The sequence below is a fragment of the Rosa chinensis genome, chromosome 5 (assembly GCF_002994745.2).
Source record: "Rosa chinensis cultivar Old Blush chromosome 5, RchiOBHm-V2, whole genome shotgun sequence".
Taxonomy (NCBI): Eukaryota; Viridiplantae; Streptophyta; class Magnoliopsida; order Rosales; family Rosaceae; genus Rosa; species Rosa chinensis.
This window is the reverse complement of record NC_037092.1, coordinates 6,865,083-6,998,028: the sequence shown is the minus strand read 5'-3', so window position 1 is coordinate 6,998,028 and position 132,946 is coordinate 6,865,083. Positions and strand designations below refer to the sequence as shown.

Here is a 132,946-nt window from a genome sequence, read left to right as displayed (position 1 = left end):
CAAAAGATCAGAGAACGTAGTACCTTCCACAAGATGTTTTTAGATGCACTACTGAATCAACATTGATATTCATGAACTGGAAAAGAAAGAAAAATGTCTGTCACAGCAATCATTTTATCATGCTTGAGGAAATTGATTCTTATGCATATAATTCTTTTCCGTGTATAGTACGCCAATACCACTCGTTTCCCTAAGGCCTAAGCATGAGGAATATGGGTTTCAAAATTTATAGTTTTTGTCTTCCAATTGAAAAAGCAAATCCTTTTCGCAAACTTCAACTTCAGGTAATCTCCAAGTTCTATTATGTGGTTCGTACAAGCATATTCGGGGCTTGGGATTGTTCGATAGATTGTTGAAGTAAGCAGTGCTAGTGTGCCACACTATGTTCTCTATGTTCAAATATATATTTATACCGGTACGATTATTAATATTGGCCTATTGGGTTCTATATATATTCCGATCACCAACTCAAACTGAGAAAAGGAGATAGAGGCCACCGCGAAATCCTAGGACCACAACTTGTCAACGGAGACGGAGGGCTTACCTGAGTCGCTTTATATCAACAATATCATTCAGATCTATACTCGCACCAATGTCTTCAAAACCCAAAACAAACAAAAACACAACATTTCGATATATCAAATATTCAACTTTTATTAATCGTTTCCTCCCCCTCCTTTATTACAACGAGAAAAAAAAAAAGAAAAAAAAAAGGCAAGGTAGACAATTGCATCCTTCATCCAATACAATAGATTGTGAAATCATCGCTAATTAATTAACTTGATGGAAGAACTTGATGGAAGGATTCAAGTTTCCTGAAATTCTCCCAAGATCTTTCCCAGACATAACACGCATAATTCACAATTGGGCTACTAGGCAAGGACTCATCCCTGACCGCAATGACAAGATCATAAGTCACTCCTGCTACGTCCTGACCAAGGCCACTGACCACTTTCTGGAACACCAACGTTTTCCCAGATTCCTTATTGAACTCGGAGACAGCGAACTCGGCGATCTCTTTCACCTCGGGGTCGTTGATGTTAACGGGCCAGGGTGCACCAACCACTGGACCGAAGGAAGCATCGAAGGAAACAGCACCAACGGCGAGCAGAAAACCAAAGAGAAAGAGGGAGAGGAGGAGGCAGATTGGACGCATCATCATGGCTTGCGGTTGGGGCATGGAGGCTACTCAGGCTAGGCTTGGGCTGCGTACGTTGTTGTTTTCTATTTTTTTGAAAGAGGGCTGCGTTGTTTATATAGCAAATAATTAGAGTCCTAGGCGATTAAGGCGTATGTGCATTGGTAACATTTTGAGCAAACTGCTATATAATAGGATTTCCAAGCTCAGAATTGAAAACGAACTGATAATCTAATTCGTTTAAGTTTTGATTTTTACCAAACAACGAACCAAAGGCAATTGACTCCACCTTATTTTCTATATAATTTTTCTCTTTTAACCGTCTTCGATAAAGAAACTATATTGTTCATCCAAAACATAGCCGCCCTGGCTTGAGTGGCTTCTGTTTTCTTCCATGCCGGCCGCTGTCGGCCTCCCCTCTAAGTCGAGGTATTTGAATACAACTATATGCTAATTCTTTTCGTAGCCCATCATCAGTTCAAGTAGCTAGTATAGTATAGCTTGCAAGATTTTGCTGGTATTTGATCATGCTGATTTTCTTGTGCTGTTTATTTCTCGGATGGAACTATAATACGAGGCCAGAATGAAATTTCTCATCCAACCCAGGGATATATGTCACTTGTCAATAAGGTATGTTAATATAGTTTTCATGATGTGGAAGTCAGAACCTATTGGTTTTCGCAGTTAGAACTTAGAAGTATTTTTTTTTTTTTGGCCAGTCTGTTAGAAGTATTCTGATAGTTTGAATTTGTAGCGAAACTTGGTATCGAGAACTTGATTGTTTTGGTGTCAGTGCTGTGGGGGCATGGTCCTCTGACCTCTGTGGTGGTAATGGTGTTGTTATCGATGTAATAGTGCTGCTCTAAAGAGGGAAAGAATTTTGTTTGAATTTTAAGTTTCAAAGATTATACTTTTTGCTATTTTTTTTCCTTTAAAGTGGCTTTATTGAAGTCTATATGGTCTTGTCAGTTGACTCAGTTCCATGTTGCGTTTCAGACGACCAATTAATCGACTCTGTTTGGACATGCTGGTTGAATCTAGTAAAATAACCAGCCAGCTTCTACTCGCCCCATTATCATATCTAGTAATTAGCATGTTGAGAATGGGGAAGACCTCAAGGTTGAATGTCCTTTGCATTTTGCTCTAGTTTCAGTTGCAGGGTAATATTCCAGAACTTCTCATATATTGAAGCAATGGCTTATTGTGGACAGGGAAGCTCTTCAGCTCCTGGCCTCCTGCACTCTCTTCGAGGATAAAGAGGATGTTCTACATGTCAAATGAGGGCCAAAACTTGCTTCTTGAGGTGAATGATGCATAATAAGGTTTTCTTTTCTTTGCTGTGCAGTGTAGCAATTTTCCATTTTTATTCTTCTTCTTGTACTTACATGAATGCCCAACATTTGAGTCTTTCTTAAATCACTATCCTTTTCTCTAATACTCCAAGGTATTTAACATTCTAAAGATTTTAACTTCATGAAAATATACTGGCTTGCCTCCTGATTTTCCTAATGATCAAGGTGCTCTCGTATTCTCAGAAATCTATGTTGGCTGTCTATGTGCTTAATTATGCAATTCCTGAAATTTGAACTCCTATATAAGACAATTTTTCTTGATGAATAGGTCTTCCCTTCTCCAAACGCAGCTGTGATGGATCAGCTACGTAATGTGGATTGCATTGTTTATGCCATGGGTTCCCTCTTTACTTCTGTTTGTCCATCACTGGTAACTTTACTGCCCAATATGTTACACTTTCTTTTTGTTTCTTTGATTAATTGTAGTTGAAACAAATTTTTTACGTGATCTCTAATTATGTCTAAGAAGTCATGATAGTTATTGACTTATTGCTTTTGCTGTCTTTTGAATCAAATTTTTCCTGAGCTACAATATTACACCCATGATCCTATCTTGCATGCTGGATATGAAAGTCTAATTCTTAATTAATTTATCCTTGATTTACATTTGCTTCTTTTTTCCTTCTGAAGATTCGAGAGCGCAGCTGATGCTTGCTTTATTTGAAATATGAGAAACCTGTATGTTTATATTACTTTCTCATGTCTCATTTCTTAGGTATTAATTGGCATTGGGGAGATTATATCTTCAAGGTCCTGCCCCAAGGTACCTAGTCATCACACTTTTAATTTACACATGTTACAAGATGCAACATAGCTGGGTACGGTTTCCTTGGTTTTTCTTTGGACATTACTTTTAGATGCATATCATTTGTTTTCATTTATTTGTTGATTTAAAACTAAGCAAACATTTAATTATTTTAAAATTCATATTTTGATGCAGCCCCGTCACTATATCAATAGCCTATTAGTGCCCAAAGATGGTGAGATACTGTTAATGTTCAATGCTTAACTGACCAAGGAATTTTTGAAGAGGTATATATGTATGCTTTGAACTGCACTTCTGAACAGTTTTCCTTGAATGGGTGCTTTGTTCTATCGATTTCTAATTTTGTGTGCGTGGTGCCTTGACTGCCACAAATATCTCTATTGTTATATGGACATTAAAGCTCAGACATGAGTGACTTTTTTTTTCTTTCTTTTTTTTCCTCCCCCCTTGCAGATTGTTGTTGACTCTGTACATGATCCAAAAGTAGTGTGCTATTTGACCCCGAGTCGTTAATACAAGACCTTGATGATTTGATAGGCAGACACATGCCTACAAATGTTAAGGTGGTCTAAATGACGACAATGCAGTTCAAACCCGAGCATAGTTTCATGTGGCTTTTGTTCATAGTTTCATTACTGTTGAGGTAGAAGTTTAAAGGGCAAAATAATGTAATTAACGTGTAAAATGATTACTGGGGAATTTGAACCTGCCCATAGGGCATTAGGATTTGAAGGCATTACTTGTGTAATTAAACTTTCCTACTTGAACTGGGAAATCTAACTATTCCCACGAACTGGATAATCACATGAATTATCGTTCTGCATGGCAGTTTCACAAATTATAATTAAGATAAGATGATAGACTCCCATAGAATTTTACAGCACAAGGTTTGTTCCTTGGGTAGTCAGGAATCTGTACATATGTTGCACACTTGCACCTTCCTCTAAGTTGGCTTTGTACTATCAAACTTTGTTTCAGAGTGCACAGAACAATTTGTTTCTTAAATCCCGTTCAACTTATATCCTAGTCTCGACTCCAAAACTCTCCGTGTCTGATTTCCTTTTAAATCTTAAGGGCTACTACAGTACTATATGATCAAATGGTCTGTTTTCTGTATCTTGATGTGGAGATGATCATCAAATAGTTTTTCAATGGAACTATTTGAATCGGAGAAATTACAACTATTTCACTTACAGTACCATATTGATATTGTAGACAAATGTAAGTTGAATATGAACTGTGGTCTTCTATCAGAAAGAACTTAAACCGAACTCAGCATTGATGCCTTCACCAACTGATCTGTACAATATATTTACCCAAAGAAAAATAAAGACCATATTTACCACTACACAGCTACTTGGATTAAAAGCTAGCTACACCAACCTGTTTTGACTTTTGACGTTGGAAATCAAAAGTAGGATCCAAGAATAAAAGTGTTATGTAGATGTTTTAATTCGTGGTCCATTTTAGCTTTTGAGTACTTCGATCTGTAAGGATTCAATGCTTTTGGAACCATGAAGATTTTCGAAGATACAATTTTTGAACCTTAAATATCAGAACCCACCCACAACAACCAGTTTTAGTGAAAAGATTTGAGCATTTCCTTTCATCAAATCTTTGACATCTGCACACCACTGTATATAATCTCCACAACACACGCGCGTTGTTGCTATCTGTTCCACCTTCCACCCTCTCTGTTTCTCTCTCACTTTCTCTAGTTATGCACCTCTTGCAAAACATGCCTTGCTTCTCTGACTTCCTTGAGCATGGACCTACCATTAAGCTAGGATTACAAGTTGAGAATGGTGAAGAACAAACCTTTCCGGGGAGGGTTGCTCAAATGAAGCCTCGCATACTCTGACGGGACTCATGCAAATGACAATGTGAAGTACATATCTCTCTGCTTAATTTCACGCCAAATTCTAATAATAACTCTTCAAAATTTTGTTATAGATGCATGTGTATGTGTTTGTTGGATAAGATAATGAGTAGGTTTTTGGTTGTGTGTTACAGCCAGGGGGACCAAAGCGCCCTACTGCTGATGTTGAAGGTATTTCTTTTTCTGTTATTGCATTCTCTTCAAGTTTTCTGCTTCTTTATTTTTTATTTTTATTTTTTATTTTTTATTTTTGATCTTTTTCTTTTTGAGTATGCACACTATTTGGTCTTGTTAGTAACTCTTTAAAGAATATGGTCACTGGTGAATTTCTCCCCCTTTTCCTTGGACTAAAGTTTTTCTTCACAGAAGTTGGTCAGTGTTCTATTAATTGCATTTTGATATGTGAATATTGTACAAGCATATAATATTGCAAGGATTAAGTTTATATTCACTATATATTTAATCATCTGGATATCTTCACAAGTCCATTTGCCTTCTTTTTCAGCCTCTTCGTTTAACATATATATAGATATATTTTGAAACAAAAATAAAGTATATGTATTTATAATGCCGCTTTGGCTTCTTACAGGGGGAGGCATCAAAGGTTGCAGGCTTTTACTCTGGCTAAACATGTCTTCTCTACTGGAAGTAGAAGTGGAAGCAACTGAGTTTGTATTTTTCATCATAAATGGGAAACTAATGTTATTTCATTAGTACTGTAATATTTGGACTTTGGAAGCGGAAACCAACTGAGTTTGTATCACAATCTAGATTCACAAGTTTATAATTTGCATCCTTATTATTACTTCAGCATAATAGCTTATTATTACTGAAACAAGGTTCCAGTTGTGGCATAGCTGTGAACCTGTGATCATCGCATTATAGAAATTCAATAGGATTTGTTACTTTACAACCAAGAGCTATGTCATTTACAGTAATAATTTATGGTCTTGCACTAGCTGCTTATACAAATTATAAGATATCGACTTTGGAAATGTGGAATGAATATGCTAGTGAACTTAAACTTGGAGAGTCCTAAGGTCTCTCTTTTAACTGTGGGGATGCTCTTATTGGACTACGAGTTACTGGGTTTCAATATTATCATTAGGCTTCATATCTGTTATGTTATCTGCGAGAGTTATGGAGTATGGAAAAACACATAATTGTGATTTGTGACAACCGACAGCAATCCGAGGCTGTGTTGCACTGCAGAAATTGAACCATCTAATCATATAGTACAAGAATACACAACTACTTAGATTAAAAGCTATACCAACTGGTACAGCAACTTTTGATGTACTTGAAACTCAGTGTAGGTCCCAGAATCTCTCCATAGGGCCTATATGGCTCTCATCTGATCTAAAGGCATTAATTTCTGTAGTTCTTCAGTTATGATATTTCAAATGCACAAGAAAAACCATTTCCAGAACTGTACTTCTGCGGCTTATCATGTCATTTCTTACAGCTAACTGGCTATGAAGATTTTCTAAATCTTTGACTCATAAATATCACAACCAACAACCCAAAACCGGTTTGACCATATTGTAATAGAAGTATAAAACTACTTGACACATCAGTAGTTCAGTACCATATTATACACAAATGTATGTTCAATGTGAACTTTGTGGTCTTCGATCTACCAAAGTATTTGAAACTGTAGTCAGTTTTAATGCAATTCCAATCTCTTCACTACGTAGAACCAGAACCCCATTTACTCACTACACAACCAGTGGCGGAACCTGAAACTTCTCAATGGGAGGGCCAAAATATTAATAAATTTTTTTTTCAACAATTGATATTTACTATAAATTGATATTTACTATAAAATTCAAATACAAACAAATATTGAACAACAAAAACGAAAAATTATTTTTTCTTCATTTTCGATGCCATATATTAAGCATCCATTAATATTCTCCTTTAAATGCACCTTAATTAATAATTTATAGAATTCTATAAGCTAAATAAGTCAACTAATGAAGTTAATTATTATAATTATCAGTTTACAATGAGTAATTATCGTTAAGACTTCAATTTGGGGGGCCATGATTGTAAATTATAGTTTAATTTACTTTTAATTAGGATAAATACACAAGCCAATCAATAGCTTAGCAGCATTTTTCAAAATAATTGGGGGGGGCCAGGGCCCACTCCGGCCCCCATATAGTTCCGCCATTGTACACAACTACTTGGATTAAAAGCTACACCAACTAGTACACCAGCTTCTTCTTCTCCTTTCTTTTTTTTTTATTGTTTTTTTGTTTTTTTACATTGAAAACTCAAACCAGGATGAGAACAAGTATGTGATGTAGATGTGTGTAAGGGGTAGGTGCATTTGGCTTTTATGTACTTCTGTAAAGATTCAATGCCTTTGCAGCTACCTATGAACATTTTCAAAGATACAATCTTTATCAACTTATGAATATGAAAATTGAAACCCTTGAACAACTGGTTTCACACCATTATATATGATCATTCTCCACAACACCCTTTGTTGCTTTACTATCTCCTTTCTGTTCCAGCTCTCTGTTTTTCTCTCACTTCCTTTTTTTTTTTTTTTGGATAATGGTTTTTCTCTCACTTCCTAGTTATGCACCTCATGCAAATCATACCTTCTCCGGCCAACTACCAGCATAACATTAAGCTAGGATTACAAGTTAAGAATGGCGAGGAACAAAAGTTTCTGGGGATTTTGTTCTCTATCTATCATCCATTTTGTAACTTTAGACTGGTATTATGGAAACAAGGCTGTAATTTTGCTTTCAGTAACTTGTAATAGGGAATCCAAAAGAAATTCAAACAAGCAAACTTAAGTAGAATTTAGTATCTGGATTCGAAACCTTTGCAAAAACGATGGAAGGTAAACCCTAAAAAACCGATGAGTCAGTTGTTATGCTGACGTTGGTTTCAACTATGTTATGGTCTGTTATCAGTTTCTTACCCATCTTTGAAAAATTACTTGGGAACTGGAGCAAGATGGAAGCTGCACATTCGTGAGTAGTCAACAAGTTCATGATTAATTTGATAAGTAGAGTATGATTACGAGATTATGCTGGTACTTCCAATGATCTCTTTGACCTTCGTAACGAAAGCGTTTGAATTTGAATATGGAATGGAACCTAGTATCAGCTTTGATGTCCAAGGTGAGCATATGACTGCAGACCAACTGTTGATTTGTAGTTCAAAATCAATTCTTTTGTTGTCATCTTATTTTGCATTCCGAAGATTAAATAGCAAGTAGCGTCTGTAGTCCAACGGTTAGGATAATTGCCTTCCAAGCAATAGACCCGGGTTCGACTCCCGGCAGACGCATCTTTTGTCTTTTTGACCCATTTGTTTTTCCTTGGATTAGTTTTTAATTTTTTGGATTTTTTTTTAATACAAAAATGCTAGCTAATTATGCTAACACTCTGTGTTCGGACTTGAGTTGCATAAATATCTTTTTAAGAGGCATTTTTCACAAACGAATAGTCGAATAGGGTGAAATAAGAGGCGTTTTTCACAAACGAATAGTCAAATAGTGGACCTCTTTGAGTATCAAGCTCAACTTCGCCATACTTACAAGTTTAGCCAAATATTTGACAAAAATTGAAAAGAAAAAGGTTTCGAGAGTCAAGGGGAGAGTCCTAGTCATGGTACAAAACCCTGTCCTACTTGTGCTCAACCTTTTCAGTTTTCATATGTATATTCTCTCCTCTTCTCTTCTCACTCCTTTAGTCAAGGAGGTCCGTCTCCTTGTTTGCGATCACCCAAACCCTCTCTTTTCTCTACCAAATTCCTCTTCCTGTACGGTCTGCTCTGCTTAAATTCAATCCTGTATCTGCTGAATTCCGGCTTTTTCAAAGGTTTTAGCTTCTGGGTCTCTGCATTCTTGGTAAGTGATCAACTTCATGGTGTGCTTTTTTTTTTTGTTTTCCCTTGTTTTTTTAACTGGCTTTGAGGGCTTGTTGCATGTTGATCGATCAAACTGGGTTGCTTGTTGTTTAGCTTGTGGTAATGGGAATAAGGTATATCTTCCAAACTGCTCCGATAAACCCTAAACCCCAAAAATTGATTGTGTATGGTTTGTTTTAAATTGGAAACTAAACTAGCCCAAGGAGGTTTTAATATGTTGTTTAGCTTAGAGGGCATTTAGTGTTGCTTGTTAACGCTTCTCATGAGCAAAGATTTTTGCTTTTAGCGACTTGAGTTTTGACCAAGAAAATTGTATCGGTGAATTTTTATGCTAAATTGGAATCTCCACGTTCCAATGTAGTAGTTGGGAATGATCAAAGTCTCAATTTTTTGCTCTTGTCTGATGTAGGTGGCATATTTGCTTTTTTCCCCAGGGTATGATCAGTGGGCTGGATAATGGGATTTGGTTAAGTAGAACGTAAATTGGCTATTGTTGATGAACACCAATTGACATAATTTTCGTGCAATCTCGAGGCTTGACCAGAGAAGAAGCACTTCACCGTAAACATTTTGAATGTAGTAAGCAAAGATGACGTGTCACGCGTTGTGTTTCCTTTGGGCGAGGGGATTAGTGTCGAGTAATTTGTTTTCTGTATGTTAAGGCCATAATCTTTTCAAATTTACAGTTACACTATAATTGAGAAGAAACTGTTATTTTCTACAAGATATCAAAGTGTTGATCCCTGTTATTTACTTGGTGTGCATTGCCATAATGTTCCCTTGATCAAGAAAATATAGTATTTACTCATCAATCCACATTGCTGCAGCTTTGTGTAGTTCGTGAAGTGCGAGGTTGACACGTTATATCTTCAATTGCATTTGGAAGTTGATTACAATCTACATTCATGGATAAAATGGACACTTCTAATGGCATAGCATGGTTTGGGAACATTTTCCAGAAGTTTGAAGATATGTACCATGATGTGGATGAACTAGTGAAGCAGGTATTGGACTTAGTTTGTGGTGTGTAAGCATATAGATTTTCATTTTGTTTTATTGTACAAGTTTCTTTATTTCTGCCCATCTATTGTTTCTTCTTTCGTCTTATTCTTCTGCGTCTTCTTCTTTGATTTTGAGTAAACAATGTTAGCTCAAGCTTTCTATATTCTTCCAACTTGTTATGTTGATGTGGATGTGCCTTTGTTGATTTGTTGCTTGGATTACTCAAGTTCTTGGTCGATCCAGAGCTCAGTTACATCATCTCTACTCACACGGATGCTAATTTTTGTCTTTTCTCAGGCTGAAAGCCAGTTGGTGACAGTGGGTGCCAATGTTAAAAACTTTTTTGCAGAGTTAGACTTAATAGGAGATGCAGTCCCTCAATCTTCGGTGGATAAAAAGCCAGGGGCTGCTCCTGGTACATCTGTGGTACAGAAGACTGATGATGCAGTCAGTATAAAGTCACTGGAGGGCACTGATGGAGGCTGTGGTGATGGAGTCCACATAGGTTCTGTGGAATCTGTTAAGAGCGTTTCTTCTGGTTTATCATTGGAACAAGTTAGTGATAATCAGACACCTGACAAGAAAGATTCAATCAATGCTAATCAAGAAATTGGATTGGATATTGGAGCCAAATTGTTAATTCCAGCCTCAGATGATGTAGGAGAGTGTAACTCTTTCACGGAGGCAGAGGACAGAAGTACAAACCTTGTCGATATGTCTTCAAAATTTTCAGATGAGAAGAAAGACTCGAGCAATGCAAATGAAGAAATTGGATTGGACAGTGGAGCCAAGTTGTTAATTCCAGCCTTGGATGATATTGGAGGGTTTAACTCTTTCATGGAAACAGAGGACAGAAGTAGAAACCTTGTTGATTTGTGTTCAAAAATTTCAGATGACATGCGACTCTCTAACGCTCTTGAAATGGATATTCTCTGTAAGAAAAGCACTGCAGGTATTCAACCTTGTCCTCTTGATACTTCAGCAATATGAGGAATACCAAACTTTAAGAACATCTGTATATTTTTTACCCAAGATTTGTTTGACCTTGTCCAGGTAATACTGCAGCTAATTTGCCCATATTTGCAACAGAGCCCGAGGGGCTTGAACTGTATGATAGTTCTAGTTGTGATGAATCAGAGACAACCATGCATTTTCCCGGAACTGGTAATTCATCATTTCATCAATCTTTCTAATATACATGCATTGTATTGCCTTAAGTTGAAATGTATTATAGTATCGTAATTATCTAAGTTTTGTGTTCTTGTGCGACACTTATCAGTATCTACTATAAGACACTTGGTAATTGGCACCTTCCTTAGAAGCTTAGGATTTACTGATGGATAGTTTTGTTTAGTGCCTTATTAAAGGTGGAAGTTTCACTCTCTTGTTTCAGAAGTTACGTTTAGAATCTAGATCCTTGGAGATTTTTAAGCTCTCTCTCGTCTTCACTTCTCAGCCTAATGAAAGCACCAATTTTGATCTATAGCTGCCACTTATTTCTCATCACTTTAATGTTTTGCTATATTAAGGACGTATATGTTCTCAGCTTTACTTAATGAAGCTCTCATGGTTCCATTTTAGAAGAGCCAGACAATGATGTTACCGGCTCGGGCTTGCAAACTTTGGGATCATTGAACAAGGTGGAGCTTGGTGAAAGTTGCATTGTAGTAGACTGTACTGAACTTGAATGCAGTTCTGGTGAAGCTGTTAAGCGCAGGTCTTACAAGGTTTGTGTGAGAAAACTAAATAGCTGCTAGAGTGTCACTGACTTATACACCACCAGATTTTTAAATGCATGCTCTTTAGCCCACACATTGACACGACTGATATATATTGTTTTCTCTCGTTGTCTGGCTTTCAGAAAAAATTGAGGGACGCATTTGTTTCAAGAATGAGACTGTTGAAGAAGCAGAATAATGATGAACTGAGGAACAGTTTTGCAACACTCACACTCCCTGAGAAATCAAATTCGCCTGATTATGAATTTTTTGAATCCGACTGGGAAATTGTTTAGATAAGAGTATCATCACTCTTCATATGAAGTCTATTCACATCATCCTGCCTCCAATATCTTGTAGAGTTGAAAAGACTGAGGCCTTCAAAAGGCTGTAATTATGCTTCCATTTACATAGTCCCAAATTCCCAATGCAATTTTCTCTCTGAGTTTTGAACTAATTGTTCATACAGGGTTCAATATGAATGAATTTCACATTTATATTTTATGTTCCCTCTGTGGATTTGAAAATGTCCTCTCTGTTCTGTTTCTCTTTCTAAATTCCTATTCTAGTTTTTCATACTTGCTAATCAAATTCTTCATTTTTTGTTTGATGATAATCAAATTCTTTATTTTCCTTTAAAGAAACTTGTATTTTTGTCAGGAAAAAAAAAAAAATGCAAATCCCTCATCTCAAATGAACATATTGTGATTAATAACTTTGATGATTCCTTCTTACAACAGGTCACTTTGATGATTAATATGCCTTGTAAATTCCTCATCGCGAATAACATTGACGAACTCATATTATACAACAACAAATCTTTTGCGAGTCAACATCTTACGCGCTACTAGATCAAATGGTATTGGACGTATGTATTGACAATTTTAGTAGTTTTTTGTTTTATGACCCAAAAATAAAGAAAAGGCTCCCGTTTTTGGTTTTTACTTGAAACGAAAAGAGTGATGGAAAGGATATGTGCCCCTCCAAAAAAAAACAAGGGAAAGGCCCAAAGGAAAGACGCGGGAATATGGCGGGGAGTTGGTTGGGTCCCTTTCCCTCTCCGTTTCTTACTCTCAATCTTCCCCAGTTTCCCTTCTCCACCAGATCTCACTCCATGTCGACTCTCCGCTCCCAAAACCCTAACCCTTCCTGCTCCTCCATTCCCAATCCCACCCCCGCCGCCCAGCCTTCCCTCCTCGTCTTCTCCGGCGGCACCGCCTTCAACGGCGTCGTCGAGGACCTCAAGACTTTCACCACCCGCGTCGCCCACGTCCTTCCCGTTTCGGACGACGGAGGCAGCACCGCCGAGATCGTCCGCGTCCTTGGTAATTTCTACCGTTTTTTTTCGTTTCGAAATTGGATCTGTTTTTTGCTTGGGGATTTGTATTTAGACGTGTTTATTTTGCGATTAGGTGGTCCGGCCGTCGGAGATATACGGTCCAGGTGCTTGAGATTGGCCGATAAAAGCACCTCCGAGGCCGTCGCCGTCCGGCAATTGCTCGGTCATCGTTTACCGCTTGATGCACGCCAAGCCAAATCCGAATGGTAATACGTTTAGGGATCAAGACATTTAGGGATTGCATTTGAAATGATTAAGCCTTGTTTTACTGTTTGAGATTTGTAGGTGATGTAATTATATTTCCTAAATTACTCTCATTTACTTGCTAGGTGGTGGGGGTATTGAGTAAAAGTATGCTGAGTTGAGAATTTGACAGGTATGATATTGTGGAAGGAGAACACAATTTATGGACAGGAGTATCAAAGCCCTATAGGGAAACCATTCGAACTTTTCTGGTTTATTTTCAGAATCAGGTGAGTATCCGAATGACATCGCTGTAATGTTTTTTCTGAAGTGGCTGGAGAACACTCTTTCCAATTGCTGCTAAACTTTTCTGAACTACTTCAATTGTATTTTTTTTTTCAAATACAGATTCTCCGTCGATCTGATGAATCGTTTTGCTTCAGTAATGGCAGGTATGAATCTTGAGAACAGCTGTCATCTGATGTTTTCTGTTTGTTTCTTTCTGGTGCTTATGTGAATTAGTGAATGTTAGCTATCACAGTTTTTTTTTTCCCTCCCGAGCAGACGTTTTTTAGATAATGTACCGTATCATAACTGGATTTCACCGTGTGATTATATTATTCCTTTACTGAATTGGCTCCCAAATTTTCGCAGCATTGGGAATTTCTTCTTTGCAGGAGCACGTGTATTTTTTCGGTCTTTGGATGCTGCAATATTTTTGTTTTCTCGAGTGTCAGATATCCCATCAGAAAGTCTGGTTCTTCCAGTGATTTCTACTAATGACAGGCTTACATTAGGATGTGAATTATCGGTATGATTATTGGCATACACTTCATGTGCTTTTCAAGACCTATGCATGCATTTACTTTATATTGTGGTATTGGTTTCTAAATTGATCAGGTGCAACATATGTATTTACCTATAAATCATAGTTGGATTCATTATATGTTCAATGCGACGTCTGGCAATCATCTTTATTAGTTCCTATTGGCATATCCATCACCAGCAACTTGAGTTTATTCTCCTTTTCTTTTGTCAAACCTTGAAAGCCTGGTGAAGGTGGGCTTTGCTACCACTGCCTTTGTTCCAGGTCAAAGGGCTTTACTCTTATGAAAAAAAAGAAAAAGTTCAAGAGACTTTACCCCGTACTCGTAGACACCTTCTAATTTCTGGAATTTCTGGAAGATATTTGAAAATAACTATTTGCTCATGAATGGTTTGATCCTTGTTGAATTCTTTTCATATCCCATCATCAGTTCAAGTAGCTAGTATAGTATAGCTTGCAAGATTGTGCTGATATTTGATCATGCTGATTTTTTTGTGCTGTTTATTTCTAGGATGGAACTATAATACGAGGGCAGAATGAAATTTCTCATCCAACCAAGGGATATATGGCACTTGTCAATAAGGTATGTTAATATAGTTTTCATGATCTGGATGTCTGAACATATTGGTTTTGGTTTTCTGTTAGAAGTATTTCGAAAGTTTGAATTTGTACGAAGACATGGAACTATTTAGAATGTTTCACACCATCAAATACATAAAGTGGTATTGAGAAGTTGAGTGTTTTAGTATCAGTGCTGTGGAGGTATGGTCCTCTATGGTGGTAATGGTGTTGTTATCGATGTAATACTGCTGCTCGAAGGAGGGAAAGAGTTTTGTTTTAATTTTCAGTTTCAAAGATTATAATTTTTTTTTTCTCAGAGACTTTATGAAGTCTAGATGGTCTTGTCAGTTATGTTGATGAGTATCAAACCAACAATTCATTGACTGTGTTTGGACCTGCTAATCGAATCTAATAATTTAACCAGCCAGCTTCTACTCACCTCATTATCATATCTAATTGAAGTGATGGCTTATTGTGGACAGGGAAACTCTTCAGCTCCTGCACTCTCTTCGAGGATAAAGAGGGTATTCTACATGTCAAGTGAGGGCCAAAACTTGCTTCATGAGGTGAATGATACAGAATAAGGTTTTGTTTTCTGTGCTGTGCCCATGTTGCAATTATCTGTTTTTCTTCTTGTTCTTGTACTTACATGGGAAGGCCCTTCATTTCAGTCTTTCTTTAAATCACTGTCCTTTTCTCTAATACTTCCAAGGTATTTAACATTCTAAAGATTTCAACTTCACGAAAATATATTGGTCTGCCTCCCGCTTTTCCTAAAGATCCAAAATGCTTACTTATTCTATGAAGTTTATGTTGGTTGTCTATGTGCTTATGCAATTCCTGAAATCAGAACTCATATAAATGTTTTTCTTGATGAATAGGTCTTCCCTGCTCCAAACCCAGCTGTGATGGATCAGCTACGTAATGTGGATTGCATTGTTTATGCCATGGGTTCTCTCTTTACTTCCGTTTGCCCATCACTGGTAACTTTAATGCCCAATATGTTACACTTTCTTTTTGTTTCTTTTTTTAATTATGTAGTTGAAACAAATTTTTTACCTGACCTCTAATTATGTTTAAGAAGTCCTGATATTTATTGTTTTTGTTGTTTTTTATTCTCCATGGAGATATTATAAGATTTACCTTTTCTTTTGAATCAAATTGTTCTTGAGCAACAATATTACATCCATGATCCTATCTTGCATGCTGCATCTAAAAGTCTACTTCTTAATTTAACAGTGATTTACATTTGCTGCTTTTTCCTTATGAAGATTCGAGAGCCCAGCTGATGCTTGCTTGATTTGAAATTTGAGAATCCTTTATGTTTTTATTCTTTTTCATTTCTCATGTCTCATTTCTTAGGTGTTAATTGGCATTGGGGAGATTATATCTTCAAGGTCCTGCCCCAAGGTACCAGTCATCACACTTTTAATCTACACATGTCACAGGATACGAGTGTCATTACACAGCCAAATTTCCAATGTTCTCCAGATTTGTCTTATGGATAGACATAAACAGCCACAGTATTTTTGCCTGTCTAGTTATTTATTGAATTAACTTAATTTGTCTTGATACTAGGTACTTTTGTTAAACGGTACCCATGATCGAGAGACAAGTGGCTTCTCAGCTTCTTGCTTTGTAACTGCTATTACAGATGCACTAAATCGAACATATGGAGCCCCTCATAACTGTCTCAAAAACCTTGTAAGTTACTACATTACTAGTCTCTCTTTTTTTTTTTTTCACTACAATTTTTGTGGAATGACTAAACTAAAACAAGAACTCTTCAATATAGAATATTGGACAAGCTATGCATAAGAATTAAATGCTTTCTCAAACTCTTTGTGGCATACTGCCCCAATGGAACATAGCTGGGTATGGTTGCCCTGGTTTTCCTTCGGACATACTACTTTTAGGTGCATCTAATTTTTACATTTCTTTGTTGATTTAAAATTAAGCAAACATTTAATTTATTTTAAATTTCATTTAAGCAAACATTTAATTTATTTTAAATTTCATATTTTGATGCAGCCCAGTCATTATATCAATACCCTCTTGGTGCCCAAAGATGGTGAGATACCTGTTAATGTTCAATGCTTAGCTGACCAAGGAATTTTTGAAGTGGTATGTATGCTTTGAACTGCACTTCTTAACAGTTTGCCTTGAATGGGTGCTTTGGTCTATCGATTTCCATTTTGTGTGCGTGATGCCTTGACTGCCACAAATATCTCTATTGTTATATGGACATCAAAGCTCTGACATGAGTGCGTTTTTTTTTTTTTCCTTGCAGATTGTTGTTGACTCTGTACATGATCCAAAAGTGGGTGTGGTATTTGACCCCAAGTCGTTAATACAAGCCCTTGATGATTTGATAGGCAGACACATGCCTACAAATGTTACAGTGGTCTAAATGACGACATTGCAGAGAAAATGTTGAAACCTGAGCATAGTTTCATGTGGCTTTTGTTCATAGTTTCATGACTGTTGAGGTACAAGTTTAATAGCAAATCACTTGCTAGTTCATGTTTCCAGAGATTTCCCCCGTTACTGGTTATTCTAAAAATTTAACTGTGTTTGATTTCAGGAATACTTATCTGCTTTAATTGTTAATTGATCTTCACTTGCAAGCAGCAAATTAGGTACTTTTATCGGAGATGTTGCAGGCTCAATTCAATTGAACTGCATCAAGTTTATGATCAAAAGATCAGAGAATGCAGTACCTCTCACTAGATGTTTTTAGATGCTGTACAGAATCGAGTTTGATATTTATGAACTGGAAAAGAAAGAAAATGTCTGTCACTGCAATCATATGATTATGCTTGAGGAAATTGATTCTTATGTATATAAATGTTCTCTGTGTCTATATCGTCTTGTACGCCAACACAAACTCGCTAAGGCCTAAGCATAAGGAATATTGGTTTCAAAAATTATAGTTTTTGTTTTTCCTATTGAAAAAGCAAATCCTTTTCAAAATCTTCAAATTCAGGTAATCTCGAAGCTATTATATGGTGTAGCAATATAGGACTTTGAAACAATTCGCACAAGCATATTCAGGGCTCGGGAGTGTTCGATAGATAGTCGAAGCAAGCAGTGCTAGTGTGCTACATATGCTCTTATATCCAAATTGCACAGCAAGGTAGAAAATTGCATCAAAACGGGAAAAAAAAATGGCATAGCAAGGTAGACAATTGCATCCAAACGAAAGTTTAAGGTAGACAATTGAATCCTTCATCCAATACAATAGATTGTGAAATCATCGCTAATTAACTTGATGGAAGGATTCCAGTTTCCTGAAATTCAGCCAAGGTCTATCCCAGACATGACACTCATAATTCAGAATTGGGCTAGTAGGCAAGGACTCATCCCTGACCGCAATGACAAGATAATAACTCATTCCTTCTACAACCTGATCAAGGCCACTGACCACTCTCTGGAACACCAACGTTTTCCCGGATTGCTTATTGAACTCGGAGACAGCAAACTCGGCGATCTCTTTCACCTCGGGGTCGTTGATGTTAAAGGGCAGGCGTGCACCAATTACCGGACCGAAGGAAGCATCGAAGGAAACAGCACCAACGGCGAGGAGAAAACCAAAGAGAAAGAGGGAGAGGAGGAGGCAGATTGGACGCATCATGATGGCTTACGGTTGGGGCATGGAGGCTACTCAGGCTAGGCTTGGGCTGCGTACGTTGTTGTCTTCTATTTTTTTGAAAGAGGGCTGCGTTGTTTATATAGCAAATAATTAGAGTCCTAGGCGATTAAGGCGTATGTGCATTGGTAACATTTTGAGCAAACTGCTATATAATAGGATTTCCAAGCTCAGAATTGAAAACGAACTGATAATCTAATTCGTTTAAGTTTTGATTTTTACCAAACAACGAACCAAAGGCAATTGACTCCACCTTATTTTCTATATAATTTTTCTCTTTTCACCGTCTTCGATAAAGAACTATATTGTTCATCCAAAACATAGCCGCCCTGGCTTGAGTGGCTTCTGTTTTCTTCCATGCCGGCCGCTGTCGGTCTCCCCTCTCAGTCGAGGTATTTGAATACAACTATATGCTAATTCTTTTCGTAGCCCATCATCAGTTCAAGTAGCTAGTATAGTATAGCTTGCAAGATTTTACTGATATTTGATCATGCTGATTTTCTTGTGCTGTTTATTTCTAGGATGGAACTATAATACGAGGCCAGAATGAAATTTCTCATCCAATCCAGGGATATATGTCACTTGTCAATAAGGTATGTTAATATAGTTTTCATGATGTGGAAGTCAAAACCTATTGGTTTTCGTAGTTAGAAGTTTTTGTTTTTTTTTTTGGCGAGTCTGTTAGTAGTATTTTGATAGTTTGAATTTGGGGAGAACTTGATTGTTTTGGTGTCAGTGCTGTGGGGGCATGGTGCTCTGACCTCTGTGGTGGTAATGGTGTTGTTATCGATGTAATAGTGCTGCTCTAAAGAGGGAAGGAATTTTGTTTGAATTTTAAGTTTCAAAGATTATACTTTTTGGTTTTTTTTTTTCCTTTAAAGTGGCTTTATTGAAGTCTATATGGTCTTGTCAGTTGACTCAGTTCCATGTTGCGTTTCAGACGACCAATTAATCGACTCTGTTTGGACATGCTAGTTGAATCTAGTAAAATAACCAGCCAGCGTCTACTCACCCCATCATCATATCTAGTAATTAGCATGTTAAGAATGGGGAAGCTCAAGGTTGAATGTCCTTTGCATTTTGCTCTAGTTTCAGTTGCAGGGTAATATTCCAGAACTTCTCATATATTGAAGCAATGGCTCATTGTGGACAGGGAAGCTCTTCAGCTCCTGGCCTCCTGCACTCTCTTCGAGGATAAAGAGGATGTTCTACATGTCAAATGAGGGCCAAAACTTGCTTCATGAGGTTTTCTTTTCTTTGCTGTACGTGCCGTGTAGCAATTTTCCATTTTTATTCTTATTCTTCTACTTACATGAATGCCCAACATTTGAGTCTTTCTTAAATCACTATCCTTTTCTCTAATACTCCAAGGTATTTAACATTCTAAAGATTTTAACTTCATGAAAATATACTGGCTTGCCTCCTGATTTTCCTAATGATCAAGGTGCTCTCGTATTCTCAGAAATTTATGTTGGTTGTCTATGTGCTTAATTATGCAATTCCTGAAATTTGAACTCATATATAAGACAATTTTTCTTGATGAATAGGTCTTCCCTTCTCCAAACGCAGCTGTGATGGATCAGCTACGTAAATGTAGATTGCATTGTTTATGCCATGGGTTCCCTCTTTACTTCTGTTTGCCCATCACTGGTAACTTTACTGCCCAATATTTTACACTTTCTTTTTGTTTCTTTGATTAATTGTAGTTGAAACAAATTTTTACGTGATCTCTAATTATATCTAAGAAGTCATGATAGTTATTGACTTATTGCTTTTGCTGTCTTTTGAATCAAATTTTTCCTGAGCTACAATATTACACCCATGATCCTATCTTGCATGCATAAGACAGTATTGCTCTAGAGGACGCTTCGGATATTGTCAAAACCCCTACCAAGGTGATGCATAATGCTATTATTTCAAAATGTTTCTTTGGAGAGGCCATTGTTGTGATCAGAAAAATAAATATGAGCTACTGTTTGCGTTGTGTGAGCAAGCATGCATCGTCTCGCTAAAATAGTGAGAGCTAAGGTTGAAATCCAGGAAAAGGAAAAGAAGGAAAATTTGGTAATTAATTAAACAAAAATCCTATGATTTTATGTTAATCAATAGAGAAATTTGGTGATACGTTAATCAATTAATGTAATTTACGCACAATTTGACCAAGAAAATAATGGAAATGGGATTCTTAGTGATATGGTAGATTTGAATTCCCAAATCTGGAATTCACTGACTAGGGAAGTGGAACTGGGCTGGAATTCTCACCAATTTAATCAATGCCCAAATGTAAATTTGGAATCAAGAGATATAAATTGTTCTATTTACTTCCTTTTTCTATATTTTCTGGAATCCCGAGAAAATGAGATTGTGGTAAAATAAAACTTAGATTGATTGTGGTAGAATAAAATTTAGATCTTTTGATTGTCGTAGAATAAATTTGGATATTGTAAAATACTTAATATGCATCGAAAGGTCGAAACCTTTACTTTCTTATAAAACCCTAGCTCTCAATCGTCTCTTTTCTAGGGCAATAACTTCAACCAAAAAATCACAATGCATCTTCACTACCTTCTTGTACTGTTTACTCTTTTCCTCGCTGCTGTTGCTCAAGATTTTGATTTTGTTCCGGATACTGGTGGTCATCAGCCCCTTCAGAACCCTGCCACTGACCCCGATGTAAAAGAGATCGTGGGCTTCGCCGCTCAAAATTATGATTTTCTGGAAGATACCGGTGGTTATCAGCCCCTTGAGAACCCTGCCACTGACCCCGATGTAAAAGAGATCGTGGACTTCGCCATCTCGGGGATCAACTTCCAAAGCTTGAAGAACTTGGTCCTCAAGGGAATAGTCCGGGCGGAGCTGCAGATGGTAGAGGGACTCAATTATCATCTTGTGATTGAAGTCATGGACCCTGAGCATCCTAACACAATTAAGGAGTATGAGTTCACTGTCTTTACTAGATATTGGGATAATATTCAGGTATTGAAGTCATGGAGATTATGTCTATATGGATGCTAGGCTATAAACTGGTGTGGAGCATGCCAACTTCCGTCGATTTCATTTTTGTGTCTTTATTATTATCAAGAAATTGACGTGTTATCATTAGTAGTTGTTATTTGATATTCAGACTGGTTATGTTTCTCCACAATACAACAGTAGTCGATCTACTCCATTCGCATCTAGAAGAAAAACAAAAAGAAGTCGCGCAAATCACCCAAGATAAGAAAACAACCTAGTGGGGAAAACTTTTTAGAAATTTATTAATAACCAAAAATGATGTTTTCAGAAATGCCAAAACAAAGTAGCAGAAAGAGCGTTTCACAATACAATTTCAAGTCTACTGAGTAACACAACGGCCGGAAAGAGATATCTTTCATGATGAGCTTTAATCAATTATCAGATACATGACCTATGAACATTGTACCGGCTTGCTCGAAAGATGTTTCTTGTCCGTTAAACTTGGTGTCGGGCGAGGGGATCAGCTGTCCCGAAATTCCTAGTCCCTACCCTGTCACCTTGACACCTGTCCATTAAGTATACACCCGACTAACTTGAAAAAGAAAAAGAAAAAAACAAACAGAAAAGAGTGTTGGCTGGGAAAGACGCGGGAATATGGCGGAGAGTTGGTTTTGTCTGTCTCTGTTTCTCATGTCGACTCTCCGCTCCCAAAACCCTAACCCTTCCTGCTCCTCCATTCCCAATCCCACCCCCGCCGCCCAGCCTTCCCTCCTCGTCTTCTCCGGCGGCACCGCCTTCAACGGCGTCGTCGAGGACCTCAAGACTTTCACCACCCGCGTCGCCCACGTCCTTCCCGTTTCCGCCGACGGAGGCAGCACCGCCGAGATCGTCCGCGTCCTCGGTAATTTCAACCGTTTTTTCGTTTCGAAATTGGATCTGTTCTTTGCTTGGGGATTTGTATTTAGAGGTGTTTATTGTGCAATTAGGTGGTCCGGCCGTCGGAGATATACGGTCCATGTGCTTGAGATTGGCCGATAAAAGCACCTCCGAGGCCGGTCATCGTTTACCGCTCGATGCACGCCAAGCCAAATCCGAATGGTAATACATTTAGGGATTGCATTTGCAAATGATTAAGCCTTGTTTTACTGTTTGAGATTTGTAGGTGACGTAATTATATTTCCGAAATTACTCTCATTTACTTGCTAGGTGGTGGGGGTATTGAGTAAAAGTATGCTGAGTTGAGAATTTGACAGGTATGATATTGTGGAAGGAGAACACAATTTATGGACAGGAGTATCAAAGCCCTATAGGCAAAACCATTCGAGCTTTTCTGGTTTATTTTCAGAATCAGGTGAATATCCAATGCGCATTGCTGTAATGTTTTGTCTAAATTGGCTGGAGAACACTCTTTCCAAGTGCTGCTAAACTTTTCTGAACTACTTCAATTGTATTTTTTTTTTCAAATACAGATTCTCCGTCGATCTGATGAATCGTTTTGCTTCAGTAATGGCAGGTATGAATCTTGAGAACAGCTATCATCTGATGTTTTCTGTTTGTTTCTTTCTGGTGCTTAAGTGAATGTTAGCTATCACAGTTTTTTTTTTCTTTCTCCCTAGTAGACGTTTTTTAGATAATGTACCTTATCATAACTGGATTTCACTGTGTGATTATATTATTCCTTTACTGAATTGGCTCCCAAATTTTCGCGGCATTGGGAATTTCTTCTTTGCAGGAGCATGTGTATTTTTTTGGTCTTTGGATGCTGCAATATTTTTGTTTTCTCAAGTGTCAGATATCCCATCAGAAAGTCTGGTTCTTCCAGTGATTTCTACTAATGACAGGCTTACATTAGGATGTGAATTATCGGTATGATTTTGGCATACGCTACATGTGCTTTTCAAGACCTATGCATGCATGTGCTTTGTATTGTGGTAGTGGTTTCTAAATTGATCAGGTGCAACATATGTATTAACCTATAAATCATAGTTGGATTCATTATATGTTCAATGCGACGTCTGCAATCATCTTTATTAGTTCCTATTGGCATATCCATCACCAGCAACTTGAGTTTATTCTCCTTTTCTTTTGTCAAACCTTGAAAGCCTGGTGAAGGTGGGCTTTGCTCCCACTGCCTTTGTTCCAGTTCAAAGGGCTTTACACTTATGAAAAAAAAGAAAAAGTTCAAGAGACTTTACCCCGTACTCGTAGACACCTTCTAATTTCTGGAACTTCTGGAAGATATTTGAAAATAACTATTTGCTCATGAATTGTTTGATCCTTGTTGAATTCTTTTCATATCCCATCATCAGTTCAAGTAGCTAGTATAGTATAGCTTGCAAGATTGTGCTGATATTTGATCATGCTGATTTTTTTGTGCTGTTTATTTCTAGGATGGAACTATAATACGAGGACAGAATGAAATTTCTCATCCAACCAAGGGATATATGGCACTTGTCAATAAGGTATGTTAATATAGTTTTCATGATCTGGATGTCTGAACATATTGGTTTTGGTTTTCTGTTAGAAGTATTTCAAAAGTTTGAATTTGTACTAAGACATGGAATTATTTAGAATGTTTCACACCATCAAATACATAAAGTGGTATTGAGAAGTTGAGTGTTTTAGTATCAGTGCTGTGGAGGTATGGTCCTCTATGGTGGTAATGGTGTTGTTATCGATGCAATACTGCTGCTCGAAGGAGGGAAAGAGTTTTGTTTTAATTTTAAGTTTCAATAATCTTTTTTTTTCTTAGAGACTTTATGAAGTCTAGATGGTCTTGTCAGTTCTGTTGAGGAGTATCAGACCAACAATTCTTTGACTGTGTTTGGACCTGCTAATCAAATCTAATAATTTAACCAGCCAGCTTCTACTCACCTCATTATCATATCTAATTGAAGTGATGGCTTATTGTGGACAGGGAAGCTCTTCAGCTCCTGCACTCTCTTCGAGGATAAAGAGGGTATTCTACATGTCAAGTAAGGGCAAAAAATTGCTTCATGAGGTGAATGATACAGAATAAGGTTTCCTTTTCTGTGCTGTGCCCATGTTGCAATTATCTGTTTTTCTTCTTGTTCTTGTATTTACATGGGAAGGCCCTTCATTTGAGTCTTTCTTTAAATCACTATCCTTTTCTCTAATACTTCCAAGGTATTTAACATTCTAAAGATTTCAACTTCACGAAAATATATTGGTCTGCCTCCCGATTTTCCTAAAGATCCAAAATGCTTTCATGTTCTATGAAGTTTATGTTGTTTGTCTATGTGCTTATGCAATTCCTGAAATCAGAACTCATATAAATGTTTTTCTTGATGAATAGGTCTTCCCTGCTCCAAACCCAGATGTGATGGATCAGCTACGTAATGTGGATTGCATTGTTTATGCCATGGGTTCTCTCTTTACTTCCGTTTGCCCATCACTGGTAACTTTAATGCCCAATATGTTACACTTTCTTTTTGTTTCTTCTTTTAATTATGTAGTTGAAACAAATTTTTTACCTCAGCTCTAATTATGTTTAAGAAGTCATGGTATTTATTGCTTTTGCTGTTTTTTATTCTCCATGGAGATATTATAAGATTTACCTTTTCTTTTGAATCAAATTGTTCTTGAGCAACAATATTACATCCATGATCCTATCTTGCATGCTGCATCTAAAAGTCTACTTCTTAATTTAACAGTGATTTACATTTGCTGCTTTTTCCTTATGAAGATTCGAGAGCCCAGCTGATGCTTGCTTGATTTGAAATTTGAGAAACCTTCGTGTTTTTATTCTTTTGGGTTATTATCACAAATGGTACCTGAACTATACCTCAATTTTATCGATGGTACCTGAATTTCAATTTTGATCACAACCAGTACCCGAACTTTTCGATTTCATTTTAAATGGTACATAGAGCCACCCCCGGTCACTATTCCGACTAAAAATGGCATGGGAGGCGATCATAGTGATGATTTTTGATGATTTCAAGGGTTGCGATCATATATAATGATGATTTTTTGGTAATAGACTTGCCTTGAACTTTTTTTTATATTTTTTATATTTTTAGATTTGGGTTTTTTGGCCGGAATAGTGACCAAAGGTGGCCTTAGGTACCATTTAAAATGAAATCGAAAAGTTCGGGTACTGGTTGTGATCAAAATTGAAGTTCAGATACCATCAATAAAATAGAGGATAAGTTCAGGTACCATTTGTGATAATAATTTGTGATAATAACCTTATTCTTTTTCATTTCTCATGTCTCATTTCTTAGGTATTAATTGGCATTGGGGAGATTATATCTTCAAGGTCCTGCCCCAAGGTACCTAGTCATCACACTTTTAATCTACACATGTCACAGGATACAAGTGTCATTACACAGCCAAATTTCCAATGTTCTCCAGATTCGTCTTATGGATAGACATAAACAGCCACAGTATTTTTGGCTGTCTAGTTATTTATTGAATTAACTTAATTTGTTGTGATACTAGGTACTTTTGTTAAATGGTACCCATGATCGAGAGACAAGTGGCTTCTCAGCTTCTTGCTTTGTAACTGCTATTACAGATGCACTAAATCGAACATATGGAGCCCCTCATAACTGTCTCAAAAACCTTGTAAGTTACTTCATTACTAGTCTCTTTTTTCTTCTTTTTTTTTCACTACAATTTTTGTAGAATGACTAAACTAAAACAAGAACTCTTCAATATAAAATATTGGACAAGCTATGCATAAGAATTAAATGCTTTCTCAAACTCTTTGTGGCATACTGTCCCAATTGAACATAGCTGGGTACGGTTGCCCTGGTTTTCCTTTGGACATACAACTTTTAGGTGCATCTAATTTTTACATTTCTTTGTTGATTTAAAATTAAGCAAACATTTAATTTATTTTAAATTTCATATTTTGATGCAGCCCAGTCATTATATCAATACCCTATTAGTGCCCAAAGATGGTGAGATACCTGTGAACATGCTTAGCTGACCAAGGAATTTTTGAAGTGGTATGTATGCTTTGAACTGCACTTCTTAACAATTTGCCTTGAATGGGTGCTTTGGTCTATCGATTTCCATTTTGTGTGCGTGATGCCTTGACATGAGCTTATTGTTATATGGACATCAAAGCTCTGACATGAGTGTTTTTTTTTTTTTTATTTTTTAATTTTTTTTTTCCTTGCAGATTGTTGTTGACTCTGTACATGATCCAAAAGTAGGTGTGGTATTTGACCCCAAGTCGTTAATACAAGCCCTTGATGATTTGATAGGCAGACACATGCCTACAAATGTTAAGGTGGTCTAAAATTCTAAATGATGACATTGCAAAGAAAATGTTCAAACCTGAGCATAGTTTCATGTGGCTTTTGTTCATAGTTTCATGACTGTTGAGGTACAAGTTTAATAGCAAATCACTTGCTAGTTCATGTTTCCAGAGATTTCCCCCATTACTGGTTATTCTAAAAATTTAACTGTGTTTGATTTCAGGAATACTTATCTGCTTTAATTGTTAATTGATCTTCACTTGCAAGCAGCAAATTTGGTACTTTTATTGGAAATGTTGCAGGCTCAATTGAATTGAACTGCATCAAGTTTATGATTAAAAGATCAGAGAATGCAGTACCTCTCACGAGATGTTTTTAGATGCTGTACAGAATCGAGTTTGATATTTATGAACTGGAAAAGAAAGAAAATGTCTGTCACTGCAATCATATGATTATGCTTGAGGAAATTGATTCTCATGTGTATAAATGTTTTCTGTGTCTATATGGTCTTGTACGCCAACACAAGCTCGCTAAGGCCTAAGCATAAGGAATATTGGTTTCAAAATTTATAGTTTTTGTTTTTCCTATTGAAAAAGCAAATCCTTTTCAAAATCTTCAAATTCAGGTAATCTCGAAGCTATTATATGGTGTAACAATATAGGACTTTGAAACAATTCGCACAAGCATATTCAGGGCTCGGGAGTGTTCGATAGATTGTCGAAGCAAGCAGTACTAGTGTGCTTCATATGCTCTTATCTCCAAGTTGCACAGCAAGGTAGAAAATTGCATCAAAACGGGAAGAAAAAAAAATGGCATAGCAAGGTAGATAATTGCATCCAAACGAAAGTTTAAGGTAGACAATTGCATCCTTCATCCAATACAATAGATTGTGAAATCATCGCTAATTAACTTGATGGAAGGATTCCAGTTTCCTGAAATTCAGCCAAGGTCTATCCCAGACATGACACTCATAATTCAGAATTGGGCTAGTAGGCAAGGACTCATCCCTGACCGCAATGACAAGATAATAACTCACTCCTTCTACGACCTGATCAAGGCCACTGACCACTTTCTGGAACACCAACGTTTTCCCGGATTGCTTATTGAACTCGGAGACAGCGAACTCAGCGATCTCTTTCACCTCAGGGTCGTTGATGTTAACGGGCCAGCGTGCACCAATTACTGGACCGTGTTGAGAATATATACATCCCACATGGGAAAAATGGGATATTGCCTATATGTTTATAAGAGTTTGGGCCACTCCATCCATTGCCAATTGGTTTTGGATGTGAACCCCATATTACTTTATCATGATATCAAAGCCACGTTACCCACGTGTGCATGCCTAACGGCCACACGGGCTCCACGTCACCCAAAAATTGTCCACGTGTATGACTTGAAAATTCGTCACACTTGCGGGGGCGTGTTAAGAATATATACATCCCACATGGGAAAAATGGGACCTTGCCTATGGTTCGTACGCAGCCCTAGCCTAGCCTGAGTAGCTTCCATGCCCCAGCCGCAAGCCATCATGATGCGTCCAATCTGCCTCCTCCTCTCCCTCTTTCTCTCTCCAGTTTTCTTCAATGCCCATAATAAAGTAATCTGGGGTTCTAACATTTAACTCTGTTTGATTTCAGGAATACTTATCTGCTTTAACTGTTAGATATTCACTTGGAAGGATAATGTTGCAGGCTCAATTCAATTGAACTGCATCCAGTTTATGATCAAAAGATCAGAGAACGCAGTACCTTCCACAAGATGTTTTTAGATGCACTACTGAATCAACGTTGATATTAATGAACTGGAAAAGAAAGAAAAATGTCTGTCAGAGCAATCATTTTATCATGCTTGAGGAAATTGATTCTTATGCATATAATTCTTTTCCGTGTATAGTACGCCAATACCAACCTTTTCCCTAAGGCCTAAGCATGAGGAATATGGGTTTCAAAATTTATAGTTTTTGTCTTCCAATTGAAAAAGCAAATCCTTTTCGCAAACTTCAACTTCAGGTAATCTCCAAGTTCTATTATGTGGTTCGTACAAGCATATTCGGGGCTTGGGATTGTTCGATAGATTGTTGTAGTAAGCAGTGCTAGTGTGCCACACTATGTTCTCTATGTTCAAATATATATTTATACCGGTACGATTATTAATATTGGCCTATTGGGTTCTATATATATTCCGATCACCAACTCAAACTGAGAAAAGGAGATAGAGGCCACCGTGAAATCCTAAGACCACAACTTGTCAACGGAGACGGAGGGCTTACCTGAGTCGCTTTATATCAACAATATCATTCAGATCTATACTCGCACCAATGTCTTCAAAACCCTAAACAAACAAAAACACGACATTTCGATATAATATTCAACTTTTATTAATCGTTTCCTCCCCCTCCTTTTTTTTTTTTTTTTGAATAGAAGTTGAAATCAATAGATCAACAGCCAGAAAAAATGGCTAAGTCTACAAAGCTTACATAAGAAAGCCAAAATAAAAGACTACCCTACCCAAGCTATAGCAAACTATTAGAGTCTCTGATGCGCTCGCAATTTTGCAAGCCTATACAAAAGTGATTAACCTCGTCTCCTACGGAAGAAATATTCAACTAATCCTTGCTTGCCAGGCACGCAATTGTGGTACAAACACTGATTAGAAACGTCATAGAAGACTTATAGAAGCTTCACCACCTTCGCATAGACTGGAAGGAAATAAAGCAAATGTAACTAGTAAAGAACCAGCTCATTCCCTTTCGGGTTGGAGCCTGTACTACCACCTGCCTTGTCTAGCTTTGTGAGAAGCTTTTTCTTTACTGCCCTATTCTCGTCCCCCTGCTTTACTTTCTTCTTTTCACCATAAGGTTGCTTGTTCCGACTACCTGCAGGTCTCCCCCTTTTCCTTTTTACCTGAATAGGTTGTTCCTCATTGTGCATCACCGGTACCAAACCCAGATGTTCTAGTTCTAGATTCAGGTTTCTTTTTCCAACAGCTAGGTTCAACTTAAGCTTCTTTGGAGAGATCATGATAGTATCCTCCTCCCGTTGTCTCCTCTGCCCTATAACACTTTCTGGGACAGCCATCATCTCAGGCAGCTCTCTGATATGAGCTGGACGCCGGGGCCGTTGTAGCAGCACTGCCGGATTATGAAGCAATCGCTCCGGCAGTTGGTTGGGAAGCACAGTACGGAAGACCACATCCGGACCTCCCATGCAAACCCTAGCCCGAGTTCCTGCACACACTGTGCTAGATGATGCCGAACCAGAGGTCGAGTTAGGGTGCCCCATCTGTGACGCACCCAGAACCGTGCGTTCTGCCTCATCATTCTCCTCCAATGGAGGTCCCGAGCAAGGTAGACCTACGTGAGTAACATAGCCACAAATCGAGCATCGACCAAAGAGTTTATCAAACTGAAACTTGCAGAGGAACTCGACCTCATCCTCTACCCAATACCAGCGTTGGAAGGACAGAGGTCGGTTGAAAGGGATATCCACCCTGATTCGGAGCTTTCCAACCTTCTTGGCCTGTTTATCAATCTCCTTGAAATCACCAAGGGTAAACCCAATCATAGTCATCACCCTCTCCGAGCGGAACGCAGGAGGGATTCCTTGTAGTGTAATCCAGTATGAGGATACGGTGAAAGGGACCGAGTCCATGGCCGCCACACCATCATAGTAAGCTAGGGAAATCGGAGCGTGATTATATCCCCATGGAGATCCCTTCCAAATCCGATCCCGGTCATTAGCGTCCGACAAAGTGATGAGAACCCTCTGTCCCTCCGCTTCCTCCACCCTTAGTGATCCATTCATCCGCCATGCATTGCGGAACATCCCCATAAAAGAGCGAGTCTTGTACTCCCGAGCGGTCAGTAGCTTCCCCAACATAAACACATCTGCCTGTCGCAGACCTTTTCCTTGCGTCGGTCGCAGATCGACCTGTTTCCTCCCCTCAGCAATTGCTAGAGAAGAAGCCAGTCGAACAGCCATGGCATCAACAGAAGTCATTGTTGATGATTGCACAGAAACACCGCAAAAAAAAAAAACCCTAACCCTAAGAGAGCAAAGGAGGCGGCTCTGTTTTTTTTCTTTCTCCCCCTCCTTTATTACAACGAGGAAAAAAAAAAAAAAAATATATATATATATATATATATATATATATATATATTGCATCCTTCATCCAATACAATAGATTGTGAAATCATCGCTAATTAATTAACTTGATGGAAGGATTCCAGTTTCCTGAAATTCTCCCAAGATCTTTCCCAGACATAAGACGCATAATTCACAATTGGGCTACTAGGCAAGGACTCATCCCTGACCGCAATGACAAGATCATAAGTCACTCCTGCTACGTCCTGACCAAGGCCACTGACCACTTTCTGGAACACCAACATTTTTCGGGATTGCTTATTGAACTCGGAGACAGCAAACTCCGCAATCTCTTTCACCTCGGCGTCGTTGATATCAACGGGCCAGGGTGCACTAGTTTCTAGACCTTCGACAGAAACATTGCCAACGGCGAGGAGGAAAGCAAAGAGAAAGAGGGAGAGGAGGAGGCAGATTGGACGCATCATGATGTCTTGCGGTTGGTGGAGGCTAGGCTAGGGCTGCGTACGTTGTTTTTTTGTTGTTGTTGTTGAAGGGCTGCGCTGTTTCTATAGCAAGTAATTAGTTGGTAAATTTTGGCGTGGGAGTTGGGTGTATAGAGTCCTAGGCAAGGACAAAAATCGAAAGTTTCGGCGATATTTCGTCGAAATTTTCGGTTTTTTGGGGAGTCGATATTTCCGTGACCATCCAAGTATATTTCGACAGATATTTTGGAAATTTCCCGAAATTTCTGAAAATATCGAGAAATTGATGATATTTTGCGAAATTTTGGGTAATATCCATGACCATCTAAGTATATTTCGACGGATATTTTAGAAATTTCCTGAAATATTGAGAAATTGAAGATATTTTTCAAAATTTTGAGTAATTTCTGGAACCTTCCGACTCTTCCCACCCTTTCTCACATAAGTCACACGCAAAGTCACCACCACTCTACCACCCTTTCTCACATCAGTCACATGCAACATCAACATGATGTGGCTGACATATAGTTGGCCAAAAATTATGATGTGGCTGACATATAGTTGGCCAAAAATTTCAATAAAAAAAAATCAACAAAGTCACCAAGGCTCAAACCTTGGTCACTTCATTGCTCTTTGAGCAAGAGCCTTAGCCAACTCTGCTGCACCTACACTTGTGTTATTATTGCAACATTCTAATATATATTCATTTTGCCTACGAATCTGAAAACTTAGGTAAATGTTCAATCAATAACTAACATTTTGAAATTTGTACCTCATAAGTTACGTGATTCTAAGTTACTCATGCAATTCAAGGTGTAATGTATGATATGTACAAAGAATATATATAATATGTAATGGCCTAGCCTCTCATTGGGTTTCCGGCCATATAAAAAAAAAAAAAGATATTTATTTCTAAAATTTTCAGAGTTGTAGGCGATTCAGCATTTAACTTTTCATCTTAAATTATTACAAATTACTATATAACAATGTTTATTAAGGTTTTCTTTTCAAATATAGTAGACAATTGATTAAATAAACATATCTAAAAGTTTTACTTAAAATTTCCATCGTTTTTCTTGATTATTTACCGAAATCGATATATCATCGATATTTCCGTCGAAATTTCCGTTTCCGGGATCATCGAAATTTCCTCGAAACTCGATATTTTGGTCCTTGGTCCTAGGCGATTAAGGCATGTGCATTCGGTAACATTTTGAGCAAAATGCCTCATTTATCAGTCTAATAGACATTTCAAGCTAAAAATGAAAAACAAAATGATAATCTTTGTTTAAGGAAAATATGATTCAAGAGAATTGTGTATTATTATTGATAATAGGAGCCCTTTATATAAAGATTTACAGAGTACATACAAGGTAATAGAATCCGAATATAACTAGGAAATCTAGAACCTTCTCCTATTACAACTCTAGAACTAAACCCTAGTTTGAGGAGGCACACTCAATGTCAACTTCCTTCAACAAATTAGTTTAAAATATCTATACGGTCCGCAAGTTGGTTGAATCAATCCACATAATTCCCTAAGATTCTTCGTAAGAATGGTATGCTTTCTTTTTGTGTCCTTTGCATAGGATGGTCTCGCTCCAAATTTTTCTAAAGAGCAAGCTTTGCAGAACGAAAGATGGGCTTTAGAAGCAACCACTGATGATTTCGATTGAGCCATGAAGTCACAATTGACTTTAAAAGTAACAAGAGGAGTTGAATTAGGGTGTATGGCGTCAATGCCATGTATTTGCCGTAGGGGGTAGGCGGCGCTAGCCATGTGTGGCCGGTCTTGTACAATCATGGCGCCATGAGGCGCATGTGCAACTCCTCTAACCAATTCTTAGTTCTTACTTTTCTTCGTTCTGAAAGTGGATGTCCGTGTGAAGTCTTTAATACACGGATCATCATGTCACGACTTGGGTGTCCCAAACGGTCCTGCCAAAGCCTATATGTGTTAGAATCCCATAAGTCGTCTCTCATGACATGGTTGGATTTAATAACTTGAATAGTGGTTGTATACAACCCACTAGAGCGACACATTTTTTTTTTTTGAACCAAATCATTCATTCATCTCAAGCCAGAATGGCACGGATACATACCTTCCCTTGCCAACTCTAGGACAAGTTTAGGACGTGGTATGCTAGCACCACCCATTAGACAACCAGTGCTCACATAATCAGTAAGCCTATGAACTATGAACATACATAGTAAATAGGCACAAAAACAAAACAATAGTGCATAGGTCCCTAAAAAAATAGGGTATAACTTAGAAAGAAAAATCTATCTAACATAGAATTGGGCCAAAGGCAAAGCCCTAGTCCAAATTAGAGGCCCACTGGGAAGCTCAAAAGGAGAAAGCCCAACCCCAAGGCCCAGTAGGATTTGGAGCAAAGCCCAAAAGTCATCAGCCGCATGCGTTTGCCCATACAATCCCGTGCCACCACCAATCGGCCATATCCGCGCCTCGTCGACCACGCCCCAACCAGCCTCGCCGACACAACCCAGCAAAATGATGCACCACCGACATGGCCCACTTCGCCGACACTACCCAGCAGAACGACGCACCACTCCAGAGTCAGAAGATGCCGCCCGGATCCTCCAGATCTTCACTGCTGCACAGCTCCTCAGAGCCACGCCGCCGCTCCCCATCAGAAACCCCGTCACCATTGATCTGCAGAGCTCAGTCGAAGCCCGCCAACCTTGCACAACGCAACCACACCCAGAGATTTCGTCTGGACCTCACCGCCGCCACCCGTCTAGATCCTTGAGTTTCAATGCCTCTCCCACGCTCTCCCACGCTCTCCCACTAGAGCGACACATAAGTTTCTCTAATACTCATTTATGTCCGTAGTCATTAGAGGTGATGCAAAAGAACTCTTGTCCATTCTCACAATGTGTTTCCACATGAAAACCATTGGCTTTTATATCTTTCAAATAATAAAGTTCAAATTAAGTTATGTTCAAGACATTAAGTAAAAGAATCGACTCTTTATTAATAGCTAATGATTACATCAAAGTTTCTTAACCAAAGTCTAATCCAAAATGAAATCAAACTTAAACAAATTATAGTCAGTCAATCTATTTGGTCACTCTTATCAAATATGACCAGGAAAGTAGGAAGAGATGTCGGTGGAGCGAGGCTCTCTTCAGCACCAATAATCTCAATTACTTTCCTAGACATCATACTTAATTAGGTGAGCCTAGAGAGAAAGAGTTAATACAAAATGTCATTACTGCCATTATATAATTCTTAGAAATAAAAGACTATTCTAAATTAAAAATCTGAGGCATTTTGTCTTCGCTAGATTTATAGTCTTCTTAAACTCGATGTCATGATCGCCATGAGGTGGCTACCTTCTTAAGTACATTGCAAACTCAGGTCCATTGATCAGATGTTCCATATCAGAAATAGATACCATGAAGAGGATTCTCCCTTCATTGAGGCGCATTGGCACAATGTGCATGGTCCCTAGGACCGGAGGCGTTGGAAAATTATTACCATGGCCAATGTTGGCTCTATGGTTTCCAAACCTTCGTCCCTCAAAGTAACGGCTCCTACGGTAGCGTGATTGTCACCTTTGGCGACTACCTTCATGAGCATTTCGATCATATGGATCATGACGTCTATGACGACTTTCTCTAGCCATGGGATGATGCTCTAGATAGCTATCTCGAAGCCTATCAATTTCTCTTCTCACAAGCTCGTTGCCTTGCCTTTCAGCAATTTCCATAGCTTCAATAAGCTATTGAAAGCTTGTGATCCGTCTTGCATTTATATGAGTCCAAAATAAATCACAGGACCTCATAGCATAGACAGGGAAGGTATTGAGGGTTTTCTTAATCAATTGTTCTTCTGTGATCGTCTTGCCACAGAAGCGCATCATTCCAATGATACGGAGAGCTTCCGAATAAAATTGTATAACTGTATCAAAGTCAGATAAGCGAAGATCATTCCATTCTGCTTCTAAATTCGGAAGGATGGAGTCACGAACGTTGCCATAACATTCACGAACCGCTTTCCATAGCTTTATAGCGCTATCCTCATTCATGAACTCAAACCTGAGGTCCCTATCCATGTGATGCATCATTAGGGCAAGTGCCCTAGAATTTTCGATCTCAGTTTGAGGGTTTGGAGCAGTTCCATTATGACAAAGCTCTTGGATTGTATGCAATAAGTCATGAGCAATAAGGTGGAGCTCAACATCCTGAGCCCACATAATGTATCTTTTGCCTGCATAATCCAATGGAACAAAATTGAGTATGTTCGAGTTTGACATCTTGAAAAATGGTGAAACAAGAACGAATTAGTTTCGGAGTCAATGCTTCCACGAACACTAATAATAATAAGATTTTCGAGCTATGCTACCAAGAAATCGATTTCCAAAAATATTTGGATTAGACCAAAACAATGATGTTTGTATGGTCGAAAATTGATGCTTGAGGACGCTCTTAGTCCTACGATCACTAACACTGTTAGTTCGAATATCACAAACGCTCTTAGTTCATATGTAGCGTGAATCCCCACAATTCAGCTAATTTAGTAATCGAACCCACGCTGTAGAAAGGTGGGATGGAGGATAAAGGGTTGCAAGTCCCCGAAGAAAATAAATAAATTTAAAAGACAAGAAAGCAGGAACTTTAATCTTTAAAACTTACTTGTTGAAATTCGGAGCAGATTCGCTTTTGAATAGCTCCCACTTAGATTAGTGTACAAGTCTCAAAACAACTCCAATAGGTCTGAAATTTTGAGGTCAGATAGAAGAGACGAGAAGAACAACTTTGATGAAGAAATAATTTTGATCAGAGATCCCAAACTAGACGTTTCGGGGCATGCAAGCAGACTGATATGCACAGGAATGAGAGGAATGTGAGAGGGGGAGCATGCAAAGGACATGCGGCACACGGGTGCGCAGAGACTTCAGGGAAAGTGCAAGGTATGGCTAGCTAGGGATAGGAGCTTGTGGTAGTTGGTATTGGCCTAAACAAGAAAAATTGGGCAAAAAGTCGTTTCTGCCGGTTTTTCTGTAAGAGGATTAGTTGGTGTGACGGCCGGTTCAGGGGCTTCTGGATCGGTTCTTGGAGTTTCGCTTCCGGTTCCTGAATCCTAAGACAGAGACGGTGCTGCTGAAAAAATTTGGTGGCAATTGGGTGTCCGGAAGGTGGTGAACCGGTGGAGAGATCGCAGCGGATGGTTTGGGGCTTCCGGCGGCCGGTTCGGTAAATTTCCGGCCGGTTTTGGTTGTGTTGTTGCCGGTTCTGGGCTCCTTAGGTTGGGGGATACTAGTTGGGAGGCGAAGGAAATTAGGGTTTGAGGATTTCGACTTGTTTTAGGGTTTTAGTTATTTGTTTCATGGTTAGGGCTCGTGATGATAACGTGTTTAAGGAAAATATGATTCGAGAGAATTGTGTATTATTATTGATAATAGGAGCCCTTTATATATGGATTTACAGAGTACATACAAGGTAATAGAATCCGAATATAACTAGGAAATCTAGAACCTTCTCCTATTACAACTCTAAAACTAAACCCTAGTTTGAGGAGGCACACTCAATGTTAACTTCCTTCAACAAATTCGTTTAAATTTTAATTTTTAGCAAACAACGAGCCAAAGCAATTTGGCTCCACCATATTTTCTACAGAATTTTTCTCTTTTCACCTTCTTCAATAAAGAAAGATATTGTTAGGAATGAACAACTTTATACATTCACTCCCGGAAACTCGGAGCTGAGGAAACCAAAATACTAGGGTCTTCGTGTACCAGGCCGACCTCGACCTCAGGTTTTATTCTTGCTTTGGGTGCCACTAGTGTTGTTTTCCTCAGCTGGGATTGTCCTGTTTGGTGGTTTTGATCGGTTGTAGGCTGGGGTTGAAGCGTTTGAGTTTGAGATCAACATCATAACTCTGAGGAGTGTTAGCGCTAGTTTGGCATGCGGCGTGAAGCAGTTGGCATCAGAACGACGTCGGAGGCAAGGTTGATCCGGTGAGTTCGGGTCTCTTCCTTTTCATTCGGTTGCAGTTCCATTCCAAGTTCGACCCAGGCATAGTTTCCAATTGTCCTGATGGTGGAAGGCCGCTGGCAGCCGCCGAAGGGGTGATGGGTGATGTGCTTATATTTTCCTATATTTCTATGCCTCTTAATCTTGGTATTTATATTTAGTTCTCTTTATTTATGATTCATTAAAGTTATTTTAGTGTTTTTGTAGGTTTATTTCATAGAAAGAAGAAACGAAGCTAAAATTAGCTAACTAGGATTGAAAGGAAATTTCCAATCCTAAGTCTCAGAATCTGCCTCTGTAGAACATTCAAATTCACTAAATTACTGGGAAATTACCGGATCCAATCAAACAATGATCCTTACATGCATGGAAATCTACTGATGTCTAGTTTTTGTACAGTTTTATGGATCTCGATTTTGATACTTCTAGAATAAGTTATGATTGTTTGATTGAAGATAGGTTAGAACAAGAAATCTGCTCGGGATTTTACAAACATTTGTGGAGAGCTCAAGTTTCGTGGCACAAGATCATCAGTCCTAATGTTTCATGGAAGTTAATACAGATGAGGATTCAATAAGGCACTTGTTCCTACTTTTACTAAAGAGATTTCAATGTTATCCCATACCAAATCAAGAAAGGAATCGGAATCCAAGCCTTACAAGAAAACTTAAAGCCAAAGATAAGTAGGAATCTTCCCTATATAAGGGAGCACGAATTTCACATGAGAAGGACATCTCGGTAGCATATTGAAGACGCCTAATGAGCAAAGACGACTCATGCATCCATCTTTCTCTTCTTTTCCCTTTCCATTCTTTTTATGTTTTATTTAGTTATATTTTGCTAAACTTTTTCCTAGGGTTAGGACGATGTCCTAGTATGATTGTTTATGTACCTTGATGTTTTATTCATGGATTTATAGTTCCTTTATGATGAATTCTTCGTCATTATTTGAATTGATGCTTTATGTTTAAGTTCTTTGATTGATCACCTTAGTGGTTTGCATCTAGTAATTAGATGATGAATTTGAGGCGCACCTGCAATAATTCAAATTAGCTTCTTGTGATTAAGAGTTGTGAATTATATTATTGTCATACTTGAAGTAATGGTTTGCATGATTTTTTTTTTCTTTCTAGAACGTAATGAGTCCTATGTATTAAATTTATGTCGTATCTAGATAAATTGCATGCTAGGATATACGACTTCTGCAATACCTAGAGAGAATCATACATTTAAGGAAAACTATATATGGTCTAAGTGTTGTACCTGGACTTAGATACAGGAATTGTCATCAAAAGAAACAAAAGAATCTGTTAATTGCATCTAAACATAAATAGGATTATTAGTGGTTGATTCCGAAACCTTAGGTTTCCATCATTTTTAGTTTTGAATTTGCAATTCATAAATTTTGCTGTTTCTTTATTTTCTTTAATTTTCACATTATTTATTTATTCGAAAACCTCAAAACCATACTATCTTTATCTTGATTTTTTATGTGGTTTTTTGTTCTTAGTTTGGATAAATGGAGTTTGGATGTAGATTGATTATCAATCTTCAGTTGGAACGACCTTGTACTTACACATTATACTAACGACGATTCGAGCGCTTGTGAGTTTTAATTAAAATTTCACAACAATGGGTATGAGTCGCCTCTCTAAAGGATCAGATTCTACTGACTGGGTGATGGAGACGAGGGGTTGGAATTGGGGCTTTGGGGCCTTAGCCTTTCTATATCATTGTTAAAAGTGCATACTGAAGCTTTATTAATGCTAATGTAACTGATTGTCGATAGAAGCTCTTTTAAGGTATGCAATGGATTGCCATGTTTATGTTCATATGTTACGAGTGTTTTTGGTGCGAATTTACATTTTTATATCAAGATTATACTACTAAATGGCTGGATGCTACTACCATAAGTAAGATTAGATCAGAATAACAATGGGATAAGATGTTAAGTATGATAAAACCGGCCTCTCCTGGTAATATCAAACTCGATGTTGATAGATCAAGGGATGATTCTGGTTCTTTATATGGAGTAGGTGGGGTCTTAAGGGACAATGTCAATAGGGTGAATGACACAAAGATAAACCTAGAAAAAATTCCAACCACCAAAGCTGAAGGGGACGAATTTCAAACTCTGAGCTAAAACATTACAAAAATATCATGGAGTCATCTACAGTTAAAAACAAGCAGTCTTGCACGAAAATTTCAAATTTCAGCTTCATACGGATGACTGATCTGATATGGAAATCCAGCAAGCAAAAACATGACAGAGCCGAGGACTGACTACAATGGACGCCGATCATGCAACATGCAAGACTTGATTGGAAGCAGGTATGGAATTTTTAACGACCGCAGTCTATTGATTCTTCCACCACATTTTCCGAAACATACTCGAGCCTCTCTCTCTTGTATGTCACCTCCACTGAACCCCTTTCTCTCAAGTCCAACAACGAGCTCTCTCTTCTCTATCACTCTATGGAAATGAAACCATTTGTCACTCTATCTATTTGCGCAAGCCACGAAACCATCGCTGCATGCAAGCCAATGGAGGGCACGGCCGTCTTTCCACCTCACTACATGGCTCTACTCGAGCCTGCATCGTTACTAAGCTAGCACTAATCCTAAGCTACAGTACCAATAATTAGTATATATAGAATTTGGACTATACTGGACTAGCTTTAGGACTAGTTTGAGATGGCTGTGACTTCAAAAAAAAAAAAAAAACTGATCATGCTATGTTGTGAGAATAATATTCTTCACAGCATTAAAACGATTTTATGTTTAGTAAATATTAAATAATACTTATAAAAATGCTGTCACTACATAAAACAACTTCAGAGTGTACTTTAATCGAAAACAATTTCTAAAAATAATATTTGGTGGCTTCTAAAATCTGGCAGTGACCTATAATTTTCAATTAAAGTTGTTTTTTTATTTATTTACTAAACACGATGAAATCCTAAAAATTTACACAAAAGCTGATTATTTTAAAAGTAAAGCAATCCCAAACGGACCTTACTTTACAACGAAGGCAGCACGGAAGGGCTTTGGTCTTGGATTTGATAGAAGGCTAAGAAAACATGCATGAATGCAGGTCCAAACATTTATTCACTTGTCAAAATAAAATTACGTTTTACTTTCTCTTTTTTTGGGTCGAAATTATGTTTACTTGATTCATTTTCATGATTCAGGATATCTAATTTTTTTTTTGAATCAAGAAAATATATTAATAGAAAGGCAGATCACCCCATGTTCTTACAATCATAGTTGATCATGTCCAGAATGAAGTCGGGAGGATGATCAAGCCAATACCATGCCATGTTGGCATCATAGGCAGTAGCTGCTAAACGGTGAGCTATTCTATTACAAATTCTAGGGGTGTGTTGCACTACCACTTTCGACAGCGACAATAGGTCTTGTCTGATGTCATCGAAGAGCCCTTCATTAGATGCATAAATGAACTGTGTATCAGCTATCTCCCCAACCACATTCATGTAATCTGTTTCGATGACCACATCATCAATCTGCAACCTGTGGATCAGTCTCAGTCCTTCCCTGATGGCATAGAGTTCAGCTTGTTTAGCTGAGGTAACAGAGCTAACAGGAACTGCAAATACAGCTTTAAAACTTCCTGTACTGTCCCTCCAGTTCCCCCATGAAAGAATTGAGGCAAAAAACTCCCATCAACATTAAGCTTCCACCTGTTTTGTGTTGCTGGCTGCCAGGTTCGCTTTCTCTGCTGTTGGGACGACGGTTCTACTTTGTGATCGTGGTTATACTCTTCCAACCATGCTAAGGAACTAATAGTCAACTCCATTGCAGACTGAGCTGTATTTTGCCAAAGCATATTATTCCGGTTTTTCCATAATGCCCACAGAACCATCATGAGTTATGCAAAGACATCTTGCTTAAGGTTCAAGGCATGATCAAGCATCCATTCCTTGAAGTTGATATTAGGCAGTAAACTTCTTCCAAAATGAAATGGCGCTGCAGTTAAAATTTGGACAGCAGTAGGGCACTTACAAAAGATGTGGGCAGTGTCCTCGTAGGCCTGGGAACATAGAAGACAATGCATGTCACCCACATAACCCTTAGTAGAAAGTTTGACCCTCATAGGGAGCAGATTTGAGCAAGCTCTCCAAATACAAATTTGAACTTGCCCCGGGACTTTCGCCTTCCAAATTCTGTTCCACAACTCTTGAAAAGGGTCACCTTGGGACGTGGATTCAAGCACCTTTTCTAACACCTTTGTCCGAGCAATCCAATATGCAATTTTAACAGAATAGAAACCTTTTTTTTATGGACTCCAAACCAATTTATCCTCTATAGTTCTACGGCTAAGAGGAATGCATAAGACCTGTTGAGCAACTGCAAATGGGAAGATAGCATGAATGGCCTCAGGTATCCACTGTCTCGTATGGGGATCTATCAAGTCCGAAACTTGCTCGAAAATACAATCTGGTGGCTTGTGTACTAAGTATTGTGGGCAATTTGGTATCCATCTATCTTTCCAAATGCTAACTTGAGTTCCATTACCAATACTCCACTGCACTCCTGCCTTCAAAATCGGTCTCCCATTTAGTATACTCCTCCAAGAAAAAGATGGAGAGTCACCTAGGTCTGCTTCCCAAAAGGAACAATTGGCATGGGATAATACTTGGCTTTGTACAGTTTAGCAATCAAAGAATGTGGATTGGAAATCAATCTCCAGCCTTGTTTACCAAGCATGGCAAGGTTGTAAGCATAAATATTCTTAAACCCCATTCCACCTTCAGCTTTGGTGAGACAGAGTTTCTCCCAGCTTCGCCAGTGAATTTTCTTTTTGTCATCTATGTCTCCCCAGAAGAATGAGGTACACAGTTGATGGATCTCATCACAGAGTCCCTTGGGTAGCAAATAACAATTCATTGCATAAAGTGGCATGGTTTGAGCAACTGCCTTGATTAGAATTTCTTTTCCAGCTGCACTAAGAATTTTGGCTTTCCAACTAACTAATTTCTTAGTGAGTCTCTCCTTTATGTACGCAAAGATGGCAGACTTTGACCTACCTACTCGCATAGGTAACCCCAGGTATTTATCATGCTCCTTAACACATTGAACTTCCAGAATAGCAGCCAGTTCTTGTTGTTGCTCCTCACTAACATTATTGCTGAAGACAACACTACTTTTCTGAAAATTCACCTTCTGTCCCGATGCTCTCTCATAGGTATTCAGAATTCTCCTATATTGCATACACTCTGTAGTTGTAGCCGAGCCAAAAAGGATACTGTCATCTGCAAAGAAAAGATGGTGCAGAGTAGGGGCCTGTGGGCACATGGTGAGGCCTTGAATGTTGTGTTGGTGAACTGCCTGTGAGATCAAAGCTGACAAACCTTCACTGCATAATATAAACAGATAGGGTGATAGTGGATCCCCCTATCTGATACCTCTAGTAGGTGTGATCAAAGGAGAAGGCTCCCCATGCAATAGAATAGAATAAGCCACGGATGAAACACATTTCATAACGATTTGTATCCACTGAGAGGCAAAGCCTAACTTTGTCAACATAGCATGAATAAAGGACCAATCAAGTCTGTCATATGCCTTACTAATATCAAGCTTGAGAGAGAAGAAACCTGCTTCTTGGTATTTCAGTTTGTGCATGAAATGTGTTGCTTCAGTGGCTACCAAAGTGTTATCAGAAATCAATCGTCCTGGGACATAAGCACTCTGCAGAGGAGACACAATTTCGGGCAACCAACACTTAAGCCTATTGGCCACAACTTTAGGGCTGATTCTGCATATAACATTGCATAAAGCTATGGGTCTAAAATGCAATGCTTCTGTAGGATTCTGTATTTTAGGTATCAAACACAAGTACGTATAGTTTGAATCCGGCCACATTTCACCTTTTTCAAGGAGGTTTCTGACAGCTAAACATACATCTTCATTGACAATATCCCAATATTTTTGGTTGAAGAAGGGAGACATACCATCAGGACCAGGACTTTTCGATGGATGCATTTGGAAGAGGGCCTTCTTGATTTCCTCATTAGTATAGGAGGCCAATAATGCTTCATTCATGTTTTGTGTCACCCGGCAAGGAGTTGCATTAACAACTTCTGCAATTGCTTCTGGACTCACTTGTTCTGCCGTGAAAATACACTGAAAATACTCCATTAAAAGTCTTTGAATCTCCTGTGGTTCAGTCTGCCAGAGACTATTTTCTTCTAGTAGCCCCTTTATATAATTTCTATTTTTCCGGTTACTTGCTTTCCGGTGGAAGTAGGCCGTATTCCTGTCTCCTTCCTTTAACCACAAAGCCCGAGACCTTTGTTTCCAATACTTCTCTTGCAAGGACAAAAGTTGACTATATCAAATATGAAGCTTTCTTTGCTCTTCGTACAGTGGCAGAGAGTGAGGTTGCCGCATTAGATCATTTAGCTTTTCCTGCAGCTCCCTCATTTCAGTTTGCTGCTGATTAAAATCAGTGCGATGCCACACTCGTAACTTGTCTCCCAAAGCTTTCGTTTTACAACCAATCTGCTGCAATGCATTACCCCTGCTTGGCATGGCCCATTCCTGCTGAATGATCTTTCGACATTCCTCCCTTCCAAACCAACATTCCTCAAAACAAAAAGGTTTGCTTCTTTTCCTTCGAATTTGTTTCTCACTGAACGCTTCAATGAGAATAGGGCAGTGATCTGACTCCGAGGGCATGAGAGTGATTACCCTGCTGTGTGGAAACCTGTTACGCCATTGAATATTCTGAAATCCTCTATCCAATCATTCCTTCGTAAACCGGTTTGACCATGTGAACCTACTTCCCACATATCCCATATCGATGAGTCCACATGAAGCCATTGTACATCTGAACTTGGTCATTGCCGCTAATGCTCGAGGGGGTCCTCCAGATTTATCTTTACGCCACAAGACTTCATTAAAATCTCCTGCCATCAACCATGGCAGAAGACAATGTTGGGCCTCTAGGGTTCGGATGAGTTGCCAAGTGCGGTCTCTTCCACTTCTTGCGGCAACGCCATAAATACCTGTGAAACGCCATAAATCAGTGCCTGGTTTTCCAATCACAGTATCTATATGATTGGGTGAGTGACTGCGCACATCAACATGCATCTCATCCGTCCAGATGATGGCAAGCCCTTGGGAGTCCTGTTCATGTGGGACGCAGAAGCAGTCTTTGTAGCCTAGCCTGTGAGTGATCGACTCAATTGTACTCTTCTGTGCTAGGGTTTCAGAAAGGAAAATTAAGGTAGGTTTCTTTGCAAGCACGATATCAACCAAAGCTCTCTGTGTTTCACTATTCACGATTCCCCTGCAGTTCCAGAGCAAGATATTACCTTGAAGCATGACGGAGACGATTGCTTACTGCCAAAGATGCAGCGTTTGGGTGGCAACGCACGGAGGAGGCGGAGCCTTAGGGTTTTCTAATATTACTATTTATTCAGGATATTATACATATATCTAAAGCCCGGTTAACTGTTCATCACTGTTCAAAATGAAGTGGCGCTTTTGCCCTTGCTGTCTCCCTCAATTACAAGTTTGTCCTTCTTATGCGATGCCACGATGGTTTCTGTTTTAGTCTGACGGTGGTGGTGTTTCACAATAGAAATCATTTACCAGAGTCCATAGTTTGTTCTCATAATCTCATCATCATCGAGTTCAATCCCCTCTGATTCAGTAGAAGAAGAAGTCGAAGCAGTTTTATACGAGACTGGAGTCTGCGAGATTCAGATCGGTGGAGAGAAGAGCGTTTCGTATCGAAGGTATTGTTTCCCAGAATGTTTTTTCATTTTGGTTGGGATTTTTGTTGTTCTCTTCTGATTCAGGTTATTGATTACGGTTCGGAAATTGGGAATTGAGTTTTGCTGTGTTGGGTTTGATTAGCTTTTACGGTTCGGGTTACTGAATTGGGGGTTTTCTTGGGTGATTGAATTTGGTTCTATAATTTTAGAGTTTCGAATCTGAGTTTGTTGAAAGTTAAATTCAGTTAGTATGAATTGGGGTTTTATGCTTAATTGAAGAGTTGGCTAATATGATTAATTGAAATGGTAACTGAAGTGAAGTTTTGTAATATAGTTTCTTTTCCTTTGGATTTGATGTAAGGTTTTTGATTTTGATGGCAGATCGTTAGGATACGAGAAAGAAGAGGAGAGATTGAAGATTTTGGTCGAACAGGTTGCTGGGTTTTCGAAGAGGTGTGTGTTTGATTTGGTTATATCTGTGGTAAAATCTCCTCTTTTTGCCATTGCTCGCTCTTAGTGCACGTATACCGCCATATTGTTTTGGGGATCATTTGTCTTGCGAGTTATGTAAATATTAATTGATTTATAGCAATTTAAGGAATCTGTCTCTATCGTTGGACTTGGTTTGAACAAGAACACATATTGAAGCCAAATATTGCTTTTAAAATCAAAAGAATTAGAGAACGACGTGTAGAATCAGTTAAAGAGTTTGTAGAAGTCAATGAACTGTCAAATTATTAAAGTTTGGTTGTGCTATTTAGACTTTTGAGTAATAGTCCTTTTTGTTTTTTTAGAGGCCCAATACAGTTTATGTTCTCCACTTCTCCCCAATTTTGTTTATAAGCGTGTGCTTCTTTACATTACTTCTTTTAATGGGTACATAGTGACAGTGTTAGAAAAACTGAGAACAAAACTGCAGCTGACATCAAACCTATCCAGTACGAACTTTGAAGCACCCAAGTGGCCAAGTATGTGCAACATAAAAAAAGTTATGCTGGAAGAACATAGGATGGTTTCAAACAGGCTCTAGAGGTCGGTGAAAAAGTAAGACATCTTATTTCGAGTAAGCCTTTTGTTATATGTGTTCTCTAACAGTTGTCATGGTGTAATGATTCTGATACTTGGTGATGTGTTCTCTAGCAGTTGTCATGATGTAATGATTCTGATACTTGGTGTTGTGTTATAATCTCTAGGTTCACACAGTGGAACATTCTAAGGATTTACCCCAAAGAAACTTAAAGTTGCCTCCTCAAATTACCAACCACATGTTGGATGGATGCATGGAGCTCAAATGGTTGTGTCTAATGTGCAGGTTAGTTTTCCAGTTTCATGAAACTTATTGGAACCTGATAATAGGATCGATAAGAAATATAACCTGATCCCTGCATATAAAATTTTATGACAGGGATGTGAAAGATCACTATGGTTGATGCATGGGATGTTTACAGCCAATGATGAGGCCCTGCCTTTTTATGCACAAGGGCTTAAATGATGAGGTTTTTTATCCTAAAAAGACCTTGATAGTGACAAAGACATTGAAGGTGAGGACAATTTATTTACTTTGAGTTGAATTTTTGGCATATTAGCAATAATATCAGAGGATTGATGTTAATATACAGGTGAAAGCATTTATGGCTAATGGATGTCACTTGGATTTTAATCAACCCCCTTGATTCATTCTCCCCACAGACTTCTACACAAAAGTTAGTAAGGTCCGTTTTGTTTTTCTGATAATTCGAGAATTTGATTCCTATTTTTAGTTATTGTTGAAATCAGTTACATTCCTATCTTATAACATAGTATGCTCACATTGCTAAATATCTCAACACTCATTGCACTATATGTTTCACTTCACGTCAGTATGTTGCAGAGCTCTGATCACGTCATATGCAGCTGGTTGTTTAATAGGTAACACAATCCATCTTTACATTTCAATGCCTTATTGATTAATGTTTGTGCTTACTCCATACAAAACCATTTCAATGATTTCAATTTACAGAACCAAATAATCACTCTTTCTTATTGATTGACATTATTACTTATGTTTTCCAATTACAACAGCTCCTGAAATTTCGGAGCACTTATCATTTGTCGCAAATGACGAATCGGACTTTGTACATAGACACCTACTGTTGTTAGGATATTTAACTTTGAAATCTAGATAACTTACCAGAATTTTGAACATGTAAAACAATATATAATATTTAATGTAGCAATGTAATATAACAATGTTTCTAAATTCAGTAGCATCGAATCAAATAATATTTGCTTATATTCCCGCAGCATCGCGCAGGTACATTTTCTAGTCTAATTGAATTATTGGTTAGTTAAAAATAAAAACATTACTAGCTAATAAGTTGAATACTTGAATCTATTAATAATGTCACCAATGATTGCATTACTATTATGAGAAACCATTACAAAATCTTCATAACTATTGAAGGCCTCAAAATTCCTGTCATACTCATCAAAGAATGGCGAACACTGGCAATTTTGCGAGGTTACAAACACCTCGCTTATTCTTACTATTTCTATTAATTTTCATATAACCATGTACACCCCAAGAAGAGCTCCATGAATTCTTCAATATCCAATATTCTTCGCCAAGTGGAGTTGTACCGAAGCCAACGAGTGTAGAAGTGTGGCTGATATTACCTCTCGCACACTTCCCATCTGCATCTAAAAAAATACCACCTTTGTATCGGCGAAAATTAATGCTGGCGGAATGCGCAACTACAACTGGTTGATGGTAAACAGCCTTGGCTAGAGCAACTTCATCAAACTCAGGCACAGCTTCATAACCAGAGATTTTTATATCAGGGGAAGATTCGAACGCGGTGTCGCATGATTGGTCGTCAGCAAACCGGTAAGGAAACTTTTCTTCAGTTACGAGTCCATGATCCCTTACGTACTTGATAGCATTAATCGCTTGACCCCCTTTACAGCCATTGGTGCCATACGGCTTACTACAGGCTACAAGTTCTTGCACGGACAAGTTCACAAGTTTTCCATAAGGTTTATTGTAGAATGGGGTGAGCCCTTCCACTGCTGCTGCTATTGCAAAAGCCCAACTACAACCTGCACATATTGGAAAAAAATTATTACATTCGTCCTAGTTTTATAATGATCACATCAACAATTAAGAATATACAACCAATAATTGGTTAAAATTTAGGGATTTCCTTCTCTTACCACATTTTCCTTGGTCCTTGACACTGGTCACAGCTCCTTGTGTCCTCCAGTCCCAGTTTTGGGGAAGATCCTCAATTTCAAAATCTTGATAGCTAAAAGAAGAGACTGAGCTAGGGTTTGTGTTTGGTATAGCAGTCGTGCAGCCATATGTCTCATCGAACTCTTTATCAGTCAGATCACTGAATGCATTGAGGCCTAATGTGAATCTATGTTTCCCTTGGCTGTTGAAGTTTTCTATATGATCAAACTCCTCCTTGAATATTGCAAAACGCTTTGCCTTCTCCTCACTGCTTGAGTAAGTGCGTCCATGCTCTTTCATCCAGTTCTCAAATGCTTGCAAAATATTCATGGAATCATTAGCTTCAAAAAGTAATGCTCGCGACGAGGCTTTAGACACTGCTAAACTTCCTATCAAGACAACGCATAATATTAGTTCAAGAGTTTTTACTTGAAAAACCATTTTGTGAAGTTGTGAAGAAACAAGCTGATGTCGGAATTGTAATTCCAGTAGTACGGGCTTCATCGAGCGTCAAAAGCTTTATAATATAAGGCATCTACTAGCAGGTAGGTGTTGGGACACCAAATTTTTTTTTTGGTGTGCTGAAGTAAGTTGGGACACCAAATTAGAGTCACAAGTTTGTAATGCATTTCATTTTTTATTGTTACAAAATGCGCACCATTTGGGTGTTGTAGAAATAGATGAGTCATAGGTTATGTGTTTTTTTTTTAGGTAAAAGGGAAACACTTGCTCTGATTAATTGGCCAACAACAATTAAAACATGCAAGTAGCACCTCTAATATATAATCACTAAATTCTAAAAAAAAAAAAAATAATAATATATAATCACTAAAATCTAAACGCTCAGACTGTCCATGACTCCAAACTCTTAGAGCATTCCAAACTAACATGAAACAAAGTCCATGCATGAATACTATTTATATAACTTGTACACTTCTATAAGGCCACAAGCTGGTGCGTCAATGAGACAATGTTGTTATTTATTGGACCCGTCAATCAGACAATGTTGTCATCTATTGAACATAGTTTTGCAAGGCCAAAGTCAGAAATCTTTGGAATTAAATTATCAGTGAGGCTTGATATCATGTGAAATTTGCATGTCACAAGCTTGACGTAGATATTCCATCCTTCTAGCCACTTGGAGAGAAATCTCGTACATATTCTTGCGACTTAGTGGGATAATGTAATGCCCCAAACAACCACTACTAGAAATTTCCCCAAACCCCACTGATTTGAATTAGTCCCTATTAAGACAAAGCACACTGATATCCATGACTAATGCCCATTAACCACCATGCAGCCACTAATGACGAATCAGTCCCCTCTATAGCAGGTGCCATTGGGGCAATAGGCATTGAAAAAACAACAGTGGAATAACTTCATCCAAGGCAAGGCAAGACAAAATCTAAATCCACACTGATATTAGTGGTTTTAGAATGCCACTGATATCAGTGACAAATTTATGAGGTTGGATTAAAAAAATAAGGTGCCAGTTGGCACGTCTACATTCTATACTGTACCTTTATACTGTATTTTAAAATGTGTCATACAATAAATATACTAACTAAAAATTTTCAGATGCACCCATCAAAATATAAACATCAAGACTCTTCATCCCATAGCTGCAACTCCTCTTTGATATGGACAACCTGCAAATTACATCAAGTAGTTAGTTCTTATTTTAACAATTACACAAACCGACATCGTAACATATTAATAACATTACAGTGAAGCTAGAGGTCTCTTTTGTTCTGAACATGTAGCATACAAGGATATAATACATCAGCTATTACAGAAATTTAGCATATTTGAATAAACAAAACTATAAAATTGAAACAAAATCTGCCTAAAAGACAGAATCTTACACATTTCTGGACAACTTTTCTTTGCTGAGATCGTTCTTAGAATTCAAAACCTCCCCCTTTATTGCTGAAATCAACAAACAGAGCAAATGAACAGATGAAATTATTGCTTTGAAGCATAGCAGCGAAGAATAGCACAAATAAGAAAGAAAGGCTTTCTTTTTAATGGCTTTTTTGGTGACCACCTTTTTCATGAATTCTTTGATACGGACAACCAGCATATGACTCTTCTTTGAATAAAGCCTTCAGCAAGAAGGATATGACTTGAAGCTGGATATATACGAGAAAGAGTTCAAGAATGCTGCGCTCAATAAGCAGTAGTATTACTTGCTAAGAAAAAAAAATGTTTAAAAGTAAAGCAGTTGTGCTACATGGTGCGCAAGGTTTCAGAGATGAACCCCAAAACAAAGTTTGAGCTTACTTGAAGAATTATTAGCCATATGCACTAATGTCCTGATATTTCTACTCCGTTAGGAGTTGATGCATAGACTGAACCGTAGTAAATACATAAGCAGTTATGCAACCTGACATTCAAATATTGAAATTCAATCACCATCCTATGAAAATGCATATAAAGCCCATATAAGAAAGTTAAAATATTGGACTGACTATAGTAAGTTATCAATGAGATAGTTAAAAGAAGTGGACATACTATAATATCCCTATATTTACAGAGAAGTCAAAAATTAAACATAAAATCTTCAGTGATATCACAGCTAGGTTACCAGTTACCAAAAAGATGAACAAAAAAGAAAAGAAAGATATTGAAACATTCCAAAATCTTCAGCAAAGTTGCTCTTGTGGACATATATAGAGAGGAGAAACATACTGACGTTGGTAAAGTTAAAAACCCATGAACTAATGAAGAGAAAGCATGCATGCTGTGTGTTTGGGAAAGATGGAGTGAGTGGAAGGATAAAGCAGGAATAACTACAGCAGGCTATGATCTTAAAGGAAAAAAATAACAATAATCTGGAATAACAAAAGAACATACCACTGGCTGGATTTTCTTGTACAGGATGGCTGTATATTAGCGAAGGACAGAACTTTACAAACAATGCCTATGGCATCATCTCAAATGCCTATGTCCTGAAATAACTTGACCTTCCAGATGGTAAATAAATACAAGTCAAAAATCATCATTACGAAGCATGATAACATCAACGCAAAATTATTGCGTGTGTGTGCATGGTAATGGGATCTGGTCACTTGGTATTAACCCATTACGAGTTTATAAATGATTGACTGTGAGAACTACATGGTAGTTGAGACTAGAGAGAACCAAATTACCCAAAACAGGTTGAGTGGAGCTACCAAATAAGAAGTATTAAGGTCAGTTGTTCAAGTTGATTTTATGATGTAGGCATCAATGGCAAGACAAGCTCACCTTATATCTCTGCAAAATAAAATGTTAAGGATTCAATATTCATTCAAAAGAGGAAAACATAGACAACTTTATATCTCATAAGACGCATAAACTAGCTCAACATAGAATAAACCATATTTATTGGCAGAACCCAGCAAACATGGTAATCCAAGAAAATCATACCCAGAAATACCCATACCTAGAAAATCCCAACTCTAGCTTGAAGATCAAGCACTGAGTTCATACCCAAAAATACCCATACCAAAACCTTTTCTGAACCAAGAACTTCATGCATCATCGTACGAAGCTTTTCATCTAAATTACCTTGAAACAAGTCTTAAAACATCTTAATAACATCCTCAAATTTTTGAATTTAACAACAGAGGAAATTGATGAACATCTTAATAACACAAATATACAGATCAAGTAGCTAGACCGACTTAGAAAAACATAACAAAGAATATGACCCGAACCCCTGTAAAAAAAATCACATCTTTCATACATTTGTACACCTAATGAACAAAAACTACAGAAACCCCTACACTAATTTCAGTTTGCGGAAGCAAAAATTGAATAAAAGTTGAATCTTTCTTGCCTCGGAGAAAGTGGGACTCTGCTGCGGGCAGTAATGTTTTGAAATTTAGGGTTTTCAGAGAGCAAAATCCTGATTTTGAATTTCAAAGGAAACTGATGACGATCTCTTCCTTGGCCATCGATCTGGACGGTGAGCTTGACCCTTCCAGTCCTTGGCGATCTCGAATTCTCCATGACGAAGAGAAAATTGAGAGGATGGACGAAGAGAAGAAAGAGAGGACCGAGATGCCGGCCGGTGAGCCAACAGAGAAGAGAGATGCTAGTCTCCTAACTATGACACCGTGCGGCGCTGGGGTGATCAAATCACCCAGAGAAACGAAAGAAAGAAGAGAAGCAAGACTTTGGTCTCTCTTAGAGCAAATGCACCCCAACAGTCAATAGGCAAAGGCAAAAGGCAAGGTCTTGCCTCCCATTTGAGCACTATTCACTAATATTGTCTTTGCCTCCTAATTTTTTCATGCACCCCAAATAAATAAGGTCAATGTCTCTCAATCATCCACTATTTAATCCAATGGTTGTTTTTTTTATAGATGTAATCCAATGGTACAAAAGCAGCCCCAGATATAGCCATTGGAACAAAAGTAGCCGTAACATATTTAATCCCACCATGTTTAACTACAAGACAAAAGTGATCAACATGCATTACCCTACGTCACCTTCCATGTGAGGCCCATGTGCCATTTTAGTCGACCAAGTCAAAGTCCAAGACTTGCCATTGGGCTTGGTCGGGAAGGCATCTGATCGTCCAACAAGTTTGCGGTGCATTGCAGCTTTGTCATTTTTTGCCATTTTGGCTGGTCTTGGACGTCCAAGATCAGTGCGGTGCATTTGCTCTTAGCTGAGAGCATCTCCGACCATTAAGCTATAAGTCATTTTGACTTTGGCTTTTTGGTAAAGGGATCTCCAACCATGCTCAATGTTTAGCTATTTTGACTCTTGAGCCAAAACCCGAGTAAAAATGACTCAAGTTTGTAGAACGAAAGCCAAATCTCTTTGGCTGTAAAAATGGTGGGCCCTAGCTGCATGTGCTGCAATTGCAGCTGAAGAGGTTGACGCGCCAGAGGTAGAAGACAGAAGGCAATCGAGCAAGAAGACAAAATAACGAGAAGAAGCAAGCGAACGCGCGAGACACGAGCTGATGGAGTGGCCGACACATGGGGCCCGCCTGGGCAGAACGGCCTGTGGTCTTCCAATAGTAAGAAATCGAACGATCCAGATTCATATTGTAGTTAATTAATTCTCTAAAATGATTAATTTATTAAATGACTTTAGCTTTTGACTAAAGATAGTTGGAAATGCAAAAATTGAATGAACAGTGATGACACTATGAGGGTCAAATTTTGCATATGGCTTTGGCTTTTGACCACATTGTTGGAGATGCTCAGAGAGAGAGCTAGAGAGGGTTGAGATTTCGTTAGATCTAGATCTATACCTACTTCTCTCTGCTCACCTTTTTTTTCATATACGATCTCTATGCTCACCTTTTGCACAATAAAAATAACATTAATCCCAGCTCACTTACCGTCTTTCGCAGTGATACAGTCACTGTTGTCCCTAAACTAATGATATGTTCTCTCTACTGTTCATAATACCCACTGATTTGGCACCTATAGAGTCACTATTATCCGTGAACAGTATATATGTTCTATATACTATTCATGACACACACTGATGGTCAGTGACAGGAAAAAATAACCCACCGATTTTTCAGATCAGTGTGATACTATTCAATATTGGCACTGATAGATGTGTGGTGGCTATTGAAGAGGTGCTATTGGGGAAATTTGTTGTAGTGAACATCTCACCAGTTTGAGTACATTACAGTGCTGTGAGTCTCTAAAACATAAACCAAAGGTTCAATTTATATTCTTAATAATTTTTCATAAAGTACACAGTGGAAATGTTTAAGAATACTTTGTCACCAGCTTGAGTACGTTGTCAAGAATTTGATGAATAGGGACTTGTGTGCGTCTCTTTGTCATTGAAACAAGCAGATACCTAATTTTCCCATTGTTGGGTTGAAATTTGGAACAAGTTTCTAAATAGGCCTTGATGCCTCTGAGTTGGACATGATGCTTACAGAAAATGCTTCATCTTTAATGAAGTTGTACTGGATTCAGGTCGATAACCAGCTGTTCTTGAAACGGTTGTCTTTGCAACTGCTGCATGCAGTTGGTTCATCTGAGCGGTTACGGAGGACTGTGGTCTAGCGCTTGTTTGTGGTTTCAAATTTGGAACATCAGTTACATGAGCATCTTGGGCGACATGTCCACTGCATTCATGTGTCTATTTTGAGCTTGGAAAAAGTCACAAATAATACCCCAACGTAAGTCCATTCTACACGTTGGTACTTCATCTTTAAAGTCCATCACTTTGGTATCTCAAGTAATTATTTTTACATAACATTCATGCACCCCTATCTCTAACACTGTTTACCTAAGTACCATGTGATTTTCTGCCATAGGCTTTTTCGTCCATTTACGTATTCTACTCTCTCTCTCTCTCTCATGTGGAAACGTTTGAGAATACTTTGCCACCAGCTTGAGTAAATTGTCACGAACTTGATGAATAGGGACTTGTGTGCGTCTCTTTGTCATCGAAACAAGCATATACCTAATTTTCCCATTGTTTGGTTGAAATCTGGAACAAGTATCTAACTAGGCCTTGATGCCTCTGAGTTGGACATGATGCTTACAGAAAATGCTTCATCTTTAATGAAGTTGTACTGGATTCAGGTCGATAACCAGCTGTTCTTGAAACGGTTGTCTTTGCAACTGCTGCATGCAGTTGGTTCATCTGAGCGGTTACGGAGGACTGTGGCCTACCGGTTGTTTGTGGTTTCAAATTTGGAACATCAGTTACATGACTATCTTGGGCAACATGTCCACTGCATTCATGTGTCTATCTTGAGCCGGGAAAAAGTCACAAACAATACTCCGACGTAAGTCCATTCTACACGTTGGTACTTCATCTTTAAAGCCCATCACTTTGGTGTCTCAAGTAATTATTTTTACATAACATTCATACACCCTATCTCTAACACTGTTTACCCAAGTACCATGTGATTTTCTGCCATGGGCTTTTTTGTCCATTTACGTATTCCCCCTCCCTGGATGCTCTCTCTCTCTCTCTCTCTCTCTCTCTCTCTCTCTCTCTATATATATATATATATATATATATATATATATATATTTGATAGTTTGCATCAATTGACAGACTTGGCAGCAATTGATGATTTGCAGAATGTTCAAGGCCAAATTGTGAAAATCATTCAAAAAATCATGTTTTCATGTTTCGATTGTTTAGTTTTGATTTTTAATTCGTAAATTTGATTGGCTAGCTTATTGATTGTTTTTGTTGCTAATATATAATCGACTGACGGTATCTGTAAACCCTATCCCCATGTCTACAATCTAGTCTGAGCCTAAAACAAGCAAGAAGGCGGAAGTCACCTGCAAATGAGATTAAACCCTCCAAAAAAACAAGAAGCATCTAATAGTTGTACATAAAGGTGGCAAACGGGCCGGGCCGGGTTTTAAGCGGGCCTAGTCGTGCTTCGTGCCGTGCTTGGGCTGACCCATTTATTATCGTGCCAGCCCATTTACTTAAACATTAAGCCCATATCGTGTCTGGCCATGCTCATGCCGGGTCAATAACGGGCCGTGCTCGTGCCTACCCACTATAAAGCACGATTTTAAAATCTTAATTTGAACAAATAAAAATTAATTTTATTTAACTATTTAGAAAATTAAAATAAATTAAGTTCTACAACGTTTTTCTTAATCTTAGCTTTTTAAGATTAGATTTCTAATAATTTTTTATATTCCACTATAAGAAAGAAAAAAAAACTCAAAATATATTGTTTTTAGTATATTATTGTGAGATTAATCTTTATTAATATAATGAAGATTTAGTATCTATTATTCTTTCCTTCATTCTATAGTTGTATTATTATGAGATTAGTCTTTATTAATAAACATATATTTAATATTTAGAAAAAATAATTATGTCAAAACAAGGATATAATGTTTTGTTTCATTATTTTGACAATATAAAAGAAAGCATTGGTGGAATTGTCATAAGATTTTAAATAAAAAGGTCTCATATTCAAATATCATCATTGTAGTTTTTTAATATTTTTAAAAACAAAATGAAATTTTGTGTTTGTAATGGGCCGGCCCACAATATGTCGTGCTCGGGCCGTGATGAGCCCATTACGGGCTCGGGCCGGGCCGGGCCAATATTCTTAGGCCCAGCTCAACCCGTTATTCTAACGTGCTCGGGTCGTGCTGGGCCACTAACGGACTTGGGCCGTGTCGGGCCACTAACGGGCTCGGGCCGGGCCAGGCCAATGGGCCAATATTCTTAGGCCCAGCCTGACCCGTTATTCTAACGTGCTCGGGTCTTGCTGGGCCACTAACCGGCTTGGGCCGTGCCGGGCCCGTGCTCATGCTTAGTGACCCGTTTGCCACCTCTAGTTACACAGGAACTAAGAATGAAGATGGAGCAAAGACTGGAGTCAAAAAGGCCGCATGGATGTATTAATACTTGAATATTGATCAGTTGCTTGAATATGTAAACCTCTGCCTTCTTGTGGCGTTCATGACCAACTATTGGAACAGTGAAATAATGGTTGTGATTTTTAAGTAAGGCAATGCAAATGTCTTTTGGAGGCTGATAATGTATTAGAACAAATATATAGTTATATTTTGAAACCATAAAAATGCATATAATTATAATCCTCTTAGTGTCATCTCTTTGGACCAGATTGCAGCATGGCCACAATTATGGTGGATCTTCCAAGTCCAGACCGAAGAAAAACGGCCATAGTAACCATATGATGTCATGTTCTTTTCTTCTGGCCACTATTAGAAATGCATACATGTTTTTTTCTCGATTGTTTTTTGTCAGCTCCCAATCTAGTCCGTATTTATCGGTGAATCAAAGTCAAATTGAAACTTTTCATCACCATTTGTCCTCTGCTGTGGTAATGGTGTTGTTATCAATGTAATAGTGCTGCTGAGGGAAAGAATTTTGTCTAAATGTTAAGTTTCAAAGATTATACTTTTTGCTAACTTTTTCTTGGACAAATATTAGAAATGATCCCTCTGGTTTGCGGTCATGTTTATTCTTTCTCCTATGGTTTTAAAAATGTCCAATTCTAATCCTGTGATTTGTGAAACCAATTGATGTTGGTCCAATAGTTAACTTTCGCTCAACTACATCAACAAAAAATGCATTTGCACATCACTTAATGGGTAATATGTCATTTCATTTTTTTTTCTCTTCCAAAAAGAAAAAAAGTATCGCCAAAAAGCCTCAAAACTTCTGAGAATTCAAGCAAAGGTTGAATCAATCGCAACCTTGCAACTAATTAATTGCGTGATGAAATACTTTTGGCTAGACAATGGCTCATAAACGAGACAAATTTAGTAGAGGGTCTTATGACCCATGATAGTGATAAAGTAATCTGAGGTTCACATCCAAAACCAATTGGCAATGGATGAAGTGGCCCAAACCCTTATAAACCCATAGGCAAAGCCCCATTTTTCCCATGTGGGATGTATATATTCTCAATAGATAGAATCTCCTAATGATTGATTTGTAGGTTGATTCTGAAAGTGTTTACAAGGAAAGCAGAGAAATGGAGAGGAAAATAGAAGCTTGTATTAGAAATGATAGCCTCGGTGTACAATCATGAGCTGAAACCAGCTATATATGCTAGAGCTAGAGAGCACAGATTACAAACACGTGGCACAGAATCAATGGCCATTATGAAAGCACAAACTAGTTAGATTAATATCTAATGTGGAATATTAAGAGGAATAGTATCCTACCATCAAGCTGGAACATATGTATAAGTGTTGAGATGAGCACAAAACCATGGTGAATAAATCTGCAAGATATCAGACTAGATGTGTGCTTCAGCCAGGAGGAATGAGAGGCAGTAATTGAAAAGCATTATCATGTGACAAGGGATGACAAAAACTTGGTGGAGCATCAATGACAGCTGACATTGACTGAGATGATAAAGAAGCAGCTATAGATTGAGGTGTGGCAGAAGTTGGTGACTGGAAAGCATAGTGATGCCTATGGAAGCATTCTGATGCACTGTGACCAGCTATCAAACAAATTTGACATTTCATTGAAGCACCAGAGCTAACAATATGTCGGGGAGCAGATCTTTGCGAGCATGTTGGAGCAATATGGCCAAATGAGTATCAAATTTGGCATTTCATATTGAAAGAGCTGCTGGAGAGTGTGTTTTGAGATTGTGAATTTCTATGATAGCACCTAGATGCAGAATGGCCAGTCTTTTTACATAGCTGTGTTAGCATTGAAGCCACCCTCAAGTGTAAGAGGTTCAAGTTATAGAATAAGGGATTAAGTAAGGATGTCGAACCCACGAAGATTGGTAAATCCTTTCAGAGCTAGGGAAAACCTAAGGACAAACTAGAAGAATATGCAAATGTACAATCACAAACAAAGGCTCACAAGTGAACCAAAGTTCATGGTGAGTATGTGCAAGATGGTGTGTAGAGATTTGATTTTGATTTTGAGATTGGTTTCTATTCAAATTGAAACAATGAAAGCAAGTAATATAAACTAAGCTAAACTAAACAAGTTGTTATCAAATGGATGGGAGTTAGGGCATCGGGTTTCACCTTTTGCCTCCCTTGCAAGCATTAAAGCAATTGAATATGAATGATGCAAAACTAATTGTCCAACTACCCTCTTAGCATCCGGATAGGACTACTAAGGCTTCAACCCCTTTCATTTTATTAACTATAACCGGATAAGTCTAGAGCTAACTACCCAGAGACAAATTCAATTACCGGATAGGTCTCAATCCTTTGCCCCTAAATGCATAAAGCTTAGAGTTTAGGTAACCAAGCAAGCAAACCAATCTTATCTCTAGGTGATTTTAGCTCACTACCCTCACATGCACACATGGTGTGCTTTCATGCTCCCTTTTTGCCTAAAGGTAATCAATCTCTAGGAAAAAACTTCATGTTATGGCAAACACATAACTCAAATTGATTAGGTCTAAGTAATGCATTCAACTATTGACTTATCATGTGAGAATGACGACATGAATTTGCATCAATTTATAAACAAAAACATCAATACAAGCAAGTTTAGCTAGGGCTTTCAACCCTAGCCCCAACTAGTTCACTACTCACACATAGCTAGATACACAAGTTTCAACATTCTATTAAACATCAAATACATAAAGAGATAGGGAGTAAAGGGTGACTATTGATGATGCCGGAAGAGGTGGTGGAGATGGGTCTCCAAGAACATGATATGGTGGTAGTCACCTCCTTCTCCTTGCTCCAAGCTCTTGATATTGGTAAGAATAGTGAAATTTGGAATCTCTAAGGTGAGTTGTGGTGTTGAGTGGTGGAGGAAATGGAGGTTGTAGTGGTGGAAATGGTGGTTTTAGTGGTGAAAATGGTGGTGTCTTCTCTAGAGAGAAAATGGATCTTGGATAGGATGAAGATGATTGAATGGATTCAAGAATGATGAGTAATTAGTCTTTGGCCTCTCTTTGATCAGTTATGTGTGTCCTCTTTGGTCCCAAAGTGTGCAAGAGATGCTCTTACACCCTTGTCCCCCAAATGTCCCAAATTGGCAAGGTGACAAAAGGACAAGGTGTAGGGAGATATTTGAATTTCAAGTGATGGGATATTCTCACAACCATGGTCCTCCTTTGCTGGAGAAAGGATCCTCCATGAGTGGCGGCTCGCCGGAAAAGTTTTCTTGAAAAATCTTCGGAAAAGTCGATTTACAATTTTCTTCCAATCTCCGTGTCTTCTTCCCCTGGCTACAAATCTCCGCATTTCAAGCATCAAATAATCATTTTATTCTCAATTCAAGGTTTCCTACAAATAAAAGGAAATGGATTAAAAAGGGTAAAATAGCATGGAAGACAAATCAATTTTCATAATTATGGGGCACAATTACATAAGTAATTTGTAACTCAACATGCTGACACATAATTGAACTAGAGTACCCTTGTTGTGAGAGACCTTCACTTTGTTGTGAGAAACCATTTTGTTGCATGAGACCATCACGTACCTTTGCTCATCTTTCCCTTCCTCGAATTAATCACACTATCTTCATTTCCTGTCTTAGTAGCCAATATGACATTTACTCCAAGTTCATCCTTCTTTTTTGCCTTATCCAAGTCTATCATTGCCTGATCAATTTGTAATTGAAGTGTAGAATCCATTCCAACCAATGTTTCAGAGCTTGACTCATTCACATTCTAACCAACCTTATTTTCAGCAGTAGCAACAAAACTATTCACATGTGCAACAAGTTCTTGAGATTTAGAGCCACTGTATGATAGGTTACCAATAGGTTGAAAAGCGTTGTTTTGCTGAAGACCACCACTACTGTCCTGTTTTGAAAAGCCTCCATTTTTCTAAAAATAACCATCACCATATGCAGGATTGTAGCTGTCGAGTACCATCCAATGCCCCATTACTCATCACATTTCCAAAATTAGACATTGATTGAGGTGCACCACTACTGATAAAAAATGAGGGCATGACTTGACAATTTGTTGCTGCGTTAGGCATATTGAAAGCTGTATTTGACAGCACACTGTTCTTTGGTAACCCAAAGTGTGTGGTAAAGCTAGGAAATGGAGCATTGTAGTGATTCATAGTAGAAGTGGCTGGTGACATATTATGATGAACGAATGCAGGCATATTAGGAATCATAGTATTATTGGCAACACCAGGCATCAAACCAATATTAGGTACAGCAATATGTGAAGTAGATGACACAGAGAAATTACCAACATATGGAGATGGAAAGAATGCATGAGATGGTGTTCCTGCATTTGATATCCCATGTTGCATTTTTAGAGATGAGTTGACAAGATTATTTTTTGCAACCATAGCAGCCAATGTTGACAAAGGAAGACTTGCATTCAATGATGATAGAGGAAGGCTTGCAGGAGTAGAAATAGACTTGTCAGTTTCTTCAAGTTCAGCTTCAGCAATGAGCAAAAGAGACCTTAACTCTTGTATTGAAATGGGGTTATGCTTAGCCCTGATTATAGTCTTCATGGTAGTATAATCTGATGGCAAACCAAGGAGAACAGAAACAATTATGTCTTCATTTTTCATATGAATCCCTACATTAGCCAACTGATCACAAGCTATTTTCACCCGATCCAAAGTACTTGTCAATAGAATCTAAACCTTTTTGAAGATTGTAAAAGTTGGTCTTTATGACACGTTTACTTACTTAGAATGAAAATAATCATGAATCGGAGACAACTGGAATGGGAGAAGAAAGGAATTGGTATTGATTCCGGAGGAGTTGATTCCTAAACTCATCTCCCCCCTTCGGAATCAAATTCCTGAGTATTCAGGAATCGATTCCTTATAAAGAGGTGAGACCTAAACCCATTCCGATTCCTTCATGTGTTTGTAAATGCAGGAATACTTTTATCCGGAATCATTCCAATTTCTTTATGTGTTAGTAAACGCAGGAATAAATTTACCCTGTAATTATTCTCTCCCATTCCAAGTAAGTAAACATGCCCTTAGTTTCTCTTTGTTAAACCATGAAGTAGAAGCAAACCTCTCCTTAAGCAAACACCAAAGTTCTCTAGAAGTGTTACTGCCAACAACAAAAGAAAGAACACCATTGGATAAAGTAGCAGCAAGCAAAGTCATAACAGCATAATCATTTTGTTTCCAAGTAAGATACTCTGCTGTTATTTCAGATAGGACACCACCTTCGTCTGTGATCATGTATTGTGAAGGACAAGGAAATGATCCATCAACATATTTCATTAGGCCACAACCACTTAACATTGTCTCTAACAAAAACTTCCATGTGACATAGTTGGAGTCATCTAAGAGGACTGGAATCAGATTGCAAAAATTGGATAACAAACAATTGCTTAAGCCAATATTGTTATTCATGATGGTAGGCAACACAAAGCAATACTCAACATTCACTACTGATGAGCCCCAATGAGTATCAGATGAACAAAATCAAGCTCTAATAACTTCCAGATAAAGTAGCAGGTGCAGCAATAGGTAGTGCCATTTCTAGAAATCAGTTTTTTTTCCCTTCTTCTTCTGAATCTTTATCAACAGCTTTTGAATGAATCAAATTGAAGGCAGGAACAAAATGAACTTGTATGTATATGAGCTAAAAGAATGAACTCCTAGGTATTTCAAATTTCTTCAACACAGCTAGGGTTTCGATTTTTCTTCAACCTCACTATGAATCTCATCAAACTTCACTATGAAATTATGAATCTTGTATAGAATATGAAAGTAGTATACTGTAATCACCAATCCATGGCTTCGAAGCCACAAATATCAACAAATTTCATTAATCTTGATGAAAATCCCCAAATTTTCCAGATCTAGAAGGATGAACTTATTTGAACCAATCTCAAACTTGAATCGATCTCTGGTATGCAAGAATCTGAAGCAAGAAGATAGAGAAGCTTCATGAAACACAAGCAGCTAGAGCTCCCACACCGAATCCCGATCGAATCTGGCTTTGATACCATGATAAAGTAATCTGGGGTTCACATCCAAAAACAATTGGCAATGGATGGAGTGGCCCAAACCCTTATAAACCCATAGACAATGTCCCCTTTTTCCCATGTGGGATGTATATATTCTCAACACGCCCCCGCACGTGTGGCGAATTTTCAAGCCATACACGTGAACAACTTTTGGGTGACGTGGAGTCCGTATGGCCGTTAGGCATGCACACGTGGATAACCCGCTTTGATACCATGAAAGTGTTTACAAGGAAAGCAGAAAAAACAGAGAAATGGAGAGGAAAATAGAAGCTTGTATTAGAAATGATAGCCTCGGTGTACAATCACGAGCTGAAACCAGCTATATATGCTAGAGCTAGAGAGCACAGATTACAAACACGTGGCACAGAATCAATGGCCATTATGAAAGCACAAACTAGTTAGATTAATATATAATGTGGAATATTAAGAGGAATACTGCTAACAGATTCCAAAACCAATAACAATTTTTTTTTTTGGCAGAAGATGAACATATATAGGAAGACGTGGTTGATCCCAAAGAAGAATTGAGACATGCTAATTAAATAACCATCAATTGTTGAACACAAATTAGAGAGAGAGAAAAAAATGAATGATTAGTTTTAGATTTGATCAACTATTAATTAGTTATTAGTTCTAAGTTCGAACTGGCTATGTGCTGTTGTCATACTCCATCAAATCTTCAATTCTGTTCACTGTTCTATATTCTTGAATCTTTCTCGTTACCAAACACAAAGCAAGATTGGAACTTGCAAATGGGATTACAGGACGTTGCTTCCATTGGCATTTGTCATAGATTTGTGGGAATTTTTAATTACTTAGAAATTAGAATAGGTGGAGAAAAAGTTCTAAAATTCTAATTTTCAGAGCCCAGGGTCTTAACATTTTTGGTGGTCTTGAGAATCTGAGGACCTTTTGGCAAGATAGAAAACTTGCAGTGTGCTTCAGTGCTTCTAATAAGGAAAAAGACAAATTTACCCATCACATGATTCGCACATGCTTTGTTTATGGGTGAAAGACAACTACTGGACCACAATTAATTAAATTCACAATCTGCAGAATTAGAATTAGACATTTTAAACCACATTGACAAAAATAAACATGACTCGAAACTAGATGGAAACTAGATCGATTATTTATAACATTCGCCTTTTTTTCCTTAGAGTGACTATTGCAGTCTAGATGTTCTTGTCAGATCCGATGATGAGTTTCAGACCAACAATTAATTGACTGTGTTTGGACCTGCTAATTGAATCTAGTAATTTAACCAGCCAGCTTCTACTCACCCCATTATCATATCTAAAAATTAGCATGTTAAGAATGGGAAAGACCTCAAGGTTTGAATATCTTTGGCATTTTGCCAATGGCGGAGCTAGGATTTTAAAATATGGTGGGTTAAATTTTTTTTTTTTTGATGAAATAAAAACTTCATTGACTATAAATCAATTACAATGAGTCGTGGAAAGACTGTAAGCAACCACCAAGATGATGAAATGTCCAAAGTTTTCCATACTAGACTTCACACTGAAAGTCTATATTGACACACTGATGGAGCCACTCAGGCCCCGACTCCAAACAAAGAAAAGGCTGACTAATTTTTAAGGCTTCCTTTCTAGCCGGTGAGCAATTCCGAGCAAAGAAAAATTTGTTTTTTTTTTTAGTTTGCTAATGCTTAAATTTTTTTTTTTTTTTTTTTTAAGTTTTAGAAGAAACATGTTTTATTCTTTAAATTAAGAGAAAATTAGAATTAATTAAAAACTAAACCACATCATACATATATATATATATATACACACACACACACACACAAAGTTTCTCAGGTGCGGACGTCCGTACCTAAGCAAAAGGTATGGATTTCCCATTTTTCCCCATTTTCCGATCGCACATTTACATCTTAACCGTTCAGTTTTTAGGTCCTAATGTATAGATCATCTCTGCAAAATTTCAGCTAAATTAATGATCGTTAAGGCATTCAAAACTGCAATTTACAACAATAAATACGAACGGTTCCAAATCCGTAGAACCGAATAGAAAATAAAATACAATAAAATACTTTAAATAAAGAAATAACATGTACATGACCAAAAAATAAATTAACATATGGGGCTAAGTTTAAAGATTTGGGGTGAGCTACTTTTTAATATTTAATTTTTTAAAATAAAATTAAGCTGCAAATTAATGTTTTTTCAAAATTTGAGGTGGGCTATAGCCCGTGTGTAGCTACGTCTTTGCATTTTGCTCTAGTTTTTTTATTTTTTATCTTTTTTTTTTTAAGTTCCTTTGCGATAGCCGATTTGGGGTGACTGGCACCCACCCATAATATCAAAAGAAAGGGGGTCATCGCAACCGGGAACCCACCGCCCATCCCTCTATTTATGTTAGGAAAATGCTGAAGACCCCAAAAAAATATATAAAAAATCTATACCAAATGATGTGGCATCATCATCTTAATTCTAATAATTTCCTGCATGTCTTTCAATTAAATTATTTTTGATCTAAAATAAAAATAAAATAAAAATTATTTTGATATTTTGTTTATTAGAAAAATGATAGTATCTATTAGGATTTGGTTCTCATAAAAACTTCTCCAGAAAAATCAAGGGCTAGTCAACTAGAAATTCTAATAGTTCCAATGGTACGATGTTGAAATACGGTTCCTTGTGCCATGTTCCCTTCACATCCAGATTGAATTCGTTTGGAGGATGAAGAACATGCAGTGTTGAACTGTAGTGGAACCATTTTATTGACATGTTATCAGAAAAATTTCAATGGTTCCCATCACCCAATTGTTGGCTTTTCGTTTGGTCCTCAGCCAGTCAACTCAACTTAGGTGGTCATGGCCCTCATGGCATGCCATCGCCAGGTAAAGCACTTCTCTTTGCATTTGTTATTGGTACTCGTGGTTGATTGTTTGCCTCCTATTCTAACTGATTAGGGAAAAATTTTGGTTTTGGTAAAACGTATCAGATTGGTGTTTTGAGATGTTGATTAGGTTAATCTCATCACGTCTTTTATTTAGATATTTAGATATGGAGGTTGTTGTTGTTCTTATTAGCCTAATTTAAAAATAAAAAATAATTAGATGTTGAAAATTGATCAATTGAAGGTGATGACGTGGTAGATCCACATAGGACGCCACATAATTTGGTATTAGTTTTTTGTAAAACTTTTTGGGATCTGTAGCACTACTCTTTATGTTATTAATTAAAGAAAAGAAAATACAAAAAGAGAGAGGAAGACATGAAACCTCTTTGAGAACAAAATGAAGTAAAGTACTCAAAGTGAGCACTAAGCAATAGTTACAAACTGATAGATAGAAGGACATGCAGTAACCATGCAAATATATGTGACCACGCAGCAACCACATGCATATATGGAACACACCTATAGTTCGTCAGCAACCATGCAGCAAAAACCACCATAACCCAAGCCCACCTTTTCATGAAGTTTATCAAGCACCACAGAATTAGCAAATACGGAAATTCGATAAACCTTGCAGATTGTGAACAAAGGCAGCCGAAGCACAAGGAGGGCAAGAGTCCCACCAATAATGCCCCTCATGATCCACCCCATAGTTAGCTAAGCAGTCAGCCACTTGATTCCCTTTTCGATAAATATGTGAAAATTGTATCTGCATATAGGAGAGAATGGTACAACAATTGACCCAATCAACAGATAGACGCCAAGGGACTGAGCAATTTTTATTGGCAAGAAAGTGAACTGCTACCGCTGAATCACACTCAATCCAGAGAGAAGCCCATCATTTTCCTGATGCTATTGTAACTGCAAGAATAATGGCTTGAAGCTCTGCTTCTAAGGCAGTAGCAATACCCATGGAACCAGCAAAACAATCCATACAATTGCCCAAGTGATCATGAAAAATACCTCTATAGCCTGCAAGCCCTGGCGTCCCACGAGCAGCACCATCAGTATTAACCTTTAATTGAAAAGCACAAGGAGCAAGCCAATTTACTTCACGAATTTGATGTGTTCTTGAGGCTCTACCGCTGATTCCAAGAGCACTAAAAATACAAAGCTCATCTACTGAGTTACGCATAATTCCAAAACCCCAAGAGTCAACCTCTCGAATTTGCGCGCAGCTTGATAGAGTGAATCAAATAATCAACCGTTAAGCAATGCTCATCAAAACGAATAGAATTTCTAGCATTCCAAAGAGAGTAGAAGTCAGCTCCCATCATTCCCCACCATAGCAATTGCTCTAGTTTCAGTTGCAGGGTTACATTCCATAACTTTTTTTTTTGGTGAATAACATTCCAGAACTTGTCATCATAAAGTTGAAGTGATGGCTTATTGTGGAATAGGGAAGCTCTTCAGCTCCTGCATGTAAGGAGTATAATTGGTGGGAAATTATAACATCGTCCAAAAGTGGACACGTGTTTAGTTACAGTAGTCTTAAGGCTCTTTCATAAGCCTCTCTGGTATAGATTGGAGAAATTTTCAGGTGCTACCGTCAAACCAGCTGGGATTGCCGGCTGGTCTGACTCCTCAGTAATGTTTTGACACGTGGACTTTTGCATAACACAAATAAAAGTCAGTTTTTCAGTTCTTTTGTGAAAGGACCCTTTTGGGTCTTTGTTATAATCGATATGGGTTTTCTGTCAATGGCTACTGTGATGCATATCCTCATCTTGCTTATCCATTAATTGAGGTTTCTTTTGCAAATTTGATGGAAGCAATTGGAATCTGGTTCTTTGATCAATTGGAATTGGAGGCACAACTTTGCAGTTAAGGCTTTAAACAATATAATTAAACTGGATTTGGTGAAACTCTACATCTACATGTGAATGAATTTAAATCTTATTGATTGGATTATTGTTTGTTTATCAAATACCAATCAACACTCGTATATCTCTATTGTTAATTTCTATATTGGACCAACTTCTGGAGTTATATTTGACAATTTATCATCGATCTCATGCGATGTACTGGTACGAATCCCGTAAAGAATAGATTTCGGCGCTGTTGGTCACAACAGCCATTGCTAAATGTATGACTGTTTCAAGATGATTTTGAGGAGAACTAGATATTGATCGCGACCTGGTGTTGAAAAGGGAATAAGGATCTGGAAGTTGGAAGATGACGATGAACAAAGCAGAGAGAGAGAGTCTAAAACTGTCTTTCTACAAATATTAGAAGTTAATTAAATATTTATTGAGTCCACGTGTCAAAATATTACTGGGGAGTGAGACCAGCTGGGATTGCCAGCTGGTTTGACGGTAGCACCTAAAAATTTCTGGTATAGGGAAATTCTTTCAAGATCGGAGATTATTCATCCTTGCAACTGTTCATCCTCAAGATCCAGACCTCATCTTCAAGATTCTAATGGGTAATGGCAATCTCAAATCAAACCTGCAATGCAGTCTCTATCTGGGTTTTCCAGATGCAGCATTATCTCCGTGGACATTTGTCGATGGATCTCACCCATGTCCACTACATTTTCTTGTTGGTGCTGATGGATCTCTCACTGATAATTCAGATGTTCATGAAAAATGGCTGGAGCAAGATATCTTTTTTATATTCATGATTACCAACACTCTCTCAACTGAGGCTCTTACATCGGTAATTGGCTGTCAAAAGAGGTATGGAGCGATCACTCTCAAACAACATTATGCAGCAATTTCTTAATTTCACATTATGCAATTGAAATCTACTATGCAAAATATCTGAAAAGGATCAGATTCTACAGACAAATATTTGTTGCAATTTAAAAATGTCAGGAATCAATTACCTCCTGTTGGTGTTAGCGTGTCAAATCAGGATGTCAAAACATTAATTTTAGCTGGCCTTCCTAGTGAATATGCTCATTCAAGGCAAATTATCAGGAACAAAAACTACATTGGAATAATGGAATGGAGGATGTAAGGTCCCTGTTATTGTCTGCTGAATGTGAAATTGTAAGCCTGCACCCCTAACCATCACTATGGCATGAACTCAGGGTTGATGTCTTCCCCTGGTTTTGTTCAACCTTTGGGTATGCAATCAAGCATGTTTCGTTCTGTTGGTAATCATGGTCTTATTCTGAATGGCATAAAGCCTTATGTATCCTCTGGTATGACTAATGTGTATCAATATAATGCTTCCCCTGCAACCACAGAACGCTATGACTGCCGCTGTTTTCGTTAGGATGTGGCAAGAGCGGTCCTCCTTTTCAATTGGAAAGTAAGCATTACTATGCGACCGTAGAGAGAGAGATTCTTAACTTCCAAATGAAACTCCATTGATAAAAAGATAGGAACCGTACCAGAAACAATGGTATCTCCAATTATAGCCCCTCAGGGATGTAAAATATATCTTTTCTCACCATCCCCATAGTGTATGAGACAAATGTATGCATTTCGATTAGGGTTGTATTCTATAGTTACAATTCTACTATATATGCCTTTTTCATTCCGTCTAAAATCGATTTACAATTGAAAATTTTCTTCTCCTGTCACCTCTAGCCATCCTAAAGAGCGGGACTCCCAGAAAGGGGCCGTAAGGCACGCCACCCACGAAATATAAAGAACCTAAAGGAGCATGGATCATATATTCCGCAGAACGCCGCTCTTGCCAAGGCTGTACTTCTCGGGCCGAAGAAGCAGTATCACTCTATCATTATCAAACTGACTGCAATCTTTTTCTGTCTGGGAGGATCCCACCGGAGCAGCTTTTACTTCTACTTCTAATAGGCCATGAACTAGATCAGAATCATTCTCAACGAGTCCACTTTCTTTGCTCTTTTCCTTAGCGCAAGAACTAAGAAAGTTGACTAGCAGTGACAACCTTGATCGAATGTGTAGGATAGGTGGGAGGTGGTGACACACAACGACTAATCCTGAAAGACCACTCTTTTGTCTAAGGATGCCTAACCGTCGCACCAAGTAGGGACGGGGTAGTCTTCCTTTGTCGTTGGGGACTTCTATTTATTTACCCGGAGTCCGCGGGTGAGGGTAAGGAGGACTGATTCTCCTCCAACTTGTCTGGTTAATGGAGCTCTAGAAGTCACTTCGCTTTCTGGGATGGAGAATGCAAGCACTGGTTTTGGTATGTCACCTACATCAGTTAACTCACCAACTACATTTCAGCCCAACTTCAACTTGTCTAATGGAAATTATCAGCCTATGTCATTTATGGGAAATAATACTTTCATGATGAACAGCAGAATGGGAACTGAGGGAAATTTCAGCTCATTGCCATTCCAATTTGGTTTCGCACATCAGTCTACTGGTTTTCTTGCTCAAAATGGTTCTTCTGTGTCATATGGTAGCCAGCAACAGGAAGTGCCTGTCATGAATAGCTGCAACTACAACAATGTTTCACAACAGAATGTAATGGTGCCTCAAAAGCAGTTTTCTCAGCAAAATGTACAAACCGGAGCATTTAACAATGGCTATCAGCAGAGTGGTGTCAGTAACTCATTTTCTGATAGTGGTTTCAGATGACACTGTTTTATATCCAATCCAAACTTTCCAAATAACAAAGGTACAAACAACAACGACAATAATGCAAAACCAAGAGCCACATGGAACTTCAGCAATGTCATTGTCTGTCAAATCTGTGAGAAACCGGGTCATGGTGCATGGAAGTGCTTTCAAAGAAATCCCAACAACAGCAAGGCACATCAAGTTCTTCAATGGTATGCAAAATCTGTCACAAACATGGTCACTCTGCCTACATATGCAAAATCGGGAAATCTGTTCAATTGGAGGAGAAGAACTTTGAAGCAGAGAAGAAAGAGTTAACATGATGAAGAAACAGTTAATCGGAGGATTTGGCTAGGCTTTTGGCTGAAGTGGAGCACATAAAGGCTGATAATCGGAAGATCAGTGAGGAGAGTGATCGAATGAAAGCGAGTAAAGAAGAGAGGTCACTATGTCAGCTGTTGCAATCAGAATTGATACAGGAAATTGACAAATACATCCAACAGAAAGAACTGCTTCTAAAGGAAGCTGAAGATTTGGAGCAGCAAAAGGAGTTTTTTGAGAAAGAGTGGGGGAAGAGCTAAATGAAAAAAGAGCTGAGATTGGGAAAGAGCTGAAGAGTGTGAGAGGACAGAAAGAAGAAGTAGAAAAGCGCAACCAAATTGAAGTAGAGAGGTCAAAAAATAAAAGGGCAACAACACAGGATTGTATACAAAGGGAACGAGAAGGTCTTGCCATGCCAACTTTCATTGCAATTTCCATTCAGAAAGCATTTGTTTCTGCAACTCCGGATAAAACTCTTCTGCATTGTAGGCAGGTCTCTCATTCTGTGGAGCTGTGTCAGGAACTACCACTCATTCCTCCTGGTTGAGACAAGTTTTGGACACTAGCTTCTGTTGACTGCAATTGGTTCCTTGCTTGATCAATTTCTGCACTTCACCAAAGGCCTTCGGATTGCACAATTTATATCTCTGCTGCAACCTAGTCCTTGGTTTCCCAAGCACTAGTTTGAGGGGGGAGATGCAAAGAGTATAATTGGTAATGAAGATAGCCAGGTTAGCAGCTTTGCTTGATATGCATCCAAAAGTGGACACTTGTTCAGTTAGAGCAGTCTTAAGGCTCTGTTATAACTTATAATCTTCTCAGTTAGTATAAATTGAACCTCTGCATCATGTTAATCAGCTCAGCCTTGTATAATTACCATTTATAACAAAGGTAGTAGATGTTCATCGTCTTTTCTTCTTCCTTCAGTTTATTCTTGATTTCCTGCAAATTTTCATCATCATCACTAAAAATCTAGCACTGCACTCTCTTCGAGGATAAAGAGGGTATTCTACACGTCAAGTGAGGGCCAAAACTTGCTTCATGAGATGAATGATACATAATAAGGTTTTCTTTCTTTGCTGTGAAATGCAGCAATTATCGGCTTTTCTTCTTGTTCTTGTACTTATATGAAGGCCCAACATTTAAGTCTTTCTTTAAATTACTATCCTTTTTTTTTAGTGCGCCAAGGTATTTAACATTCTAAAGATTTTAACTTCACGAAAATATGCTGGTCTGCCTCCCAATTTTCCTAATGATCAAAATGCTTTCATACTCTATGAAATTTATGTTGTTTGTCTATGTGCTTATGCAATTCCTGAAATTAGAAATCATATAACAGTTTTTCTTGATGAATATATAGGTCCTCCCTGCTCCAAACCGAGCTTTGATGGTTCAGCTACGTAATGTGGATTGCATTGTTTATGCCATGGCATGGGTTAATTCCCTCTTTACTTCTGTTTGCCCATCACTGGTAACTTTACTGCTCAATATGTTACACTTTCTTTTTGTTTCTTTGATTTATTGTGTAGTTGAAACAAACGTTTTCCGTCATCTCTAATTATGTTAAAGAAGTCATGATATTTATTGTTTTTGCTGTTTTTAATTCTCCATGGAGATAATATAAGATTTTACCTTTTCTTTTGAATCAAATTGTATCTGATCTACAATATTATACCCATGGTCCTATCTTGCATGCTGGATCTAAAAGTCTACTTCTTAATTTAACAGTGATTTACATTTGCTTCTTTTTTCCTTATGAAGATTTGAGAGCCCAGCTGATGCTTGCTAGCTTGATTTGAAATATAAGAAACCTGTATGTTTATTCTCTTTCATTTCTCATGTCTCATTTCTTAGGCATTAATTGGCATTGGGAAGATTATATGTTCAAGCCAGGTCCTGCCGCAAGCCCGCAAGGTACCTAGTCATCAAACTTTTAATTTACATATATCACAAGATACAACTGTCATTCAGCAGCCAAATTTCCAATGTTCTCCAGGTTCTCCAGGTTAATTTACATAATGTGGCTGTTTATGTCTCTCCATAAGTGTTTATGTCTCTCCATAAGACGTCTTATGGAGAGACATAAACAGCCACATTATGTTTTGCCTGTCCAGTTATTTGTTGAATTAATTTAGTGTATCCTGATACTAGGTACTTTTGTTAAATGGTACCCATGATCGAGAGACAAGTGGTTTCTCAGCTTCTTGCTTTGTAACTGCTATTAGAGATGCACTAAGTCGAACATACGGATGCCCTCATAACTGGCTTAAGAACCTTGTAAGTTAGTTAATTAGTAGTCTCTCTTTTTCTCACTGCAGGAATTTTTTGTGGAATGATTAAAATAAAACAGAACTCTCGAATATAAATTATTTGAGAAGCTACGCATAAGAATTAAATGCTTTCTCAAACTCTTTGTGGCATACTGCCCCAATTGGCAATAGCTGGGTACGGTGGCCCTGTATTTCCTTTGGACATACAACTTTTAGATGCATCTCAATTGTTGATTTAAAATGAAGCGAACATTTAGTTTATTTCAATTTCACAGTTTGATGCAGCCCAGTCACTATATCAATACCCTAGTAGTGTCCAAAGATGGTGAGATACCCCTTAATGTTCAATGCTTAGCTGACCAAGGAATTTTTGAATTGTTATGTATGCTTTTAACTCCACTTATCTGCAGTTTGCCTTGAATGGATGTGACAGCCTTAAAATTTATAGTATGGTGCTTTGTTCAATCAATTTCCGTTAGCCTTGACTGCCACAAATATCTCTATTTTTCATATGGACATCAAAGCGCAGACATGAGTGATTTTTTCCTTGCAGATTGTTGTTGACTCTGTACATGATCCAAAAGTGGTTGTGGTATTTGACCCCAAGTCGTTAATACAAGCCCTTGATGATTTGGTAGGCAGACACATGACTACAAATGTTAAGGTTGTCTAATGATGAGAGTACAGAGATTATGTTCAGACCGAGCGTAGTTTCATGTGGCTTTTGTTCATAGTTTCATGAGCGTTGAGGTAGGAGTTTAATAGCAAATCAATCTTTTGACAGCACATCTCCATATCACTTACTAGTTCTTGTTTCCTGAGATTTCCCCTATTATTAATTTGGTTATTCTAAAATCTAAATTAACTTTGACTGTGTTTGATTTCAGGAATACTTACTTGCTCAGTTTGACTGTTATTTGATCTTCACTTGCAAGGATGTATGCGGCAAATTTGGTACTTTTATTGGAAAGGTTGCAGGCTCAATTCAATTGAACTGCGTCATCAAAAGATCAGAGAACACGCGCTTGACCTCTCACAAGATGTTTTCAGATGCGGTACAGAATCAACTTTGATATTCATGAACTGGAAAAGAAAGAAATTCTGTCAATCATTTGATCATGCTTGAGAAAATTGATTTTTATGTATATAAATGTTTTCTGTGTATATATGTCTTGTACGCCAATACCAACTATTTGCTATGGCCTAAAGTATGAGGAATATAGGTTTCAATTTTGTTTTCTGATTGAAAAAGCAATCCTTTTCAGAATCTTCAAATTCAGTTAATCTCGAAGGTTTAGAGGACTCTGAAGCAATTTGTACACGCATATTCAGGGTTCGGAATTGTTGGATAGATTCTTGAAGTAAGCAGCGGTAGTGTGGTACACTAGAACCCAAATGGCCAAATCCTTAGTACCTTTTGCAACTTTCCCTAATGAATCTCGTAGTGTTTTGCCTAATCTCAGGGAAACTTATGGTTAATGTTTGGGGTGTTGAGATTTTTTTGGTTTTAGTGGTTCTCTGCATTTACCCCAAGCTGGAGATTCGGGTTGATTATCGTCATCCCTTCACCATCTAAGACGTTCACAGAAGAGGATCGTACCCTAAACAACTAATCAATTTTGTCGAATCATTAAAAAAACAAACTGCAAAATCACAGGAAAAGTAAGTTCCGAAAACTAGCTCACTGTAACAGTAAGTAGGTATGTCATCAAAAAAAAACTGTAAGTACGTATTTTCTGATTATTACACATCATCTCATGCACCCCTATTTAATTGCATAAGAAAGTTTCAACATATAGAGAAGGCGACTTAGTTGCCAAAGCCAGCACCAGATTGCCGATCACACCGGAGAATAAGTCCATCCTTCTCTAAAGAATTCCACATCACTGTGGACTGGCTGCAGTATACCCTGAGATCTTGCTATATATACACACACACTTGGGCCTCTCCACTGTTAAAAAGTAACCAAATTTCAGCCTAAACCTGGTAAACCATGGCTTTCATACTCAAAAGCTCGTCAATTCTACTGCATGTGCTTCTAGTCTTTGGAATTTGGGCTTCTCAAGCCTACTGCCGCACTTTGCCTGATGCTAAGGTCAATGTAATGCTAAAGAGGCATGACCAGTGGATGGCTCGTCATGGACGTGCCTACAAGGACCATGCGGAGAAGGAGAAGCGTTTCAAGATATTCAAGGACAATGTGGAGTTCATAGAGTCTTTCAACAGGGGTGGGAATCAGCCTTACAGTCTAAGGATCAATGAATTTGCAGACCAGACTAATGAAGAATTCTTGACCTCGCGCAGTGGATACAATTTTCAGTCTCCAGATCTCATGTCATTATCTGAATCATCATTTAGATATGACAATGTGACTGCAGTCCCATCCAGTATGGATTGGAGGGAGAAGGGAGCTGTCACCCCTGTCAAGGACCAGGGTGACTGTGGTAAGCCAAAATATCTAATATCCACCCTGATTATAGTCTCATTAATATTATACATGTATATATATACAACAATGTCTAGTCTAATATGTTATGTTGTTAGAAAATCAATATTATGTGGACCGTAATTAAATACGCTGTTGTCGCATGACGGATCCATAATGTATCATGTCAAATGTGTATAGATCATCATCTCATGAGTTCATCATAAATAGCATAGACGTCAGATTCATTTCACAAAAGCCCTTTACGAGTAAATAATGGCTTCCACACTCAGAAGGTTGATCATCACGTTTAATTAGTAAATCATTGATTTGGGTGGAATCTTGCGTACATTTGTGATCCACATCAATAGTGTGACAACGTTACATTTTAGATATATTTGTAGCAATAGAACAGTAGAGTGTGCATTTTTTGTGATGTTAACATGCATCTAACTCAGGCTTGTATTGCTATATGTGTGTGTAGGATGTTGCTGGGCATTTTCTGCAGTGGCAGCTACAGAAGGCATTACGAAGCTGAAAACAGGGAAGTTGGTATCTCTTTCTGAGCAACAGCTAGTCGATTGTGACACTCGGAGTGCAGGTTGTCAGGGTGGTCTAATGGATTATGCCTTTAAGTTCATCATCCGCAACAAAGGCCTGGCAGCTGAAGCAAACTACCCTTATCAGGGAGTTGACGGGATTTGCATGAGGAACAGGGAGGAATCACCTGCAGCCAAGATCACAGGCTATGAGGTTGTGCCGAATAATGAGGAGGCTTTGTTGAAGGCCGTGGCGAACCAACCGGTCTCTGTTGCAATTGATGCCAGTGGAATTGCCATGCAGTTTTACTCTAGTGGGGTGTTCACAGGACAATGTGGAAGTCAATTGGATCATGGAGTAACTGCAGTTGGCTATGGAACAAGTGATGATGATGGTACGAAGTTTTGGCTATTGAAAAATTCATGGGGTAGAAGCTGGGGTGAAGATGGGTACATAAGAATCCAAAGAGATGTCAATGTTAGGGGAGGTCTTTGCGGTGTTACTAAGCAAGCTTCCTATCCTACTGTTGACTTGTAATTGATTGCTTTCTGTCCTGAAATTAAATATTAATGAAGCTAGCTTACTGCGTGAATTTTAGGCAAAATATTCATGCAAATATATCATCGCTGAAGCAAATTTATTTATGATAAGGAGCTAAGGTACATACCTCAAAGGATCAAAGATAGGGAATCAATCAAGTGGGTGGTTGTAATAAGATTTTATTCCGACAATGAAACAATGTGGATGTTGCCAGTACTTTTTTTTTTTTGACTTTGTCAAGGGAAACTCAAATGCTTCCTAAGCCCAACATAAACCCCTTTAGCGCATGTGAAATACTCCAACTATGCATTGCAGCACAGTGCCTGGCCACTTTGACAGTTTCGGGGTTCGAACCTAGGTTGGGGAGCACACCCAATTAGGCAAGAACCATTAGGTCACTTCTTAATTATGAGCTAAAATTGCAAGAAGCATCCAAGGAAAAGCTTCAGAAATCTTTTAATTGATCTCAAGTAGAAATCCTTTTCAGCATAAGATAGAGTAAATAATCCTCCTCTTTAATTGAAAACATTAACAAATGTCTACGCTGAAAGAGTTCTATGAAAAATGAAGAAAAGCAGAAGAACAGAGATGACGCTGGAAAACGCAATGGAATACAGAGGCTTCAATTGTACTTATGGACTGTCATCATGTACAAATATTTATACTATATATCTAACTTGAATTGGAAAATTATAGTTTTACCCTTAACACCCTCCCTCAAGCTAATGGGAGAGAAGCTACCATCAGAATGCATTAGAAAAGGGCTAAAGACTTCAGCAGTACAAGAATCTATAATATTGGTTTCAACCAGGATCAATGAGCGGCAGTGATTGACATAGCTTCAAAGGATAAGAGGCCTGCCTACAATGTAGTTTAGTTTGATATGAAGGAGTGGATAACAACTGCCAAGAGCCTTATATCGGATAAGCTCCAAGTAGAGATTAAGGCTTGTAATCATAATCATCGTGTTGTTCACATCTTACACCTTGATCATGAAAATCTTGGTGATATTCCCTCCTAAAAGCATTATCAAGAGATAAACTAGATTCGATATTTTTGCATTTGTAAAATGGCAATTCATCATTCCTTTGCTTTTCACTCCTTGTTGACTTTGCAACAAATGTTTGCTTTCCTTGATTGTACTCTTGAACCTGCTCAGATGTCATAAAAGGTGTCTGAGCTTATGTTCTTGAGTTGGTTGCATTATCACTTTTGTTGCCAAGACTCATAAATGAATCAGGGATCGAACAAAAATAACTTGAAATAGAATCAGAAGTAGATTCTATTACAACAAAAGAAGTAGATTTCTTTTCTTGTAGAAACTTATCTTTATTAGAAGCAACTTTCTCATCTAGAAAAACATGTTCTTGAGAGTTCAATTGCTCCTCTTTATCTGAATAAGAGTCTTCTCTAGCTTGTTTCTTCTTCGAATCTTGAGGAATTTGACTGTCTTTATAAGCACAATCTTTTGTAATCCGTTGCTCAACACTCTGACTTTCAGCCACAGTGGAATCAGAAGTTGAGTTATCATCGGACTCTTCTTTGACAATAAAACTTGCAACTTCTGCTTCTTCTTTTTGAACACATTCTTCTGTAACCAATTGCTTAGCACTCTCATTTTCAATCACCATGGAACCACAATTTAAGTCATTAGAAGATGCTGTTCTCATCATATACTCATAAGTAGGAAACACAATACTACTTGTAAACATCATATCACTAGAGACACATGCAGCATTAGTAGCTTGAGCTCTGGAAGTATCACCAAATGCAGCCATAGCAGTCTTGGAGGACAAAGACATGGACATCACAGTTTGATTAATCTCATCTTCAGCAATTAACAAAAGAGATCTCAATTCTTCCATTAAAACAGAGGATCTAAGTGTTTTGATTATTATTATAGTTTTTATGGCAGCAAACTGTGCTGGCAAACCATGAAGAACTGAGACTATTATATCCTCATCCACCAGATAAGTTCCTACAGTAGCAAGCTGATCACATAGTATATTCTTGTTCTGAGTATATTTTTTAAAATATTTATAGAATGGATCATTGATTTTTTCCGAATGAGATATTTGTTCGCAAAATTTCAACAATCAATATAAGCATCACATAAATTAGTGCCATATATAGGCTATAGCAGAAAATTTTAGATTCCGGCCACATTTTCCAAATCTCAACAAGGAAATTAATGAAGTGATCCCTTGAACTTTCAATATAAATAAAGGCCCTCCTCCAACTCATCCTTCAACATTCAGTATCAGAGCTGGCAAGACTTGATTGACTATAGCTCTCAAATTTGCAGCCTAATCGTGCCGTGTGCTTGGCGTTGCAAGGTGATTTGTTGTTTACTCAATTCTTTATTATCAATCAAGGTGGTCACTTATTCTCTCTTCCTCTATCTTCTGACAGGAGCTTGATTTATTTAATTTGGGAATTTCACGTGTCGTTGGTGCAATAAGGGAGACTGAGGTATCTCGCTCTCTCTCTCTCTCTCTCTCTCTTCTTTTGATTTTTCTGTCGTGATCTTCATTTAATCTGCTTTGACCTTCTGACATGATATGGAGTTATGGACCAAAGTCTTGGGCTTGCTTCCCTTTGAGAAATCACTTTCTTTTCCCATGTTAGATCTGATGAATGATATCTCTACTATTAGAAACGGAGGCGTAGAGTTTGGTGTTAAAGGCTTCACCAAAAATGAAAGTGCCTAAAAAACCAAGCCAAACACATGGCACGTAATAAATAAATAAAAGGTTTCGATGGGCACTATTGTAAAAGCAATACAAGAAAAATCACGCAATATAAATAGCGTCATACAGAAAGAGAAAGAACCAGATGCACAAACGAGTAACTGCCAGACGCATGAGTCGCACGAACGATGAACTGCCATGTGCACGATGACTTTGGAGATCGTGGTGATCGGAGTAAAACTGGCTTCAACTAACATATAAAGGAGAGACATGGCCAAGAAGAGGAAAAGAGTAAAATAAATCTAAATTCAAATACATCAAAATCCTTACTCCAATTCGGATGATTTTTAGGGTTTCTTTTTCCATAGATTCTGGATTTTCCTTCGGATAATTATGGTTCAGGTAACTTCTCATTTATTCTCTATTGAACTAATTTGTTTTTCCAATTGCACCAATTTTCTTATGGTTCGTTTCTTTTTTTCTTCTTGATTGAGTATATCGTTTCTGGTTTAGTAATTGATTCTATAATTTGTGCTCTTCAATTTTCTCTTGGACTGCAGAAAGTGCTACGTTTTGGTTATTGTGTGGTGAATTGGGTTCACCAATCTGGACAACAAAGGTGTTACCTAAATCTATTATGCGGGTTCTAACTACTCTCTTCATTCGTGGTTATTTTCTCCATATTCTTTGTCATGGAAATTGATATTTCTGAGTTCGTTTTCATTTGTCATCAGGTCTTTTACATATATCATAGTATTGTTGAGGTTACCTCAATGCTATCGAGGGTGACAACTTTTACCTGAAAATGTGAAAAGTAAATACAAATATAGTTGTTTTGTCTGATATTGGTTTTGCATTTTGGTTCTTCCAATAATTTACATCAATTTGTAGAACCATATGCACATAAAGATTGAATAAAATTGAGGTGCACAATAGCTGGGAAGTGGAACTTATCATGTTGATGAATCATATATTAGGTTACTTTGAATATTTTTTTTATGCATTGCACACTTTTGTCTATTGGCTTTTTTATTTTAATTGAATGAATTTGTGCTTGAGAAATCTACTTGATTTCAAACGTATTTGATTTTTTTTTTTTTTTATAAACAGCTCAGGAGTGAATTGCATGGTACACCATGTTTAGTTTGAATAGAAATCCAAATTCAGTCACAATCAGCCAATGGTAATATCTGTCTCACCTTTGTCAATATATTCAATCGTTTCTTCCTATTTTTGGATACCACTATGGCTGTGAAATGAGATGTTGTGCATTTCAAACTAAGTTTTGTGCTGCATTTTTATGTTTCTTCATATTTGTTTGATATTCTGTTTTTGGATACTATAATATACAAGGCACAATTGTATGCTTTATTTATTTATTTCTGTTGTTTAATAAATATGTATTAGTGTAATGCATTTTATGCTTCCTTGCAGGGTTACACACCAATCATGTCTTATGTTATCGAAGACAAGGTTTGTATTGATGACCTCTGCAAAACGATAAAGCTTCAATTACTTAGTACTAGAGATAGGCCGGTGCATTTTGGAATAGGATCGGACCAAATGATTTAGTGTTTTAGTAGGCTAAACACTGTGAAAAATAAATTTGATATTTTTTTTCCTATTTTTATACTTCGTTTATTGGCTTCACAAATCATCAATCTCCACATTGTACATTTGTACTTTTACCATCAATATAAGTTTCAAATAATTGTTATTTTATAAGTACATCAAGTCTTTTAATAAGAGATCATGATTTTGATGGTCACTAATCGATATAATCATTAGTTAGCATTTGATAAGCCTCGGCTAATTAATCTGATAAAATGATTGCCCTTACATATTTGATGCTAGAAGTGGTTAACTAAACCAAGGGAATCTGAGAACAATGAAAAAGCAATATGATATAAATTTAAAACTTTTTTTTTTTTTTTTTAACAGAATGAACAAGTAACTTGAGATCAATGAAATACCAAAGTTAAAGGTAACATGGATGAAACTAAACCAACTCTAAATATGAAGTATTGTAAAAAAAGAAGTGAGATTGACATATACTTAGATAGGTGAGAGTGAATTAAGTTTGTGTTGGTCTATCAACCAAAGACAAGTATGAGTATAATAGTAAAAAAATAAATAAATTGATGCATGTAACAATGGAAAAGACGCATTGCACGCGCTAGCGCAACCCTTTCACATGCACAGGGCGTTACATAAAGATTAGAGTTTATTAAATTCTAGGTTGCTACTAACTTGGATAATTAAGAAAGTATGTGTGTTTCAAAATAATTCTAGGCATGTTCATTTCCTTTAAACTTTTTGTTATGAAAAACTCAATGCAACTTTAATGCCCGTGCAAAGTGCGATGCAATAAACAATTGTTTACAGCATTCATGAGCCGAAGTGTTTAAAAGAAACTAACTAAACGCACACGCGAGCGCAGTCCTTTCACATGCACAAAGCGCGTGCAAGAAGGCTAGTATATATACATCGTGCTTTGATAATATATATATGTATATATATAAGCATGCACGTGTCAAAGTATGATTCTTCTTTTCACTTAATCACATACTCATATTATTATTTACTATATACTAAAGGAGAGATACTGTTCATTTAACAGTGGTTTTGGCTCGAAATGGTTTGACGCTTTTGCCCTCGCTTCAGATTTTTTTGCAGCCTCTGCCACCGACCTGGATATATCGAGTCTTTCCCGTTGATTTCCTCTTTCTTCTACAGTCGTGTACTCATCTTTATGAAATCAAGAACGATCGAGAAATAGAGAGAGAGAGAGATCAAGAAGTCGGGTGCGTTTCTTTGCTTTGCACGAAGAGATAGAGAGAGAGATCAAGAAGTCGGGTGCGTTTCTTTGCTTTGCACGAAGAGATAGAGAGGGAGATCGGGGGCAAATCTCTAAAGCACAGCGTCGTCGCCGAGTCAATCCAATTGGGTTCCAAAGTTTGAACCTTTAATCTGGTAATTCTCTCACTTAATTCTTCTCGGGTCTGATTGCATCCGAATCTGAATACTGTCTCCTTTGTGTTCTTCTGGGCTTGCTTATTCTGTATTTTGTTTAAAGTTGTGGTCTTTGGATGGAAATTGGGGGTTTCTGATTTGTGGGTTTCCCATTGTTTTGTTTTTTTTGGTGAAATTGGGTTTCGGGTTTGCTTTGTTTGATCGTTGATTGTGGAAATTGAGAATTAAGGGTTTGGTTTTTTGCTTCTGACAAACCAACCAAGGATCTAACAAACAGATGTAATACATGAGTGATCCCCGCTTTGAATTATCAATAGTCTTTACATTTCCTGTGGAATTAATTAAGGCTTTCGTTTGAATATAAAGGACTTATTCTCTCACATGTGGTCTGGGCATCGAACTCCCTCATGGTTACCTATTTAAATATTTTCTAGAGAATCCCGTCGTAAATTGTGCTCCTTTTGTATATCAATCCTTTATTAACTACTAATACTTTGATTTCTCTCAATTGCAACAAGTCATGAGTTACTTTCTCATAGAAAAATTTTAAATGATGGAAGGGTAGGGAGTTTTCCTCTTTGATGGTTTCGTTAGAGAGACTATAATTGTAAATCTAAAATGTAATGTGGAATTTATATGTCAAGTTAATCTTATTTTTAACACTATGTAGTTGATTTTTGATTTTTATGAAAGTTAAGATGATTACATGTTTAAATACAGTGATGGCATCAAAAGGTATTTCGAGAGGAACAAAGAGAATATTAAGAGAGTATGATGTTGAAAGTCGTGATAGTCAAGAAAAGATTCAACAAATTTGTACTACTCAAAACTCTGCTGTGAGAAGAACTGAATCTGATCATTTATGTTTTGGTGGGAATGAGGATCGTCCAGTTAACTCAAAGAGGTGGAAAACATGTACGTGTATCTTATGTATTTAAAAATGTTAATTTATATAAATGGTTTTAGCAAAAATTGTTGTTCCTTCTGCAGATATACACTAATTGATATTGCTTAAATTTTTGTTATAGTGTTCCATGAACAAACTGCTGGTGTTGGAGTTAGTGCAGCATCAAATATTCATAATGTGGTTGCAGAAGGTAAATTTTATAGATACATAATTTTGACAATAGTTTTATCAGTTTTGGTTTTGAAATATTTACACAATAACAAGAAATGGTTCTACCTTACAGCAATGATAAGATACTGCAATTTAAAAGTTTATATCTGTTTCCATTCTTTATAGTTAGTACAGACTATTTATTCACGTGGATGTATATTTGAAAGTTTTATAAACCAAATTAACAGTGCTTTTATCTTAATTTAACCTTTGAGGTACAAGAATCTTTTCTTCAGCTACTGGTATTGTATCATATAAAATTCATCTTTATATATTCTAGCTACCTGTTTTCGACCTAAAGTTTGCTTTTGTTTTCAAGACAACGTATTAACAAATACAGAAGAAATTAAAGCTTTTTGTGGTTTAAACTATTTTGAACAGAGATTGTAAAAAAAAAAAAAAAAAACTCAAATTGTGGTTTGATTCAGACTCTTTTGATCAAACATTATGCCATAGGAATTTATGAATAATGTGACTAATTATATGCAAATTTTCCATATAGGTCAATATTCGCATTCATCTGGTCAAGCATCATATCAAAAGACAAAGCAAGGTTTCATGTTGCAGAATTTTTCCAATTGTTCTAGAAGGAATAATGTTCGGGCAAATTGTTTAACAAGAAATAACATTTTGATTGCAGGATTGATTGTAACATATCAAGATTTGGGTGACAATATTTATATATGCAATTATTGTAATGCATATTTTTGGTCTGAAGAATCTCTTAAACAACAATCTGCAAATGCACAGCCTATTTATACAAATTGTTGCGGAAAAGGAAAAGTCAAACTAGAACGAGCCAAACCTACTCCAAGTTTTCTCGAAAAATTATTGGATCCAAACAATGGTTTAGAGAGCAGATTATTTAGAGAAAATATTCGAGTATATAATTCAATGTTTTCATTTACATCAATGGGAGCAACAATTGATCATAAAATAAATGCTGGATCAGGTCCTTATATTTTCAAAATTAGTGGCCAAGTACATCATTTGATGGGTTCTATATTACCTTCTGATGGAGATAGTCCTAAATATGCACAATTATATATATATGATACCAAAAATGAAGTTGTAAATCGTATTAATGCTATTGACCGTACTCATGTTAATGAAAATATTAGATCAGATATTGTTCGAGGACTTATTAAAATGTTCGACGAAATTAATGAATTGGTTAAAAAATTTCGAACCATGAGAGATAAATTTGAAAACCATTCTCTACCTTCATTTAATATGACCATACTTGATTGCTTATCTACATATGGTAAACAATATGAACTACCAATAAGCGAAGAAATCGGTGGTTTGGTTGTAGGTGACATTGGGGAACATAATTCAAATAAAGATATAATTATTGAATCAAATTGTGGACATATACAAAGAATTTCTAAAATACATCCAAAATATATGTCATTACAATATCCAATACTTTTTCCATATGGTGAAGATGGATATACACCAAATTTATCAGTCCAGCAAACCACAGAAAATTATGGACAAAAAAGAGAAAGAATATCAATGCGTAGTTATATTGCATATCAAATTCAAGATAGAAGTAATGAAACAAGTATTTTGTTAAAAGGTGGACGACTTTTTCAACAGTTTTTGGTTGATTCTTATGCAACTGTTGAAGAAGATCGTTTAGATTGGATAAGAAAAAATCAAAAAAATTTTAGAAGTGAAATTTTTAAAGATTTATGTACTGCAGCTTCAACAGGAATCAACAAAGGCTGTGATTTAGGGAAAAAAATCATATTACCAAGTTCTCACACTGGAAGTCCTAGAAATATGATTAATAACTATCAAGATGCTATGGCAATTTGCAGACAGTACGGTAATCCTGATCTATTTATTACTTTTACTTGCAATGTTAAATGGCCAGAAATATTAAGATATTTTAAAAATATACCAAAATATAGAGCTGATGATAGACCTGATATAATTACAAGAATGTTTAAAATGAAATTACAAGACATGATTAGTTATATTAAATCTGGAGAACCTTTCGGAGAAGTTGAAGCAGATGTACATACAATTGAATTTCAAAAAAGAGGACTACCACATGCTCATATGCTATTCTGGTTAAAAAAAGATTACAAATGTTATACAGCGGCAGATGTTGATTCTATTATTTCAGCAGAATTACCAGATAAAAATGTTCATCCAGAACTCTTTAAAATTGTTAGTGAATTTATGATTCATGGACCCTGTGGACAAATAAATCCCAAATCTCCTTGCATTCGAAATGGAAAATGTTCAAAATTTTTCCAAAACCGTATAATGCAAACACTATATTTGAAACAAATATACCTCCAATATATAGACGTCGTGATGATCAAACAAAATTTGTCATGAAAAATGGAGTACATATAGGAAATAATTTTGTTGTCCCTTATAATTCAAATTTGCTATTAAGATATAATGCTCACATAAATGTTGAATCATGTTCCCAGTCTATGTTAATTAAATATTTATTTAAATATATTAATAAAGGTCCAGATCGAGCCAGAATTTTATTTCAACAAAATTTAAATGATGAAATTCAAACCTATCTCAATTGTCGTTATTTAACTCCACATGAATCCGTATGGAGATTATTTGAATACCCAATTCATTCTCGACATCCTGCTGTTCAACGCTTACAAATTCATTTACCTTCAGAACAAAATGTTGTGTTTCATGAATCCCAATCTCTTCAATCTATAATAAGACATAAAAGCACAGAAGATACTACGCTTACTGCTTGGTTTAAAGCAAATGCAACTTATCCAGAAGCACGTGAATTAACTTATACAGAATTTCCAACTAAATTTGTTTGGAATGATCGTGACAATCATTGGACGCCAAGAAAACTAGGTAGAACTATTGGTTGAATAGTACATGTACATCCTACATTAGGCGAATTATATTTCATGAGAATGTTGTTAAATGTTCAAAAAGGCTGTCATAATTTTGATTCAATAAAAACAGTTAATGGCATAACGTATTTTTCTTATCAAGAAGCCTGTCGAGCATTAGGATTATTAGGTGATGATAGAGAATGGATGGAAGCATTAACAAATTCTTCACATGTTGCAACAGCATCTGAAATACGTCAACTTTTTGTTACAATAATTCTATTTTGCGATGTAGCAGATCCTCAAATGTTATTGGATTCATATTGGTTAAATATGTGTGATGATATTTTATATAAAATACGAGCTGAAATTGGAAATCCAAATTTGATTTTGCCTGATTCAGAATTAAAAAATAGATTATTATTTGAATTAGAACAAATATTTAATGCTTCATCAAGTTCATTAAAAATTATCAATTGCCAATGCCGAATACAGATAGAATGTTGGAATTGAATAATAGATTATTAACAGAAGAATTAGATTATAATTGTGTTGAACTAAAACATCAACATGAAAATTTAGTGAGTCAATTAAATTCAGGTCAAAAGATTGTCTATAATGAAGTTATTAATGCAATTAAAAAAAAAACACATAATACTTTCTTTGTTCACGGACATGGAGGAACTGGTAAAACTTTTTTATGGCACACAATAATAAGCAAATTAAGATCCGAAGGAAAAATTGTTTTGGCTGTTGCTTCATCTGGAATTGCTTCACTATTACTTCCAAAAGGTAGAACTGCTCATTCTAGATTTAAAATACCTCTCATAGTAAATAATTTATCAATATGTCCAATTAAAAAAGGTAGCCATCTTGCAAAATTAATTGAAAATACAGAATTAATTATTTGGGATGAAGCTCCAATGTGTGACAAGCATTGTTTTGAATCATTAGATAAATCTTTACGTGACATTTTGTCATATCCAAATAATACAGAAAGTGACAAACCATTTGGTGGTAAACCTATTTTATTAGGTGTGTTGAAGGAAAACCTAATTTGTGTTTAGCCCAAACTCTAGGTTACTTGACCTAGTGGTAATAGGATTTAATTAGAAGGTAATAGGATTTAATTAGAAGGATCTAGAATCCTAATCAATGTAGAATTACTTTCCTTGTATGATTGAGATTCTATGCATTGTAATCCTCTATATAAAGAGGCCCCTATTATCAATGAGAATACACAGCAAATTCCTCTCAAATTCAGTTTCTCTACAACACGTTATCAGCACGAGCCCTAACCCTGAAATCCTAAATTTCGTAGCCTTCAAATCCCAGAAACCACCGCCGCCCTCCTTGAAGATCTCAACTCCAGGAGTCCAGAACCGGCGGCCCCGCCCCAAGAACCGGTCGGAAAATATCCGAACCGGCCACCGGAAATATCTTTATCCTCCCTGCCCGGTTCGAAGCTTTCCTCCCTGCCTACTGCTACCAAACTTCACCGGAACCTGCAACCAGATCCCAGATCACCGGAGCCGAAAAATCTCCACCGGAACCGGCCTAGAACGGTCCGAACCGGCCACCGGAAAGGACTACTACCGAACCAGCAGAAAGAAAAAAAAAAAAAAAAAAGGGGAAGGCAGCAGATAAGCCCAGCCCTGCGTACGGCCCAAAACCTCACAGCCCAAGCCCGCCAGCAGGCCCAGCGAAGCCCACGTGCAAGCCAAGCCGCCAAGCCGCAAGCCGCCAAGGAACCTGCCACGTCAGCAAGCCACGAAGGCATCCAGTCAGCAGCCACGTCAGCCACCTGTGCCACGTCAGCAGGCCGGTCAACCACAGTCAACGCCGGTCAACCTCCGGTCAACCACCGCCGGCGACTTTTCCGGCCGACTTCCGGCCACTTTTCCGGCCAACTTCCGGCCACTTTTCAGGCGACTTTTCCGGCCAATTTCCGGCGACTTTTCCGGTCAGCTACAGTAACTCCGGCCGCTACAGTACTTTCCGGCGATGATTTTTTCCGACCATCTTTTAAGGTAATTTTTTCTAAAAGTTCCCGTTTTTGAAGTTTTTTTTTAATTTCTTCTTCTTTTCTCGGGGACTTCCAATATCCCTTCTTCTACCCCCCTTTCTTCTTCATAGGGGAGACCAATAGCCGAACTGTGGGGGTTCGTGCTCACTCCAAGCTTGGAGCTTGTAGAGTCCTCCAAACTTAGAGTTTGTTGAGAAGAAAACGATCGACCATATACATCGTCGTTTCGATCTAATCCAAAACCCTTCTTGGAATTCGATTTTCTTGGAAGCGACTACGCTCAGAAAATCTCTAATTTCTTGGAAGCGACTACGCTCAGAAATTTAATAGTTTTTCGTGGTAGCCTTTTTCGCTCCGAAACTAACCCTAATCTTGTGTTGTTTTTCAGGATGAGTTACCTGAACAAGTTGAGCTTTGTCCCACTCGAGACAACTGGCGCAGGATACCATAGGTGGGTCCGAGATGTGCGCCAACATCTTAAGGCTGATGGAATTCTGGAAACCATCCAAGAGCCTGGTCAGAACGTGCTCTCAATCGAGCAAGCTACTGCTTTTGAAGCAAAACAAGCTAAGGCCATAATTCTCATGACAAGGCACATGAATGACGCGCTCCAAAATGAATACCTCAATGAGGAAGACCCAAGAAAGCTATGGGTAGAACTAGAGCAGCGATTTGGCAACGTTCGTGACTCCCTGCTTCCTGATTTAGAAGTGCGATGGCATAGCCTCCGCTTTTGTGATTTCAAGTCTGTGCTTGATTATAACTCAGAAGCTCTTCGTATCAAGTCTCTGATGAAGTATTGTGGCCAAGCCATAACTGATACGATGTTGATCGAGAAGACTCTCTCTACCTTCCCCGTCTCTGCACTGATGATTTCAAAGAATTATCGGATTGATGTAAATGCAGGACGTATCACAAGGTTTCATGAGCTCATTGGCGCCATGAACGTAGCTGAAAAGCACGATAATATCCTTGTGAAGAACTATAATGCTAGACCCGTGGGAACTAAGCCTATTTCGGAGTCTAACTATAGTCGCGCCCCCAATGGAGGACGCAAGGAGCGAAACCCTAAGGATAGGGACAATTCTGGACGTTCTGGTCCATATATTCGCCCTAAAGAGGAAGGAAATCGCCAAGAGAGGCGTGCACGGAACCGTAGAGGTCAACGTGTGAGGAGAGAGAGAGGCGGAGCCTCCGACCATGGTGGTAACGCCACCAAAAGGATAGGTCGTTCAAATCGCGCCCCAATGGCGCCTCGATCAAGGGAGCCTGACCATAATGATGTTTGTTTTCGATGTGGATCAACTGAACATTGGGCCAAAACATGTACCGCACCCCAAAATGTTGCAAACGCATACAAGACGTATCGCGAAGCAAGGGAAGCAAATTACATGGCACAAGAAGATCAAGATGGTGATCTAGATCTAAGGGTGGAAGACTACAAGGATCAAGACCCAGAAATTGGCGATTTTGATTAAGTCTTTTTATTTTCCAAGAGATGTAGGCGATTGCCATATTACTTTTTATTGGATTAGATTTTCTTTGATCATAGAAACAATGATGTATTTCGTTGGCTTATGAATAAAATTTCGAGTTCTTTTCATTATGACTCAATTTTGATTCTGAGCATATGACCTTGTGACTACGATGGCTAGACCGTCAGTATTAATTCAAGGACATGGAATAGCCCAAGTTCCACTTGCCAAATGGCACCTTGATTACAGTTGTCACAGAAACTCTCTACGCTCTTAGGGCAAATAGTACCTTATGAATAGCCAACGAATTCCATGCGAAAATGCATGTAGAGAACGGAAATGAGTTCCTTTGCATTACCTCTACTGATTGCGAACAAAGACGCATCTTAGAGAAGTTTATGTGTCTCTCTAGTGGACTTTATGTCACTATTCGAGCTATTAAATCCAATAAAGTTATGAGAGAAGATCTCTTGGATTTAGACACATATTGGCTTTGTCACGACAGGATAGATCATCCTAGTCATGATATGATGATCCGTCTACAAAAGACTTCACACGGACATCGTTTACTAAGCCTGTTCCTTAGGGAAACTAGGACTGAGACCGTCCTATGCAAAGGATATGACATTACTCATTCTGTTCTTACAAAGAATCCGTAGGGATTTTGTGGATTGATTCAACCAACTTGCGGACGCTTAAATATTTCATGATGTTGGTTGACACGCAAACACGCCGGTCACGTGTTGTGCCATTGTCCACCTATAAATGCTGCTTACACTACACTCCTAGCACATATCATATGACAATGGCCTCACTCCCCAAATCATCCTATTCAGTCAATTGGATTTGACTATGCTAGTGAGTTTACATCGAAGACTTTCGATGGATATTGCAATGGGCTTGATGTTGGACATCACATTCCCATGTACACACCCAATTGGTCTCGCGGAAACGACTACGATGGTAGTCCGAACATTGGTAATGCGCACCAATCTTCTTACATCCGCTTGGGGTGATGCGATATCGCATGCAGCCTTGCTAATTCGTCTACGACCTCCCGCCACTCAAAGTACCTATGCGTTACAGCTAGTGACTGGGTACACGTATTTTGTACTTACGCACATTTGAGTGAGCCATTTATGTGCCAATTGCGCCGCCACAGCGCTATATGATGGGTCCTTATAGACGAATGGGCAACTACGTTGGATTTGAACTTCCAACAATCGTCCGCCACTTAAATGCCCTTGCTAGGCGATCTTCTTACCGCTACATTTGCGGATGTCACTTTGATGAGACAGTCTTCCCGTCGTTAGGGGGAGATAAGAACACGAATGTTCAACAGGAACGACAGGAATTGTCGTAGTCTGTCCCCACTATGTCTCATCTTGATCCCTATTAAAGTGACGAGATCACACAAATATGCTGCAAACGTGCCTGCAAGGAATGACGTCCCTACGAGAGGACGTAAGCGCCACCCTACACGGAGGTAGGCATGGCGCCAATGCCAAAGAGAGTGGCACTCTGGCGTTACAGACCATGGCCCCAGCTATGATGCGTGGGAGGCCCGTGGGTTCGAAGGATACTTTGGCACATTCCAATCATTTGATCATCAAGACTCAAAATCCGTCTCATGAGAATCTTCCTGGTTATGGTTATCGTTGGGGGACGCCTCAACGTCAAACCCTATTCCTGAGAATATAGAGCTCTATGAAACTTACACTAGTGTACATGAGACGTGGGATAGAAACTCCATCATAATTGATGATGTAGTTACGCATTTTGTTGCGCATGAGTTTGCTGAGTTCGATGATATCGAACCACGCTCCGTTGATGAATGAATGCCAACGTAGAGAGTTTTTGGCCTAAATGGAAAGATGCGATCCAGGTTAAGATGATTCTCTAACGAAGAGGAAGGTTTTCGAGCTAGAGATGCCAACACCTCCTAACATAAAACCTGTTGACTAATGGGTCTTCGTTAGAAAGCGTGATGAGAAAAAGAGATGGTAATCTCGCCTTATGGCGCAAGGCTTCTCACAAAACACCCTGGAATCGACTACGATGAGACATATTCTCTCGTAATGGATGTCATTGCACTCCACTACCTTGTCAGTTTGGTAGTTTCCGAATAACTGAACATGCAGCTTACAAATATGGTCACTACGTATCTCTATAGGGATCTAGATACGGAATATACATGAAGGTTCATGGTGAACTTCATTTACCCAAGTCAAGTGGCTCTAGACCATGGAGCGCGTTTACAAAGAGGTTGAAACGCTCACTAAAGTGACTACTTGATTGGGAAGGGATATACCCACGCGTTTCTATGACAAGTTTCGGATTCTATCGCGGTTCATGTTGGACATGATCTTCATTAGAAGCCCTTAAAGAGTTAAGGGAAACCGCTGAACACTTGAAATCTGAGTTTGAGATGAAGGATTTTGGGAGAACACGATTATGGCTCTGTTTGGAACTTGAGCATCGTGTCGATAGATGCTTAGGCATTTTGACAAGGTCAAGCCTTCGAGCACCCCCATGATCGTCCGTAGTCTTGATCCTGAAAAGGATCATCTTCGTCGAAAGGATGATGACGAAGATGTGCTAGAGGCAAAAGTGTCTTACTTAGTACAATAGGCGCATTATTGTACTTATCTCAATGCACAAGACCGGACATCTCATATGTTGTGAACTTGTTAGCTAGATATAACTCTGCGCCAACGCGACGCCATTGGATTGGTGTAAAAGATATCTTTCGATACTTGAGATGTATGAATGATATGGGCTTGTTCTATCCCTACATAGAGAGATGATGGATTCGGACCCATCACACACCAGAAACGCCGCCAACGCTGGCCTGCGTTCTCTATCCCCATCCCAAAACGACATGTATTTTGGAAGGTTTTGCTGATGTTGGGTATCTGTCTGACCCACACAATGGTCATTCCTAATCTGGTTAAGTGTTCACCATGGGAAAAGACCGTGACACCTTGGAGGTCTACAGAATAGACCCTAGTCGCTATATCTTCGAACAATGCAGAGATCATTGCTCTTCACGAAGTGGTTCGTGAATGTATATGGATTGGATCCATAATTACTCATGTTCGAACAATTGTGGTTTGAAGTCTTCCATAGATGAGCCTACGAGCATTTAGGATAATGCTACTTGTTTTGAACAAATGAGGCAAGACTACATCAAAAGCGACAACACCAAGCATAATCAGCAACAACAGTCACTCCTCGAGATCAAAGTGAACTAGGTTCGATCTGAGGACAATGAGGCAGACTTGTTTACTAAGTCATTGTCCAATACCACGTTCGAGAAACATGTGGCAAGAATTGGCTTGCAGAATTTATCTGAACTCCCATGATCGTAGTCATCAGGGGGAGGTGCAGACATCAGGGGGAGATGTCTACATGTTCGTTTCGAATCGTGAAGGGTGTGTTGTGCTCTTTTTCCCCTTCGACCGAGGTTATTTTTGTCCCACTGGGTTTTTGTTACTCGGCAAGGTTTTTAACGAGGCAACGAGAGAAGCACCGCGTTTGGGCAACACAAGGGGGAGTGTTGAAGGAAAACCTAATTTGTGTTTAGCCCAAACTCTAGGTTACTTGACCTAGTGGTAATAGGATTTAATTAGAAGGATCTGGAATCCTAATCAATGTAGAATTACTTTCCTTGTATGATTGAGATTCTATGCATTGTAATCCTCTATATAAAGAGGCCCCTATTATCAATGAGAATACACAGCAAATTCCTCTCAAATTCAGTTTCTCTACAACAAGGTGGAGATTTTAGACAAATTTTACCTGTTATTACAGGAGGAACTAAAGAACAGATAATTCAAGCCTCATTAAATTATTCATATCTTTGGCAATCATTCAAAATATTTCATTTAACAGAAAATATGAGATTATTAAAAAAAAATTTAACTAATGAAGAGAAACGTGATATTTCAATTTTTGCAAATTGGTTATTAGAAATTGGAGAAGGTCGTACACATTCAATTGATTATGAAAATGATGAAGATACATCTTGGATTGAAATACCGAATGATATACTTATTAATGATTATAGAGACCCAATAGAAGCAATTTTTCTTGCAACTTATACAAATTTTATTAATAATTACGATAATTTTAACTATCTAAAAGAACGCGCAATAGTTACGCCTCGAAATACTATAGTTAAAGATATAAATGATTATGCTATAAATTTATTGCCAGGTAATACGACCACTTATTTAAGTTCAGACACGATTGTACAAAATTTTGGAAATAATGAAAATATTGATCTTTTATATCCTACAGAATTTTTAAATAAACTAGAATTCACTGGATTACCATCACACAAATTAATTTTGAAAATTGGAATGCCTATCATATTATTAAGAAATTTAAATCAAAGATCTGGTTTATGCAATGGTACTAGATTGATAGTTACAAAATTATTTGATCGACTAATAGAAGCAAAAATACTAACAGGAAATAATATAGGTCACAAGTTCTTTATACCAAGAATTGTGCTTACTGCTGCTGAAAATAAATGGCCATTTATTTTTAAAAGACGTCAATTTCCAATCAGACCATGTTATGCTATGACGATTAACAAAAGTCAAGGTCAATCATTAAATCAAGTAGGTATATATTTACCTGAGCCTGTTTTTACTCATGGACAACTGTATGTTGCGCTATCAAGAGTCACATCAAAAAATGGTTTAAAAATATTAATAAATAACAGCAATGATATACCAAACAAATATACTAAGAACATAGTTTATAAAGATGTTTTACAAAATTTATAAATTAAAATATACATTACATTGATCAAATTACTTTCAAAAACATCCTTGCAATTACAAAAAAAATTCAAAACGTGATAATCCCTTAAAGTTCATTAATAAATTGCCAAGGACATAATTATATCAATAACAAAATGAAGATTGACTAAATCTAAAATGAACATTGACTAAGTACATATGGTATAAAAATTTAAGTAACACCATATACCAATATATATATATATATATATATATATATTTTTTTTTTTTTTTTCCCCTTATCACACCTTTCTCTTGCATATAGTTGATTAACATATGTATACTATGACTTCATCCACATGATACAAATTTATGTACATGCAGTCCACATGATGGTAACCATGTATACAATTTATGTACACGAAGTCCACACGCTGGTAACCATGTATACAATTTATGTACATGAAGTCCACATGTGATAATAACCATGTATACAATTACGTAACAACATCCACTTCCCCTCCTTTTCAAAATCTTATGTCATACTTGGTCAAACTAAAAAGCAACGTTTTCAATTATGTTAAAAAAAAAAAAAAAAACACGATATCAGATGGAACTGGACAAAACCAAGGTGTTGAGGGTGAGATTTCAATCCGTTTGATGTCATTGATAATATCCGAGGCTCTGATACTCACATTGAGATTGAGATTGAGAGCTGCAAGTCTAGGCATCAATTTCAAGATATTGAAAATTCAAACCATCTAGAATCAGCTTGAAGCTTTCCGATCACTTTGTCTTTACTGATTCGGGTCTTGATTACAGCTTTATCCATTTTTTCTGGCAATTTACAATGTTGCCATGTACCCTAAATATATAATCTCAAGAACCAACGCCTACTTTCGGGAAGCATCGGTGAAGACCGACCTCAGCTGCTGCACTGTTGCAACATCTCTGACATCGACATGAATCCAAACAGGTACTCGATCGCTCAAGTTTCACTTTCTATTTGATCAAATGTCATCAACTTCTTTTCGTTTTCCACTACCACTGATCTGATTCTCTCTTTCAAAATCAATCAATTTCAAACTACCCTTTTGTTATTTCCAGTGTTTGATTAATATTGATATGAAATTCACTGTCTCTTTTTCCTGTAATATACCAGTATTGCCTATATTCAATTGTTAAAAACCATTCATTTTCAGAAAATTGCTCTTAAATGCTTCTTTGATTTGCTATTTCGTTTGATTTATAATCCTATTTCATATTGACATTCCTATGCCTCAGTTTTTCATCAAGGCCAATCGAAATTTATGATCATAACTTGGTCTTCAATATATAATTGTGCATAGAGGCTGATGCTGAAGAAAGAAAAAGAAAAGGAAATCTTTTTGTGACAAAATCACAAAACAGTTTATTTTTACTCATTTTGAGATTTTCAAATAAACCTTTTCTTATTCATCGAATAAAGTTTCTACAATTGAAACCAAACAAAATAAAGTTATATGTAGTTTATGAAAACAATTTTTAAAATTATTATCTAAATATAATATATGCTATTACTTGCAGCTGCCAGAACTACATGGATGTCTTCATTCATGAAATGGAACCTTACAAATCAGAATACAAGATCAGAGTTCGTATATCGAGAGTGTGGAGAGCTAAGAAATATAATACTAACAAGGATGATGGTCTCCACTCTGTCTTGATTGATGAAAAGGTAATTTTCTCACAAACAATTAATTATCAGTCCAATTATTTGCACACTTATACATATTTTTCTCCTATGTAATACAGGGTGACGCTATTCATGCAATTATCAATGAATCTGACTACCCTTTAGTTCACAAAAAAATCCAACAAGGCAAGGTTTATGACATTCACAAGTTCTTCACACGAAAAAATCAGGAAAACTTCAAGATTCTTGATCATCAGAGTCAAGTCCGTTTCAATGCAATGACTATCTTTGAAGCAGTTGAAGGAAATTGCCCAGAAATTCCAGAGCAACGATTCTATTTAGTAGAATTTGATCAACTCAAAGCACGCATGAATGATAATACAATTCTAACAGGTAAATGTACACATTGTAAATAAACAATGCTTCCTCATTATACTTTACCTTATAACTTTGATTAATCGCTTTTTTTTATTTTTTATTTTTGTTAAATGCAAGATCTGTACGGTTGTTTGAAGTCAATTGTACCACCACATGAGACAACTGTCAAGCATAAAGAATCAAAATGTGAAAGACAAGAGTCAAAATGTGAGATCCATTTGCAGAATTTAAAGTAAACTTTTTACACACTATTAAACATTAAGTACAGTATATGATCCAATTGAGATTTAAAACTAACTTCCTAAACATAAAATGCAGAAGAGAGGACTTGAGAATTACACTCTGGGGCAATACTGCTAGACAAGTTGACATGGAAACAATTAGAAAAACTTCTCCACCAGTGCTGATGGCATTAACCAGTTTAAAAATCAAAGAGTACCTGGGTAAGTGTCCTTCAAAAATTCATCAATTATTTCATCATGACTAACAACTATAACTAATTATTTTTGTAACTAGCAGACAAACCTGCTCCATCAAATACAAGCAACACCTGTATTTTCATCAATCCATATATCCCAGAGACAAACAAGTACAGGCTTCAGTAAGTTCCTTCATTATTAGAAAACCATCATTTTACCAAAAAGGAAAGAAAAAAATATCAATAGTTTCATCACATACCTAAAAATTTGTAGGTTCTCAAAACTGGTTGATAGAGTGCAAATACTTCCAACCCCATTCAAACAGCCAACATCAGAAGAAATCCAGGAAACCGATATGAAAACAGTGACTGAATTGAACATATTGGATCCATTGTCATACAAGGTATAAAATCCAATTTTGTTTCCAACTACACATTATAAAGTGTAAGTATTTGAAATTTAAATAATTTATTCTGTAAATTGTTTTACTTTGTAAATTATAGATTCATTATGTTACTTTGGCCCTAATTTATAAATAGTGACTCATTATGCTACGTTGTAAATGATTCATGCCCCTTTTTATTTTTCAATTCCAGGAACAAATGGTGTATTGCAATGGTTCAATTTCCAGATTTGCAACACATGACGGTTGGTGGTATAAAGGCTGTCCTCGCTGTTATCGAGAATTAAAAGAACAAGAGCATGACAATCAACTCGGCTGCTCACTTCATGGGAAACAAGAAATTCTTCCTTGGTAAACACTATAAAAAATTATATTTTGAGGACAAATTTTATATTATGTAAAAAAACAAAATAACAACACTAAAGTCTCTTCTTTATATACAGTTTCAGAGTCTACATGACTATCACAGATGATCAAAATGACGCAGCGGTTATCATAATGGGAAAACCAGCAGAGCAACTGTTTGGAAGTAGTTGCAAAGATTTGGTCAGCAAAAGATCATACCCAACAGAAGCAACATTACCAGAAGAGATAGAGAAAACAAGAGGCCAAAAGTTCCTTTTTCAGCTCAAGATAAAGGATGATGGTGAGCTAATAATCAAAGATATCTTCCCACATATGGAGTCCTCTGTAGCACCTTTTGAAAACGACCCAGCAACTATGACACCAGATCCTGTTCCTTTTCAAAAAAGGAGAGCTGCTGGGACAAGTAAAAAAGGATTATTCATATCTGAACCCAACAAGAAATCTAGAAGGTAAATAGTACTGATCTGAATATTTTCACTCTTTTTAATTTTTTTTTATGTGGAAAATACCATTCTAATTTTTATCACATTCATTAATACACATACTATATAATTCATTTTAATGAATCGATTCTTATCAATATTTAAAACAGTACTATATTTTATTTACTCTAGAGTGAAGGAGAAGCAGAGGAACATGAAACCACATCATCGTCATCAGCTGAAAACAAAAAAACTGTTTGATCCAGGATAACTATGGTGTACAGTTTTTTGATGAAGTAATCGATTTTGTGTAGCTGCAATGACAAGTACAGTTGGAACCACAGCTGTTTTTGAACAAGCTCCACAATCTTACAAAATTGCAGCAACGATCTTTTTGCAAAGCTGCAACTCTAATAGCTAATCTAACTATGCAGCTACCTTTTTTGTAAAGCGGCATCTGAAATGCCTAACATTGTTGTGCAGCAAGCAATTTTTGGATGAATTTTGGTGTAACAAATGTGGAATAGACGTGTGCTCTTTTATCAAATGAATATAATGTAACAGTTCTTCCTCCATATGTCACTGTTTTCTTCATTACTATGCTTCATGGTTTTGATTAAAATTTTTGTCACAATTAACTTCCAATTCATAAAGATCTCAAACTTCTTTTCTATGTAAACAATTCACTAACAATCTTAACTCCCGCAGCAAAGCGCGGGCAATGATTCCTAGTAACTATACTAAAACGCAAACCATGTGAGGACAAACAAAATGAACAATTGCCGGACCTTTTTGCCCTTCTTTGTTTATAGGATTTGCATAGTCCACCTGTTGCTTTGCTGAGATGCCACCACTCATCCATTTGTCGCATGTCTTCGTTTCAGCAGAAATAGATGAGCAGAAACAGATACTCCGAGAGAGATAGAAAGGTGTTTGTTTGAGAACTTTGGGTTGTTTGCATGATCTGTGAAGAAAGGGGGAGGGCGGTCGGATTTGTAGTTCCCTGTATTTGCAGTTGTTTCCAGTTTGATTTGTGGTTTGGGTGAGTGGTTTTTGTGATTGGTGTGTTGTTTTTCTGTTTTTGTTTTTGTGGGTGTTCGATCTATGGTTGAAATCATGGTGAGTGTTCGATCTATGGTGTTCAGTTGGTAATTTGGATTTGGTTTGTAAGGTTGAGTTATTCATGGGTTTGATAAATTAAGGGCTCGGTTTGGCTGCAAATTCTCTCTGTGGGTTTTTGGTTCTTTCCGATTTCTCTTGCAATTTCAAATTTAAACCTAAAGTCTTGCAATACAGAAGGAGATTGTAACCCTTGCTTTATTATGTTCAATTCATGCCAAATCTGGGGTGTGTTTTTGCTCTATTTTATGTTGTTTTGAAGTTTCTCTATTTTCCATTATTTGCAGTCTTTATAAAGGCTTAGGCACTGCGGTGAAAGAGAGAAGAGGGAAAATCAGTTTGTGTTTCCTTTGTAAAGGTACATACCAAGATTAGATCAAGTTGAACATCTTTATTTCATTAATAAAAATTGAACGTATAAATATACTAGCTTTTCTGTTCTTATTATCATCTGTTGTCTACTTTCAATTTCTGCTAAAAACACTTCAATTCTGTACTTAATAATCAATCCTTTTTTTTCCCTCTGTAAATGCAGATTTCAGTTATTTATGATTACTGTCTTCCTCAGATCCTAGAATTCATGATTGAAATGGAATTCATCTAAAGAAAAGTCAGCGAAATACATGCAGGTTCCAGATTTTGATAACAGCAGGTATTTCAATCATGAATAGATTCGGCAAAGAATACCTCCTTTTGCTATCTAGACGTTTGTTGAATTTAGCATGAGGATTGTTAGCACAGTAAACGTAATGAAGTTTGTCCGTCTTTAATTGAGGGTTTAGTAGGCTACATTTTTGATTGTGTTATAAGTGATGAATAATAGTTGGAATAGTGATAGTGTGATACTAGATCTCTTTTTGTGTTTGAGGTAGAGGTGTGGATGTATGAATCAAAGTTGAAATATGGACCAGCCCAGCTCACCTGTACAACAAGGGATCTCAGTAGATTCTACACCTTGAAAAGCCTACTTCTCTCAATTGTGCATAAGGAGACGTTCTGCTTATTCTTTTTTGTTTTTGGAGTTAGGGTAGGATAGAGTAAATGGAGAAAAGCATGTTTGACAACTGTAGTTTTTGTTAATGCATGACCTGCTACTGTTGTCCAAAGACTGCAGCAGAATCCTTTTTGCAGTGTCCGTAGAAATAGTTTGTTCTCCTTTTCTATGTAAGTATTGTATTAATATATGCCTCCAAGATAAAGCAAAAACTTATTCTTTATTACGAAGAAGATCATTGAAGTGATATAAGAATGCAGATTTCTGTTTGAGATGGTGCTGCAGCAAATGTAGCTTTATATATATACCATAGCTTATTTTGTTCTCTTCTGTTTTTTCATCTATTTGTGCAGCTTAGTGATCTGGTGAAACATGTCTGAGCTGACATCTCTCTTATGAGATATTGTTTGAATTAATTGATTGTTTATTAGTTGAGAGAATGATAGAGGAAAACAAGACATAGATTATAATGCTCGCTTAAAGTCACTATATGAACCCTGTATTGTCAATCAAGGTTCTGTGATAAGTTGTGAAAAGGATTATGTGTGTGCATCTTTTCTTTTTGTTTTTTTTTCCTTTAATTTATGATTAAGAGATCCAGGAATTTATGTGGAAAGGGGCCTAATTCATGTTACTTAATTCAATGAATATGTTCTTTTTCTTTTTTTCACACAGCACTAGCATAACTAGGGGTGATTTTTTAACAATCTCTTGATTTTTCTTGCTGACTTTCTTTATTATTATTGTATGCTGATCATTTTCACAATCATTTGATTGTAGCTTAAACGTGGTGATTTGGATGGAGTAAGGAAAGAGCAACAAGCAGTTAGGTCCAAAATTCAGCAACTTGATGATGCAATTAAGGTCGTAGATAAGCAAATGGGATGAGCTGAAAACTGTAACTGATAAGAGGGATCAAGCACAACAGAGCATTTTTACCTTTAGGCAGCAGCTTGATTAGCAAGTAAGTGAACATGAATTCTGCTGCAACATCTTTCTCTTTTTGTTTCACTTTAATTAGGTCTGCATCGATTAAGTTTTCATATCGATCACTGATCAATATGTCTCATGTAAGATGGTTTGTGAAAGGAACTAAACCTGAGCCAACATGCATGTATGCATTCTTCCACACAACTATTAGGACTAATATCATAAGCTTCAAGAACTTCAAACATTCATCCAGATTCCACTTGACATAGTTTATACTGACACTTTTGAAATAGAATTAAAATAAACGAAAATAAATCATTTTATTTGATTTAGTATGTTGTAGTCCAAAACAAGAAACAAAATGCAAATCTTTTGAACTTTGCATTTCTGATCAGTTTTATTTCTCTATCTATCTCATTTGTTATTTCTCAAACAATGAAATGTGATTAGTGTGGTTAGGCTCTTATAATATGTGCATTATTTCTGTTAAAGTTCAATTCGTAAATTCATTTACTTTTACAGCTGATGAATAATAGAAAACAAGTAGAGGCAGTTAATATGAATATAATTTTAAACAGTTATTTGCTGTTTTTTCTTAAGTTGCTAATGACCTATACAGTTGATTTTCTCCTTCTTTTTTTTTTTGGTTATTTATTTGTTTATTGTATTTTCTATTTGTAATGGTCTTTCGATTTCATACTAGGATATGTCTGCTGAAACAAGGGACAACGTTGAAAACCAATTGTGGTCCGAAAACCAAGATAGTGGCAGCATCCATTCATTTTATGATATTGCTGCTAATCCATTTGACAAACAAGCATCAGGATCAAAATCTGATAAGAGAAGGCGATTTATGTTAGAGGGTTCCATTGATAGCAGTATTCAAGGTCATCGCTTTATGTTTTGTGTTTTAATAGTGCTGCTCCAAATATCTTTTGAATTTATCATTCATATCAAATTCTTATTGTGAAATGGTTTGTTGTATGTAGTGAGAGCATCGCTACTAAAATTAGACAAGAGGAAGCAGTTAATATCACAGGGTGGAGTTGATAATGGGTGCATGAACAATTTACTTGGATGTGAGTTGCAAGCTGGGACAAGTAAAATTGGCCAAACCTCATATCAAAAAAGTATTCAAGGTTCAAATTTATCAGATACTTATATGCTTATCACAGTCTACATAGCAGCTATATTTTTATATGTTTATCAAAGTATCAGTCATATGTTTATATGTTTATCATTTCTGTACCGTATATATATATAGCAGATGTTTGATGAAAGTAAGCATGTGTTTTTTGTGGTAGGGACTGTGCATGATTACAGAGATGTTGGGGACATGATATATTGTTGTTGTTATTGCAACGCACTGTTCTGGAGAAATGAATCAAAGAAACAGAGGAGCAAGAATAAACCGCCAATTTTTACACATTGCTGCCAAGAGGGCAAGATATGCCTGCCACCAGAGCCTGACACTCCGGAATTTCTAAATAAGTTATTGGATCCTTCAAAGAATTCATTGTTTAGAGCTAATATTTGTGTTTACAACTCAATGTTCAGTTTCACTTCTATGGGTGGAAAAGTTGATCATTCTGTTAATAATGGTTCCGGACCTTATGTCTTTCGAATTAGTGGTCAAGTATGCAATTTAATGGGATCTTTATTACCACCTGATGGTGAATGCCTAAAATTTGCTCAACTATACATTTATGACACTTGCAATGAAGTCCTAAATCGAATGAGAGCAGCTGATTCTGAAATGACAAATGATAAGCTTGACCCAAACATTGTCTGCAAACTGACCATGATGTTTAACGAAATCAATGAAGTAGCCAAGTACTTTCAAAATATTAAGACTATGTATGAAGCTAATGCGTTTAGCATCTGTAGCCTTTAACATCTGCCTATAATGTGGTTTTGATGTAATATATCTATAACGTAGAACAATGTGTTTCAATGTAATATATCTATAACGTAGAACAATGTGTTTCAATGTAATATATCTAGAACAATGTGTAATATAGTTTTACTACATGTAATATATCTAGAACATAGTTTCGATGTAAATTTAACCATATCAATAGTATACCCGCAGCACCGCGCGGGCCTTCTGCCTAGTATAATTATATATGCATGTGCAGCACTACAACCCATAGAAATTTTTTTTTTTTTCGATAACAACCAATAGCATGATTCATTCACCATTAATCAATCTTGTTCACATGTCCCTTTCACCTTCTTCTTCTTCTGATGACGTCCAAGCATGGCTCACTGTTCTTCTTTGTTAATTTCTCTCATATGCCCCACACTCTTCTTTCCTGATGATGCCGAAGCCCTTTTTTTGTTTTTTTTCGTACCGTACAGTTCTGAAAATTGTTCTAAATATATATTTGAGAGAATTCCACAAATGGTCACTCAACTATGACTCATTCGATACTTTGGTCACTGAAGTTTCAAATATATCACTCTGGTCACTCAACTATTATACTATCAATCACTTAAGTCACCCAAAGAGTATTTTTTATATTTTTTATATTTTTTTTTATGAAAAAATTAACAAAGTGACTTAAGTGATTGACAGTGTAATAGTTGAGTGACTTAAGTGATTGACAGTGTAATAGTTGAGTGACTAAAGTGATATATTTGAAACTTGAGTGACCAAACTGTCGAATGAGTCATAATTGAGTGATCATTTGTGAAAATTTTCCTATATATTTTACTTTCTTTTCAAGACTTTTGTGATAATTGAAGAAATCCATTCCTACTTTCTCTACTTACTGACAAGATTTGCTGCTTCTGGTGTATTTGCTTCTCCTGAAACCTTGATTTGACACGAGCTGTTGGCAATGGCGGAGGAGGTTTGTTGGTCTTCCTCTATTAATTAGTCTTTATTTTAATACTACTTCTTTTATATGTTTATCCAATCATCCATGTTCCACCTTCTGATATAATAGAGACATATATGCACCATGCCCTGACAATATGAACATATTCACATATATGCATGTGCCTTGACGTCATTGCCCTTTTTTTTTTTTTTGGAAGCAACTGCAATATACCATAAGATCTTGCATCACTTTGTTTACAATATTCTTTTGATGATGGTTCGGTAGTTTGCCACAATCAGTGGCCTAATTAAACTAAGAAAACCCAGTCCGTAGAACACGCAAAAAGTTCAAATTAAAATCTGTGTAGTTGCTTGGGGAAAAACTGTACAATGGAAAATGCATGTCTTCACTCTTTTTCATGACGTCACCCTTTTTTATATGTATTTCAATATATATATATATATATATATAGGATTTTGGTGACAATTGAAGAACGCAGACGACCTAAATGCTTAGATTTTTCCCCTTCTTGATCGTGGGAAAATCTACTCAAAGCAGTTTAGGCTTTGTGTGTCTGTTGACGTCAAGGAGAAAAACGTGAACTTCCTAAGCGTTTAGATTCCTCCACCTTTGCTTCTGGTAGGGTCCACTAAAAGCGGTTAGACTTTACGCATTTGGTGACTCGCAAAGATAAGAACGCGAACGTCCTAAGCGCTTAGATTCCTCTATTTTTGTGCGTGGTAGGGTCCACTGAAAGTGGTTAGGCTTTGCGTACATCGTCAGACATTCACAATCGCGCTTCTTATCCTTTTGTGGCCATGGCTTTTTCCAAGTGCTTCAAGAAAGGGACAGTCACCATCCTCGAGGATCCAGAGGACACTCAAAGTGATGACACTACTCTGCAGGTGTATCGATCGTTGACTGGGCCTCAAGCAATCGATGTACCTCCTTATGACCCTTCAGCTCACATCCTCTAGTGGACTCATGTAGCACCTCGCCAACTAGACAAACAGAGATCTGGCCACGACAAACAGACCTCAAATGTGTTGCTGTTGAAGTCTTCGCATCACGATTAGAACAACCCTCAGGTCCCATTCATGCTTCTCAGCGATCGTATACGCAATGGTTCAGTGCAGTGGAGCAGTGCATTTCGAGCAAATGAGGGCTTCTCTTACACAGAGTTCTACTGGGAATGGGTAGACGATATTTAAGTAGGAATGGCAAGCTTACTTGGGAGGCCAGTCTCTATCGAGCGATAGCCTCACTGTTCAGCTATGACCGTCTTGCACCTGTCATATGGGCTTTCTGTGAGTATTGGTGTTCTACGACGAATACCCTCCACACTTCTAGGGGAGAAATGTCCATCTTCCTTTGGGATTTGGACCAACTTGGAGGTTTGCCCGTTGCCGGACGATTTTATGATGAGGTTATTCCAATTGTTGAAGAGCTTTCTGCAACAAGCAAAGGGAGTCAACATATCCGTTATTTGTTTCTCGCCTACCATAAGCTCTGCAAGGAAGGTCAAGCGCAGAAAGTGAAGATAACACACTACAATAGAAAGTCTTTTTGGCGACCAAGTTTTTTGCGAGGAATTTATTTTCCTCAATATATGTTACTTTTTACGAGGAATGTTTGGGCTCCTCACTAAATACTACTAGGTTTTCTACGAGGAATATATTTTCCTCACTATTTATCACTTTCTACGACGAATATTTCAGTTCATCACTAAATGTGATCATAAGTTGGTCTCAAAAAGTGTCATGTTATTAGCGAGGAAATATGAGACTTGGGTGATGAATTTTTTCATCGCTAAAACGACATTCAGCGAGGAATTAACAATTTTGTCGTTAATTTTTTGGCGGAAAATTGTGTAAGACTCGCCAAATTCAATGGCGATAAAACTATAGTTTTCTTGCTAAAAGTCCATATTCTACGAGGAACTATTTCCTCTTTAAAATAAGCGATTAGCGAGGAAATAACATTTTTCTCATTATTAGTTTGGCAGAAAATTGTACAAGACCCGCCAAATTCAACGGTGACAAAACTATGATTTCCTTGCTAAAAGTTTGTATTCTATGAGGAATCGTTTCCACGTTAAAAAAAGCGATTAGCGAGGAAATAACACTTTTCTCATTATTAGTTTGACGGAAAATTGTACAAGACCTGCCAAATTCAATAGCGTCAAAAGTAGAATTTCCTCGCTAAAAGTCTGTGTTCTGCAAGGAACCATTTCCTCTTTAAAAGAAGCGATTAGCGAGGAAATAACACTTTTCTCATTATTAGTTTGGCGGAAAATTGTGTAAAACCCGTCAAATTTAATGGCGACAAAATTAGTGTTTCCTAGCTAAAAATTAGTATTTAGCGAAGAAAAATTTACTCACAAAAAAATGCAATTAGCGAGGAACTAAATAACTTGTCACTAAAGTTTTGGGAGAAAGTTTTCTCGAACCTGCCAAGTTTAATAGCGATGAACTAAGTCTTCCTCGCTAAAAGTCATCACAAAAACTAAACTTTATGATATTTTTGTATTTTTTGAAAAAAAAAAAATAGTCAATGTATTTTTTTATTATTTTATGGGTGACTAATTAATTAACCAGAGTGAAAGCCAAGGTAATTGACATTACTTAAAGTTTTGCTTTATTTGCTATGTCTAGAGGTCAGGTCGTAGCTATTGTAATTATTCTTTTGGATTTTTTTTTTCAAAACTATTTTTAACTAAATTACAATAATCGTATTAACAACACTTTCTCATCTGAATATCTCAATTGAATTTTTGCAGCCTGACCTCTATATCTATATCTATTAAGGGATTTATTTTTTTAGTCATTTTAAACAGTGTTACCTAGATCATGGGTCGTTGCGGAATGGGTACGCGGTACGCCAGTCTCTATGGAACGCGGTATGCTAAGATATATTAAGTAAATTTTTAATTAAAAATAAATTCCATATGATAAATATAATTATAAAAAAATAATAAATAGATACCACACTATAAATAAATATTAGGATCTCTAATCATAATTCTAATAGCCTATTTGGAAACATAACTTTTTCACGTAAATATCCCTTATGCATATACTATGAAAACCCCATAAGTTTGAAAGGGTAAAGACGTAAAAGTAGATATTAGAAATAATAAGTAATTATGTTATAAATCTTTTAGATATTATCATTTTTTTTTCTTATCGGATAGTCATTATCTTCTTCACAAAAAGGAAACGAAGATGAACAGCCCAACCAATCTGCTGTAGACGTCTTGAAGTCTAGAAACAAGTGCACCAGACCTAATGCAGAAGATGAGACTGCGAACCGAGCGATCCCGGCATCTCTGATTTTAAAAGAGCCCTTGTGAGACCCACTTTTCGATCACATATCAGCATCTCGACCGTTCAGTTTTTAGGTTCCAATTTGTAGATCACTTTTGCAAATTTTTCAGCTAAATTGATGACCGTTAAGGTATCGAACTAGATTAAATCAATGGAATGAACCAAATCTATCAAACCTAAACCATTCATGGTTATAATTGTAAATCACAATTATGAATACCCAAATGATCATCAATTTGATTTGAAATTTGCAGAATTGATCTACTCATAGAGGCCTTAAAACTGAACGGTGGAGATAGCGATATATGACCAGAAAGTTGGTCTAATAAGCTATCCCTTAAAATGACCTAAAAAAAATATCCTTCACTAGAATGACGCTGACATATATATGACTTTTATTCTCCGTTTGTTTGTCATTGATCTTGTGTCCACTCTGTATACATGACATCTTCACATGTCAAGGAAATATGTATGGGACCACTATTATTTGACACCGTCTTTTTAGGGCACCTCGCATTTGGTTAAGGTGTAGAAATTGAAAAAAAATAAGTCAATAGACACTTTATTCTATATTAACCGTTACCACATCATGATAATGAATAGTTGAATGGTTTTGGATTGAGTTGAAATTTTGCATGGTTGATCAAGGAGTGGTGTCCTATATACAAGTTAAGTGGTTTGGATTATCGAAATATGATTGCACAGTGGGTCACACTCTAGAAGCTACAAACTGTGTAATAAAACTTTGACAATCTTAACCGTTCAAGATTGAGATCTTCAAACATATATTACATATGCAAAACATTTAGATCTTTATACATAGATTGTATATGAATTTTTTTTTAAACCAAAAATCATTTAATTAGCCATTATTATGACATAAGCCTTAAAACCATAAAACCTAACCCTTAATCCCTAATCCCTAATCCCTAAACCCTAAACTTATATTATCGAGGTACGAAAAAAATCAGAGGAAGGCGGGTTTTGAAAAATAAAAATAAAAAGCGGGACAGTTGTAAGTTCAAGCGGCAACATAAAAATAAAAATGCGCACAAAGGCACAAAAAGAAAAATCAATTAAAAAAAAAACCTAAAGGTTCAGCATCAAAAGGGTCTGAGTGCTCGGCTGGGGTTTGGGGGCAAACGAAAAATGGACTGCATGGCGGCTTCCTGACAACGATCGGGTGGGCGAGCTCAATCAACCAAAGCTGCAAAGTTCAATTTTGTGGGCAATTTCTTAATCTGCAGATTACGAAGCTTATATTGAAGAATCTTGGATGGATTCCGATCCTTCAAATTTTCGCTGGATTTGCTCCATCATTGGAGAACCGATCTGGTATTGACTTGTTGGCTTCACGTTAGTCCCTCCCTTCAGGTATATCTGTCACTTTAACTTTTTATTAGGTTATCTATACAACACACCAACAAATTCAATGTTATGGAGTAGACAATAATCTTTAAGCAAGGAGAAAGATATGCCTCGATTCAATTAGTTGCAGTATTGATTTGCCAAACATGGTTTCGATCGATGTCACCAAATCTTGCCTTTATTCAATTAGCCAGGTACGTCCCTTTTTGGATGATCTTTCAATTCAATTCAATTATGTTTCTGTTCTGTATTTCAATAGGTGACAAGTTCTTTAGCTCTATTTCTGACGAGTTCGAATACGTCAGCCACATCAATAGACTAATGGGTTTTCTAACTTTCTTATTCAATTGACTCTGTTACTCACTCTTATTGTTGATAAGTGTTGAAGTTGGAGCTTCTTAAGAAGAACCAAAACATGGTTTTCAATTCATGAGGTATAAAACACAATATCCTTGAGCAATTCCGTTGTTGGTATTCTCAATCTCAATTGACTTTATAATGCTCTGTGATAGAATGTTAAGCTCACCATTGAGATTGGGGACACGAGAAAGATGAGTGCAAAGCGACTCCTTGGCATCAAAGACCCTGATGCTCCCACCAGGGAAGAGTTGGCTGCTGTTCTTGAAGAAGTCCCTTCTTTTAAGTTCCTATGCATAATGCTCACTGTAAGTGAATTTCAAATGCCATGATTCATGAAATTACCATCTTGGATTACAATATTGACATTACATGTCACCGTATTGTCGTTTATTCAAACAAAGATTCCATGAGTGCAATGAACCTAGCAAATATCAAATGGTGGTTGGAATCTTAAATTCAAACAAGGTCTTTGCCTCGATACAAAGTAGTATATACCAATTTTGTAGGTGAGATTGAAATTTTAGATTGGAATGGTTCTGGATTGTTTTGTTTAATATGATTCCCATGGTACTTGTATGAATAATGTCGCATGCAAGGTCTCCAGTACTATACTCTTTGTTTCAATATTAAATCATTTAAGTATGTAGACTCTGTTTTGCATTTTTTTTTTTTTTTACAGATGTTTTAACTGAAAAGACTCATAATTTGAGCTTCTTGTTGGATTTCAGTGCAATGGTTTAGGGAAGGGCATACAAGGAGCGATCTAGGTTTGATTGTCAAGTATGCATGTCTACAGATGCATTTAGATTCCAGTATGGCTATTAGAGTTCCTACCAGTAAGGTTACTAGAGTTCTGATTCATGGACGTGAATTCTTATTCTATATGTCTTTTATTTCTTTGTTTTGGTAGCCTAGTGTAATTAAAGACACATTAAATGGTTTATATGCTTCATGATTTAGTACTAATCTATTCCTGGATATGAAAGATTTATTGATTGATAGTTTTGATTTGTTAGATGTGTTCGATATATTGAATGTGGTGTTGAAGTTTTGGTTTTGCTCATAGTTTGTTGGTTGATATCGATTTATGTTATTTGCACTCGAACCAAATATCAAACATTTTCAGGTTTTCTTGATATTTGGCACTCCAATCAGATCTTTGCCAATGAGTCACTTGAATATTACAAAAACTGTGCAGGCATGCTGTAAAGGTAATTTATGACAATTGTATGGTAAGCACTATATGACAATTATATGTGAAGCACTATATGTTATATCCTCACCTCTACTAAACATTGCAGGTACAGGACATGAAGTTTAATTTTCCATTTTGAAGAGCCTTGTGTATAATGTGAAGGATGTGTGAGGCTTGTCTTGTTAAGCTTTCTTGAATAAGAGCAAAACCTGCTACTATGTGCTTTTGCCTTTGAAATATAGGTTTGGATCTTTTCCTTCAAGTCTGTGTGAATAATGAACTACCAAGAGAGTTTTGTATTGTAAACCATATGTAAACCATGTTTACTGCAATATAAGTTTCTTCTATTCCAAAATCCTTGTTATGTTCTTTTATTTCTCTTATTAATTTGTTTATTGTTTAACTAGTCTTGAATAAGAATCTTTTGTGGAATAAAATAATATGTACCGCCCACAGACCATGTCGTAATAAGTAGACAACCGCAACAAAAAGAACATTTCTTCGCTATAGACTAAAATTAATAATGACAAAAGTAAATTCCTCACTGTAGACGTTAGATCCTACATTGACGAAAAAAACATTCCTCGTTATTGATTATCATTAGTGAGAAAACTTTTTCTCACTGAAAGGACATATATTGCGAAGAACAAGGACACCACCAGGGACAAACCTATCCAACATGACAGATCCCCACGAGAGCGACAAGGTTACAACGACAAAAGGGATGAGCAATACAGGAAAAGCCCTAAGAAGCCAAAGTACAACTCCTCCAACAGTCGGCATCGTGATGCGCCATACGGCGGCACCTGACACAAGGAGAACCAGAGATTCGAGGCACCTCGATAGGAGATTTACACCACACTTACAACTTCATATGAAGAAATTTAGAATAACCACAAAGACATCATCCCACGACCACCGCGGCGCAATCCTGGCCAGACCAAACCACGAGACAACAACAAATACTATACATACCACGAGGAAGCCGGCCACCCCACCAATATTTGCTGGGCACTGAAAAAGGCCATTGAGCACCTCATTTAGAGCGGCCAGCTCTCACAGTATTATACTCCTACAACGGGAGCCAATGCCATCGAAGTCTACAAACAGATCCTAACGATACATGGAGGCGCCTCAAGAGCACCCGAGACTCATCATGCACAGAAGCGTCAATGTCCTTGGGGCCAGGAAGTATTGGGACTCAGCCATGGCTGCCACACCCCGCAGGTGGAGTGGGACTCGATTGCTTTTAGTCGCAACGAGGACACCATAAAGAAGCTATAGATATGAGGATGTAATTAAGGAATTTGACTTCAGGCATGCTATAGACATGAGGATGAATTTGCCCAATTTCTGTAGAAACTGGCAATGATGCACTGATGTCGACTTCAATAACAGTGGATAAGAAAGAGTTATGGAGAGGATTTGCTTGATGTGCTACTTTGAAAATGCGATTTGAAATCTCTTCTTCTTCTTCTACCTAGATCCCTCTACTCTCATCGTGCTCTCTCTCTCTCTCTCTCTCTCTCTCTCTCTTTTTGTCTCTGTTGAAGAGATGGGGTGATGTCTACAGTGGTAAGGAATCTTTATGCATTTTACGGTGCTAACCCTCCTTGTTATCTTCCACATCAGTCAAACCATGGGCGATTTCAGAAGTTAAAAAAAGACGCCAACAGTAAAGTCAGCTTCACTTTTTCTTTTTCTTTTTTACAAAATAATTATATGGATTTCATTAATATGGTAAAGCCAGAATGACTATTACATATCCTTCAGCTACCATGTACAGATAGTCAAGAAGTTATGATGCAAATACACACCACGATGATACATAGGCTAGATCATTCACTCAACATGTCATGCTCACTTATTCTAGTGAACCTATTTACTATGAAACAAAGCATAGTAATAGGCAACATACCCTAAAGGCTACACTTTTCCTTACCCTTCGAGCTAGGGGTAGCTTGCTTTCCCGAGTGAAGATAGGAAAGCACATCTTCTGCAGATACATGTTTCTTAGTCTTGAGAGGATTCTTGTTTCTGGACCCTAATGGTCTTCCCCGTTTCTTCTTGATAGTGGAGTTATGGGAGACATCTCCCTTAGGCATCATGACTTCTGCAGGAACAAGCATTCCACTCAGTGTTTCTACTAGTCCCAATGATTTGCAAAAAGCTTGATTGAGGCTGCACGCATCTTCATTTTCTTTGTTGGTGCGGGAACCATTGCTGCCAATTGGGAGCTCCCCAAGTGTGAGCTTTAGTTTCTTAGGAGAGGGAAAGGGAGAGCTAGGCCTTCCTCACTTCAAGGAAGACTGCATGTTCTACACTAGGTACGTACCAATGCAAGCTCACCTTCGCTTTATCAATGAGATACCAAATATATTATGCTATTTTATTCACACTTACTACTCCATACACTTAAGTCCCTAACCCTCCTTATCTTCCACACACTATTACAAAAGTGGGCTATAGCAACTATCTTTTATGCATCTATTGGATAATAGTGCCAACCTTCCACACAAAGTCAAATTCGACCAGGATGTATGGAAGACCCATTATTGTATGGGACTCGTGGGCTCACTATTGGTTTTCAATGGTGAGTATGCATTTTTTTATTAAAGATAAATGGGCTTACTTTTTTTACAATGGTGAGTATCATCTTTATTTGTAATGAACTACTGATAACAAGAAATTCAAAGCTGTTATTATACGCATTTATCTCCACTCCTTGCTTATCCTTTTGGATCTCTCTCTCTCTCTCTCTCTCTCTGTTTTCTCTGTGGTGAAATATTATTCCCCCATCTCATGCTCCTTGCTTGAACTCATCGTTCATACCCAAGACATGCCCTTTGGGTTTTGGCCTTCATAATGGATGCAGCGACCCAAGACATGAGACAGCGACGAGAAGATCTGTCGGATGAGGCAGATCGCTATTGATCTGATGGATGGCAAGTATAGGAGGTGCGTCTCCTAACTTTGCTTTTATTCTCATGATTAATAAGCTTTAGTTTTTTCGCATGTTCATCTAGAAAGAATGTTATTGAACCCTAATTTCAGATTGAAGGGTTTCTAAGGATCTGCTTTAATTTCAATTGTCGATTTTTAAGATTTAATGTTTCTAAATGCTTATTTGCCAATGATTCTGGTCTTTTACTATTTGATTCCGTGGATTATTTTGTCTCATATGGTTGGTATTTGGATTTTGTCTCATCCTATGGTTGGTTGCGCTAGTAATGATCATCAGGAAAGATAAGCACTTGAATAAGGTTGATGTTGCAGATGATGGAGATGTGCGTGCATCTGCTTAGTGTTGCCCTCAAAGGGGTGGGGGACGAATCATAGGAGCAATTGAAGGTTCTGCAGCAGCATGTGACTGAGCTAGAGGCGGAAGTGGAGGCCTTGAGGTCGAAGTCGTCGCTTTAGGAGGCATTGGAGAAGGATAAGAGTAAGAGGATGTGAGCAAGTTCCATGAGATGATGAGAATCTCGACAAGAATGTGAAGAAAGTGCAAAAAGTTTTGTTGGGAAAGAGAAGGCATTGGAGGCCAAAAGGGAAGAGAAGAGGATTTTACAGGAGAATGAGGAGTTGAAGAAGATAGCCTAATCACGGAGTTTTAACAAGAGGGATATGGAGAGAATGAAGAGGGAATTGCAAGTTGTGGAGGGGGACATTAGGGAAGCGGAGCTGCTAGAAATGTGCGGGAGAAGAAGGTTTAGGATTTGGATAGCAAGCTTGGCCCACAGGTTAAGGAGTTGTTGGAGGCTTTAGCCATGGAGTGGAACCAACTCATGAGGAGGTTTGTCATCAACCCTCCTTATAATTTTATTTTTCAGTTTCCATTATATTTGCTTTGTTGTGTGGTTAGTGGATTATTATTATTATTTTTTTCTTTCTTATGATTAGCTTTGATGAAACATGTCATTGTAAGTTAATCCAATAGCTCTACTCATGGAGCCATTAAACTAATGATGTATCTTTGTTAGTGCTTTAAATTTGCTTGCTACATCTTCTCAATGTAAAGAAACCTCATGTAATTTGTATGCTATCCAAATTGCTTTCTGTTCAAGGTTTACAGCATACAATTCAAGAAACTTTTATCTCTCTCATGAAATTGGTATCTCTTTCGTCATAGCAAGTTGAAACTATGTAATAGCTTTCAGTATGTATTGAATCCTAAGGGATCAACAACTGCTGAGGTGACGGGGTTACCAAAATGGCTTTCAGAATGACATTACCAATTTTTTGTTCGATTATTCAAAAATTAGTGACTGAGCAACTAAAAGCTATTTGACTACATACTACAATAATAAATATAGAAGCAACCGGAATTGTGATACCATGTAAAGTCTAAATCATTTCTAGAACTTTTACTGAACCTTTATTTCTATGATTCCCTGGAATTCTCAGTTGCCAAAGCTTGAAATAATTTTTTAGGATGTTGGTTTTTGATATAATATCTTAAACTTGCTGTAGACGTTGGGGATGTGCGTGCATCTGGTTAGTGTTGCTGTCATAAACGGTATTAATACTTCTTCTTCTTTTTTTCTTCTTTTTTTTTCTTTTCTTTTTTTCTTTCAATTTTACGATTTCTATTGAGCTTTTTAGTGTACATATATAGCTTGAAATATGTGTTTTGAGTGTTGTAGTGTTTCACTTGGATCAAGTTCCATCAAAATTCTGAATGCATGCAAAAGATAATGTAATTACTGTTCATTCAATGAGGAGTTGATGATTCTCTTCCTTTTCATTGGTACTTTTATGATTTTGATAAGCATGTTAAGATAAGATGAAGAATAATGCTAGGTGAACCCAAGCTAGAGATGTTTCAAACATGATCTTGTAATTTGTAACTTGTTCAGTTATCTAGATGATAATCGGTGGTTAATTTAAATCCCCTTGTTCCTTTCATGATATCTTATTTCACTTTGTAATTAAGTTGTAACTGTTTCTGACAACAGAGCATAAGCATGTTGCACATATTTTACTTCAGTCAGTAAGAGGAGCCACATAATACTTCCACAGGTAATTTCTTTATCCTGGTACATAATGATGTGATTGATGGAGTTAGTAATTTAGTTTTTCTTTTATTCTATAACTTTGTGATGAAAGAAAAATGGTAATGTTTGATCCCTATTAGATGATATGTTTGCATGGCTACTTTTAGATAAAAAGAGTTGTCCATATAGGAAAAATACTAAAGGAAAGTTGTAAATCTATCACATTTGTAAGTAATCAAAACTATGGACTACTACTTGTGTCCATCATTCGTAGTGTAACTTGTTTGCTGGCTTTGTTGGTACAATTGGAATCTATTTCTTATATTCAATCTGTAGGATATATCCTTTGGTTCCTAGTATTTCATTCAAATTAATTTATACCGTCTTATTCTTTTTCTTCATTTTTTATAACTGGCACGCAGCTGATGATCTTTTTTCCAATTAATTTTCCCAAGTTGCGCTTTCTCTGACAGTTAGTTTTGATCTTTCATCAGGTGATCAGAGAAGTTCGCCAAGAGACATAAATTCATAGTGTTAGAAGGCTACCCAGGATGGAACGAAGGGCACCCAGGATGAAATAATGGTTGTTAATCTGTTATGATTTAAGAAGGCTGCCTTGGATTTTACTTTTTGGCCACAAGAGTGATCGTTGACAAAAAACAATTTATCTTAATTATAAATTTTCATTTTTTTTTTTTGGGTTAAAATATTGGTTGTCACCTTTGTTCAAGTTGGTGTGTATCTATTAAAATAATAATATATTGAATGAAGTCACCGATTGCACATCTGATCTTGCTATCTTTATGGGACCCACAATTGGAAACCCACTATTAAGTTGGATGGTGAGTTTCTTGAGTAATTGTCACGGCATCAAAAGCAACAATTGATTTAATAATGGCTCAACCGTGGTTATTGCTTATCTGCACCAAACAAATGTGTGTATTAGGCCAATTGACACCATTCAAATGGTGTGGTTTGTCCACTTTTGTTGTAGTGACATCAATCAAACCATGGGCAATTTTGAAAGTTCAAAATAGACACCAAATAATGAATAGTAAACTCAATTTCGCTTTATTATTAGAGATATTGAATAATTTATGATTTTTTATTCACAGCTTGCTACTCCGTACCCACCATTAATCATTTAACAGAGTCCTCATTGATCAATAGGTTAGATAGAATGGTTTTTGAAAAGAACCTTGTGATCATTGTAATATTATCCAGAATCATGGGGCAATGACAAAATCCCAAGCCACCTCCAGGGAATTGTATGAATTTGATCCCGGTACTATGCTCAAGAAATTTGAGCAATGGTCGACAGGTTACGGACGCATTTACAACAACACTGCAGAGAAAGAAAACCAATTTGCCATATTTGTGAAGAATTTGATACTTGTGGACAACTTCAACAAGGATGCGAATATGACTTACAAGTTAAGCCTCAACCCGTTTTCTGGTATGACTAACGAAGAATTCCTTGCACATTGTACCGGATACAAAGCACCCAACAAATCTTTAAACTGAAGCTCATTACTCAAAAATAATAATATCAAATTTTTTGGGAACCAAAACCTATCTGAAAATGATATTCCCTCTAGCATTGACTAGAGAGAACACAGGGCAGTCACCGCCGTAAATAATCAAGGACAATGCGGTACGTGAATTGTGATATCTCAAATCTAGTCGTTAGTACCTTGTATATGGCTTTCTTTACCCATATCATAAGATAAGGAGATTTATCCTTTTAGTTTTAGTTTGAAGAATAAAATTCACACTCCATATTTTTTTTTTTTTAAATCTTAACATCACATGTTTTATAATCCACACTACAAAAAGACAAAACTTATGGCTAGTTTGGGATTGCTGTGACTTTTTAAAAAAACTACAGTTGTTGTGTTGTGAGAATAATCAGCTGTGAATTAAAACAGTTTTGTGTTTGGTAAATAATATTTTTAAAAGTGCTGTTAATACATAAAAAAAACTTCAGAGCGTGTTTTGATCCACGTACAACAGCTTCTAAAAGCAACATGTGGGCTGCTTCTAAATTCTGCTGCCAGTAACCTATAATTTTCAATTAAAGCTACTTTTTATCTATTTACCAAATACAATAAAATCTAACATTTTAAACAAAAGCTGATTTTTTTAAAAGCGAAGCAATTCCGAACAGAGCCTTAATATACTAAAAAAGTAAAGATGGAGTGTGCAATGTAAAATTGAGAGTGAATTTCACTTCCCTTTAGTTTTTGTATATATATGCAGGTTCTTGTTTGGCATTTTCAGTAGTGGCAACAGTGGAAGGGAATACCAAAATCAAAAGTGACCCAACTGATCTCACTCTGCAAGCAACAACTTGTGGACTGTAACAAAGATCAGTACAACTGTAACCAAGAAGATGCCTTTAATACATAGAACAAAATGGAGGAATCACCTCCGAAGAAAATTACCCATACACCGGTACAGATAAGATAAACATGTGACACCACCAAAAACAAATGAGCATGTTGTCGAAATAACTGGTTTTGAATTGGTTCCTTGCAATAGCGAAAGCGACCTGCTCAAGGCTGTGGCCAAACAGCCAGACTTGGTTGCCATTGAGACCAATGGAGAAGCCCTTAAGGCACACGCGGGAGGGGTACTCTCCGGTGAGCGAGTGTGGGACAAACCTTACTCATACTGTTACAATTCTTGGCTATGAAACCACTGAAGATGGTACCGACTATTGGTTAGTGAAGAACTCGTGGGGAGAAAGATGGGATGAAAATGGCTACACATGAGAATTCCTAGAAATGCTGGTCGCCCAGAAGGTCAGTGTGGCATTGCTCTTTATCCTTCCTACCCAACTGCATCAGCTATAGCGCTAGCTCCGTCTCCAAGTGCACTACTATTGTCCAAAAACATCTGAAACGTTAACTCGGATGTTAGTAGCTAGCTAGTCACTACTGATTATATGGGCAAATTTTTTTTATTTTTATTTTTAACATTTCAGCCATCAATTTTATGAAATAAGTACTCTAGCTTTTTCAACTAAACCACTAATTTGTGCTACTTTTCACGGTCTTTACTCTACAAAGTTCAAAATTTCATTTCCATATATCCCAACAGAAAAAGGCATTAACGTACTGTTGATTATAAAATAATCGACAAATTGATGTATCAACTAAAGAATCTAATTCCTCTTAACTAGCTAGTACAAAAATGTAGCTATCAGCCATTCAGCCCAACCATTTCTATCCCAATTTTTCATTGGCGAGCATCTATATCAGAATTTATTAGCGACACAGAATGATAGAATCCCTGGTTACACTCATCGGAACAAAAGAAAACCTGGAAGCTAGCAGCGACATAGAACTTCAAAAACAGCTTGCACGGACCACCAAAAGATGTCAAATTCACATCAAGAACTGGAAGACGTGGTTGTTAAAGGTTGATGAACATTCAAAAACTCCACATCAAAACCGTGATAAAATAAGGAATTGACTGGAAGACCTGTAGGTCATCGGAATCATTCTCGCAAATTGAGGACAAGCCAAAAAATTGAAGTCATTATTAGAACTTGTCTGGACAAAAGGTTGGGCTCAGTTAGACGCATCTCCACTAAGAAGTTTTCTAGGGTCACGCAAGACTGCAGATATTTTCTCTCCTCCTCACTTCTGCCTTGTTGAAGGGGCCAGGAGTCCCCTTACGACTTTTCAAAATCAAGAAATACATGCATCAACATTACACATAGCTAGACATATGCTTATCGCCTATATAAATCTCAAGATAGTATGCTTGCCTCTTCACAGCTTAAATTTGAAACCATTGTCACTGAGCCCGGCCTCTGATCATCAGGAGTTCAGTGCTGCTTGTGAACAATGGATGTCAAAAGAAACCATGTGTTCATTGCCATATTCATCATCTTAGGGACTGTAGCATCTCAAGCCACATCCCGCGCATTGTATGCTTCTTCCTTTGCTGAAAAATTACATGAGCAATGGATGGAAAAGTTCGGACGCGTTTACCCGGACAGTGCAGAGAAGGAGAGGCGTTTTGCCATATTCATGCAGAATGTGGAGTATGTGGAGAAGTTCAATAATGAAGGGAACAAAACTTACAAGTTAAGCATCAACAAATTCTCTGACATGACCAATGAAGAGTTCCTGAGGCGTCGTACTGGGAACAAAATGGCCACCACCTCAAACTCAACCTCATTCAGGTACCAAAGTCTGGCAAGTACTGAAGTTCCAACTAGTGTTGACTGGAGGGAAAAAGGAGCTGTCACACCGATAAAGGATCAAGGAAGCTGCAGTAAGTGAAGCACCACCATGTCTAGCTCAAACTTTTTCTGTGTTACTTTCGTTGTCCATATTAATTCTTGCCTAAGAATCATTCATATTTTGTATATATGTAGGTGTTTGCTGGGCCTTTACCGCGGTAGCAGCTGTAGAAGGGCTTACCAAAATCAAAACTGACCAACTGATCTCTCTGTCTGAGCAACAACTCGTGGATTGTGATGATGGTAACTTTGGCTGTCAACCTGGTTACATAAATGAAGCCTTTGACTACATCAAGCAAAACGGAATTGCACGCGAAGAAAACTATCAATACCTAAATTCCGACAGTGCCACATGCGACACTAGCAAGGCAAATGAGCGCGCTGCTCAGATAACGGGTTATGAAAATGTGCCGACCAATAGTGAAAGTGATCTACTCAAGGCTGTGGCCATGCAACCAGTCTCAGTTGCCATTGACGCCAGCGGAGAAGCCTTTCAGTCATACAGTAGTGGGGTGTTCTCTGGTGATTGTGGTACCAGCCTGAACCATGCTGTAACAGCCGTTGGGTATGGGACGACTGAAGATGGCACCGATTATTGGTTGATGAAGAATTCATGGGGTGAGACGTGGGGTGAAAATGGCTACATAAAAATTCTTAGAAATGCTAATCCCCCATATGGTCTTTGTGGCATTGCCATCCAAGCTCTCTATCCGACTGCATAACTATACATATAATCAACCTATAGCAACATACATAGCCCATTACTCCACTTCCATACTTCGTACAGTATTATGATATTCTAATTCAAAATAAAGTCCCAAAGTGTGTGATGCAAGATTACACACAAGATATTACTTATAAACAAGATCACTTCCATACTTCGTACAGTATTATGATATTCTAATTCAAAATAAAGTCCCAAAGTGTGTGATGCAAGATTCAATAAGAAAAATCATACAAAAAAAGTCATGGTTTATGCTTAATATATCCTTCTCTCTAGCTTTGCTTCAGAAATGAATGCTTGCACAAATAGCCACTTCCCTGTACACCTGGGGGCTATTGAGATACAAGAATATTTGATAGATCTTGCTATTTGTATGCAGTAAATATCTAATTGATTAATTACAAAATACTCTCGAACTATGAGGCTATTTTCATTTTCATACTCAACTAATAAATTTTTGCATTTGTATATGTACCTTGAGTTTTATTCCGTTAGCATTTTGAAAAACCAGTAACACCGATAAATTTGAAATTTGAAATTTGCATTTGTATGTCTATTTTGCCCTTCATGGGATTTTAAAATTTGAAAAGTAGAACCCCATGTCGGTTCCACCTCAGCGTATGACATCATGTTTCAAGTCAAAGTCAAATTTGGAAGTGGGGACCATCGTGATTAAAAAAAAAGTCAAAGTCAAAGAAAAATTTTGGATTATGTTGATGTAATTTGGAAGTGCAGGAACCATCGTGATTAAAAAAAAAGTCAAGGACCAAACTGATTTTAGCTCTAAAGTTCGAGGGACTAAACTGAATTTAGTCATTTTTTTTTCATTGGGATTATTTCTTGTGTTGCTCAAATCCGAAAAATGCTTGTTCATCGAAGCACACTAAGACCAATGAGTTTTTGTGATTGAATTTTTTTTTTCTTGGCTTCTAATTTTTAATTACTTTAGTTTTGGACTTCTTTTTTTTTATTTTGTGTTGCTTAACATGATTATTCCAAAAAAGTAGTATACAAATTTTTCAAATAATTTTTCATCCATAATAATAATATAGTGCAAGTGTTTGCTGAATATTTTGACAAACTATTAATATTTGGTCACTTCCAAAAAAGATATATTATTTAAAGTAAATGTTGAAAATCACAAAGTTAAGAGACAAAAATGCTCTTGAAATTTAACGGTGTTAGTGGTCAGGGTATCAAAATATTAACGAAATGTAACTTTATACAAAAATTTGATAGTAAGGTACGAAAATGAAAATGGCCTCATAGTTCGAGAGATATTTTTTTGGAACCAATGGGCAATACATTAATGGTAACCAATATGGTTATACTTCGGCATATGGTTCTAATGGACAAAGTTATGGCTTCAACCAATTCAACTTTGGCCAAGTTAAGCCACAAGCTTATTATAACGGAATCGTTCACAACCAAGTTTCAAGATATCAAAATGCTTATGCTGGTTTGAATGGTAGAATTGATCAGACCAAACTGAAGGTTGAGGCGCATCAAGACTTTAGAGAAGTTGCCAAGGAAATTGTGGATAAAGCTTGGGCTAATTGGCCATCCCACTGTAATACCCCGAAAAATCCAAATTAAATTCCGTGGATTTTTATAATTGATTTCTCGGTATTAGGAGCGAGTACGAAACTTGGAGAAGTTGTGGAAGTAGTTCGAACGATTTTATTTTCGAAATCGAACGTTATTTAGGGGAATCTCAAAAAGTGACTTTTTATACGTACCGAATTTGGGAAAATTTCCTTCATGAAAGTTGTAGAGCTCGTCGATACGATCGCGTGCATATGTGGAACGCAATATTCGGAGTTTGTATGAATAAGTTATGAATATTTGAAATTTGGGAATTTTCTATAAATATCGGAAAAAAAAATCAGAAATTTCATTTAAGGACGAAAATCTTCTTTTTTTGCGAAACAGTCCCCGAAACCTCCGTTCTCTCTCCTCTCCCACGCGGCCGAACCGCTCGACCCGACCCGGCCGAACGGCCGCCCTCCGGCCTCCTCCGGCTCCGGACCCAGGCTCCCCTGGGATCACCGCCCCACGCCGAGCCGCCCTCCGGTGTTGCCTTGCTCCGCCGCCGCCCACAGAGCTGGATCGAAGACACCCCAGACGTGCGAAACCCGACCCGGCCGGAAAACGTCGACACCGGCGTTTCACGGGCCGATCCTTCCCATTTTCGTGATCTCCTCCTCCCCGTGATCATCCCCATGTAAGTCTTTCATCACGATTTTGTGTGTAGAACGCTAGATCAAGGTTTGACTTTTTCGACGTCCCTGATTTGATCTAGGATCTGATCGTGCGTCCGAGATTTAATCCAACTTCAAAGCTTGATCTAGGACGATCTAGGACGAACCAGACTTAGCTCCAGGTATGAAAGTTCATCAACCCTTCATTTTGAAGAAGTTTGTAGTTGACCACTTTTGCATCGGAGGTGGTTGACCGCCGTCTGACCACCGCTTGTGGCGGCGCGTCGGACCTTTTTTTGAGTTTTCATTATCTGGACGATGATCTATGCATCCATATGAGCGTTTTGATATATTACAAGGTTATTTTAGAAAAAGTTGATAAATAGTGGATTTACGTTTTGACGTTACTATTTAACGTTTTTACGTTTTATCTTCGGTTTACGATCTGTGAAGATTAGACCATCGGTTTTACTTCAAATTTGAATATGTTGATCGTATTACTGTCCCAATGACTTTGTGAGGTCACGGGCGAAGATCCGACCGTTGGATCTTCGTATAATTGTAAAATAGTGATTCGGAAGGCGATTTGTGAGAATCTAACCGTCGGATTTTCGTATAATTTTGAGGAGATGTTTGTAAGGACGATTCAGGAAGATCTGACCGTTGGATCTTGGTGATAATTTTGGAGGATGATCCTAAGGGCGATCCGTGAGGATCCGACCGTTGGATCATCATATAATTTCAATCCGACTGTTGGATCGTCTTTATTTTAGAACCTGACCATTGGATCGTCATTTAAGTTTATTTCGTGTTTCGATTACTAAGCAAAGACCCTACTTGATTAGGTACTTGACGGTTTGAGTTGACGAGCGTTTGGAATATTGATATATTCGACTTTTTAGAAGACGCAGCTGGATTAGAGGTGAGTAAACCTCACGTGGTTCATATTACGAACCGAATAAATTTAATTACTTTATTTTTGTCGCAATTGTGTGAAAATATCGCAATTATGTGAAAATATTTGTGGAATAAATATTTGTTTTAAATCATATGGACTTGATCAACTACGGTCCATAGGTAAGTAAAATGATTTTATTATACAAATGAATTTCACGGTTTTTATGCTTGAACTATAGTTGGTATTAGTGGTCATTCCTGAGCGGATGATTATATATATATATATTTACGTGGAATATATATATTGCTTGACGTGTGATTGGTATGATGAAATGATTGAGAATGGATTAGATATTATTCAAGCTATTAATCTCCCATTTAATTGTTGAATAATGAAATGTTGATCATGCGGTGTGAAAGCTATTTTATATGCCCAATTGTGAATATGTGGAAATTATTTTAAGAAGTAAAGATTTGTCTTGAAATAATATGTCTCTTATGTGGGTATACATATACATATTTACAATCTAAAATTTATAAAGATTGTATGTTGTGAAATTGATTATGTCTGAAAAGTACAATTATGAAGCCGGGTGATTTCAACAACCCCGTGCTTAAGTGAATTACTGGTAAATGTGTTTTGGTGCTTCGTGGTTATGCTTCGTGGTTGTTAAGCTGTGGGCCCTAGTCCCTTCAGATAGTGCACTATTATACTCTTAGGAAGTGTGCCTATTTTGAGTATACGTACCTTAGTTGTATCTTTGGTATGCTGCCGCGTACCCGTACTTTGGGAATAGTACGTCGGTCCCTAGTACGTGGATTTGTGATTTGATACCAGTCAACCTGGTTGTCCCGTGTTTTGGGAATAGTACGTCGGTCCCTAACACGTGGATTTGTGATTTGTTACCAGTTAATCTGAAAATTCACTAAAAAGAGAAGTGTACTTGTGTTATTTTGATCAAATATCTATCTATGATATATTTTGAATATGTGAAGGTGTTTGTGAAAAGAAAATCAAGCATGTATTGCTTTAATGTTATTTCACATATTAATGTTGCAATATTTGTTGGTTGTGATCAAGCATGTGTTGCTTTAATGTTATTTCACATATTAATGTTGCAATATTTGTTAGTTGTGATCAAGCATGTGTTGCTCAAATGTTATTTCACATATTAATGCTGCAATGTTTGTTGATTGTTTACTTGAGTTATAAGAATTGTAACATAATAAATCAATAGTTATTTCTTGTTTACTCACGAGCTGTCAAAAGCTTACCGGGTTTTGTGTTGTTGCAATTCCCGGTACACTATTCAAATTGTGTAGCGGGTAATCTCACAGGTCAGGAGAATCAGGCAGTGATCGTGCAGTTTAGAGTACTAGTATTAGATTTACAGCATTTGTTTTGTGAGGAGAATTATACTCATTTGAGTTTTACAATTTGATTTGGTGAGAGTGTGCTGTAATAAGTAGCTTGAGGATTTGGTTTATGTAATATCAAGAGGTGTAACTAGTGGTTGTTTCTGAGAGAAAAATTCAAAACGTTATTTGTATTGTTATTAGTCATGTTCCGGATTTGAATCCTTATTTCAGAATTCGGGGTGTGACTCCCACCCTTATCAGGCCCCCACTACAAGACCTACTTGGCAATATTTTCTGTCTGCCAAAGAAGTTCCAAAACAAGTGGAAGTGATAAGCCTAGCAAGTCAAGAAGTAGGAAATTTCAATAAAATTGAGCTTATAGTCAATGAAGAAAAATTCGAAGTAAAAGAGACATGTCGAAGAGAAACCATTGATTTGCCAATCTTTGGGGGAAGGTTTGATGACCCAAATTTTGTCTTCGACATAAAGCCATTCAACGATGCATGTACGTGAAGATCATGGGCCAAATCACGTCTACAATGACTTTGAACCTGGGGGGCTCATTGACCTCCATTCGGTAAAGCATAAGGTGCCTACACTAGAAGAAACCATGTATACTGACATGGTAATTGGAGACAAAACTGATGTGATATATGATAGCAATGTCGGCTAAATTAGAATTGAAGAAACAATTTGGTAACTTCTTTGCGGTGGGGGTACTTAGGAATTCACCATATGTAGAGTCCAAAGAGTGGAATGATCTTGCTAAGTACCGAATGAGTTCAATACTTCGCGGTCTTCAACACCATGAAATTCAGGCAGCGAACATAGGAAGTGTAGGATTTAAGATTAAACATTGGTGGCCACCTCCCTATTGGGCATGACGACTTTGTCCTATAATTCTCTGCTTTGGTGTATTTAGATTTTAAAATAATAAGAAAGCTCCACGGCTAAAAGGATTGGAAGTGTAATTTTTAGAAAAAGAATGGCCGCGGCAAGAGGTGCAAATTATAGGCGGAACTTGTTTATGTTCACTCTTGTATTCTTTGCTCTGGTCTCCTACTGTCCAAAGTCGAAAAGGCCGAAAAGGAATAAAGCAACAGGTGTTGCATGCAAATTCAAAGGTGAAGTAAGTGGTCAAGGTTTTGAAGCATGGAAGAGCAATCGTGGTTACTGAAGCATAGCATATCCTAATTGCTCTAAGAAAAGTTCATGCCATAATTCAATTCCATAGTCATTTGTTCTTACATGTTCGGGCACTAGAGATGAGGTCCGCATAAATATAGAATGAGAATTTGATTTCACTTGGTGCAAATGGATTCTGGAAGCTTGCATGCATATTACCATATTAGTTTTGACTTCATGCTTTTAATTATTTCATGATATTTGGTGGTGGTGATCTCTGGTAATACAGAGATTATTTGTTGATTCATGGCAATTAAGAAGTCCATGTACTGGTGTCAACGTCAAATGAGCTAAAAAAAGGCATGGAGATGGATCACTAATTTGAATTTGGAAGGTTTCATTGTATGGTTTAATGGTTCTATGGTTGCTTGCAATTACCTTTTGTTTGAGCCATAATTAATTAGCTTGACCAAGAGTTTCGAACCCAACAGATTCTCCACCATGATTCACCACTTATCACAAGTGGATCGAGTAGAATTACAAGTTCAAGCGCTTACATTTCCTTAACCATTCGGCGATACTTGCTGATGCTCAAGAAAATAGGGGGGGGGGGGCTATGTTTATACCCATGCAGTTAGCATGTCGGCCTAACGATCATATCGTGGCCGTTTGATGAATGAAGAAATTAAGATAATCATTGGTAATTTGTAATTACTATTAATGATAATTATCTTGATTTAGAGGATAAATGCTTCATTAAGAGATTTTATCTCTTTATATTGCATTTAGAGTATTTGTAACGATTAAGGAGAGCAGCTCACATATGCATTTATTGGCTAATTTGGATGAGAGAGGGAGTTAAATAAGCTAGCTGTTTGGTTGTTTATTGATAAATGATTCATAACATTTGTACATGCTGTGCAGCTTTGAACAAAGAATGGAATGAAGGTAAGTACGTGCGGCATATAGTTGATCCACTTCCTTATTTTTCTGATGCTAGTTTAATTAAAGAAGCCGTAGCTTCATTGGATTACTGCAAACAGTTTGAGTTCAAGAGAAAGACTTTATCTTTAGTTTGATCGTCAAGCAAGTTAGCTTTCTTTATATAAAAGAAGCATTGATAGAAGACACACACACATCTCAAGTCAAAACTCTGTCATGGGTTTCCTTTTATTTTTCTTAGCTCCAGATTAGTTTCATTGTCTTTTCAATTCTTTAGTTGTTGGCTCTACTAGTTCAAGTCATTTCCCTTCGTTTTTCTTGTAATCTAGTATCGATATTTCAATTGTTTCCGTTGTTACTTTTGTTTGTAATAGTTGATAGTTTTATTCTTCAAGCCATTTACTTTTTCCGCTCTTTACTTTATCGCTATTTACTTTTTTGTGATTTTCTTCATTGCTCTTTACCTTTCTGCACTTAGTCTAGAGTTTACTTCCTTGCTCTTTTACTATTGTGTTTATGTTTTTGCACTACGAGTAGTTTAACGTAATTATTCGGTTACCAATCACTATTTGCGACTCATCCATTGAACAACCCAAAAGTCCTTGTCTCCAAGGCATCGAACCTTCAGCCGAGATTGTTCCTTCCTCGGCTTTCAGTCGCTCGACGAAGTCAGAACACGCGCACTACATCTACAATTGCACACTTGGCCTTCTGGTCATGTGCTGGCACGTTCTGCACTCTGTTCATTGAGAAGGACATTTGTTCCTTGATCCCTCGGCTATCTAGGCCGAGGTGATTTTCAGAGGCAACAGCTTCTCCTTTCATTAGGCCAAATACCCACCTCCTAAGAATTGAAGGGCGGAATGAAATTAGTAGCTGTGGCTAATAATTGTGAGATTCCAAGAATAGAGTAATTAGAATTAAAGCAATTGCATGCTTTTTGTAGGGACTGAAAGTAAGCTTAGCAGATTCCTTGAACAACTCCAAAAGGTGACGTTGGGCATCCAAAACATTAATTACCTTAGCCTCAAAATGCAGCAGATTTCTAATAATCCAAGTATGCCAAATTAGATTGCAAGTTACTAGAAACCAAAGCCGACACTTATGTTTAGAGAGGGCATAAGAAAAAGCTCCAAAATGCTACCAAAATTGGTAGCCGACCCTTGTCTACCAAAATTGGATTTTTACAAAAATGCTAATGAAAGATCAAAAGACTTTGAATTGATTTTATAACAAATATGACAATTTCAAAAGGGGGAATTCCACAAATGGTCACTCAACTATATATGACTCATTCGACACTTTGATCACTCAAGTTTCAAATATATCACTTTGGTCACTCAACTATTACACTGTCAATCACTTTAGTCACCCAAGGAGTATTTTTTGTTCTCACTTTAATCACTTTTCCCAATCATTCTAATACATATTTCTCAATTTTTCACAATTGGTTGGATGAAAATATCATTAATATTGTGGCAAATAATTTTTTTTAATGAAAAAAAATTAACAAAGTGATTGACAGCGTAATAATTTAGTGACCAAAGTGATATATTTGAAACTTGAGTGATCAAAGTGTCGAATGAGTCATAGTTGAGTGACCATTTGTGAAATTTTCCCATTTCAAAACAATTTCTCTCACTTTGTTCTTATGAATATTACCTCTTTACCACATGCATAGCACGCATCACTGCCAAGATAACTGGTTATGAAAACGAGGCATCCATATTATATATATATATATATATATATATATCCAGAGCGGAGTTCCACTTTGAAATTGATGATCGTTAAGGCATTGATAACTGTTTTAAAGCTAGTACAGCGAGTTAGATACCTTAACGATCATCAATTTGGCTGAAAATTTGCAGAGATGATTTATACAGTAGTACCTAAAAATTGAACGATTGAGATGTGGATATGCAACCGAAAAGTGACCGAAAACTCGAAGTTCACACATTAATTTCAAAGCGAAGCTCCGCTATGGATAAAATATGTATATATATATATATGTATATATATATATATGTATATATATATATATATATATAGAGAGAGAGAGAGAGAGAGAGAGAGAGAGCAACTAAAGCCATATTCCTCAATAGTAAAAAAATCTAGCAATCAACCCAATTTCTACCCTTTTTATTTTTCATTGGCGGGTTGATATAATCAAAAATAATCAGCAACACACCATGATAGATATCGATCCCTAACGATAATGCTAGGGGACTTTATAAAAGCAGATTTATAGTCGGAACTAGTAATTCATATGAAAAGAACCCGTTCATATATATAGAACGTAACCAGTTCAAAGATAATTATCTATGATTGCAATGGATGAATGGATGATTTGAGGAGAATATTTATTTTTCTAAAAGGGCAGAGGTCCCAGCCTAGCTGGGTGCCTCATTCCTGCACCGGAGTGTGTTGATTGAGGAGAATATATTGCACAGTAAAGAACCAATAATTAATTCCCAATGATCATGCATGGACTCCAATGATCATGCATGTAGTCCATATGGATCACTGATGGATTATAGAGTAGCTAGAGAGGAGAAACTCGATCATATGTAATCGTAGATGATTATAATTCGGGTGGAGCGTTACAATTGGAGTAATAACTGGAAAGATGGAGTTCATGATCCAAAAAAAGTTACAGACGTTCATAGATTACTGAATTAACTAAAATGAATTGAAAGATGAACATAAATAATAACACATTAAAAGAAAGAAACAAAAAAACAGTGAAGTTGATATAGAACAGTTTGATTGAGAAGCTGGTTACAATAGTGTTTTATTAAAATGATGTGACAAATGATTTGTAATGTGAAGTACTACTGAGGAACGTGCCCCACGCACGCAGAAGAAAAGGAAAAACCAGGAGTTGTTCGTTTCTCTCCCGGCCGAGCATTACCGGCGATCCTCCCGTTGAGTTCCATCTCGGGAGGGGATGTCGTTGTGGGTTAGTGGTGGGTCTTCAGGGCAGACACGCAGTCCAGGGGAGGAGGGTGGGTTTTTGACCTCGGGTTAGGCAGATCTCTCGATCTGTCCCTCTCGGATCAGGGGCGATGGCGATTGTGGGGATGCAGTAAATTGCTTTTGGCAGGCGGTGGGAGATGGCGTCATCGACGAAGCGATCTGGGTTATGGTGGATGGGAGAAACTCGCGACAGAAGGGATCCCTGTTGGGATCTGTTTCTGTCGTGATTCTGGATCTGGTTGCATTGTCAATTGGGTGTAGAATCTGTATACATATTGACAAGGTGGAGCGGCGGTATTAGGAAGCGATGAGGTCGCGGGTTGGTGTTGATGGTGCTTGCCGGCGGCGGGATTGGTTTTCTGCATTGGTTGATTACTGCTCGGGGAAGTGGGTGTTGGGCCAGGCCCCTGTTTTTGGGCCTTGCTAGTGTGGCTTGGTTTCCGTTTGTTTTGGTTTTAGTTGTGTTTTAATTAGGATTTTCTGTTTGGTTTATAGGTCTCTACTCTTCTGAGATAGGGTTGGTCTCCTAGTCTGTTGAGATAAGAGTTGGTCTACGTGTTCGGCCATGTAAATGGTGTCATTCCCGAGGACGAGGAAGATTTTGTTCAACTCTGGTTTACTTTTGTTGTCAATTTGCTGGTATGCGATCCTTTACACGTGGTTTAGTACCTTTGGACACGGTGTTGAAGAGGTCGACGCTGCCTTCTTGTAGGTTGATTATAAGGTTTTACACTTTTACTGGAATTTTCAGGTTCAAATACTCAAAGTAGCCTTGGAAATGGGCGTTTGGTGTTAGAGTTTGAATCCTTTGGCCTGATGGTTTCTGTAACCGCAGTTTCTTGGGATTTAGGTTCATATCTCCCTCCCCATTGTAAGCTTTATTGATTAATGGATATTTTCTGTTCTTAAAAAAAAAAAAAAAGATTTGTAATGTGTACATAATCATGAAATATCATACAAGACTAAAGCCACAAATATTAAATTTTATTTGAAACGAACAATCATTTTTCTATCGGTATTTACACCCATTATAATACAAGGAAACTTGACAGCTAGCAGCGACGTCTAACTCAAAAACAGCTTGCACCACCACGAAAACTCAAAATTGCATCAAGAATCTTATAGTTATGGATGTTGAAATTTGATGCACAATCAACAATTCCACGTAAAAAAGGTGATGAAGTAAGGACTGCTTGACCGGTGGAAGACCTGTAGGGCAGTAGGGTCATCGGAATCTTTTGCGCAAATCAATGCCAAGACGGCAAGACTCCCATCAATTTGAGGTCATTGGTACTTGTTTTCACACGGAAGTTTTTTTCGATTGAGTTTTCACACAGAAGTCGGACTAAGAAAAAAGGTATCAACTTTAAATGGTCGGGCGGAAACCTCGTTCCCACTAATCAATCTAGAATTACATGCGTCAAATTACACATAGCTAGAAGTCTAGAACATATGGTTATCCCCTATATAAATCCCAAGATAGTAAGCTTGCCTCTTCACAGCTAAAATTTGAAACCATTGTTACAGTAATTCAGTACTGCTTTGTGAACAATGGATTTCAAAAGAAACCATGTGATCAGTGCCATATTCATCATCTTGGGGACTTTGGCTTCTCAAGCCACCTCCCGTGCATTGTCCGAATCTTCCATTGCCGAAAAACATGAGCAATGGATGGCAAAGCACGGCCGCATTTACGACGACAGTGCAGAGAAGGAAAGGCGTTTTGCCATCTTCAGGAAGAATGTCGAATTCGTGGAGAAGTTCAACAAAGAAGGGAACAAGACTTACAAGTTGAGCATCAACAAGTTCTCTGATATGACCAATGAAGAATTCATGAGACATCATACCGGATACAAAATGTCAACCAGCTCAAATACTTCAACCTCATTCAAAAGTAACTATTTTCAGTACCAAAGCTTGGCTGCTACTGATATTCCAACTAGCATGGACTGGAGGGAACAACAAGCTGTCACCGGCATAAAGGATCAAGGTCGATGTGGTAAGTGAATCACAGTAGCGCCATACGTAAAACCTACTTCATTATTATCCCTTCTTAGTTCTTACTATGTAAATTAATCCATTTTTGTTTATACATGTACGTAGGTGCTTGCTGGGCATTTACAGTAGTGGCAGCTGTGGAAGGGCTAACCAAAATCAAAACTGGCAAATTGATCTCGCTCTCTGAGCAGCAACTTGTGGACTGCACTCAACAGAACAATGGGTGCAGCGGTGGTAGCTTAGAAAGCGCCTACGAGTACGTAATACAAAACAGAGGAATCGCTCGCGAAGATACTTACCAATACCAGAGCACTGACATGGGAACATGCGACGCTAACAAGGAAAGTGAGCATGCTGCACAGATCACTGGTTATGAACAAGTCCCTTCCAGAAGTGAAAACGATCTACTCAAGGCTGTCTCCATGCAACCAGTCTCGGTTAGCATTGCTGCTTATGGAACAGAGTTTCAGCACTACGGCAGTGGGGTGTTCTCTGGCGATTGTGGAACACATGTCGACCACGCCGTTACAGCCATTGGCTACGGGACGACTGAAGATGGAACCCCCTATTGGTTACTGAAGAACTCATGGGGCGAGCAGTGGGGTGAAAGTGGGTATATGAGAATTCTTAGAAACAGTGATGCCCCAGAAGGTATGTGCGGCCTCGCTATGAATGCTTTCTATCCGACTGCATAAGTCTACGTATAATCACACCAATAACATAGCGGGTAGAACAGCGTTCCCGTCTGACTACTCCCGTTTTCCATATCTATGAAAGTATGTAGTTCCAAATTCTACTATGTATTGTGAAAAGGCCTGTATTTTGTACCATATATATAGCTTTGCTTCCAGTATTATAAAAATTCTACTATGTATTGTGAAAAGGCCTGTACTTTGTACCATATATATATAGCTTTGCTTCCAGTATTATCAATCTTTTGATCTTATTGGAAAAAAATAATAATAATCACCCCAAAATAATTATATCACGAATCAGAAAAGAAAAAGAATCTTTTTAATAGTCATGCAGACCATGCAACAAAAGCAAAAAGGTCAGCTATTGTTGCGAAAAAAGGCAGCTCGATCTTGTTTCAATATATGAGGGATTCCATCCTCCAATGAGTGTCAATTCATCTGCGATCATTACCATTGCAAAACAGGTAACATTTAATTAACAAAGTACTCCTATTCCTGCAGCAAGTTGTGAAATGAGAGTGTTTTTTTTTTTTTTCAGTAGAAAAATGAGAGAGAGAGAGATCGCTCCGGCCATAAAAATGAAAATGGTTTTTATCACAAATGGTACCTGAACTATACCTCAATCTTATCGATGGTACCTAAACTTCAATTTTGATCACAACCAGTACCCGAACTTTTCGATTTCATTTTAAATGGTACCTAGAGCTACCTCAGGTCACTATTCTGACTAAAAACGACATGGGAGGCGATCATAGTGATGATTTTTGATGATTTCAAGGGTTGCGATCATATATAGTACTGATGATTTTTGGTAATAGACTTGCCTTGAACTTGTTTTTTTTGTTTTTTGTTTTATTATATTTGGCTTTTTTGGCCGGAATAGTGACCGAAGGTGGCCTTAGGTACCATTTAAAATGAAATCGAAAAGTTTAGGTACTGGTTGTGATCAAAATTGAAGTTCAGGTACCATCGATAAAATAGAGGATAAGTTCAGGTACCATTTGTGACAATAACCCAAATGAAAATGACAATATATACAAAAGAGAATGACCAAAACCAAAACCCCCGAATGCAGTGGCGAAACCACTGTTGGGTCTGCAATGGTTCAGACTCCCCCACTCAATCAACCTATTTGACACGAAAATCAGTGCGGTACAAACTGTCTCTTTTGAATGCTCGAGCGTGCCAGCACCGTGGGGTGCAGTC

At 37.4% G+C, this 132,946-nt stretch overlaps 13 protein-coding genes, 8 long non-coding RNA genes, 1 other non-coding gene and 1 pseudogene across 38 annotated transcripts; 15 read left to right on the top strand and 8 right to left on the bottom strand.

Moving 5' to 3' along the window:
* Positions 1-775: 775 nt before the first annotated feature.
* LOC112203026 (cysteine proteinase inhibitor 1) lies at positions 776-1,162 on the bottom strand. The gene has a single exon (XM_024344056.1). The coding sequence runs from the start codon at positions 1,160-1,162 to the stop codon at positions 776-778; it is 387 nt and encodes a 128-aa protein (XP_024199824.1).
* Positions 1,163-8,375: 7,213 nt separating this feature from the next.
* Positions 8,376-8,447, top strand: TRNAG-UCC. Its single transcript has one exon. It is a non-coding gene; the product is annotated as a tRNA-Gly (tRNA).
* A 318-nt stretch (positions 8,448-8,765) lies between these two features.
* On the top strand, positions 8,766-12,255 carry LOC112202807. Of its 7 annotated transcripts, none has more exons than XM_024343821.2 (7): positions 8,777-9,009; positions 9,464-9,608; positions 9,857-10,033; positions 10,329-10,983; positions 11,085-11,195; positions 11,613-11,758; positions 11,893-12,255. In XM_024343821.2, the coding sequence occupies exons 3-7, from the start codon at positions 9,935-9,937 to the stop codon at positions 12,043-12,045; spliced, it is 1,164 nt and encodes a 387-aa protein (XP_024199589.1). In that variant the 5' UTR covers positions 8,777-9,009; positions 9,464-9,608; positions 9,857-9,934; the 3' UTR covers positions 12,046-12,255. The 7 variants fall into 7 exon arrangements, with proteins under 7 accessions (XP_024199593.1, XP_024199592.1, XP_024199590.1 ...); XM_024343819.2 differs by having other exon boundaries at positions 9,464-9,681; XM_024343820.2 differs by having other exon boundaries at positions 9,439-9,681.
* Positions 12,256-12,727: 472 nt separating this feature from the next.
* LOC112202806 (uncharacterized protein YNL011C) lies at positions 12,728-26,497 on the top strand. Of its 3 annotated transcripts, XM_024343816.2 has the most exons (13): positions 12,730-13,074; positions 13,162-13,294; positions 13,465-13,561; positions 13,680-13,723; positions 13,926-14,082; positions 14,609-14,680; positions 15,141-15,224; positions 15,540-15,641; positions 16,021-16,068; positions 16,237-16,362; positions 16,690-16,782; positions 16,949-17,147; positions 17,243-17,585. In XM_024343816.2, exons 1-12 carry the CDS (start codon positions 12,777-12,779, stop codon positions 17,066-17,068), a joined length of 1,374 nt encoding a protein of 457 aa, XP_024199584.1. In that variant the 5' UTR covers positions 12,730-12,776; the 3' UTR covers positions 17,069-17,147; positions 17,243-17,585. The 3 variants fall into 3 exon arrangements, with proteins under 3 accessions (XP_040361319.1, XP_040361318.1, XP_024199584.1); XM_040505385.1 differs by lacking the exons at positions 16,949-17,147; positions 17,243-17,585 and adding an exon at positions 26,415-26,497 and having other exon boundaries at positions 12,728-13,074; positions 16,695-16,782; XM_040505384.1 differs by lacking the exon at positions 17,243-17,585 and having other exon boundaries at positions 12,728-13,074; positions 16,695-16,782; positions 16,949-17,090.
* LOC112203025 (cysteine proteinase inhibitor 1-like) lies at positions 17,918-18,292 on the bottom strand. The gene has a single exon (XM_024344055.1). It carries the CDS (start codon positions 18,290-18,292, stop codon positions 17,918-17,920), a length of 375 nt encoding a protein of 124 aa, XP_024199823.1.
* LOC112203023 lies at positions 21,917-27,054 on the top strand (annotated as a pseudogene).
* Positions 27,055-30,697: 3,643 nt separating this feature from the next.
* On the bottom strand, positions 30,698-31,060 carry LOC112203022 (cysteine proteinase inhibitor 1). The gene has a single exon (XM_024344052.1). It carries the CDS (start codon positions 31,058-31,060, stop codon positions 30,698-30,700), a length of 363 nt encoding a protein of 120 aa, XP_024199820.1.
* Positions 31,061-41,674: 10,614 nt separating this feature from the next.
* On the bottom strand, positions 41,675-43,219 carry LOC112203021. The gene is made up of 3 exons (XM_024344051.1): positions 42,921-43,219; positions 42,597-42,836; positions 41,675-42,437 (listed from the first exon to the last, which is right to left on the bottom strand). Exons 1-3 carry the CDS (start codon positions 43,217-43,219, stop codon positions 41,675-41,677), a joined length of 1,302 nt encoding a protein of 433 aa, XP_024199819.1.
* A 3,999-nt stretch (positions 43,220-47,218) lies between these two features.
* LOC112203020 (senescence-specific cysteine protease SAG39) lies at positions 47,219-48,391 on the bottom strand. The gene is made up of 2 exons (XM_024344050.2): positions 47,995-48,391; positions 47,219-47,880 (listed from the first exon to the last, which is right to left on the bottom strand). Exons 1-2 carry the CDS (start codon positions 48,341-48,343, stop codon positions 47,270-47,272), a joined length of 960 nt encoding a protein of 319 aa, XP_024199818.2. The 5' UTR covers positions 48,344-48,391; the 3' UTR covers positions 47,219-47,269.
* A 1,028-nt stretch (positions 48,392-49,419) lies between these two features.
* On the bottom strand, positions 49,420-51,273 carry LOC112202809. 4 transcript variants are annotated; one of them, XR_002937575.2, is made up of 6 exons: positions 51,166-51,273; positions 50,870-50,979; positions 50,297-50,399; positions 50,061-50,176; positions 49,879-49,942; positions 49,420-49,662 (listed from the first exon to the last, which is right to left on the bottom strand). It is a non-coding gene; the product is annotated as an uncharacterized LOC112202809 (long non-coding RNA). The 4 variants fall into 4 exon arrangements; XR_002937576.2 differs by having other exon boundaries at positions 51,263-51,273; XR_002937574.2 differs by having other exon boundaries at positions 50,870-51,270.
* Positions 51,274-67,552: 16,279 nt separating this feature from the next.
* On the bottom strand, positions 67,553-68,293 carry LOC121048996. Its single transcript, XR_005799099.1, has 2 exons — positions 68,152-68,293; positions 67,553-67,990 (listed from the first exon to the last, which is right to left on the bottom strand). It is a non-coding gene; the product is annotated as an uncharacterized LOC121048996 (long non-coding RNA).
* On the top strand, positions 67,866-73,626 carry LOC112202810. 3 transcript variants are annotated; one of them, XR_005799098.1, is made up of 8 exons: positions 67,866-68,002; positions 68,864-69,446; positions 69,562-70,878; positions 71,508-71,618; positions 72,002-72,061; positions 72,299-72,424; positions 72,971-73,167; positions 73,305-73,626. It is a non-coding gene; the product is annotated as an uncharacterized LOC112202810 (long non-coding RNA). The 3 variants fall into 3 exon arrangements; XR_005799097.1 differs by having other exon boundaries at positions 68,864-70,878; XR_002937583.2 differs by lacking the exon at positions 72,299-72,424 and having other exon boundaries at positions 68,864-70,878.
* Positions 73,627-74,410: 784 nt separating this feature from the next.
* LOC112203019 (zingipain-2) lies at positions 74,411-75,952 on the top strand. The gene is made up of 2 exons (XM_024344048.2): positions 74,411-74,861; positions 75,327-75,952. The coding sequence occupies exons 1-2, from the start codon at positions 74,411-74,413 to the stop codon at positions 75,917-75,919; spliced, it is 1,044 nt and encodes a 347-aa protein (XP_024199816.1). The 3' UTR covers positions 75,920-75,952.
* Positions 75,953-78,781: 2,829 nt separating this feature from the next.
* Positions 78,782-80,293, top strand: LOC121053157. Its single transcript, XR_005810930.1, has 4 exons — positions 78,782-79,014; positions 79,173-79,231; positions 79,723-79,795; positions 80,047-80,293. It is a non-coding gene; the product is annotated as an uncharacterized LOC121053157 (long non-coding RNA).
* Positions 80,294-81,336: 1,043 nt separating this feature from the next.
* On the top strand, positions 81,337-84,443 carry LOC112203018. Its single transcript, XM_040505694.1, has 6 exons — positions 81,337-81,585; positions 82,306-82,500; positions 82,614-82,682; positions 83,205-83,255; positions 83,343-83,683; positions 84,411-84,443. The coding sequence occupies exons 2-6, from the start codon at positions 82,308-82,310 to the stop codon at positions 84,441-84,443; spliced, it is 687 nt and encodes a 228-aa protein (XP_040361628.1). The 5' UTR covers positions 81,337-81,585; positions 82,306-82,307.
* A 10,010-nt stretch (positions 84,444-94,453) lies between these two features.
* Positions 94,454-98,048, top strand: LOC112165683. 2 transcript variants are annotated; one of them, XM_040507076.1, is made up of 10 exons: positions 94,454-94,767; positions 95,358-95,508; positions 95,586-95,859; positions 95,962-96,076; positions 96,163-96,287; positions 96,364-96,445; positions 96,537-96,666; positions 96,860-97,017; positions 97,110-97,481; positions 97,625-98,048. In XM_040507076.1, exons 1-10 carry the CDS (start codon positions 94,754-94,756, stop codon positions 97,644-97,646), a joined length of 1,443 nt encoding a protein of 480 aa, XP_040363010.1. In that variant the 5' UTR covers positions 94,454-94,753; the 3' UTR covers positions 97,647-98,048. The 2 variants fall into 2 exon arrangements, with proteins under 2 accessions (XP_040363010.1, XP_040363009.1); XM_040507075.1 differs by having other exon boundaries at positions 94,456-94,767; positions 97,647-98,048.
* Positions 98,049-98,289: 241 nt separating this feature from the next.
* Positions 98,290-102,406, top strand: LOC121049510. Its single transcript, XM_040507077.1, has 7 exons — positions 98,290-98,496; positions 98,861-98,931; positions 99,109-99,225; positions 100,348-100,531; positions 101,201-101,384; positions 101,487-101,636; positions 101,802-102,406. The coding sequence occupies exons 5-7, from the start codon at positions 101,204-101,206 to the stop codon at positions 102,389-102,391; spliced, it is 921 nt and encodes a 306-aa protein (XP_040363011.1). The 5' UTR covers positions 98,290-98,496; positions 98,861-98,931; positions 99,109-99,225; positions 100,348-100,531; positions 101,201-101,203; the 3' UTR covers positions 102,392-102,406.
* Positions 102,407-107,751: 5,345 nt separating this feature from the next.
* Positions 107,752-108,677, top strand: LOC121053139. Its single transcript, XR_005810885.1, has 4 exons — positions 107,752-108,022; positions 108,095-108,210; positions 108,397-108,450; positions 108,529-108,677. It is a non-coding gene; the product is annotated as an uncharacterized LOC121053139 (long non-coding RNA).
* Positions 108,678-112,287: 3,610 nt separating this feature from the next.
* Positions 112,288-115,266, top strand: LOC112167805. 3 transcript variants are annotated; one of them, XR_005800781.1, is made up of 5 exons: positions 112,288-112,529; positions 112,848-113,364; positions 114,042-114,087; positions 114,527-114,590; positions 115,060-115,266. It is a non-coding gene; the product is annotated as an uncharacterized LOC112167805 (long non-coding RNA). The 3 variants fall into 3 exon arrangements; XR_005800782.1 differs by having other exon boundaries at positions 112,800-113,364; XR_002923945.2 differs by lacking the exon at positions 112,288-112,529 and having other exon boundaries at positions 112,542-113,364.
* A 1,636-nt stretch (positions 115,267-116,902) lies between these two features.
* Positions 116,903-118,058, bottom strand: LOC121048994. Its single transcript, XR_005799093.1, has 2 exons — positions 117,890-118,058; positions 116,903-117,463 (listed from the first exon to the last, which is right to left on the bottom strand). It is a non-coding gene; the product is annotated as an uncharacterized LOC121048994 (long non-coding RNA).
* A 230-nt stretch (positions 118,059-118,288) lies between these two features.
* LOC112165174 (senescence-specific cysteine protease SAG12) lies at positions 118,289-119,698 on the top strand. The gene is made up of 2 exons (XM_024301607.2): positions 118,289-118,852; positions 118,956-119,698. Exons 1-2 carry the CDS (start codon positions 118,420-118,422, stop codon positions 119,540-119,542), a joined length of 1,020 nt encoding a protein of 339 aa, XP_024157375.1. The 5' UTR covers positions 118,289-118,419; the 3' UTR covers positions 119,543-119,698.
* Positions 119,699-122,407: 2,709 nt separating this feature from the next.
* Positions 122,408-124,134, top strand: LOC121049495. The gene is made up of 2 exons (XR_005800478.1): positions 122,408-122,667; positions 123,966-124,134. It is a non-coding gene; the product is annotated as an uncharacterized LOC121049495 (long non-coding RNA).
* Positions 124,135-130,532: 6,398 nt separating this feature from the next.
* On the top strand, positions 130,533-131,928 carry LOC112165173 (zingipain-2). Its single transcript, XM_024301606.2, has 2 exons — positions 130,533-131,046; positions 131,151-131,928. Exons 1-2 carry the CDS (start codon positions 130,599-130,601, stop codon positions 131,738-131,740), a joined length of 1,038 nt encoding a protein of 345 aa, XP_024157374.1. The 5' UTR covers positions 130,533-130,598; the 3' UTR covers positions 131,741-131,928.
* Positions 131,929-132,946: the final 1,018 nt, after the last annotated feature.

Coding starts and splice junctions, on each gene's coding strand:
- LOC112203020 (XM_024344050.2), bottom strand. CDS start 48,343: ATGAATATTTTGCAAGCATTTGAGAACTGGATGAAAGAGCATGGACGC. Junction 47,881..47,994: donor CAAGGACCAAGGAAAATGTG/GTAAGAGAAGGA, acceptor CAATATGTGCAG/GTTGTAGTTGGGCTTTTGCA.
- LOC112203018 (XM_040505694.1), top strand. CDS start 82,308: ATGGCATCAAAAGGTATTTCGAGAGGAACAAAGAGAATATTAAGAGAG. Junction 83,256..83,342: donor ATATCAAAAGACAAAGCAAG/GTTTCATGTTGC, acceptor TTTTGATTGCAG/GATTGATTGTAACATATCAA. Junction 83,684..84,410: donor TTTTCAAAATTAGTGGCCAA/GTACATCATTTG, acceptor TATGTACTGCAG/CTTCAACAGGAATCAACAAA.
- LOC112203019 (XM_024344048.2), top strand. CDS start 74,411: ATGGCTTTCATACTCAAAAGCTCGTCAATTCTACTGCATGTGCTTCTA. Junction 74,862..75,326: donor CAAGGACCAGGGTGACTGTG/GTAAGCCAAAAT, acceptor ATGTGTGTGTAG/GATGTTGCTGGGCATTTTCT.
- LOC112165174 (XM_024301607.2), top strand. CDS start 118,420: ATGGATGTCAAAAGAAACCATGTGTTCATTGCCATATTCATCATCTTA. Junction 118,853..118,955: donor AAAGGATCAAGGAAGCTGCA/GTAAGTGAAGCA, acceptor GTATATATGTAG/GTGTTTGCTGGGCCTTTACC.
- LOC112203021 (XM_024344051.1), bottom strand. CDS start 43,219: ATGGAGTATTTTCAGTGTATTTTCACGGCAGAACAAGTGAGTCCAGAA. Junction 42,837..42,920: donor TGGCCGGATTCAAACTATAC/GTACTTGTGTTT, acceptor TGTTATATGCAG/AATCAGCCCTAAAGTTGTGG. Junction 42,438..42,596: donor ATTCATGCTATGTTGACAAA/GTTAGGCTTTGC, acceptor TATATTATGCAG/TGAAGGTTTGTCAGCTTTGA.
- LOC121049510 (XM_040507077.1), top strand. CDS start 101,204: ATGTCTGCTGAAACAAGGGACAACGTTGAAAACCAATTGTGGTCCGAA. Junction 101,385..101,486: donor CATTGATAGCAGTATTCAAG/GTCATCGCTTTA, acceptor TGTTGTATGTAG/TGAGAGCATCGCTACTAAAA. Junction 101,637..101,801: donor ATATCAAAAAAGTATTCAAG/GTTCAAATTTAT, acceptor TTTTTGTGGTAG/GGACTGTGCATGATTACAGA.
- LOC112165683 (XM_040507075.1), top strand. Junction 95,860..95,961: donor TGATAATACAATTCTAACAG/GTAAATGTACAC, acceptor GTTAAATGCAAG/ATCTGTACGGTTGTTTGAAG. Junction 96,446..96,536: donor ACAAACAAGTACAGGCTTCA/GTAAGTTCCTTC, acceptor AAAAATTTGTAG/GTTCTCAAAACTGGTTGATA.
- LOC112202807 (XM_024343818.2), top strand. CDS start 9,935: ATGGATAAAATGGACACTTCTAATGGCATAGCATGGTTTGGGAACATT. Junction 10,034..10,328: donor TGGATGAACTAGTGAAGCAG/GTATTGGACTTA, acceptor GTCTTTTCTCAG/GCTGAAAGCCAGTTGGTGAC. Junction 10,984..11,084: donor CTGTAAGAAAAGCACTGCAG/GTATTCAACCTT, acceptor GACCTTGTCCAG/GTAATACTGCAGCTAATTTG.
- LOC112203022 (XM_024344052.1), bottom strand. CDS start 31,060: ATGCGTCCAATCTGCCTCCTCCTCTCCCTCTTTCTCTTTGCTTTCCTC.
- LOC112203025 (XM_024344055.1), bottom strand. CDS start 18,292: ATGATGCGTCCAATCTGCCTCCTCCTCTCCCTCTTTCTCTTTGGTTTT.
- LOC112202806 (XM_024343816.2), top strand. CDS start 12,777: ATGGCGGGGAGTTGGTTGGGTCCCTTTCCCTCTCCGTTTCTTACTCTC. Junction 13,562..13,679: donor TGGTTTATTTTCAGAATCAG/GTGAGTATCCGA, acceptor TTTCAAATACAG/ATTCTCCGTCGATCTGATGA. Junction 15,225..15,539: donor GCCAAAACTTGCTTCATGAG/GTGAATGATACA, acceptor CTTGATGAATAG/GTCTTCCCTGCTCCAAACCC.
- LOC112165173 (XM_024301606.2), top strand. CDS start 130,599: ATGGATTTCAAAAGAAACCATGTGATCAGTGCCATATTCATCATCTTG. Junction 131,047..131,150: donor AAAGGATCAAGGTCGATGTG/GTAAGTGAATCA, acceptor ACATGTACGTAG/GTGCTTGCTGGGCATTTACA.
- LOC112203026 (XM_024344056.1), bottom strand. CDS start 1,162: ATGATGATGCGTCCAATCTGCCTCCTCCTCTCCCTCTTTCTCTTTGGT.